Source organism: Pholcus phalangioides, unplaced genomic scaffold (genome assembly GCF_987345545.1).
Source record: "Pholcus phalangioides strain wild (caught in Gottingen) unplaced genomic scaffold, Ppha-v1.0 ptg000024l_1, whole genome shotgun sequence".
In the NCBI taxonomy this organism is placed as follows: domain Eukaryota; kingdom Metazoa; phylum Arthropoda; class Arachnida; order Araneae; family Pholcidae; genus Pholcus; species Pholcus phalangioides.
Genome location: NW_028301616.1, coordinates 28233217 through 28374221, shown reverse-complemented (window position 1 = coordinate 28374221; position 141005 = coordinate 28233217). Strand labels below are relative to the sequence as shown.

Genomic DNA, 141005 nt, shown 5'->3' with positions numbered 1-141005 from the left:
GCTTATTAATTAAGAATGATGGGAGAGTCCCTGGAAAGTGTACCCAGAGCTCTCAGTGCTCTGGTACCTCCTGAGCATAGATTGGGAACCACTGCTTTAGAGAAATGTTTACAATGTGCAGTTTACCAGTACAATGAAACATGTTTTGAACAGAATCAAAATATAGTCCTAGCGATTATCAATGCTTTGATGAGCACCTTTATAAAACAAAAATCTTTCTGATAACAGATAATTTTTTTTTGGTTTCTTGACGTTTCGTTTTATACAGATTCCACAGTAATAGTTACATCTTTAGAAAAGAGGATATCTATTACGGATCAACATTTCTTCTTATTTTGCTGGAATTTCATCAGCTGTACATGCCGTACATAACATGCACACTTCAAACACAAACTAGACCCATCATTATTATCAATGTACCACTTTTTAGCATATGGTCCTCTATTCTTGAGAAGTTGGTCAGGGGAATAGTTGAGAGGAGAATGTGTGCTGGTTTTTGGTTATTAACTTCCAGAAGGATCTATACCAGAAAGATGAATACCTCTCAAAGACACGAGTAAAAGACGACTCCATTTTACAAAAATAATTTTTTTTAACAAGCTGTATCCTTCCTTGTATCTTCAGATTTATTGGTGAATTTTTTTTTTCCTATCCATTAAATTTTTTTTTTAAGATCGAAAAGATTTCAGTTCTTTTCTTTCTTATTTTTTACAGTTTGCAATCATAGCAAAATACTGGCAAAACATAATACTTAACCCCCTATGGTTCACCCTATAAAAATGTATTGAAATGTATGTATTTTTTAAATGGATGTAAACTGGTGATATTAGCACATTATTAATTGAATAATAATACATCATTCACAATATTAGGGCTGTAACTGTAACTAGATGCTAGGGCAAGCACACATTTCAGCCCCCCCCCCCCTGTAATGTTGAAAGGTTAAAGGGTTAAATTTGCATCTGGTCATGACCCTGTATAACATAAATTGATAAATTTAACAGTATATCAATTTAATAAATTAGAGCAGATTTTTTAAATTACCTAAAAATTGTTAATTATAAGAGTAAAATATACAGTTTGCCTTGATGTGAAAATCTTGCTTAGCAAAGTTGAATTTTATTTCAAATTCTCTCAATTTTTTGTATGCTCTTAACTTAAATCTCAGGTCTCAAAAAACGACACAGACAAGGAATCAACTCCATCTAGATAAATAAGTATTGTACTTATTTCGCCTTATTTTGTACTGAAATGACACTAAAGGATGCACTTTCTAAAAAAAATAATAAATGAGTAAAAAAATATATAATGAGTATAATGAGGTTTTTTGACCATGTATTTACCTTATACAGGGTGTCCTAGGGTTAATGCAGCCTTTATCTCATCAACCATCCATCGTAGAGATATGATTTCAATTTAAAAAATGCTCAAAGGGCATTCAAAATCACCCTGTACCAGTTTTGAGAATGAAACACACAGTTTGTGTAACAAAATAAAAAAATCTAAATTTTTATACGATCTTGTCCTCTAACTTCCCATTAGAAAGTTTTTGCTCTGTATATCCTGAGGCCAAAAGAAAAATTCCAAGTGCAATATTCGCTGAGATATTCGAATTCAAAAAAAGTGAAGTTGTGAACAGCATAAACATGAGGAGAAAGGAGCGTTGTCTGTTAGTTTTTGCTGTTCTTTCATAACTTTTCCCCGATTTTTGAATTCAAATATCTTAGCAAATATTGCACTTGGAAACATGGAATTTTTCTGTTGGCCTCAATGTATGGCAACAACTTCTATTGGACGATTCTTATTTTTTCCTTTTTACGCTAAGTTTTTTATTTTGTGATAAACTGTATGTTTCATTCTCAAAACTGGTGCAGGGTAATTTTTCAACGGCTTTTGAGCATTTTTTAAACTGAAGCTATATCTCTACGACGGACGGTTGATGAGATAAAGACCGCATCAGTACTTACAGGACACCCTGTACATTCAGATATACGCAAGACCATTCTTTTCTTTGAAATAATTTTCAGGTATTTTTTGATTTTTTTTAAAATGCATACTTTTGTGCTGAAACACACGTGCTTTTGTGTTGAAGTCTCAAAGAAAAAAAACAGAACTAAAAAGTCGATGTAAGTTTATTGAAAAAGTTTTTTGATAAATTTGTTGACATGGTCGAACTCAGCCTTTCCTGAAATCAATTTCACGTTCACCCATATAATTCGAAGAACAAATTTTTTATTCACTAGAGTTTATGCAATATGTCAGTTATAAATGCATGGTACAGAAACTAACAATATCTGTTTTTAAAAGTCTGTTCAATGGAACTATTTCCGGCAGTGCTGTAATTAATGTTTTCATAGGGTACAATGCATTACCCAAAATCAAATGGATTCATTAAGATTGCACAATAATCTAAAAATAGGTGCGTACATTTCGCTTTTTTTCCTCGCTGCCCCGTAACTCTCATTACAATACAATTCACGCGCCGTCTTTTTCCGTTGCGTCTATTTTATCATCGAATAACTCGCGGATATCGTTAAGGAAAAAGACAATCGAGAGACATTAATTAATTATGCGGCCGGAACCGATGTCGAAATATGATACTGAAAAACGGTATTTCTGTTCTGACATTGCGCTTACACTTTTGACTGTTGGCTTTTACTGATGCATATCACACTCAGAAATCTTTTGGTGTGAAGAAAACGCACTAAAGCAGCACCGGGCCGCAGAGTAAACATTCGGGCTGTCTTAAGAGCATTATGAACCCCGGACTAAGTGATTTTGTTAAAGTCTTGCCTGGCAAATTCTCGAAAATTTCAACTCGTTCTCATTTTTGTGGGACCACTCTTTCTTTTGAGGACCCGGGTAGATCAAGGCGTTAAGACGTCACATGGATACATTGATCGTGTAACCCATATCGCATTTCGGCTTTATCAAAGCTCTGGCTGAAAATTCTGTCTATTTATTACATCTGAGTTAAAAATATTAGTTTCACGCACATACTCATTCCCCCCCCCTACCTCTTCGAGGGGCTGATAGGGTTTCAATCGGAGTGCCCCCGGGACGATTCTTATTTTTTCCTTTTTACACTGTAAATTTACTATAGACGGGGCCATTAAAAAATTGGCTGGGGCATACTAGAGATTTCAGTCCAAGAGTCAGGATTGAGAATGTGGCCCTTCCCCCATTGATTTTCTGGTGGTTTGAAGGTCAATCTCAGACAAGGCTGATCCCAGAGGGCCCCTTAAGCCAGAGCTATGGTATGTTGGGGTGGTGACATGCAGGTACGTACAGAAGAACGAATTTTTGAATAGGGTGCCCAATCTCCAGAGGAATTTATGAGTTACTAACCCTCAGAAAGCATTTTAAATCAACTGGAAACTGATCAAGGTAGTAATTTTAAGGCATTTTCTTTCGATGTTTTGATTATTTTTACTGTATTTGGAATTTTTTCAAATTTTTGATTGTCTTGGGGCACGGGCTCTCTTAGGCCTTTCCTTTGCGTACGCCTCTGAAGGGCTGTGATTAGGCGCATTAGATCTTGGGTCTCTTCCGAAGACATTTCTGGCTACCACCCCTGCCCATTGACATTGATTTATGAATAAAAATGAGAATGTTGAGTTTCAAAAATCATTTGACTAAGCAGAAGAAAATTTGAAGATCATTCAATCGATCCCTTATTAACCCTTTAACGATCAGGGACGAGATATCTCACGGTAACGCGAATGGAAGAAGTTCATTACACCTCTTCCAGGGTTTTTTCATCATCGAGATCTCGATGCTTTGAAGCTTCATTGTAGTAATATGAGCGGAATGTTTTCCCTCTCCCCGTGTTCTTTCTTTACTCCTGTTTAGTGATTTTTCCAACCACAGACGGATTAAGGTCGGTTGAGGCCTCGGGTGCAGAAGAAATATTTCTTCTGTACCCAACCAATATATATTGGTCAGTCTCCCTTAAATTAAAATAAGAGTGAAGTTGGGGTTTTGCAGGGTCCTTTCAGAAGTCGGGCCCCTGGGCGCGCGTCCGGCGTTAAATCCGCCTCCTGCTCCCCTCCTATCAATTTAATCTGAGGCGACACTCATTGATTTCCATACAAAAAAGTGAATCTTTAAAATACGACATTTTGAGTTATTGCCTTTTTGAACTGGGCCGTCGATAATATATGAGAGAAAGAGACGATATGAAGAGAAAGAAAAGCAGAGTCATACGCGGGGGAAGAGGATGCTGAGGGTGTCGACCAAAGATAAGTAGAAAAAAATAGTATTTCGGTGAAAAAATTGAAATATATATATTGAAAGAACATTTTTAACCAAATTTCTGTCAATTCGAATGTGTTTTGAGGAGTGGTAACTCAAAATTTCTCGGGAAGAAAATTTTTGTATCCCTCCCTCGAAAGGTCGATCCTGCGTACGCTCCTGCACTTAGGGGGGGGGGGGGTAAAGGTCGAAAGAGAGAAATCTACTCTACTCTCCCCCTCCCTTTTATTTCTAACATGCAAACAAGAAAACCAGTTTTTTGAGATTTATTACCGATACTTCAAATACAGACAATCCAAATCCGTCGCCAAAAGCCTGTACGTGAAGCGGGTGATTAAAGGAAACAGCAACACCAATATAGAAAAAACAAAAGACGAAATCAATCCATAACAACGTCACGTCCCGATAATGCCATCCACACGCTCATTGCCAGTATAATCCGCGTTTCGTCTCATTTTTTTTTTTAATATTTAACCCCTAAAAAAAAAAAAGTCCCCCATAACCTCTTTTTTTTTTTTCCTTTTATACCAATAATACCGCCGCAACGTATTTTAGAGGTCATTCCTCGCTGTGCGAATATTTCGGCACGTGTGGCTTTGCATGGGGAATCGGAAAAAAGGAGGTCGCTGATTGGGTATCTGACACAGCCGTTGATGCAATCGAGGGCCTCTTTCTTTCTCCGTCGTCGCACAGTCGGTCCATCCTCTCTTTTTTTCCTTTCTTTCTTTCTTTCTTCCCCTTCAACAAAAAAGAAAAAAAAAAATATCCGTGTTTATTTGTTTGCTTCTTTCATTATTATTATTTTAAAAAAAAAGAAAAAATAATATATTTTTTCTTTCCTCTCTATATCGACACCGAGTAAAAATAGAACAACAAACTCGGACACGTAAGTTATTTTCCACGTTTTTCCTTTAAAAAAAATTGTTTTATATACGGTTACCTTATTTTTGTTAATGGTGAAATACTATTTTAAATTTGTATTGTTGTTAGGAGATATATTCTTCCTCTCTCGGTACTGTTGACAACCGCCGCGTTTGATGGTGGTGGTTTTTTTTTTTTGGTGACGCAACCGCTTTGTGGAAATTTTGTTCAACGCGTAGGAAAATAAAGAGAAATCTGCGACGTTATTTCATTATTTAGAGGATTAAAGTTGACAAATTGATAGAAGGTGAGAATGAAAAACGAGATGGTTTCGAGAAAATGATTATTTAACTTTGTTTGAATAGTGAAAATATTATAATGGGAGAAGTCTTAATGTATTGTTGTTGTTTCTCTTTTTTTTTTCTTTTCGCGCGTTGGTGTTTCTAATTGTTGTAATTGGAAAGGTGTATCTTGAAGGCCTAACTAATTAATTGATCCACAACAGAGACTGAGTGACCAAAGAAAAGAAAGACTGGGATGATTTCTTCTTTATTATAGAATTGAGGTGATCTCAATTTGGATCATAATAACTTACTCTGAGGCTTGTAGTATAATAATTTTACTGTCACACCACAGAAATGACCCATGATCAGTGGTGGCTTAAGCGAGGGTGCAAGGGGTAACTTCCCTTGTAAGGGCTGGCAGCGTAGACTTTTGTTAAGATCCCCCCCCCCAAAATTAAACATGGTAAAAATTTACGTGACCTCGTGCTTTGGAGTCATACCTTGACAACGGAAACTTTGAGAAAATAGACAGGGTCTTTGACCATAATACCAGAAACAAAATGTAAGCGATCGGGGCAGCTCGAGACAAAATTTGTACTTATTTTTGTGCCTTCTGCCTATCTCCCCCCCCCTCCTCTCACAGCTCCTACATCATGCGTCCAGTCCCCAAGGCTGGAATATTTTACAGGACCCAAGCTAGATTTTCCATGATTGGCCCCCTTCTACAGTTAACCAGTCAACTGTCCAATTAATTTCTGCAAGCGTTACCCACAGTGCCCACTTTTTTTTTTTTAAGATGCACGATTTTTCCCTTTTTTCCTTTTCTTGGAAATTTGAAATATTAAAATATTTTTATAGCATGTTTTTTTATAGCTCGAATGTGTCGAGACGTAATATGACACCCCAAAAGTTGAGGGGGGGGGGGTGATAATGTCCTGTGACTAAAAGAAATGCTGTTGATGGAGACGCAGAGCTTTGCAAAACATGAGAAAGATAATAGTAATAAGAATCTCAGACCTTGAAATATAATTGTTCAACTCCATCTAGTGATGAGATAATAAAGTAGAAGGACGGCTATATAGATGGCAGCACATGTATGACAAATTATTTCGTCATATCTATGTGAAAAAAACCGAAAAGTCTGTGCATCGGCACCACCATTATGTGTGGCAGTGACGGCAAATGCCGACGTAACCACTTGACTGGTTAATTTATAGTGTGGAAAAAAATCGTAAGGATTTAGTCCCGTGCCCCCAAGCTGGAGTCCTGTCAGCCCTATCCTTGGGGGTCATGCCCCTCTGTCACAACTTATTTAAACAATTCCTAACAAAAAATTTTTTTTTTGCTCTTTCAGCTCTGATTTTGCGTCCCTATTGAGCTGCGCCCAGTGTGGCCGCAATGGTTGCATGACCAAGCGCAGCCTGGTACTCTACAACAAGGGGAAAGTGTGCATTTTGGTTCCCTCACTCAGAATTTGTTCCAGAATAGTGAAATGAAAGTAAAGTAAACATTCAGCTTTGGTTGTCCGGTCCCTTGAGTATGAGAAACTCCTTTGAAAAAAATTTCATAATTATATCATCTTTACAATGAATGAATGAGCGCCAAGTCTCTGCCACCGGACTTATCCCGTTGCCGAGATCTCTTCCAGCCCAGCTTCGTGGCAGAGTCTGGAACAAAGTGAGTGCACCTAACAGTCTGAGTGTGTAGCTAGTGTTGTGTATGATATTTCAGTGCTGCCATCTATACTTCAAACTGTGAGTGAAGTGTAATGATTGAATATTTGTAATGTAGGCCTGTTGCTCTCTGTGGCAAGACTTTTTAACAGGAAGATCGGCTCGCATTAGCGCCTTGAAGTTGATAACCGCAGAAAACCAACTTCAGCCGACCACCACTGTGGGGTTCGAACCCGGATCCTCGCATTGCGAGTCCGTCACTATAACCACTCGACCACCACAGCGGCTTATATCATCTTTACAGGATAAGTGATGATGGCTCGCAAAAATAAGCACTGCTCCAAGGATTAAGTTATCTGGCATTATTAAGGATAGTAAAATAATTCTGGAACATAAAAAAGGAAAGAAAAATCTACTTCAAAATCGGCACGTATGGGCATGCACATTTTGCACGGTAAACAATGGTGTGCAACTTTCTTGTGAAAAAAACTCAGGTTTATCTCGAGGTCCCCCTTCACTGAAGCCTTGTCAGCCTCTTGCCAGAGTTGTCATTAGGGGCGGCATATAAGGCTTCTCACCCGGGTGGCAGGTAAGTTGGTTCCCCCCTCCATGATCATAGGCAGGGATAGACTTGAAGGTCTTGGGGGGGGGGGGGGTGAAGAGATGATTATGCTAATGTCAGTACATATATGTGTTCCTGCCTAAGTCCGAAGTGTGAACAATTCATGGCAGGTGCTGGCCACTTTACAAATTGGCCAAGCGTTTTTGACAAGTCCAAAGTGCGGAAATGATTCGGATTCTGGCCACCCAATTCATAAAGGGGCCAGAGATCAAGGGCGTAGCGGGGGGGGGGGGCGACTTGGGGTCTGGTCCCCCCCCCCTGAAATTTGAGGAAAATGACCGAAAAAAGGGGAAAAGATGGCGAAATCCATTGTTCTGTCACTTTGGTTCCCCCCCCCCCCTCGAACGAAATTGCTGGCTACGCCCCTGCCAGAGATCCCTGGCCAAAGCTTGATGTGCCGAAGTAAGATGGTCCAGTAGGGACCAAATCCATTTTTTTTAATTGCCAATGTGTTTTACATATCTATATATAGCAGCTGTATTGGATTACTTCCATGTGACAAGAGGAAAAAGCAGTGAAATTTGAGAGAAAAAACAATAATTTTATAAAATATTTTTTTCTGCCGAATTTTCAAGAAAGAAATTATTACTGCATCGTGACTAGTCTGATGGGTTGCCATAATTAACGTGGACATAATTATCACAAAAAAATGCGCCAACTTGACGATGATCCTGAATCATGTCTTTTGTTATAGACTTTCGCCAAGGATCTCCGGCCACTTCACGAACTGGCGAACCGAGTTCAATATTGATCCGAATTTTGGACATTGGCGGGTCAATATTTAGTGAAATTGCCCAATTCGGGAAGTGGCTGGCCCTGTCGCGAATTAACTAATTTTGGGATTTGGCAGCAACATATATGCATGTTACTGCTAAAGCCTGGAATTGGTACCTGACCAATGTCCGAATTTCAGGCTTTTCTAGCCAATTCGCAAAGTGGCCAGAGATCCTCAGTCAAAGTCCGAAAAGAAAAGGTATAGTTCGGGATTGTCGCCATCCGGCATGTTTAAGGCATTCTCTACAACTATTGAGCAATCCTTTTATGAATGATTGTCTTGTAGGCTGTCAAACCTATATTTAGTATGGAAGGCACTCTTAAAATAATAATTATGTGTTTCTTTGGGTTTTCATCTTTGGGCGTAGTTGCTAGAGTTCACTCATCAAGATTCAGGATCCTCTGAATGGAAGACATGCATTGTTAGTGACTACGTCATATCTTGTGGAGTCTTTGATTTCCATGCGGTTTGACAAAGGTGCTTGGCTAAGCACCGATTCAAAATTTGGCTTTAGCAAAACACAAAAATAGCTGATTGTATCAGAAGCGAGTCCGATCTTAAAAAATGTATCTGCCCGTTGTAGAGATGTAAAATTCTCGAGAATATTCTCTGGAATGATTATTTTTATAAATTACTGGGGAATATTCTTATCAAAAATAATAAGAATTATTCTCAAGTTATTTATAGTTCTTCCAGAGAATATTCTTCAGTTATTTATAATAGTAGTCCTTCTCCAAGAGTATTCCCAAGAATATTTGGTAGTCCTTCGAGAGAATATTTGGTAGTCCTTCGAGAGAATATTCTCTGTCCCCATCTCTTTTCCCGTCAAGAAGATGGGGAATAATGAAGTTTGTAGCCCACAATATTTAAGTTTAAAAGCATGAAAATAAACCGACATGGCTGAAAATTGCACAACTTGCAAAGGAATATGAGTGATACAGAATTTAAGTGTATGAAGAAAACGACAGTTTCGTATATTCTTAGAATGAAGGTGATTATATAAGAATAACTTACCTATAAATTTATCTAAATTTAAAATAATTTTTTAAGGTTTAAAAAAATATATATATAATAATATCTTAAGATTTCTAAAATCTTCATAACTGAACTGTTAAAACCTCTCATATCATGACCAAGAGAATATTTTCAAACTATAAGTCGTCATTGGTGGGTGATTATGCCAAATTTTTTTTTTTTTTATTGTTTCAGGCAATGAAAACTGATTTATATTTCATAATATAAACAAAACTAGTAAAAAAAATTTATTATTTAAAATAAAAATTAATATTTTCAATTATTCTCCAATTTTTAAATCCAGGGGAAATATTCTCATTCTCTGAGAATATTCTTACCTCACATCTCTAGTCCGTTGATTTGAAGACATAGTGATGTGATTTTTTCCATCATGAAATTTTCACATTTTTTTGCCAAAAAATCAGTTGTATTTCATATCTTGTATTTGGTGATGGTTGTTTGGATACGTTGTTTCATTGTTAATTTCATTCAATCACAAATTGAAGATTTGTCATGCAAAACAAACTGTAGCCTCTCAATAATGGCCACATTTTCGCAGTCCCTTTAGTGGCCCTTGTTGGGTGGTTTGACTGTATGTTTAGGAAACTAAAAGATGTCTTCTAGTTATTGAAATTATTTTGTGAGTGTGTGAGATGGTTTGTTTTGTATATATCGATTTATTTTTGTTCATTTCATATTTTGAACAGGTGACTGCTTTCCATGCGTTAATCTTTCGACCGATGTCGTTGAGAAACATGAAGAGAGAGAATACCGACGGAAACCTCTCGTCAGATTGTTCTTCATCTGATTCGAGCCGGAAAAGCAAATCCAAAAAATCAGAGCCACTAGACAAGAACAGTGAAGAGTATCGTAAGAGGAGGGAGAGGAACAACTTAGCCGTGAAAAAATCCCGCTCAAAATCGAAGTTGAAAACCCAGCAGACAGTTGAAAGGGTGCATCAGCTGAAGGAGGAGAACGCAATGTTGGAATCCAAAATCAAACTACTCACGAAAGAACTAAGCTTCCTTAAAGATCTCTTCTTGGCTCATGCCGGAAGCTATCATGCTGATCAAAACTTGAGTGAGATGGACATGAGCTTCCTTAACGATGACACAGAACATTCCCGTAAGGTATCTGGTCCACCAAATAACGACGGCCCTGAGAGAAAAGCTTAATATCGCAGCTTGTTGTTTCTTTTTTTTATTTACTTTTTTTTTTTTTTGTTCTGTTGTGATGTTGACTCTTGTTTGGAAGTTCTCTGGCCGTAGGAGTAGTAGTAATATGTTCTAACTGCTAAATATAGTGAAGACGTGTTTTTAACTTGTGCATTTCCGAGTTGATAATGAGTGTTGTAGTCTATTCTGGTAAAATGTTCAAAGTTTTCTTCCAGTGAGTGAGGTTTTTTTAAAATTTTGTGTATAATTTAGGATCGTTGATTGTTAATTATAATCCGTATATATAATGTTTGCCGACCCAAAAACAAAATCTATGCAAAAGCGGTGTGCATGTTGATCACTGTCAAAATTTGTTTTTCAGTATTATGTTTTCCATTTTCTGTCTGAATGGCTGTGTAGATCGGATATGAAATCCCTTTAAGATTAGGGAGCCATGAGTCAATTATTAATTTTTCTTGAGCGAAAAGCATTAACATGGTTGGAGCACTTTTTTGCATCTAATCATTCGTGACAAGATTTTCTTATTTCAATGAAAAATATTAATAGTGAAAAAATAATTTTAAATTGAACGGTTTTTACTGTTTCGAGCAGAAATTAAAACACAGTTGTCCATAGAGAAGAAAAAAAAAACTATATTATAATGTTCTCATCGGAAGTGAAAATTGTTTCAGAATTCATCGTGGAGCTTATAGTTATTTTTTATTGTGTATGATGAAAAACAGAGAAATTTTGCAGTTTCTTTATTATGTGATTGTTTATATGTTTGCATTCTATCAATCCTGAAAGTAGAATATACTGAAAACTGTGGCTTACGTCACAGAACTATTTCGACTCTTCTGTGTAGCTCACTATTATGGGAATTTTTTGTCAGCTCATTGTAGGACAATGCAAAACATTCTGCTTTAGGCAGGGTGTGCGCTGGATCTATTCGATCCATGACTTAAATGAATTGGATTGGTTAAAGACATGAAACCAGTATTGATTTCATGGTTTCTAACAACACATGTCGATTCTGTTCATATCACAGATGGTATTGCTTGTCATATTGGTCCAGTGTACATCCTACCTTAGGGCTATCAATACGCTTAGCTCTTTGCAGCTTGTGTGTAAATCTGATCCCAATTATTTTTTAATGTTTATGTATATATATTGTTATTTGTTCAATTATTTTAAATCTAATAGTCACACAGTAGTGGTTGGCCACACTTTTAAGGTGTGGGTGTTATAATTTGGCTGTTCATCTCATGAAATAACAGTCTGTTAGAATCTCTGAAAATTTTGTGTCAGAAAATTGATATCCACTCTTATTAAATTCCAATAGCTAATTCTTAATCTGCTTGTCTTAGAGATCGCTTTCTCTAAAGCAGGGCTTGAGTAAATCCCGGGTTGCCATGATGATTTTAAAATCGGTATTGGTGCCTAAAATTTTCTGTATGTGATTGCTAAATTGCTGTCCATGAATTACACAAAATTTTCCAATTTCATGAGAGAGTGTCTTTTAACGCAGGGAAAGGATATAAAATCCCAGAAAGGTTTAAAAAACATTATTGAGGACTCTGGAAAAAAAAGTGTCACTATCTCCACCGAAAATGATGGACAAACCCAGGGGAAGAGACCAACACTTTTTTTTTTTTTCAAAAGTTCATCTCTGAGTAACATCCATATTTGTTATAGCCATCTTTTTCTCAGCCACCTTGTTGGGCATTTTGCCTGTTGTGGCGTTGTATTCAGATTGCCTGTTGATTTCATGTATCTTGGCCGAGCAAAAATCATCACCTGTCTCTATAAGGCTGGCATTACACTATAAAAGTTTTGTGAAAGCTCTTTGATAAAACGTGAAAAATGCAACGGATAAGCGTATCAATTACATTCGAGTGAATATAATAGGCTTATTGGGTTGTGTTTTCAAGATTTGTAAAAGATCTTTTATCAAACTTTTACAGTGTAATCCAGCCTTATTTAGAACTGTTTTTCTTGGGATTAAAATCTTTCTTGACTCCCAAGAAATTTGACTGCCATCTAAAATTTTTCTTTGATTTGTCAAGCCCTGCTCTAAAAAGAATTTTCCAATGATTTTATCCATCCTCCTAGAATCTATTGTCTAAATTATTTCTGAAAATTTTATTAAATTTAATTTTTTTACTCGTTCCCTGGCAAGTGATGTTTAATAAAAATTCTTTTGGTACCCAGACATGAAAAAAAAATCTGTTTGACTTTCTTTTTAGGCTAATGGTTTTGGGCCAGGGGTTCTCAAATTGTGCGTTGTAGTGTATTTTGGAGGGACGCTGCAGAGTGGTGATGCTGACAGAGCTGCTTTGTTACAATGCTCTGGGGAGCCGCATGTAAGCATTGATGGGTGGGGGGGGGGGGCACAGTGGTTGGAAAAATTTGAGAACTGCTTGTTTAGGCTATACAGCAATGAAAGGGGACACCCTATGTAAGTAGAAAATTATTTCAACTCATTTGATATAAGGGAATCTTATAAAAACCAATCAGATTTCTTCCTGTTAGTGGGAAAACTTTTTTAACAATAAGCTGTTTCAAGCAATTTTCCTTTTGAGATGCATACATCTGTGACTGTATAGCTGGGACTACACTATAAAAGTTTCATAAAAATTCTTTAATAAAACTTGAAAAATGCAACTAATAAGCTTATGTTACATTTGAGCAAATGCAGCCAGTAAGCTTACATTTGTCAAGTTTTATAAAAAAAAATTATCAAACTTTTACCGGCCTATGATGAAAACACTCCTTTGCACACATAAAATGTCATACACAATATTGGGTGTGACCAGGCCCATGTGGCTCAACGAGCACTTTAAAACTCATGTAAACAACATTTTTTTAATTCATAAAAAAATGTTTCGGGTAGTTTTTGATGTTAATGTGCAATGCATCAGGTTCGTGCCAAATTCAGCGATTTCATGTGGCTTTTTGATGGCATAGATCGATGGTGTATGATATTTCTACCTCTGTGAATGTTTGCAGATAATCTTGAAAAAAAAAGTTACCTAAATCACCAACCTGTACTGATACTTCACATAAACTGATTTCAAGTATATTTTGACACCAGAAATGAAAGGTTTCCTCATTCCCCTCCCCAGTTATTGAGAAACAGTTCAAACTCGCATGAGCACTTAAACTTGAGAAGAACTTTGTTTTTTTTTTCACAGAGCGATTCATTTTTCAGAGATGAAAAGATTCAAAGATATGATATTTGAATACAAAGTGGCCTTCAGACATTTTTTGTCCATCTATGCAATATGTATGATGAAATGTTTTTATCCGATTGATTGTGTAATGGGTTTTGTTTCTAATTTTTTACAAGCCATGTTTGACATTGTGACATCACGGTTGCCCTTCTGGGTGCAGGAGGCGTGAAAACGTCAGAATTTTTTAAAACTACTCTATAAGTGTTCTTTCAAGCACTAAATGGATAGATTACGGATGCAAAAATCAGGTTTCGATACTTAAGGGGAGTTGCTGCGCAAAAAAGTTCCAAAACACCCCTGCCTTATATCTTGGAATTTCAAGTATTTTTTCCTTTCATATTTAAATGTACCGATTGTGTTTTTGCATGTTTTAATATTTTAACAGTTTGTTGTTTGTGATTTTGCTTATGTCAGCGCTTTTTTAAAAAAAAAAAATTGTTCTATTAGTGCCAAAAAAAAAGATGAAATTTTTATGAAAGCTATGAATGTTGCGCGACAAAAACAACAATAGCATATATGTATATACAAACTTGGTCATTGCACTGACATGTGAGGCAGCTTTTGTTTTACGAGAAATGTTTTTTTTTTCTTCTAAATTTCGGTACTATGAATTATCTATGCAAGTAGTTTTTAAAAATATGTACACACACACACAAAGATATTAGCCTTGAAATTTGTTATATACGAAACTGTTTACTTCATTTTTGAACTGTTCGTTTTTCATGAAATGAGATTTGTATTTTGCCTTTTAAAAGACTTTTTTTTTTTGCGGGAAAAATTTGTCTGTTTTTTAATCCGTTTTTCGTCCGGGTGGCTTAAGTTTGTTCACGCACTCAGTAAATTGTCAGATTCTAATCTGTGATTGATTGGGGAAAAAAATTCAAGTATAAGTGTACTGTAGAACCTCTGATTTAACACTACCATTTATTTTGCAGAATTCTGGTGCTATAATATAGGTCTAATTCTGGTCGTCATATCAATTTGGGGGGGGGGGGTTGAGCCTGTGTAATTTCTATATGTGGGGATTTGCTCACTGAAAATTTCTGGTGTTAAGCCTGGTTGGTGTTAAAATTGAGGGGAATATATCAGTAATATACGGGGTGATCATAATTAAACTGGCACTACTCAGACCTATGTAATGCCCATTCTGGCAGACGTATTTTGTTGAAACTTTGTATATATGTTAAATTTACTGTGGGGGAAAGACTGCAATTTAACACAGTTTGATTTGTGACCACCAGGTAAAAAAAATGGAGCTTGAAGAACAACAAACACATTGTAAACATAAAACTTCATTTATTAACAGCATTTGTTCAGTATGTATTCATTTGCATCAATCACATGTTGAAATGCAGGTCTTGGGGAGTAGTGCTCTTTTCAAGGCCGTAAAAGATGTTCTGTCACCTGGAGTGGATTTCGGACCATCTGACAATCTGTTTGCATCAATTCAAAAGGATCCAATATGAAATACTTCGTTTGTCTACTGAAACCTGACTCAAATAAAATCAAAGAATAGTGATTATGATTAGTGTTTTGATGTACATTTTTATAAAATGAAATATCTGCAACAAAATTATTTTGTGCTTTTTCTGCGGATGCGAACCTTAGGAATAAAAGTTAGCTTTCTTTTGTGGGAATCGAACTTGAGTTTTTTCTTGTATACCAGACAATTGAACTATCTATACACCAGAGACACAACTTTCCTTTGATTATAACACACATTAATAGCATACTGTGCTGAGTGGAGGCATGGCAGCCTCCCTCGAGCCCCAAAGCAGGCTTTGCAAAAACTGTGACATATGTTGCAGAACAATTTTGGTTAGAATTTCAAGAGAAGAATCTTCTGTGTGGAAAACAATATGATAGGGATTTTCACCGCATAACATTTTCAGTTACCGAAGGACTCATTGCAGAATAATGCAACCCATTCTACTTTTGGGCCCTTAACTACAGCAAAAACCATCCCAGGTGCCCGGTATACAAGAGGACCTGAGTTTGATTCCTGGAGGAGATAGCTAAATTATCTTCATACAAGCGTCACCATTAAACTATCAATTTTGTAGCTAAAAATGTATAAAGAGATTTCAAATACTATAATACTGTCAAGCCTTCCTACATCTGGATTAATTGCGCAAACCATAAAAAGTATTAAATTATAAGAATTTTCTATTTTTTTTCCAAGTAATCGCATGTCTCATCAGGTATTTTAAATGATATTGTTTCAATGAGTATATCTGTATTATTTTTAGAATGATCATTCATTTTAGCTCAGTATTTGGTTCATTTCCTTCTGAAATTTGGTCCTTTCAGACCCGAGCATTCATTTTTTTTTTTTTTTTGGCCTTTTCAAAGTGTTTTTGAATTTTTGATATTGAAAAAATGCATTAAAAAGATAAATATGCCAGCAAATCTATTTTTTTTTCTCAAATGTTTTTTGAAATTTTCAGTTTTTAAAAAAATTTATTTTATGAAGAAATTATTCATCTCGTCCAAATTTTTTCAGCCAAGATGATACATGGTATATTTGCCTTTACAAAAAAAAAATTCAAAATTTTATGTAAACACACTTTTCCTAGAGGCAGTGCCGTATTAAAACATGGGCCCACCCGGGCATGGCATGGGGGCCTCACAAAAATGGGAATCGGTTGAAATTTTCGAAAATTGGCCAGGCGGGGCCTCAGAAAAATCGCTTGGCCTGGGCTCATGATACCCTTAAGATGACCCTGTCTAGAGACACTTTCTCCTGAAAGCCATCTTAAAAAAACATTCGGAAATTCAACTTTTTGTGCTGTTCTCTGATGAAAGCCCCCCCCCCCCCCCCCCAAAGTTCATATTCACCATATTCCTAACTCAAAACTTACACAATCCTTTAAGTCATGTCTGAACTCAAAAGAAAAAATTCTATAGTGATAAAAAGCCCATGCATTTGTGTCACCCGGGTTAATGCAACTTCAGCGCAATCAGTAATGTTATGTATGAAAAATTAAGACAGTTTTTTTATCTTTAAAATTCTTAATGTGATAGAAAACTCGTGAATCAACTTATAATACATGAAAAGAGGAAATCTGAGGCTGAATGTATTTAGATTCGACATCATGAAGTTTCAAATTGTGTCTTGTTTGTGAAATTATGAAATATGATGAATTAGAGTTGACTTTCATATTATATATTTTATTGGAAACTAATTTGTAGCAATTTCAAAATATAGTTACCTCTTTGTAGTTTTATCGAATCTTCTTTTGTACTTATTTAAGCTGTGCTATAACCCTGAACAAAGCAGATAGTTACATTACTTTTTTAAAAACCTTTAAAGTTCCTAATATTTCTCTTTTGAAATGCTTCAAGAATAGAATTTTGCTCACGTTTGTTGGTGGTCCAAATATGTGTATTGGAAAGAAGCACTTAATCATTCCTGGATTTGTAATCGCTTAATTTCGAATCATTGATGTGCTCATCCATTCATTCGAAGGGATGGAGATATTGTAGTTGTAATTGTTTAAAACTGTCGCATTCATCAAATCGCATAGCTGTAGCCTGTGATAGTTTCAACTATAGCAATCATGTAAGGAATCGTGCAAACAGGCCTTTAGTTGAGTTTGATTATTACATGTGTTTTATGTATTTCCGTAGCGATACACTTTTAGATATTATATATATAACTATTTTATCATATGATTGTAGGAAACACACAGCATGTATTCTTGGAATTCGGGCAAGATTTTATTTTAAGTTTTAGCTCAACGTTTTTTAAAAAAGATAATAAAATAATTAGCCTCTGCTCACTGGATTGAATTCTGTAATATTGCCAGATATGCTTTTTACGATTAGGATAGTCACTTGATTAAAAAAAAAGGATCAGTGCCACAGCAGCCTGTATCTTCTGTGTTTTGCCTTTCTCACCTCCCCCTCCCCCCCAAACGAACTATGAATTTTCGTCTAGAAAAGCTGTTTGCTGCTGCTTATGAGAGTGATGAAAACTCTTCTTTAGAAAATGTTTTTAGGTCGAGGGAAGAAGTAACTTATCTATGCATTTTTGAAATTGTTGCAATTAATTATTCTTACACTCTTGTGCAAATAATAATAATAAAAAAAATTAATGTTTTTACACTTTTTAGCAGAACGTTAATGCTATAGTAGGTTGTTCGCGTATGTAGAGGTTGCATCCTGCCATCTTTTTCTGCAATGTTGAATTTTTAATCATAGAACATATGCAATCCATTTTATAAAACTTTTTCTCTTGTATATGTGTGTATATGTATGTGCGATTATATCTTTTATCGAGGTCAGGTTCATTTCTTTTCCCCCTCTTGATAAATGTTTTTCTTTTTTTAACTGAGCTTTTCTGTTTGTTGTTTCCCTCCCCCCTGCACAGTCTTGTATTCTTTATTGGACTGTAATAAATGTTTTGTGATGTCCCCCACGTATGTCTCTTATTTTCCATAAAATCAGTCTGTTTCAATAGCTGCTGTGCTGTCGTGTGGGCATTGTGCTGGACTCACATAGTGAGGATTCTGTTAGGAGGAGTGACTCATTTAGTGAAGATTCTGTTAGGAGGAGTGACTCATTTAGTGAAGATTCTGTGAGGAACCTTGTTGGCGTCACAGTGGTGGTCAGCTGGAGTTGGTTTTCTAATGTTGAGGCGTTAATACGAGCCGGTTCCCTATTCGAAAAGTTTCTCTGCAGAGAGCAGGAGCACACCCTCGTCATGATACTTAGATAAAATGGAAATTCAAATATTTACCATTTTTGCTTCAAAATATGGCAGTCAGATGGCAGCACAATCAAGAAAATGAAACAAGCCCAACTCTGATAACCGAAATACATTAGGACTATGCATTTACTACTACTACTAAATCACACATGCACCTCATCTATATTTCTCTATGTAATTTGTAATGAATGAGTACATGTTGTAATGTGTGTTGTGGACGTAATGTGAAGTTTGTTTTTTGGGCACTTGTTTTTGCGTTCCGAATTGGATAGCGGACAACTCTGCAGGTTGAGTTTTTTGTGTCGAAGCATGAAATTTTTAAATGTAGGTTGCGCTCTGTGAAACGTTTTTAAATGGGACATCGGCTCGCAGGGTCGCCATCTCATGAGGGGTGCAAAATCTGAGTTGAATGGACAAAAATATAGGTACCTGGTAGAGATTTTTCTAGAGCTGTACTTGTCAGCTCACATTCGCTCCCTCAAGTTGGAAAACCACAGGAAAGGCATGCATACACAAAACGTTTCAGCACATACTGATTCATTAGAAATTTTGTAGAAGAATGTATACTAGGGGTGCACGTATGGTAAGTAGTAGTAAATTTCAATAGTTTTCTGTGGTTTTCCAGCTTAGAGGCGGGAATACGAGCCGGGCTACCATTTGAAAAAATATACAGAAAGCAGGCAGACACACCTCCCACACAATTATTAATTACATTACATGAAAAATTCAAGCAGTTACTATTTTTGGTTCAAACCCCACAGTCGTGGTCAGCTGAAGTTGATTTTCTGTGGTTCCCAACTTCGAAGCGCGAATGCAAAAGACGATCTCCCCGTTAAAAAGTCTCGCCACGGAGCAAAAGACCTACAATGGTACAAATATTCAATCATTGCTCACTTCCGGAACATAGATGGCAGCATTGGAAAATCAGACAATACTATATACGCGCTCACACTTCCGGCACAGCTCACTCGGTAGTAAATTGTCCATAACGATAGGTTTGAAGGAAGAAAGGACGTTACCATCTTTTTTACTTCGAAATATATGGAACAACTATAACTCTGACAGCATAAGTACGTTAGGGCCATGCGTATACACACAACACTCCGGCATGCATTGGCACCGAAACTTAGGAGCCGGGGCCATTTGAGCAACCCCTCCCCCTTCCAATAATTTCTGAAAAAAAACAATGCAATGCACCCCTTTCGTGTACGCGTACGCACTTTAGCTTCGACCCCCCCCCCCCCCCCCGTCAGCAAAATTTCGTCAGCAGCTTAGAATATTTCATATGTTCAAAAAGGGGTGGTTGATGACGTAAGCAACCTCCAAACCCCCCCATCCCCGATGCTGACGTAATACTTGAATGACCCCTAAGTGCATGAACGTTTGAATAGCAGTCAAAAATATCAGCATTTAAGTTCTTGGGCAAGAATTTCAAATCTATCACCCAGATAACTATCAGTGCCCGTTTCTCACATGCATACGGGGCACGTGGTCAGGACCCACAAATTTTCAGGGCTCTAAAGTTAGCTGTCTTCTATATTACACTACAGGCATACACTATAGTGTATATACATAACGAATACATATTCATTATACGCCAAAATTCTGACTTGCCCAGGATGATAAAGTATCTAGTTGCGGCCCTGGATGCGTGTGTATATTGCGCGACCTCAATGTACACTGCTGGCCACCCAAATTGCAACACCAAGAAAGACAAGAGATTTCGCAACAATATTTATTTTGTAGATAACATGTTGACCAAGCATCAAATGATTAAATTTATAGACTTCTGTGAAGTGTGGTTCCTGCCAAAATCAGTAGCCAGAGTAGCCGCCATTGTTGGAGATCACCGCTGCCACACGCCTTGGCATTGATTCAAAGAGACTTTGGATGTGTTCTTGGGGTACAGCAGACCAAGCAGCTTCCACGCGTTGCCAAAGTTGATCTGGTGTGGCAGCTGGGGATGTAATCTGGGTCAATCGTTGAGCAACCATGGACCACATGTTTTCTATCGGCGAAAGATCCGGAGAGCGAGCTGGCCAGGGAAGCAATTCAATCTGGCGATTGACGAAGAACCTTTGGACAATGCGTGCCACGTGTGGTCGCGCATTATCCTGTTGAAATATGGCTGTGGGCAAGCCCCGAAGGTAAGGAAGGACAACTGGCTCCAACACCTCGGAGATGTAGCGCTGGCTTTTTAAAGTACCGGCAATGCGTACTAGAGGAGTGCGAGAGTGATATCCAATACCGCCCCATACCATAATACCCGGTGCAGGACCAGTGTGGCGGTGCATAACGCAGCTGTTCAGCATCCTCTCTCCACGGTGTCTCCAGACTCGAATCCGACCATCGTGGTGTTGCAGACAGAAGCGTGACTCGTCAGTAAAGACAATTTCATTCCATTGTGCCGTCCACATCCTTCTTTCATCGCACCATTGGCGGCGGAGACGTCTGTGGTTCTGCGTCAAGGGTAGACGAAGCAATGGACGTCTTGCGGACAGACCACTCTGCTGTAAACGGCGTCGAATGGTACGCGCAGACACTGGATGATGCGGTACAGACTGAATGTGCTGTGCTATGGTTCGTGATGTGGCTGAGCGATCCGTCACTGCCATACGCACAATACGCCTGTCATCACGTGAAGTGGTGCACTGAGGTGGATGCGATCGAACACGTCGGTCCGTCGTACCCTCCTGCATCCAACGATCACATATCCGCATTACAGTTGTTTGGTTTCGTCCAACACGACTACCGATTTCCCTGAAAGATAATCCACAATCTCGGTAGGCCACTATCCTTCCTCTGTCGAACTCGGATACTTGATCAAAAGATGATCGCTGTTTTCTACGAGGCATAATTGATCGTTTTTTTGAAAAAACCACAAGAAAAACACAATTGCCGTACTTCAAATCGTCGAAATCTCCAAGCCTTAAATAGCGCTTTGAAGTGGCGCCACAGGCGCGCGTGATGTGCGTCTGCGCTGAAATTCTAATCATTTGCATATCTCACCTCCGCTAATGCATGTTGTAAATTTCATATTATTTGCATGCTTCTTTCAGGGTGTTGCATTTACGGTGGCCAGCAGTGTATTTATTGGTGTAGGAGTTTATTGTGTTCTAGTGGCGTAACTATCGAGTTGAAGGTCTGCTTGCTCTCTGCAGAGAGACTTTTCAAATGCCTAATGATTTTTAGGGTGCCAATTGAAGGGGAAGGGCGATTTTTCATCACCAAAATATTCGCTTGCACTTGCAAAATGTCCAGGAACCGGCCCTGACTAGCACTCGAAAGTAAAAATGTGAATAGTGGCGCAAAATTCAAAGACCTTTCCTTCAAACCTAAATCAACTTTGATCTATCGCCAAGGGCAATTTATTACCGAATGAGTTGTGCCAGAAGTGTGCAGGCGTACCTAACAGTCTCAATGTGTATCTATTTTTTTACGTGTGAATTTTTGCTGCTGTCATCTATTTTTCAAACTATAGTGGTTTGGTGAGGTGATTGAATATTGGAACCATTTTAGGTCTGTTGCTTTTTATGGTGAAACTTTCTAATTCGAAGACCTATATGACGTTTACGCAAGGAAAACATAACATATACCTATGACATCGTTGCCCCCACAGTCAAATAATTTTCTTGAATTTCTGGTCCGTGTATCCAGCTAGCACCTCCTAGAGATAGATTCTATCTTTAGGGGGCGGTGGTTCCCAACCTTTTTCCTTCCCGCACCTCCCAGAGCAATGTGACATCTTCTCGCACCCCCTTGGATAATAGTTTTTTATATGTTAGAAAATTCAGGTTTATTTTCTGTAATTGATTACATTAATTATCCGATAATTAATTTTTTATGAGTTCTTTTACTTATTGTTTAATGTCTTTTTGACTGTGGCTAATATTTAATTGTGGCTTCATTTTTTTAAATAATTAATTCAAAAACGAAACTAAAGAAAACTTAACTTTGACATTTGGAAAAAATGATTCACATTGAATAATTCTTCACTTATTTATTCCAGCCGCAACAACTATAAATTAATGTTTCTTTGACACTTGACTGAATTTTTTGACGTTTTTCCTGAGTCATGTGTTCACGACAATATCAATTCTAAGCACAACGTGCTAATCACGAGGTACCAATGTAAACAAACCACGAAACCGTTTAGGTGAAGAATGACATTTTTTTTCTCAACCGAAATGGAAAACAAATACGATCGCTAATCGAAAACGAAACTTTTACAACGCGAAATTCGTTTAACACATTTCTGTGAGTAGAAGTTAGAAGATGAGGTGTGAAAATATTGGCATGATTAATATTTTTTTAGGTACTGAAAAATTCAATTTTTATCATCATTTTAATTTTCCTGAATAATTAGTCAACATGATGTGATTTTTTTTCTATCTCTCACCCCCAAAAATACTCACCCGATTGGGATCCACTGTTCTAGGAGGGTGCTTGTGTATCCCGCCTACTTCACAGGCTGTAGTAGATTTTAATCGAGAAAAGAAACCCCGTTAAAATTTTTTTTAGCTATCCTAGAACACTGAGCTATAAATAAACCTTTCCATATAGAGTGTCCTAGATTGACGTAGGTTTCGGTTTCGTTTGGGAAAATTGCCGTCATAATAATGCGCCAGGGCAGGGCCGGATTAAGACGCTTGAAGGCCCTTAGCACTTGAATGGTTTTGGTGCCCGCTTTTCATCCGGCTGGAAAAACAGCAGCGAATTTTCGGGATTATTTTACTGCTGTGGCTTATACGCCAGAAGGGCGCCGAACCTGTCCATCACGGGTAATAATAATGAACGATAAAATAACACTCCTAAATTCATCATCGTCCATTCGCACCCCATTCATTGCAGGTATCCATTGCATCGCCCTGAAACCATGCAGTGGATCCGGTTAATGACTCATAAAGATTTGCACATTTTTAAGTTCACGTCCTTATTCTGTAGACTTGGATTACTCTTAGTGTTTGGGTCTCACCCGGAGGACCTCGTGACAATTATATCTGTTTACGAATCGGTGTGCAGATAATTGTAGCTTGATTGGGGGGACGGTTCAAAAAAATCAGTTTGTCCAAGGGCCCCTCTCCAATCCTTGGAACAATCCTTTTCTTATGAATGGTGGTTATGAACGGTCTTATAGGCTACCAAACCTATATTTAGTATGGTAGGTGCTCTTAATTATAATGATTACTTTTTATTCAATGTGTTTCTGTTTGGATTTTCATCTATAGAGCCATAATTTCTGTAAGTTTCATACGAATGGGATTCAGGGACGTCCGCATAGAGGACATGCAGTGCATCGCATACCCATGATTTCCTGCTGGCTTGAGCCCTCTTGCAAAATTTATTGGGGGGGGGGGGTTCCAAGTAGCCTGAGCATTCAGGTTTCAATTTTTATCACCATTTTAATTTTTCTGAACAATCGATCAACCTTTAATTTTTTTTCCCCTCTCGCACCCCCCAAAAATTATCTCCCTCACCCCAATTGGAAACCACTGAAATAGCGGACATAATCAACACGGCTTCATCTTTATAGTTTTTCACGCCAATGTGCTTGGAATATTCCTAAACTTCAGTGAACTGGAGCACAGGTTGTGCAACCGTTATCATAACGTTCACGAAAGAAACCCGTTTGATGTCATTAAATTCAGAAAAAAAAAATGTTTTTTCCTTTTTTTAGAGGAAGGGGTTATCTTATGTGCACCGAAAAATACGCTTATGGCCCCAATAACTATTCTATAAACTTGATCCGGTGATATTGATTGTATAAACAATGATTGCGAATCGGGGGTATTGCACTAAAAAATACGTGACGTGAACAAAAACCCAGTGATGTAATGCTGGAAAAAAAAAATCAGAAAATTTGGATAGATCAAAAGTGTCTAACCTGGGATCGCACATGCGGTCTAAGTAACAGTTTTTTAGAAAACATTTTTTAATCCATTTAGGGTGGGTTGATATCGAGTGTTTTTTGTTACCAAGGCAGTCAGAAAAAACAACTCAATTCGTCTTTCAATTTTTCACTCTGAGTGATAAGTTTTGTTTTTAAATGTGTTCGCATCAACTACCATTTACCGTGTTTATTTGTGTATATATTCATATTGTATATTTTAGGTGTGGCCCAAAAACAGTGTTTCTTCCTCCAATGCGACCCAAACGATCCAAGAAGTTGCGCACCCTTGCGATAGGTAATCCTCTTTTCGCAAAGTTTTCGTAACTGTGGTATTTTCTCTTTCTTCCAAACTTCTGAATACACTAACAAATTCCCAAATTAATGTTTATTCCATTGATTTCAGCTATAAAAATTTGATCAAATAACAAGCTGCAGATTATAGTGATATTTCTAACAATGATAATCGAAATATCACAGAGTACTGAAGTAAACGGTTACGAAAACTTTTTCAACAGGGGAAAAACAATGATAGGAGATGATAACGGACAGTTGACAAAGAATAGCCTGTTACTTAAAAAGAAAGTTTTATAAATTCTTCACTTCTGCTACCCTTGGACAAAAATATTTCCTATTTCCATATAATTCATTAAAAATAAACGAATACACAAGTTATTTTATACAAAAAGTGTGTGATCCATCCCAATAAACGAAACATCATTAGGAATCAAATATGCGCTATTCATCTTTATTTTACTAACCATCTATTAGAAAACCACAAAGTTCATTACCTAATAATTTCAGTTATTTCTTCCAGAAGAAAAAATACCAATTATTTTCAAACAAAAAGTCATAAAATGAGATGTCGAACGCAAGTATTTCTCTTACAAAACTGAAGAAAAAGACGAAACGACATTAGTTTGAAAATATATTTGTACGCCAATCAACACAAAATTTCCTCCACTTAAATTAAATTTAATTAATTAATCCAAACACACACGGACAAATACTTCCAACCACTAGACTTCCCACTTCCACCAAAACTCTATCTTATCAATCACGTCCAAAATCTTTCTCTTACCTTTTTTTTCTTGGCTTCTTTCTCTCTTTAAATATAAATTTTTAATTCCTATTATATAATTTTTATTTACTTTTTTATTTCCCCCCCTTCAATCTATATGTCTATGAGCTCTTACACGCATATCGCTAGTTCTATTTTTAGATCATGCCTCCGCCCTGGATGCTTTCTAAGTAAATCATTAAGTATATGGCATTACTAAACATATCCACCCACAACGATATTTTTTTTTTATATTTTTCCTTTTTCTATTCCAGCAGTGTGTTTTCAATGTATGTGCTTTAATGTTGTGGCGTATCAGTTAAATCGCTCACGATGCACAGAAAAGAAAAAAGAAGGGAAAATCTCGAGGATATACGAGCTGGCCGACTGACTTGTTTATAAGGCAAAAACCAGTTTCGACCGAAGAGTTGTGATTGTTAAAGGGACGATATAACAAGTAGGGGATTGGTTTTTCTCAGTTTTTATAAACGTGAGAGACAGAGGAGCCACGGGGCCGCACCGCACCACCGCTTTGAAATAACTACAACATCATGGATTAAAAAAGCGGCCAATACTTGGCTTTTTATTATAATTTTTTTTTATATATGTATAATATCATCATCAAAAAGCGTGGGCGATCATTTTTTATTTGTTAGCCTTCCATTTATTTTATTTTTTTTTTTGAATTTTTCCTACGCTCGTCTATTTTGTTGATTGTTATTATTGTTGGTTTTTTTTTCCCCGTTGTTATTCTTGTTTCTTTCTCCGTGTGTAATACTTTATTCGACGGAATTCGGTCTCTTAACGGGCCGGCGGTAAACCGGCGTTAGGCCTAATGTCATGGGTTGTTTTGGAGGCTCCAGTTCCAAGGGCGATGCCGAAGAGGATAAAAGGAGGAAAGAAGCCAACAAGAAAATCGAAAGACAAATTCAAAAAGACAAACAGATCTACAGAGCGACACACAGACTTCTCTTATTAGGTTTGTACCGATTCCCTGTGATTTTGTTTTTTTTTTTTTCCAATAATTACATACTTAACCATAGTTAGAGTTTTGCACTTGTATTGCGTTTTCTTGGTGAAAGCATCAGGGCTCAGTACTTTTTTTTTAGAGGCTATCAACAATTGAAGGTCATTTGTGAAGAAGAATTTTTATTGCTTATTCATACCTTTCTTTCTTTTTTTTTTTTCACTGTATATATGCACAATCTTTTTTTCTTCATTTTCAACATTAATATATGCTGATTTTCTCCATTTCCTGTGAGTAATTACACTTTTCATATTGAAGAACAAATGAGCCACAATCTCTTCTTTTTTTCCCACTATATTACAAATTCTACTTGGAAACACCCATTTCCTATCACATTCCAAACATTCTGTACAAATTGCACTTCTTCAAAACAAATAATTAAAATAGAATTCAGTCATACACCCTACTGATCATTACAGCTGATTTGACTGCATTTCCTTTTTTGTTTTAAAACTGAAAAAATAATGAAATCGGGATACAGCACAACACATTTACAAGACAGCATTCACATTCGGAATGTTAAGGGAGTATTTTTCTTCATTTTCAACATTAATATTTTAATTTTCTCTCTTTTCCGTGAGTAATTACACTTGTTATCAAAGATGAAATGAGCCACAATACTCTTCTTTTCAAGACAAATAATTGAATAATTCACCAATGCACTATCAACTAATTCAACAATCACTATTTGTGACCAACAGTTGATTTGACTGTATTTCCTTCTTTTCTTTTAGAATTGATAATATAATGAATTATGGGAATGAATTATCCTCGTATTGCTTCCTTCCTTTTTATCCCAGAGAAATAATAAGAACAAAGAGGGAGAGGGTGAAATAATAACATGTATATGTTTCTTTGAAATAACTCAAAAATTGTTCTTTTTCAGTCGAATATTCATTCTTAAATCCAAGATCAAATTCAACAAAATAAGCATTCTGACTATTTGTAGACTTTTTCTTCATTTTCAACATTAATATGCTGGTTTTTCTCTATTTCTGCAAGTAATTACGCTTTTCATATCAAAGAACAAATGAGCCACAAAATCCTATTCTTTTTTCCCACTATATTACAAATTCTACTTGGAAACACCCTTTTACTATCACATTTCAAACACTACAGATTGCACTTTTTCAAGACAAATAATTAAAATAGAATTCAGCTATATCCCCCTATTGATCAGTAAAGCTGATTCGACTGCATTCACATTTGGAATGTGAAGAGAATATTTTTCTTCATTTCAAACAATAATATATTTATTTTCTTCCCTTCCTGTGAGTAATTGCACTTTTTATATTGAAGAAGAAATGAGCCATGATCCTCTTCTTCTTTTAACAATTTTACAAATTCAATGTGGAAACGCCCATTTTCTATCGCATTCCAAACATTCTGTTCAAATTGCACCTTTTCAAGACAAATAATCGAAAAATAATCTAGTCATGCACCCCATTGATGACCAACACCTGATTTGACTTTAGTTCCCTTCATCCGCAAAAAGTTTTCTTTATTTTTATCTTGAAATACGTTTTGCTCAATAAGTTAGAAGAATAACAATAATATATATATGTTTGTATAAAATTGATATTCTTCTAATAATTGTTTCATGTTATTTCACAGAAACATACATATTTCTGTGAAATAACCGGAAAAAATTGTGATTTTTTTGGTTAAATATGAGTATTATCAATGTAAGTACTGTTCTTACATTCAATAGCAAATTCAACAAGAGAAGCATTTGACTTCTGTAGAATCTTTTTCTTCATTTTCAACATTAATATGTTGAATTTCTCCTTTTTCCTGTGAGTAATTAAAGGATTACACTAAGGATATCTAACACGAGGATATATAACACAAAAGATACCACTTGTTATGTGGAAGAAGAAATGAGTCACAATTCCTTTCTTTTTTTCCTCCACTGTCTTACAAATTCTACTTGGAAACATTTATTTCTTATCACATTCTAAACATTCTGTATAAATTATACCTTTTGTAAGACAATTAAAAAAGAATTCAATCAATACATTACCTATTCTAATTAGGGTATACACTACCCTATTAATGACCAACAGCTGATTTGACAGCATTTGCTTTTTTTGTTTTGGAACTGATAATAAGCCTATGATAAATCATCCTCTTATAGTTTCCTTCCTTTTTATCATAGAAAAGCAAAGGGTTGAAGTATAATTATAACGTATATATGTTTCTTCAAAATAATTCAAAAAATTGGTTTTTTTTGATCGAATATGAATTTTTTTCTATAAGAGCAACCTTTCATAGTACAAATTAGTAACAAATTCAAAACAAAAGAATGTACATGGAATATTTTTCTTAATTTTCAACATCAATATGTTGATTTTCTACTTTTCTGTGAGTAATTACACTTGCTGCATCAAAGAAGAAATGAATTACACACAATCCCCCTCTTCTTCTTCCACAATCTTACAAATTCCTCCTCTTGAAGTCTTCGAAAAAACCATTTCCTATCACATTTCAGACATTTTGTACAAATTGCACCATTTCTAGACAAAAATTCAAAAAAAGAATTCAACCACACACCCTATTGATGACCAACACCTGATTTGACTGCAAGTCCCTTCTTTCCAGGATTTTTGTTTTTGGATCAATAACATCATCCTCATATAGTTTTCTTCATTTTTATCTTGAAATATTTTGGGAACAGTGAGTTAGAAGAATAAAAATAATACATACATTTTTCTTTTAAATAAGTCAAAATAATTCTCAATTTTTTCAGTTGAATATGAATATTATCAGTGTGAGTGTCATTCATCCTCTTCTTCCAAAAGCAAATTCAATAAGAAAAGCATCCTTACTATCTGTAGAATCTTTTCCTTTATTTCCAAGTTGATCTTTTTCCTTTCCTGTGAGTAATTACACTTGTTATATCAAAGAAGAAATGAGCCACAATCCTCTTCTTTCAACAATTTTATAAATCTTTCTTGGAAACACCCTTTTTTTATCACATTCCAAACATTCTGTACAAATTGCATCTTTTCTGCGACAAATAATTAGAAAATAATTCAGCCATAGACTGTCCTATCAATGGCCAACAGCTGATTTGACCACATTTCCTTTTTTTATTTTGGAACTGATAATATAATTAATCATCTGCACATAGTTTCCCTCATTTTCATCTAGTAAACATTGTGAGCAACAATTTGAAATAATAATCTCAAGTATGTTTCTTTGCAACAACTCAAAAAATTTTACTCTTTGGTTGAATATGAATAATTGAATAATATCAATATAAATATTCATTTTTACATTTGAAATTAAATTCAGCAAGAAAAGCATTCTCTCTACCGTATGCAGAATTCTTTATTTTCAACATTAATATGTTGATTTTCCCTCTTTTCTGTAAGCAAACACAGTTGTTATATCAAAGAAGAAATAACCATAATCCTCTTTTTCTCCAGTCTTACAAATTCACTTTAGAAACACCCATTTCCTATCATTCCAGACATTCTGCATAAATTACACTTTTTTAAGACAATTTTTGAATAATCCTTCTTTGTTTTGGGATTGTGTGATTATGGTGAATCATCGGCATATATAGTTTTCTTTTTTTTTAATTAAAGGAATATATTAAAAAACAGTAAGTTTGAAAAATAATAACAATACATGAAAGCCCACATATGTTTCTTAAAATTTAACTTGGAACAATTATTTTTTTTGGTATGAATTTCTCACATTCGAAAGTGACCTTTTGCAGTTGCAAATCCAGCAAACTATGCATTGTGAATGTGTACAGAGAATATTTTTCTTCATTTTCAACATTAATATGTTGATTTTCACCCATTTATGTGAATAAATATACTTTTTTCACATGGCAAAGAAGAAATTATGACAATCCTCTTCTTATTTTCTAAAATTTCACAATTCCCTCTTAGAAACATCCATTTTCTCATCCAGACATACACTCTTTTGAAAAAATAATAATTAGAAAAAAATTCTGTCACATCACGTTAATAACCAAAAGCTGATTTGACTATAATTACCCCATTTGTTTAGAGAAGTTTTTGTTTCATGATAATAATAATAATAACGTGATCTTCGCATATTCCCAAGGGATCAGCATGATCCGTCCAGAGAATTTGTTAGTATTAGGTTAGTAGACATCCATGCCCGAACTGCGATTCGAACCCAGACCTGCACAGTGAGAAGCTTGATTGATAATGAAATTAAATGAATCATCCTCATATAGAGCTTTTACTGTTTTTTTTCTAAGAAATCATGATCAGTAATATGAGAAATAATTATAATAATATCTATAGGTTCCTTTGAAACAACTAAAAAAATATTATTCAATCTAAGTAGGGGTACTAATTATTGAACTTTACTGTAGGATCAATTTATCTACCCTGTGTGGGGTCCCACAACCTACTTTTGAAAGCTGCTGCTGTAGTTCATACACACTTATCTGGTTGATTTGGCAAAGTTTGCTGCAGGGAATGCCACAAAAGAATCATTTTATGCAGAATAATTTTCTTTATTTTAAAAAATAGGCTAATATGGTGATTTTTTTCACCTTATTAATAATTTACACTTATTATATCGAAGAAAAAATAACCACAATCTCACAAATTTCACACAGAAATACCCATTTCTCATCACATCCAGATATTAATTGCATAATTTTCAGTTTTTTTAGACAAATAATTAAAAAAAGAATCTAACCGCACAACATATCAGTGGCCAACAGCTGATTTAATTTTTGGATTGAAAATATAATGAATCATCCTCATATAGTCATATAGTTTCCTCTATTTTTTTTCTCAAAGAAATGTATTGGAAATAATGAGTTGAAAGAATTAATTAACTAAATAATAATGTCTACATGTTTCTTTGAAATAACTCAAAAACTTTTCTTTTGGTTGAATTCTCTGGGAACCTTTTAAACAAACTTTTAAAAACCAAGACTATGGCTTATGATAGTTTTGTTGTCCAAAATATTTGAGAGCAACATTTTCTGTAGCAAATGTATCAAGAGAAGTATTTTTGATTGGATTCAAAAATCTTTTTTTTAATTTTCAACATGATGATTATAAAAATATAATAGAAATATGTTTTTTTTTTTCACGTTTGTTATATCAAAGGAGAAATTAAGACGAGAATTCTTTTTTTTCTATCAGTCTTAAAAGTCTACCTATAGAAACACCTAACTCATATTTTCCTAAAGATAATGTAAAATAAATTACATTTTTTTATACACAAATAATTAAAATAATCCACCCATAGGTCATAATAAAGATCAAAATATGATTTGACACTTATTTTTTAGGGGTACATTTTTATTTTGGGATCAATTACACTGGCCAACAATTTTTAATTTTGTTTTCTAGCATGAGTGGAATAAGTGTTTTAAGACTAACTTTGGGGTATTGAATTCAAATATGAATGTGTAAAATATCTCCATCATGTATAGTTTTTCTCTATGCATGATGGTCGGTTTTTGAAATACATATACACAATGAAAAACTTGCACACTTTGAAAGTGGAGAAAATTGGCATATTCTTAATAAATTATAATATATTTATTATGATAGTTATTTTATCATATTCATACATTGTTATATATGAAATAACAAATAAAATAATTAATTTTTGTTTTCTTCATACGCATACATATGATATCCATAGAGTACAGATACACAAAACAAAATTTATGCACATTTTTCTAGTATTTTATGAAAATAATTAGTTTCTTTCTGTTATGTATCGTGTTGTCTTCTTTCTGCAAAAACAAACAGTTATCCCTCATCATTGGTGGGACGCAGGCCCCACCTGCGTCCTCCATAGTTCGAATATCTTAGTTGAACCTTTCTCCTTGTTCATCACTGACTCCTCCCAGGTTATCAGTGAAAGAAATTAAGAATTTATTTCTGTGAATCAATCAAATACCCTGCTCTGTTCGTACAAAAATTACAATTCATTTACTAACACAATATATGACAGCAAAATATAATTACATTTTAATTCATAGGACTGCCTGGAAGGACCAGTGTCCCTTAGCGCCCAATATGGTTAAATATGTGTTCATGTCTTTTCTATGTGGTTTTGTTTTGTCTTTAAAGTGTATTTTATCTCTGTTTTTGCAAATAAAAAAAAAAGTAAACAGAGCAGGTCTTGAACAAGCTGTTGGCAATTTTCCCCTCTTCATGGTTCCCTAAAAACCTCTTCATTGCAGATGTGAATGATTACCATTGAGAGTTCTATGTGAGAACAAAATTTCTCACTTGATATTTTCCTTATTTCGGGACCTAAAATTGCCTCGTCTTTTAGTTTTGTGTCGTTTAATTTCGGAAAATGGTTCTTTTATTTATTGTGTGAGAAACCTGGGCCAGATTTGTCCATAGCCTTTATAATCTTTTACGTCAGCCCCGGGACAAAGGGGCCTACACAAGATTGACTTAGGAGGGGGTCAAGAAGTTTTGGGGGGTTTACAAGGATTTTCTTCCGGATAATTTTTTGGTTATTAACCTTCAGAAAGTGTTTGAGTTGAACCAGAAATTGATTAAAATAGCTGATATTTTGCCTTTTCTTATTTAGACTTTTCATATTTTATTTTTTTATGAAAAGATAAAAAATATTTTAATTTTTGATCATCTTGGGAGGGGGCACAAACCCCCATGGCACCCCTTGCATACATCTATGATCAGCCCCAATATTTAATGTGAAGTGGTGGCAGTAAAACTTATTTGGAACATTAAATGCATCTGCAACACTGGCTTAGCTTCATTTTTTGACTAAAGAGTTGAGCATAAACATAGAGCACATGTTTCTCTTTCAATGAAAAGCAGGAAAATCCAGTTGCAATTAGAGCTAAAGTCAGTGTTGGTACTCCCCAAGTTTTAGATGGCGAAAATCAGAAGTATGATTTCTAGTATCATTTCACATGTATAGCCTAAATATGTAAAATTTGAAAGATATTCAAAACTAAACACCATAGAACAAAAAAACTAGACTTTATGTCCCATTTTTTAAGGTCAGATCTGGAATCAGCACCCAAAAATTAATGAACAGCTAAATTTTTCTATGTTAGAAAAACCGTGTGGCCTATAATTATAGGTTATAAAGAGAATCATCCTTACAGTTTCCTCCTTGTTTTCCAAAAAAAATATATATTAAAACAATTAGTTGGAATAATAATAATAATATGGCTTTTTAAATAACTAAAATAGTTTGTTTCTTTTCTGGTCAAATATGAACATCATTGATTTAATTTTTACTCTGGGAACCATTTATATTGAAGGAAGTAGCCTATAATTTCCATAAAAGTTATAGGCTGGTTTTCATCATTGGAAGATGAATGTAAAAAGAATTTTTCAGCAAACTGTATGACAGAAATAGTTCAAATACAATATAGCCTAATTAAAATGTTTGATAAATTGCAATCAGGTCTTATATCACTAGTTTTATATGTCAATCTTGTGGTATGTTGAGAAAAATATGATTTAATGTAATTATGAGTTTAAAAGATCAACAAACACTGAAAAAGAATTCATTGAGTAAGATATAGTGTGAGACATTTGGGAATGAGTGAGGAAAAAAGCACATGCCATACAAAACTAACTTAAGTAAATTATCTATATGTATAAGTTCAATCTAGGGCTCAACCAAATGTAGGTGCCAGCAAAAATTTTTAGGAGCCAAACATTTTTTGTCCCGGAGAAAAATGGTTCATGTAAATGCATTGACGCCAAATATTCATTCATTATATTAGCTGATACAAAGTTCAATACTTTTATTAAAGTTTTATTGCATACAAATTAATTTCAAAGAGTATTACGGTACATTCTTTTACATATCGCTAGATGTCATACTTATAGTATAACCCCCTTTTTTAAAGAAAGGCTTCATAATTTCTCCGATATTATCTTATCAGAATTATATATTTATAGCCATAATTTATACATATAATAGTCATCCTTTCCAAAACGAATCAATGAGAATTATATTCATAGTAGGTTCAGCATCAAACAATGGTTTGAGGAAAAAATCAGGTGCCAGCCAAAAATTTCTTGAGACAAATATTATTTTTTTAACCCTAGATAACTAAACTTAAATCAGTGGTACTCAGTAACTAATTGTTCGACTCGTAGACTATGAATTAAAAACAAGTATATTTTTGTATTTCCTTTATTTATTTGAAAAAAATTAGCATAACTTAAGAGAAGTATTATAATATTTTAATAAATAAATAATAATAAATAAATAAATAATATATATATAAACTTGCTTTACTAGTTATGAAGGTACTGTGAGGGAGGTGGTGTGAGTGCAAAAGGAACATCTCAAATTCGTAAAACTGGCAGGAGTCAGTAGTCTATTAGGTGAATGTTTAATTATCTAGGGTTAAGGAAAATTTTCCCAAAATAAAATAAAAAGTTTCACTTTTCAAGCATTTTGTGACCCCTTTCCATGTTAGTACCGATGCATGCTGACATAAATTCTCAAAGTTTTATGTCACTCTTAGACTCGAATCTAATGATCATTAGGCAGGCATCATCAATCCTAATTTTTTTCATGGCCATGACATCCTTGTGCCTAGGATTTGCCTATCCTTTTGGCTAGTGATGGAATATCTTGTTCAAGCATTGTAAACATTGTTGATGAGTTGGATGATTGTTTAGAAACCATAGTCTAGATTAGTCTTCATTTGAAGATTTTAGCTATAGGTATGCAAACCATGTCCAGCACGATTTAATTTTTGCATGGGAAGACAAATATACAGTAGTTTGGTATAAATTTTTTTATCCACTGTGTGTGTGTGTGAGGAACTATGAATAATATCAATTTGTGATTTGTGAGGAACTATACAATAAATTTTGCATTTGAGCATTTTTATATGAATATAAAGAGTAGCTCTTGGTTTGTTCAAGATAGCTGATTCTTTTTTAAAATTAAATAATGATTATCTTTAGTTCATTTATATATATATATATATATATATACACAGTCAATTTGCGATAAGTCAAACTCCGATACTTTGAATATCTATATAAGTTAAGTTTTTGGGAACAAGAGAAATTTTAGAAATAGAGCATCTACCAATATAATTTAGTTTCTAGCAACAGAATTTAGCATTTAGCTATAGGGTTTAGCAGATTGGTTTGTCTGCTTGCAAAAAGTGATCTCAGGAAAGGACAAAAAATGGAGAGACATTCAAAAATAATTGCATTTTTTGACAAAAAATGATCCTGTATGCATGCTATTTAATTCTTTTCATTTATGTAAGCACTATGCATACATCAGTTTCATCTTCTCATTAAATAATGAAATATGATTAAATTAAATCACTCATCTTTTCGAATTTCTTCTTCCAAAGTAGTTTGAGACATATATATTTTACTGATACAATAAATAGCATTGTAAAGATTTCAAAATCTTACTTTACCCCACTCTGGAATTTCTGATAAGTCGAACTAACGATAACTCAAATATTTTTGCCAGCCACTGCACATTTGACTTATTGAGATTTGACTGTATGTCTGTAATTATATTTTCAATGATTTTATCCATTTTTTTTCCATTTATCGTTTTTTTCTTGATTTTTTTAACCATCATGGCCTATATTTCATCTATTTCATCAGTTTGAAACAAAAAAATCAGCCAAGATATTTTTAGTTTTACCTAGAGAAAGACCATGACCGGTTTAGAAATAGAGCATCTACCAAGCCACTCTGGCATTATAGAAGCACCAGAGTGGCTTGGTGATAAGATGCTTGTCTACCACTGTGAAGGTTGCCATCAGGTCCCAGGTTTGAACCGGTGGAAGAATATATTTAAAAACATATTTTCCTAACAAGCTTGAGGCGACCATGATAGATGGCACCTTCGTTTCCCACCCGACTCATTAACTTCAGTAAATTGCAGTATAGCGATATAATCAGAGTTGGTGGGTTGGTAAAGTAGTGGTAGTAGCATTATTGACACTTTTATTGCATGCACAGCAAATATTTTGTTGGATCATGACTTGAAATTTCCTCTAATATAGAGGTTCTCACTTCATCTAATTGAAAAAGCATTCTCTCTGACTGACCGATGAAATAAAAATACTAGTTTGGCAAAAATATGGTAATGCAAATCACTGGATCTCATCTGAAAACTACTAAAAATTTGACCACTTGGTGAAAGACTAAAGCTGAATAATACTATATTTTTATATATATGGTTTAGAGACATTAGTTGAGAATATTCTCCTGGATGTAAAAATTGGAGAATAATCAAGAAATTTGTTTTTCTTTTGAATAATGAAAAATATTTACTAATTTTGTTTATAAAGTATTATGAAACATAATTCAGTTTTCAGTGCGTATATCGCAAAAAAAAAAATCTAGGCACTGTGAAAAATTTCAGATGCTAAAAAATGTTCACCCGGAGTAAAACGTCCAAAATGATGGTTCTTTTGACTTTTTTCAGGGCATAATGACCCTTTTTTCATGTTTGCAGATATGCTGCTATGAATCCCAAACCTTTTATGCTGCTCTCAGCCTGCAATTTAGTAACTACACAAAGACAATTTTAGGTGCCAATACCAATTTTTTAGATGCTATTGTGATCTAGCCCTTGGGATTTGTCCAGCCCTGTTCAAAAATTACCAAATTGGAGGCTAAGGGCAAGCAGAATTTTCTAAGTTTCTGTCAACATTGGAGAAGGAGTCTTCCTTTTCCTTCTTTCAAACCAAGCACCACTTAGTGTCTATTGCCATGGGCAATTTACTACCGAGAGAGTTTTGCCAGAAATGTGAGTGTATGTCTGAGTGCGTATACAGTGTTGTATCTGATTTTTCAGTGCTGTCATCTATGTTTCAGAAGTGAAGTTAGTGAAGTTCAATGATCAAGTATTTGTACCATTGTAGACCTGTTGCTCTCTCTGGCTAGACTTTACAAATACAAATACAACGCCACAACAGGCAAATTGCCCAACGAGGTGGCTGACTTAAGAACATCATGGATCCCCGAGCCATTTTTTGGAGGCCCCTACCTACTACTGCTACACCACACATGCACCCCCCCCCCCCCGCAGAACCCCCCAACGAACCCCTAACGAATCGGTACATGCGGGAATGTGCGTGTACGTGTAGTGCAACCTGACGTAAAGTTTTGTTTCTGTGTAATGCTTGTTATGTGTAGTGCTGTCATCTGCCCCCAGTTTTTCTAACTATGAGTGAAGTGTTATGGTTGAATGATTTACCGTTGTAGGACTGTTGCTCTCTGTGGCGAGACTTTTTAACGGGGAGATTGGCTCGCATTTGCGCCTTGAAGTTGGGAACCACAGAAAACCAACTTCAGCTGACCACCACTGTGGGGTTCGAACCCGGATCCTCGCATCACGAGTCCGGCACTATAACCACTCGACCACCACAGCCACAATGGGGAGATCAATTCGCATTCATGCATAAAAGTTGGGAACCACAGTAAACCAACTTCAGCCAACTGCCACTGTGGCAATGGCTGAAATTGAAAGGAGTCACTGTTTTGGAAAAGAAGAACAATGACAGAGAAAAACAACATTTTTTATGTACTCGTTCTCATAGAGGAAACAAAAAATGTTCTCCTGATAAATTTGATAGGCCCCTGATTTATTTCTTGATTTATCATTCCCTGCTCTATACTCTATTGATACAAAAACAAAGTGTTGCCTCACATAGCTTGTGAGGCTTTCATGGCCATCATTTATATAAGCTATTAGATTTTTTTAGCTTAAACTTCATGTATAGTGTGAATCTAGTTTATCATTATTTATTATTTTTCAAAAAAAAAACAAAAAAAAACTTGAATAATATTTCTCTTTTGTGTGTTTTGGTTCAGGTGCTGGTGAGTCTGGAAAAAGCACAATAGTAAAGCAAATGAAAATTCTTCACGTAAATGGCTACAGTGAAGAGTAAGTATTCGATTTATTATAGAAATTGGATAACATTTCTTAGGTTAGACCAGTAATGGGTAAACTTTTTTAAAAGTGGGCCAAAAAACTAAAAGAGGAAATTTTGGCAGGCCAGATATATTCAGACATTTATTCATAATTGGAATTTTTATGCTTAGAAGTGAAGAGGAGTAGACTATGTTGCATTCTTTGAAGACTGCCACGGTTTCATTGCAAATGACAGACAATGATTTATCCTTTGAAACTGTTAAAAATAAATAAGTAAATTTAATAACTTTATGCATATTTATTAGGGTGTGTTCCATTTTTTTGCATATGCAAAAGTTTTTAAATCAATTTCCTCTATTTAAATTCTCACAACTATATTTTCCATATGCAAAACAATGAAATTTCAGTGTTTTAAAACATTGAAAATGAAAAATTTTCTAGAATATTTTGAAATCTGCAGCAGGTCAGATAGAACCTCTAAGTGGGCCGTAGTTTGCCCATCACTAGGTTAGACCAACATTTCCCAAAGTGGGAATATCACCCCCTGAGAGATGACTGAATTTTCCAGAGGGCTGTAGAAGCTACAGGTATAACATAGGATCCTGTGAGTTGAGTTGGGAGTTGGTTGAGGGGATGATGAGAAAAAAATTTCCGAACAAGGGGCAATTGGACAAAAAGTTTCTGAAACTTTGTGTTCGACTTAGACATAAATATGAATTATATCATGGAACCTAGCACTGGGATCAGAAGTTAGAGACTGCTTATATTAAAGGGTAAAGGGGAAAAAAATAATTGCTTAAAGATTAAAAAAAAAAGATTTTGAATGTTAAATCAAAACTATGAATGTATTGGATGAATGATTCGCAGAGAAAACTGTAATTTTGATGCATTTCATCTAGCTGGTGAGACAACTGCAAGTTTTCGGAGTCATTTTACTGGTGAGGCTTAAGCCTTATATGCTGTAGGAATGCTAAAACAGTGTCTTGCACAAGTGAGTCGCCCTGAATATAAAACAGGTTGACGAATGTGATCAACTTCACAAAAGACTATGATTGACTGATTGATACTTTGGCCTCCCTTGGATTACAGCCTGCTGCCACACTTACCCCTGTGCCCACATACCCTGGTAGACCCCACAGCATTAAATAAAAACAGTAAAAATTTGAGAAAAAAATCTAATTAATTTTACCTTGCAGCGGCATTGATGAGATATCTTGCCTAACGTGATGCCTTTTTATTTTGGCAATTCGGAGATATCTAGACTCCTTTGAAACCCTCTTATTTCGGTAATGAGAAAACAGCATCATATTCAAGAAACTGGTGTGTTTCAAAAGGCAGTATTATTGGAACACAGTAAATTTCTTTCACCTCTAGAAGTAATGAATGTAAATATTTTGTTAACTGTTTAAAAGCTGAACTATAAACAAAATCATTTATTGTTTTGAAATTTTGAATTCGAGGTCCTTTTGCATGCCTATACATAGATCAACTTTGAAATTGGAAGAAAAACAATTTTTTTCTTTGTCTTCCATGATGTTCCATGAATGAAACATTGGTACATTGGTACTTGGAGAGAGGTGAGAGCGGAAATTGGTATCGCCTATATTCTCACGATTTTTTATTTCTGGAGTACAGTTATCACACGAAATTTCCTATTTTCTACTACAAATTGAAATTCACAACACATACCAATTTTTTTAACTTAAAAATGAGTGCAGAGAATTCAATTTTTTTCTAATGTCCATGATAAAAGAAGGAAAATATCTTTGATGGACCCGTTTGTCACATTGGTAGCATTTAGTGTTTTTCGCCAAACCGCACCCCGTCCTTGCATCGCAGGCACAATATAATGGCCATCAGATAACTTGGCATCTTTTTTTAGTTGACAACTTGGACTTGGATGAATAATTAACCCTTCCTTCATTCATAGAAGGTTCTTGCCACTTCTCTTCGGAATTCCAAATACGAAATATGATCCACTTCTCGCAACTCTGAATGCATTTCCCAGCATGCTATAATGGTCATATGGCAAATTTTTTCCAATAGAATCCAAAGCTGGGGTTTTGATTGGATTCCAGGAAGAATTTTTTTTTATCCCATGCAATGCTTTTTTATTGGATTGCTTAAAACTGTCTTGCCTTTTCTTGAAACATTCACATGAGTGTTGTCCTTTTTCTGCTCTACATCTTTTGAAGAACACTAATCCTGGTTGCAAAATATATATAGCATTTCAGCATTTCCCTATCCATACATCAGTTGGAATATTGTTGTCACTCTAGATCATTTTCAACAATAACATCTTCATCTTTGATGTGCCCATTTTCAATAGCATGTAATTGGCATGTATCTGTGAGTTATAAATATTCTACTCGTTATATATATATCAAAAAGTTTCGAAATATCCTACAGCTTCTTCTAATGTGAGATATCTTTTGGACATGGTTACATACAGCTGAATATAACAAGACTATCTAGGATTGCTGTCTGGGTTTGATTAGTCTGTGGTTCATAAAAACATGTATTTCTAAGAATGCAAAAATAAAAAGGTACTCATTCAATATAAATATAAACAATTCACCCCAGAAAGCACATTCCTCTGTGTCATATTACCTAGAATTCACCCCTATACACATGCAGAATGATGAAAACACCCTGGGGTTGGAATGGAGAAATTGAAGCAAAGCAATGCACTGCACATTAGATATCTCTAGAGTCCTGCTCACATAGCTTGTTCACATGTAACAGTACAAAAATAAATAAATAATTTATTTACTTTGATATATCAAGTGTTAGAAACACAGAAAATAATTTTCAATTTACTTCAAAATTTAAATTTTGGTGAATTTTAATTGAAATGGGGGAAAAATGCCAAAAAAATATCAAATTTACATTTATAGAACATTGGCCTTTAAACAGTTAATCAGGAGGTCTGGTGTTGAAACAAATAACTCAAATAATGATCCAAAAGTCGATTCCATACGCATTTTTCTTATATATATATATATATATATATATATATATAGTTGGAGGCCTGAGCAAAATCACCTTGCTATGCGGTTCCAGGCTTCCAGGCCAGTTGCTGGCCACCCCTGCTCTATCATAATGAGATACATCAAAGTTGTTAACATTATTTTGGTTTTTACCTATAAACATGGGAAAAATACTTTAGCTGCTGTATTATTAATGTTCTTCCAATTCTTTAGTACTAGAGATTGCCATTTTATTTTCAGTGAAAGAAAACAGAAAATTGAAGACATTAAAAAGAATATCCGTGATGCTATTCTTGTGAGTATAACTGATAAATTTTTTGTATAAATGTCAATAATGTCATGTCCAATGCCGGAAGCTGATTCATGCAAGTAATTGAATGAAGAGTATATTCTATAAAAAAATGCAGTTTCTTATGTGATTATATTTTGTTTATGGGAAATGGCTTTCCAGAGAGAAAATCGAATTTTACAAATGCGTTTTTAAAAGAAATATAATGTAAAACAGAAAAGCTATATGTGCAATTACAGTAGAACCTCTTGATAATGGACACCTTTGGGACCGAAAGTTTTGTCCACTAAAGGCCTGTTTACATGTGCAAGATTGGGAGGTTGCTTTAGTGATTATTACCTGCATGACAACTTTTTTCCTCATGGGGAAAAAAGGAGGGACGGAGATCGGTCAAAGAGTCTCATCTTTGTTGTGGAATAATGGTGGATGATTTTGACCTCCTCTTCCATCCTTTGTGCCGCGAGAACTACTGTTAGCTCCTTCACCAGCCATCGTGAGCCAACACCACCTCCATTCAACATACACGACCAGTGATGAATTCTGAAAAAAAAGTGGGGGGGGGGGCAATACAGGCATAAACTAAATGCCATGTAAATGGGTTGTAGCGAAAATCCATGTTACCAGTAAATTCCCGGGATATTTTATTTCACATGCGGAGCTTAAGGAGGGAGTGTTCATTAATAGGCAGTAAAATAATATGCATCCGAAAATGATAAAGCCACATACAATATATTCTATGAATAACATAATTTATTTTTTTCAAAGTGAAAATTTTTTTTCAATTGAAAATCCCTGACTGCACAGGATTAAAACTATAACAATAATTTAACATATATCTGTATTTCTTATGGCGGAAAAAAAATAAAACAAATAATAGAATCAAAACCTGTCCCAAAATGATAAAAAAGCCACTCAAAAAACTCATGTTCAGTTATATTTTCAAGGTCCAATAAATTTTCCATTGTTCTTTATAATGTCAAACACTCATTGATGCATTGATTCAACAAGTTTTTGGCAATTCTGTAGAGGAATATCTTACCACACTTTGACACTTTGAAGATTGCCCTTTCAAGTTCTGAAACACGGTTGTATTGCTTGCCATGCTCATACACTTTATGTGCTGCTGTAGCCCCACATGTTTTTCATTGGATAGAGGTCTGGAGAACATGCGGGCCAGTCCATGACTGGAACCCTATTCGTAAGGAACCATTCCCAGGCAGGGTTGGCAAAAAACCTGGGTTTTTTCAGTGTTTTCTGGGTTTTTTCAGTGTTTTCTGTGTTTTTTCAGGGTTTTTGGGGTTTTTTTCAGGGCTTTTGATATTGAAGCATAAGGAAAGAAAGTTATATATGCTGTAAATAAATATAATAGACTGGGTAATTTATGACAATTATTATGTATATAAGTATATTAATAATAATCAGAATAGAACATTAAATCAATATTAATAAAAATTTTAGCTGGTTTCATGTGTGCTGAAAGCCAGAGTAAACTGTAACCAGAGTTCAAACACTTTTAGTGGAGAAACACTGTTCCCAAATGATAAGAAGGAGCATAGCATTTATTAGAACTGTGATTAAAAAAACAAAAACCCCAACAAATATTTGTAAGCTACTAAATTCTGAAACAGATCAATCCGACTGGACTGGGTAATGGATGTTTTCCCTCCTGAATACAGCATTTCACCATTTCTTTCTGCTGCTTAGCTAAACAAGTTATGTGTATAAACTGTAAACTGTCCAAATTCTAAAATTTTACTTTGAGAGAAGTGTAAGTTTCGGTGGTAAAATTTAGTCAGCGAAATGCCAAGAACTGAAGGTTCTGAAAGTAAACAGTCCATTGAATGGACTATGGTGAATAAAACTGATAACAAATGGCAAGTGACTTATGCAAGTTTTGCAATACCATAGTTAGTACAAAAGTGGAAAGAATTCGTGCTCATGTGAATAAATGCAAGAAATCTGAAGCTCATTGCTTGTTTTCGTTTTCATCAAACACTGATGACGATGAACCTTCATGCAGTGAAGAGACATCTACTTTATTGAAAAGAAAGCAACCTCTTGAAGATTATGTTTCTACATGTGGAAGTTTAAATATTACTTCATTGAAAAGAAAGCAACCTCTTGAAGATTATGTTTCTACATGTGGAAGTTTAAATATTATTGTGCATGCTGGAACATATCAAAAACCAAATGCCAATGGGACAATTTATTGTTAAAACAAGTGACTGCCAGAGATTAGTCTTGAAAAGTATCCGAATTTTTTTATGCTTTAATAATATACCTTTTGACATAGCCGACAGTGATGCATTTAGAGAAATGGTTACTGCTTTGCATCCAGGTTATATCCCTCCTAATAGGAAGAAATTACCTGGATCATTATAAGATGAGGCAGATAAAACTGTCGATATGCTAGTAGCAGATAAATTGAAAAATTCAAAATTCACTCTGATGTTGGATGGTTGGTCAAATGCAAATACTGACTCCGTCATCGCAGTGAGTATCCACACTGACTAGAGCACCCACTTAATAGATATTGTAGAATGTGGCTCACACAAGAAAACAGCAGAATTCTGTGCGGAAATAGCTGAGAAGGCTATGGATACTATAGGATAATAAAAGTGTTTTTGCTGATTTTTGCGATAGCGAGAACAAAATGAAAAACTTTTGTGACATAATTGTCCAATACCAGCCACATGTCCTTGCTTTTGGCTGTTCAGCCCATTTTATGAATCTTCATTCATCCATAATTACCAAAAATACATAGAAATATCCATTGAACATAAAGAAATTTAAAAAATTATTGTGATGCTTTTAGATAACAAAGGATTATATAAAGAATGTGTCAACTTGCAAGTGCAGTTATCGAGTATTGGTAAAGCCCTAGAGATAGCTGTACTCTTGGACAGACAGTAGAAATATGGCTAGATGTATTGGAAAGTAAAGAATTATCTTTGTATAAGGAGTGTGTTGCACATCGCTTTGAAAAAGCACTAACTTCATTTCATTTCCTTGCAAGTATGACTGATCTTGCTTTGAGAAGAAAAAGATTAACTAAGGAACAAGAAGCTTCTGCTGAAGAATGGATCAAAAAACTGAATACAGAATTTGTTATTGCACTTGTATTTGTTTTCAAATAGAAGACAGATTTCTATCCAGGAACAATGTTTTCACAAACTGTGATCAGTTGAAGTAAAAAAGTGATGGAAAATCATGCACTGCAAGGCAAAAAGAAATAAGATTTTAAATGCAGACTTTTGCAAATTTTTGGAAGACCTGCATTCAATTACATCCACATCTGCATCAATTAAGCATATTTTTTCTACTTTTGGACTAGTATGGTCAAAACTGAGAAATAAACTTGGATGTGAAAAAGCAAAGAAATTAGTGAAAGATCACTCAAATCAAAAGGTGTTATTGAAAAGGATTGATAATTGTGAGTTAGAAAACATTCATGAAAATGTTTATTTTCTTTACTTGTAAAAGAAAGACATTTAAAATATAATGGTAAGAAATATAATTTAAATAGCATTGAACACACAGATTTATTTATGCATTTCTTTTGAGATAGAGTATGACAATGCAATAACATCATTGGAGAATAAAATGTTTGCGAGTAAATGCAGTTTTAAGGTGTTCTTTTGTTGGGTTTTTTCAAGGGTTTTTCGGGTTTTTTCGGGTTGGGCAAAATCAGACCAATCCTGTTCCCAGGTCAAATTTGCATTGTGGAAAGGGTGCATTGTTCTGTTGGAATTTATCTGTGGAGCTATTTTGAGATTCAAAAAATAGAATTATATACTGATTCAGCAGTTCCTAATATGTCTGCGCATTCAGACATTCAGATATAACATCTAACTGTACTTTTCCACTAGCACTGAATGCACCCCAGATGGTTACACCTCTGCCTCCTCGTTGATGCTTAAGGTAGCTTAGTTCTTCCTTTCTGATATCATGTCAATAATATTTCCAGCCATCTGGATCGTCCAAATTGAACTTTTTTCCTCACTTCAAATGACATTATGCCACTTGAAAGTCCATAACATACGATATTTCGCCCAATGAAGTCATTCCTGTTTATGCTACTTGAAAGTCCATAACATATGATATTTCGCCCAATGAAGTCATTCCTGTTTATGCTACTTGAAAGTCCATAACATATGATATTTTGCCCAATGAAGTCATTCCTGTTTATGATGCTCGCTAAATTTCAGATGAGTAAGCATTTTGTGATGAGCTGTAGATTTAGATACATTCATGTCAGGAAAAGATGCTATTTCCCTTAAACTTATGGAAGAATTACATACTTTATGTAGAATCACATTTCTCTGGTGTTTCATCAACACAGGAGGATGACCTTTAGCCTTTCTGATGCTGTACAGTCCCTTCAATTTCAAATAATTAGAAACTACTTCTTGGGATCTGCAAATTGATTTTGAAATTGCTCAAAACGACAGCTTATTCCAATGCAGTTCATACATTTTGTTTTGTTCTCAAGCTGTTAAATATTTTCCTCTACTCATTATAAAAAAAAAGGCAAAATTAAGTTCGAGACAGAAAGCTTTCAGTTGCCAAATGCAGCGAAATTTGCATGGCAGCCCAATAAACCTAGGTGACTATTATTTTGAGATACTCTTTAAGAGAGAATATTCGATAATTTTTTTATCCTTTGAAATTTTCACAAAATTGTTTTCTGATAAAGATTTGATACATGCTAGGTGTGGGTGTTATATAGGAGCTCTTATCAGGATAAATTTATACTTAGGAAAAAACCAAAAATACAGGTGGCTCTGTCATTTTGGGACACATTTTATATAGAAACTCATTCAAATAAAAAGTGTTAGTTAATGGGAGGTTACCACTAACAGGGAATGTTTGTTATGTAGCGTTCCATTGTAGCAGCAACAACAACTGTATTTTTAAATCAGATTTGTTACATTTTTTTTATATGCTAAGGTATTGAAATTTTTTTCTTACAGCAATCACTCATCCTCAGAAAAATTACTTTTCCTGTTTGCCTCAATTTGTGCTCTCAGTGTTTGCCTCAATTTGTGCTCTCAGTGTTTGCCTCGATTTGAATCAGTCTATATATTTTATCCGACACGATAAATCTATATTGTGTAGTATTAAGTAATATTTATTTCCCTACTTCGGATTAACATGCTCCGAGAATCCCAAATCCGTTCCATCTATCCTGTTTGTTTTGTAGCATTTTTATGATTCCTGAATATAAAGTACATAGCATCAGTATCATCTCAAAAAAAAAAAAAAAAAATTCTAGTTATGATGTAGGTCAGAGTGAGGGATAAAACAAATTCTCTTCCTAAAGTGTTGTTGTTAGATTCTTGTGATGTTAAAGACTTTGTAAATATTGATACTTTTAATAGCATATAAAATTTCATTATTCGTGTTTATGAAAGCTTTCTTCGAAAAAATATACACTGGTGCACAAAAATTAAGGACGAAGCTGAAAAAATTGAGGTTGAGTACTCTTTACGGATGAAATCAGATTTAGTCTGACTAGTGATTCTGGTTACATACACATCTGGGAGTGGGGAACACAAAAAATAACTCTTCCAACATCATTGAAACGAACCAGTTTAGAGGTGGCTGAGTTCTCGTTTGGGAAGACATCAATGCATGATACTTGTACATCTTCCAAAGTGGTTCAGTCACTACTTTACCGCACACCAACTCTGGTCATATATCAATATACAACAATTTCCAAGCAGAGGGGTTGGGTGGGAAATGAAGGCTCCATCCATCAGTGGTCACCCCAGGCTCGGTAGGTAAAGAACTTGCTTCTAACGTTCTATCCTGGATGCTCCATTTTCATGTTGAACCAGATTGTTTAGAATGTTGAAATTTCACAAATTTCCCAAAAAAAAACTCAAACATTGCATTGTCCAACTATCATAAGCTCAAAAAAAAAAAAAAAAAATTCGCCAATATTTTTAGTTTTACCTGAAAGGACCATGACCGATAATGTTATAGACACTTTCCTGCACAGCAAATATTTCATCGAATCATGTACTCTAAATAAAATTTCCTCTAACACTAAGGTGCTTTTGCTTTGGCTAATTGAAAACATTCTTATCAACCAACGTATGATGAAATATAAAAATACTAGTTTGTCCAAAAATGTAGTAATGCAAATGACAGGTGTTATTTGAAAACATGTAGAAATATGACCCCTTGATGACTGTTTTACTTGCAGGAAAACTGCAGCAGATTCATGCTACCTTGGTAGGTTAATGACATAAAATCGAAACAAAATTTCATGTAAAATTCAATAAGGACCCCCCCCCCCTTATGTGAAACATGTTTCATAGCACATAAATACTTTGCATTGTGTGTGTGTTTTAGGGGTAAGAAAAAGGGAAATATTCTTCTACTAATCTCAATGCATTAAACAATATTCTCAAAGTAAAAAAAAATTCTTTAAACCGTATGGTGTTGATCACAGATGATTCAAAAGCATTCTGTGTGAGTATTATTCATTTACTAGTGTGCATTTTCTACAACATTTAACTCAGCCTCAATAAATGCTTTGTCACTTTATAAAAAGAAAAATAAATTAGAATGGCTAATTACCTTCTTGTAAAGTTGAAATTAACAGAGAATCTGATTTATTCAGAAATCAGAATTTTGCTAACAACAACAAACATTACTGTACCGGAAAAAAGACAGTGATGTCAGATTTCATCATGCAATAACAAAACAACTGATATATTTGCAATGGATAAGAAATCAGTGAGTGGAAAATGTGTTTTCAATGTAACAAAGCCATTGAAAAATGTAAAAATAGTATGACGTGCATACAGCAATATCAATATTTTTTATTGGTTATGCAATATTCCAAATTTTTTGGAATTTAAAATAAAATTTTGAATTGCGTAATTTTATTTTTAAAAATCCTAAAAATCATATTTTATTGCCTGCCTACACTCATATGTATATTTAAAAATAATAGAACTTATCAAAATCGAGAATATGAAGGGAAAATCAACCTCTGGTCAAAATGACGTATTGGTTCTTCTAGGTAGGATGAAACATTGGTCCTTCTAGTATAAAGATGCCATTGCTGGGGGCCATAGAATAAAATGGTATTAAATGAGAAAATTGAAGAAAATCATGAAATGTTTCTATGTGAAAAAAAGGGACTGTGTGGAAATAGGACTTCTTAATGGGATCTCGATTTTAGTATACTAATATGGATGATGTTTATATAATTATTTATAATGTGTAAAATTCTTATTTTATAGACCATAAGTGGAGCCATGAGCACATTATCACCGCCTGTACAGTTGGAAAATCCAGATAACCAGTGGCGTGTAGATTATATACAAGACGTGGCCAGCAATCCAGACTTTGATTATCCTCCAGTAAGAATTCATTCTACTTATTTCTTTTTTTCTGGTATTAGTCTTTTGTATGTCAGGAAGTTACGTGTTTTGTTGCTGCTATGTGCTCATCATGATGTAGTTACATGGCGATTTTAGGAAAAATGCAAACGTCCATCATTGATGTTAGTGAGGAAAAAATTAATTGATGCAGACTTTTTTGACAAGTTTTAGAAGCTGCTAAAATGGCAGGAAAAACTTCCTGTATACTTTTTTTTTTTTAAATTTATTTCAAATGATAAAAATGTTGATATTTCTTTTTTTAATTTTCTGATGCATAGGAATTTTATGAGCACACAGAAATTTTATGGAAGGACAGGGGTGTTCAAGCCACATTTGAGAGGTCTAATGAATACCAACTAATTGATTGCGCCAAATAGTAAGTATGGTTTTTCATATTGTCAGCCTACAAATATCAACAGTCAAACTTAATAGTTCATTGGGAATAAAGAAAACAATTTGACTTGTGAGATTAAATTGATACCTGGACTTACAGTCCCTTACCCTGCATTTATGTCGTGTAGTCCTAATTTTTTTTTCAATTAAATGACGCTTGAAGAATTTTCGCATCACATTTTTAGGGAGAAATGTTCCCCTGGACAGTCACATGAAAAAATACATATAGGTAGGAAAGAATAAAGGGAAACCTAAAATTTACCTTCTTTCTACTCCTGGGGGGGGGGGGGACATTACCATTAAGTTTACCTGAACTTACATCTTCAGTCTCTGAATGAGTTACTGACGTAACTCTGAGTATCACTGTATTTAATGTCCTCATGATTGAAAAAAAAATGTTCCCTGTGTTCTGCTGCTGCGTATCTAGAAATTTTTAAGTTTGATGAAATTTTTTGTAGTGCGATTTTCAGTCTTGTGTTGTAACTTATTTATGTGATTTCTTCTTATTCTTTTCAAGTTTTTTGGACAGGGTTGCAGTGGTGAAGAAACCTGACTATACGCCATCAGAACAGGTCAGTTTAGATTGGTTTAGTTGTTTTGAGGTTGAGGAAGTCACTGAATTAAAAATGAAAAAGAAAATGACATTGCATAGAGATGAACAATTTGGAAATGATTAAATAATTGCATTTTTTTCTCTAGGACATTCTCAGGTGTCGTGTTTTGACATCAGGAATTTTTGAAACCAGATTTCAAGTGGATAAAGTGAATTTCCAGTAAGTATTTGGGATATACTGAGTGTACAGGGTGGTCTGAAACTTCACAGACAAACTTCTAGCTGTGATCGTGCAAGTCAAGATAAATAGCTTTTGTAATGGAACCTTGGGTCGAAATACATTTATTCATCTGGAAAACTGAGTAAGCACAGAAAACAACAAACAACAGCAGGTCGACGATATCAGAGAGAATAAAACATACCAATGTAATTGGCCTGTTTGGTTATGGATGTCTATGAACATTGACAAATTCTCTGGACAGACCATAGAGGTCTCTTGGGAATGCTTGAGGATCATGTTTAAATAGGCTATGTTCGCACTCACAGTAGCTTCTCAAAGTGGTGTCTGAGGGCACTGTTGGAACTGGTGTCGGTGAATGAAGAAATGGTGCGCATGCAAAGGCCTGAGTTAATCTTGTCAGCAGCAACAAGCTGATGAGTCTACTGGTGTGTTATATACAAATGATTTTAGGTGGCCCTAGCAAAGTAGTTCAGTGGATTCAGGTCCAGGGAGCATGCAGGCCATGCTGCCGGTCCACTATGCCAATTCACCACCCTGTATATGTTGCTGCTTTCTTGGCAGTTCTTCCATTGTCAACAGCATTTCTGATGAAATAGTGGTGTTTTGACCCAAGGTTCCATTGCAAAAGTTATTTGTCTTTATGCTTACAATCACCCCTTGAAGTTTGTCAGTAGAGGTCTTGGCCACCCTGTATATAAATGGGATATATATTCTGGTTATTTATTTTATTTAACAATTTAAATTAATGTATAAGTTTTCATTCAGACACTCAAATGAATTTAAATTTTAAAAACTATGTGTAACTATTTTGAATATATATATATATATATATAATTGATTTCCTATCTGTGTATCTGTTCTCTGTACAAATCTGCAACTTTAGACTGATCTCCACCAACTTTAGCATACAAAGAGAATCCAACTTGAACGATAGGCTACTTTAAAAATTCATCAGAGTCGGGCAAATGCCTGAAATGGGCAACAATGGTTCATAGGCCTCAATAATGATTTTGGAATGTTTTCTTTGGTTATACCATAGTTCCCTAATAATACATCTCAGACATGTTTATCCTTTTACAATCGTTTGTAACTTCATTAGTTTGTAGTAGCCTGGTTTACTACATATATTAGCATGTTTTCCCCATAGGTAGTTTTAAATATAATTTAAATAAACATTAATAGCATTCAGCATCACTAAGAACTCCAAAACTCTAAAAATATATTGAAACCCATTATGCTAGTTTTGTGAATACTATGAAATGTGAAGATCCTATCATTATAGACCATACTACATATCAGTTTATTGAAACATACATAAAAATAACATGTATTCGTGGCATTTAGTATTATATAATATCGTAAAATACAAAGAAACAATGCTATTGATCATTGTAAATCTATTCTGTTACGATGAATTAACGAGCTAGAGAAAATATGCGTTTATCTTTTATGAAGGACTAGATAATAAAATCAAAAGATTAGATAATAAAATCAATGTCAGCATTAGATCTATGTAGCTATGCATGTGTTGCCAACTCTTGCACTTTTCTAGCCTTGTAACTAGCCAGTCTAAAATCAATCTCAAGATAACAACACTACTGTATTAATCTATGAACTAGACAGTCTCACAGTTAAGCATATTGTCTTGCCTCTTACCTTTTTTATATTTCGAAACGTCATTTTAATATTTGGATTGTGGAATAAAATTTTGTTCAAATTTTACTTTCTCATATGCATTCGTATGCACAAGGTTTGTTGTTAAAACAATGAAATTTTTCTCTTTTTAGTATGTTTGATGTTGGCGGCCAACGTGATGAGAGGAGAAAATGGATCCAGTGTTTCAATGATGTGACAGCGATCATTTTTGTCACTGCATGCAGCAGCTTTAACATGGTTTTGCGAGAAGATCCCAATCAGAACAGGCTCAGGGAGTCACTGGATCTTTTCAAGAGTATTTGGAATAACAGGTATGAAGGCCCTTGTTTGTCTTATCACACTGTTCTTATTTTAGTTTCATTACAATTATACTCATTTATCTGCCATTGGTAAATGTAGAATAAACATTTAAAAATTATTTTTTTTATTTATTTTTTATTTTATGTTTGGTTATTCCTTCTTCGGTGATATTATATTGACAGGCAGAGATTTTTAGGCCCTCAATATTTTTGTAAAAATTTTAATTATTTTTGGTCAAAGGGTTTTGTTATGGAATTTCCTTCTAATTCACATTTTTCAAATGATCCAGCGGTTAGAAGTTGGAACCACCAATTTTTTTTTGTATTTGCTTCCATCTCTTGGAGCGAAATTTATTTATAACCCATATAGTGTTGAGATTTGTTTTTTGAATAGTGTAAATTTGTGTGTGCTTTTTCCATCCCACTTCTTGGGAGAAATAGCTGCTTACTTACTTAATAACAGATACAGCAACCCAGCCCATATTCTGAGAATTTCTAACTGATAGGTCTCTATCAGAGTATGTAACAAGATATCCAAGGAGTAAAGTAATGACCGTCAACCGTCGAGAAAGATGGTCTAATGACTGCTTACTCTCATACTATCCCAGAGGAAGTAGAATAGCTCGAAAGTAACCTCACTCCTGCCTACCTAGATTCACCCACTGCCATTGTCTCAAAGAACAAAAGAGTATTGCTGGCTTTGGTAGACCAGGGCCAATTTCAAAGATGTATTTGTTAATTTTTGCACATTCAAACATGGCTGGAACTGCTTGGGCTCCTATCATAAAAATTACATGAAGTAGAGCAGGTGATGTAAAAAAATTGAATTAGTTGAAAGAAAGAAAGAGACTTGCATTAATGGCTTTTCCCTGGCCAAATGGCTTTCCCTGGGTTGGAAAGTGGTGGTTTGCCCCGATCTCAATGCTAGAAGAAGGGGAAGAAGCGGATTTATGGTGTCACTAGAGTATGAGTATTACATGAACACATCATGCCCTTAAGACAAATGCAGATGCAGAAATATTCAGGGTGAAAACAGACATGAGCAGAATGCAGAGGTTAGAATTGGTATTCACAAAAATAAGGAAAAAATATATTGTGAACAGAAAATAACTGTGCTGTGAAATGGAAGAGTTAGCAAAATTACAATTTAGTTTATCATTAAACAATTTCTATTCATGGTTGCAGTATAAAAAATTCTGGTTAGAGAGAGCTGTGTGGTGCTGCACAGTTTTATCAATTACTATTTGCACTTTTATCAACCTTTTTAACGGCCAGTGTTCCAAATTGGGAACAGTTTTATTAATTATGAAAAAACATTTCTTGTTCATGAAAAGCACTTGATTTTTTTCTCAAATGTGTGAGATTCCAAACTCAATTTGCTAAACTAAAATCTCGTTCATTTCAGCACTTATGCCATAAATTAAAAAAAATTTTAATAATTTTTTAAAATTTTAATTTTGCTTCTGTGGACATGTAGGAAAGTCCAGGAAACATAATGGAAATTTTTTCATGAACTTTTTGGTTGATATCTCTAAATTGAAGGATCAGAAGGAAAAATTAAGAAAATCAATTCAAATCTGAATTTAGCCATTAAAAGTTAACGATTTCATCATTTGTTATTGGAAATTGTGAGAAAAATTTGTCAAATTTTTTTACAACCATGATAACCTAAACCAGAATTTTCTGTGTAATAATCATCATCACCACCAGCCAAAGAATTGGGTAGTCAAAGCCATCCGGATGGGAAGGGGAACTGACAAAACAATGTATATGCTCTGTGTGTTTGTGTATGTAATGTTTTTCTTGATTTAAATAAAGTGATAATACAACATGGTGGCAGCGGTAAAAGGCCATGACAACAAAGTAGCAGCAGAGAAAAAAAATGTTCTGATACACATCAAGTAGATGAAAATCAGTACTTACAAGGAACTTTCAATCTGAAAAGTAAACATGACTGATCCAGAGCACTTTCCTTTTGCCATTCCAGCAATACAGATGAACCAGCCGGACAATTTTACATTTTCAACACCTGCAAACTGGTCAAGATGGATAACTCGTTTCCAGAGATTCCGTATAGCTTCTGGGCTCTCCACCAAGACGGGAGAAGAGCAGGTAAACTCGCGAGGACATTTACACTTCTTTCAAGTTGGCTGACACTGAAAGGGGAAACTATGAATTTGTTGTGAAGAAGTTTAGTGATCATTTCATTGTTAAAAAGAATACAATTTTTGAATGAGCACAGTTCAACAAACGTGTGCAGCAAGAAGGAGAATCAGTAAACAACTTCATTACTGCTTTATATAACCTTGCTGAACATTGTGATTATGGAGAATTGCATGATCAACTCATATGTGATCGTATTGTTGTTGGTATTCGAGATAAACCTCTAAGTGAAAGGTTGCAACTGCATGCCGAGCTTACACTAACAAAAGCGGTAGAACAAGTTAGGCTTAGTGAATCAATCAAGCAGCAACAACATAAACTCGAAACGGAAACCAATGTTCCTATACATGCAATGTCTTCAAGAAAATCTGATCACTTTCAATATCAAAAGTCTGGTGTGAAAAATAAACCAAAGAGCAAGAACTTTTCAGATTCCCAACATTCGGAGACATGCAAATGGTGTGGCAAGCAGAAACATGAGAGAAGATTATGTCCAGCTAGAGATGCCAAATGTTTTAAATGTTCGAAACTGGGACATTTCGGAAACGTTTGTTTAGCAAAGAAACCAAACCAGCATTCAAAAATTTCGTTCTTGGGTCATATTCAAGACAAAACAAACCAGGATTAGACAGTTTTTGTCAATATTATGAATAAGAAATTGAAATTTCGACTAGATAGCGGAGCAGATCATACAGTAATACCTGCAACTTTGTATCACAAGATGTTTCAGAAATTGAATTTGAAACCAGCTGATAGAACTCTCTGTGGTCCAGATAACACTCTGTTAAAAGTGCTGGGCATGTTCGAAGCACCTCTGAGCTATGTAAACAAGAAATGCACAGAAGAAATCTATGTCATCGATGACTTGAAAAACTGTCTTCTTGGGAAACCAGCTTTGATATCCTTTGGTTTAGGACCCAATATCAGTGCTGTTCAATGGATTACTGCAATAGATCCGAAAAAAGAGTTTCCTGAACTGTTCGAAGGACTTGGACTCATGAAGGAATGCTATTCCATACAACTCAAGCCTGATGCCATTCCATGTGCAGTAACATCGCCAAGACGAGTACCCATACTTCTTTTGAAGAAGACAGAAATCGAGATAAAAAGGATGGTCGAACAAAAAGTCATAACTCCAGTCACTGAGCCAACAGAGTGGTGCTCTCCTGTTGTCATAGTGCCCAAAAGTGATGGAAAGGTGAGAATTTGTGTGGATCTGATCGAGCTGAATAAAAATGTTCTAGAGGAATTACATCCCTTACCCAAAGTGGAATACACACTGAATCTCTTATCTGGTGCTAAAGTGTTCTCAAAACTGGATGCAAATTCAGGATTCTGGCAAATCCCATTGGATGAAAAATCATCTTATCTCACAACATTTATTACTCCGTTTGGAAGATTCAGATTTCTTAGACTACCCTTTGGAATCTCTTCCGCTCCAGAACATTTCCAAAGAAGAATGATACAAATTCTGCAAAACACAAGTGTAACAGTTTGTCACATGGATGACATACTAGTGTGGGGGTCTACTCAAGAAGAGCATGATGTGAGATTGAGAGAAGTTTGCCAGAAACTGAAGGATGTTCATTTGACTTTGAACAAAGAAAAATGTATCTTCTCAACAAGCAAAATTAAATTTCTTGGTCACATCATTGATAGCCAAGGAATTCATCCAGATGATGAGAAAATCATTGCTATCAAGGAATATAAGTCACCAACAAATAAGAAGGAACTGAAACAGATGTTGGGCATGGCAAATTACTTGGCTCGTTTTGTTCCAAATTATGCAGAAGTGCTTTCTCCTCTAACTATGCTTCTCAGTAACAAAATAGATTTTATCTGGGATATACCTCAGCAAAATGCTTTTCTCAAATGGAAGGAGATACTGTCATCTGATCCTGTTTTGAAAATCTTCAATCCTAACCAGGAATCCATAGTTACTGTTGATGCATCTTCATATGGCTTGGGAGCCACCTTACGCCAAAAGCAAGATGATGGTCAGATTGGTGTTATTGCCTATGGTTCCAGAACTTTAACCACAGCTGAGACTCGATACGCCCAAATCGAAAAGGAAGCCTTAGCTATTGCATGGGGTTGTGAGAAATTTAAGGATTACCTAACAGGAACTCATTTCAAGATAGAGAGTGATCATAAACCTCTGATTCCTATCTTCTCCAGAAAAGATTTGGACGACTTGTCACCAAGGCTACAAAGGATCAAATTAAGGATGATGCGATACTCTTATGACATAGTTCACATTCCAGGAAAGGAACTGTATGCAGCAGACGCTTTATCTAGGAGTCCTCAAGTGTATCCAAACAAGACAAATGAATTGGAAGACGAAATAGATGCATATGTTCAAATGGTTAAAGAGACTCTACCAGCTTCATCGAAAAGACTGGAAGAACTACAAGAAGCACAACTTGCTGATGAAGTTTGTCAGAAACTTTCATCATATACAATGATGAGATGGCCTGCAAAGAAGGATGTTGATTCCCTTTGTCTACCTTTCTGGCAACATCATTATGAAATCTCCATTCAGGATGGGATAGTGATGAGAGGCTGTAGAATCATCATTCCTCGATCACATCAAAAGGAAGTTTTAAATCAGATTCACGAAGGTCATCTTGGAATTACAAAATGCAGAGCTAGAGCCAGATGTTCTGTTTATTGGCCTGGAATAAGTAAAGAAATAGAAGAAAAGGTAAACAATTACACGGCTTGTATCCAAGAATCTAAGAACAGGCACAAACCTCTCATTCCAACACCATTTCCTGATATATCTTCTTTTAGCTGACTACTATTCTCGTTTTCCTGAAATTGCAAAACTTGATAGACTGACAGCTGCTGAAATCATAAACCATTGCAAGTCCATATTCGCTCGACACGGCATTCCAGATATTGTTTGATCAGACAATGGGCCTCAATTTGATCCAGTGCGAACATTGGAATTTCAAACATTTTCTAAAAGGTATGGATTCACACACATTTCTAGTAGCCCAAAGTTTCCTCAAAGTAATGAACTGGTTGAGTCAGCAGTTAAAAAACAGTTAAAATGCTGATTAAGAAGTCTGAAGATCCATACATTGCTTTGATGGCATATCGAGCAACTCCCCTAGAAAACGGATTCAGTCCAGCAGAGTTGCTGATGGGTAGAAGAATTGAAACAACTTTGCCAATAGCTAAAGGTCAGTTGCAACCACAAGCAGTGGATAGAAAAACCATCGAGGTCAAGGAAGAAAGGAGAGTTGAAAGACAGTGCCAAAACTACAACCAAAGACATGGTGTGAGAGATCTAAAGAAATTACAGGAAGGAGAAGAAGTATGGATAACTGACAGAAGAGCTACTGGTATAGTACTAAAAAAGACTTCATTCCCAAGATCTTATCTGATTAAGTCGGGAAATAACATCTATAGAAGAAATAGGAGACATCTAATCCCATCACCAAATTTCCACCCAGAGAAAGAAGAATCAGACTTTCCTTCATGAGAACACTGTCCTGCAGCAACTCCATCGAATTCGAGTGAAAACTCAGCTGTCAAGGTACCTTATGTCACTAGAAGTGGGAGGATGGTTCGCCCCCCCCCCCTAATAGGCTCAACCTATAAAAAAAAGGGGGGGGGAGATGTGTAGTAATCATCATCACCACCAGCCAAAGAATTGGGTAGTCAAAGCCGTCCGGATGGGAAGGGGAACTGACAAAACAATGTATATGCTCTGTGTGTTTGTGTATGTAATGTTTTTCTTGATTTAAATAAAGTGATAATACAACATTTTCCAAGCTTATTCATCCTTTGACCCTCTACTTTTACGAATGTATCTAATTCAAAATTCAATATAGAAATACTAGTTCATTTTGCAGTAGACTTTATATTGGGCTGTACACTAGTCTTGCCCCCCCCCCCCAATAAATATATCTTTAGATGGGCTCCCTTCAAGCAAGAGACAAAATGTTACTTCATATCTTTGTACAGAAGTTTGTTATTTAAATCAGATTTTTTATAAACTTCCCCTTTTAGTAATTCAGCGAATTTAGTAATTCGGCACAACCCTAATTCAATTTGTGGCAGATTGAGGAGAATCTGGCTGTATCTATGAACCTGAAAACAATTCTGTCCCTTCAATTTTTCTCACTGTAGCTGCTGATACGAGAGACTCCTTTACTACTAGGAGATAAAAATCTTAGTTTCATTCTTTTTTAAAAAAAATTATTTGCATTTTTAGTTTTTGATAAATTTGTATTGTTATAATTCGATTTTTTATAGGTGGTTACGTACAATATCTGTTATTTTGTTCCTTAACAAGCAAGATCTATTAGCAGAAAAAATCAAAGCTGGTAAATCGAAGCTTGTAGATTATTTTCCTGATTTTGCTCATTATCAGACACCTCCAGATGGTAAGCCCTCTAATTAGATACTTCTGGCATGTACTCTTGTTAGGTTGACTGTCTTGTTATATTGACTGTATTCTAAAATGTTCTTTTTTCTAAAGAAAAACTTCAACAGTAGTGTAGAATTTTCATGAATTTGCTGTAATTTTATTGGAACAATTTATTGACAATGCCATAATTTCTTGCAATAAAGCCGTGTCTCAAATACAGTTAGTAAAGTTTCCCCCGACTTCTTATCGGTCGTAGGTCCTCGGCTGTACCTCCACTACGATTCCAGGACGAAATAACTGGATTCTAGACTCCCAAAAAGAAGAAAACAACACTTTATATAATTTATTATCCAACACCACGAAACCGTCCTGTCTCTTCGGTACAAACTTTCACACTTTTTCTATATTTTTCGAATGTCTTAAAAACGTTCTCGTTTCTCTCTCTCGAGACTCCTGTTTCTCCTCGGCCTTTTTCCAACCTCTTTTCTCCTGAACCTTACACAGTTGATGCTGATTATGATGATACCCATCATTCTGTCAGAAGTGAATGGTATATCAAGGGGAAAAACATAGAATTGTCATAACACGGAAATGTTTGAGACTTACCATACAAGTCTGTTGTAATGGAACCATTGCTGTTAACCTTGGTTGTTATAACAAGGGTTGACTGTAGTTTTAGAAATTGATTTTTGGTTTTGACAGCTTTATCTATTTTTCGAACTGTTAATTCTTTCTTAATATTTCTAAACTTTCACCAAAAAGTTACAGACATCGCCTCTTAGAAATTTGAAATCAAAAACTATACCTTTGAATCAAAAGCTATATCAAAAATGTTATGAGCATTTAATGCTCATAGGTTTTCTGATTTGAAGCATCTCCAAACATTTTATAGATAATGGACTATTAATTGGATATTTTTGAAATATTCAAACAGCTTGATGGATGAATGAAATTTTTTCCAGCTGAAAAAAACTGGATGAGTTGGGGAGATTTTTATCTCTTCTACTTGGTCTCAAAAGATAGTGGTAGACAATACTCTGAGAGGACAATCCGGTATTATCTATATTAAGGATCCAATACTAACTGTTATTGTCATGATACCATTATTTTTATAAGATATTTTAGTTGGAGTGAGATCCAAGGTTTTTGTTTGATTTTATATTTTGTGTGGTTAATTACAGTGACATTATATATATATATATATATATATATATAAAGGGTGAGAAAGAAAGTACAGGGGGGGGGGTACCTCGGCTAATGAAGATAATTTACTCAGGAATTACATTTGTGTTAGCCGAAATGTGATTTTGCATAGGTTTGTACAGAGAATCATTTAATTTGTTTCTGAAAAGGCTTGAAATTTGAATATAAGTTTAAAAAAATGCTAAAGAAGCACTTAAAGAAAAGTTACCATGGCTGAGATAAACAGCTTCACTATTGGACGAAGAGAATTCAACGAAAGATAAAAAATCAAAATATAGTATCTTTTATTTTACATTATGCATGCTATGCAGTCAGGTTTATGAGTTATAGTGAAAAAAAGGGGGTGTGTGAGATGGGTGATATATATTCCTCTCTCACACACATTTATACATAAGTTCCTAGAATATCTCGACAATGTCAGTTTGTATGCAGAGTCTTTTCACTGAAACCATTCAAACTTCCAAATGAAGACATTTTTACTTTCTTTTTTAAATACATTTTGTTTCTTTTAGATTAGTCATGCATCTTACATAAAATGACTAAAAATCTTTCTGGAAGAGAAAGAGGGGTGTATCTGGTAAAGCAATTCCGGGGCAGAAATAAATTAATCTGGCTTGAGGAACAGATACTTGTTAGATTAATTTTGACTGCCACGTAAAATTTAGCCTGTGATGAAGCTGTTATATGTTAGCGTCGTCCATATGTATCCACGTCCACCAAAACATTCATTAGCCAAAATATTTGCAAGCCAAGGCACACATTAGTGGAGGTATTACTGTAGTGGCAACACATACATATATCACTGACTAATTATTGTATCACCTGCACATTGCTAGATTAATTCAAAAACACATACAGTCCATCTCAAAAGTTTAGACACTATAGATTTTTAACTGTGGGATGGATACGGTTTCAAACTTCGATTATTATTATTATTAGAATGCAAAAACCGACTTTAAACTTCAGCCATTGTCGAGGAAAATAAATTTCAGATTTTTTAAACTCAAAATTTTTAAAAATAGTTCTCAAAAGTTTAGAAAAACTTCCGACTATGTGCAAATTTCAAAGATTGCTTCTATATGGCGTATCAGAGACATGATAGTATAAAAGTGGAAAGCTATCGGATTGGTTTTCATTTAAAAAACATAGCAGAAATGATTGCATATTTTGTAAGATGAAATCCTTCGATACTTCATTGAAAGCAAAAAGGAAGGCTGCAAAAGCCATTGTTATTGCTTTGAGCAGATCAAAATGAAGTGTTTGATGTGTATTGACCTCCAGACCAACCATGCCCCCCCCCCCTTGTGTATTGACCCAACATGTGTCCCAAAAGCCAAAACCTGGTTGTGGTAGGCAATGCAGTACAAGTTTATATGAAAACAAAACCATGGATAGATAGACATATCATAGACAGATCAGAGAAGCTTGTATTTGAGTCATAAAAGAGTGGTTAGGAAATCGCCTGTCACAAGGAAGCACCAAAGAGAGGTGGAGAAGCTGAATTAAATAAATTGCTCTCTCCCAGCAGTAATAATATCCTGTACTCTTCATTAAATATATACTACACTAACATTTGTGGTGTTAGAGCAAATCTTGATCAATTATCAACTACTTTGGGTGATAGCATTGAAAGTATAAATATCTTTGTCTTGTCTTAGGTATAGATTTTTGATTATGAAACCAAATTTTTTAAATATTCCCAGATTTAAACTCTTTTCATGTTGTCGTCAATATAATAGTTCAGGAGGTATATTGGTATACATAAATGAATTCCTCAATTTTAATCAAATATCTTCAATATCAATGCATACTGCTGAAGGGATTGTCCTAGTTGAACCATCTTTAAACTTGACCATTTTATCTATCTGCAGATCTCACTCATTTCCAGTAACAGATTTTATCAATGAGTTGAAATTTATTTTAAATAATATCAAATTTAAAAATCTCATTATCATGGGTGATATCAATATTGTGTGTGTGTGACATCTTGAACACAGAAATCAAATATTTGTATCAATATATGGGCTATCTATGTAGTTTGGTATTTCAACCTTTAATTCAAAATGTAGCCATACCTCAGTCAGGTACATGTCTTGATTACATTTTCTTGCGCTACTCCCCAATAATTACTAATATTTATTCATCTATTTTTTCAACCAATCTAACAGATCATAACCGTATACTCTGCAAATTGTTATTCAGTAATATTGATGTAATTAGTAATAGTCAAAAACTAAAATGTTCTGCTAAAATAATTGGCTACAACAAGCTAATCAGGTACCTTCAAACTATACATTTTCATCAAATGCTATTGACCCCCAGTAACTTGTTCGATAATTCATATTCAAACTTCAAACAATTGTCACACAACCATACTAGATTGTCACACAACCATACTAGATTGTCACACAACCATACTAGATTGTCACACAACCATACTAGATTGTCACACAACCATACTAGATTGTCACACAACCATACTAGATTGTCACACAACCATACTGTAATATTGTACCCATCAATTATTCTTTAATCTTCATGTTCAAATGAAGTTTGTTAGAGTATATAATGTCACGTATTTCTATGACTTTTTTATTGCTATATATTATAAATATATGCGCTTGCATTTTCTTTTCCTCCTCAGCTGTCACTGATCAGGGTGATGAACCGGAAGTTTTAAGAGCAAAATACTTTATAAGGGATGAATTTTTGGTATGTTTTCTTTTATTAGATCGTTCTTGTTGAAGTTTATGTTTCTCCTTTTTTCTTAATCGGAAATTTTAATCATTTCTTGTGTGAGAGGTGAATTTTTGTACTTGAAAATCATTTTATGCTTTGGCTAGGCATAAATTTTCTCAACACGAATGGTTGACATCATCAGGATAATCAGTAAAACCTGGAACAAAAATTAATTTTTTTGTGGTCTCAGGTTGTATTTAAAGCTATGAACAGGTTGGCTAAACACTATTGCTATTGAATCAGCTGATCATTTGAAGGGCTTGCTGCAAATTATATATGCTTATATCAGTACCATATGAAAAGATCTGCAGCTACAAGAATTAAAGAACATGAAAGATGCTACAGATTTTGGGATGAATAGAAAAGTCAGCAGTGGCAAAGCATGATCCCAAGGCCATAGCAAAACCCATGTCATAGTAAATGCCAAACATTTTTTTTTCATTCATCTTTAGAGAAGCCCTAGGTTACCACAAATGCAATAACAGCCACAACAGGCGAGAAAAGACTGTGAAATTGAGCCGAAGTTTGATTCTGGTTCTCTCTCATAAGAACGATAACTTCTCCTGTAAACATCCAGCAGCAAGATGATGGTAGCAACCAATGAGATAGCAGTGCATTTCTCAATCAATCAGATTCTTCTTTCCCAAGGAACACATCTAATTTGCCGAAAGCCCTAGAACTGACCAGTCCAGAGCTGCAACTGGGGGGAGCAGGCAGGTTTCGTGCCCCGGGCGCCGGACCCGAGGCAGTTAAAATTTCATTCTGAAACCTCTCCTTCAACATTACAGGGGGGGGGGGGGTGTCAAAATGTGCGCTTGCCCTAGGTGACCAAGCATCTAGTTGCGGCCCTGGACCAGTCAATATGATAACAATAGTGCCAGCTAAGCTGTTCAGAGCGATAAATACAACCTGAGACACTGTTTTGATGTAGTAATGATGGGGGGGGGGGTTTGATGGGTTATTGCTACCCATTGGAACTCTGGTATCATTAATTATGGTTTTCGGGTTTCCCTTAACTACAGCAGGGAGACTGCTATGTCTCCACTCAGCGCTTCATGCTACTAATGTGTGTTATAAGAAAAATTGAAATGTGCGTGTATGCAAGGGGATCTGGGTTCGATTCCTGGAGGAGACAAATCATTTTTCTTTCCAAATATTAGTTTCAGCATAACATCCAGAAAATTCAATTTTTCAGTATATTTTGGACTGGAAAAAATACCATCTTTTAAAAATCTTGTTTGGAATAACTTATAGGCTTTTATGTTAAACTTCTCTCGATACAACAATATCCTTTACTATGATAAACCCCTCTTTAACGATATTTTTAAGAGGATTTTGAAACTGCTACAGCGTTTATTATTTTAATTTATTTTCTGCTTAAAATATCCTTCAGTATATTTTTAAACTCAACTTGCATGTTTCAATTCTTCTGAGGACGTCTAATAATATCGGTATTGGGCATTACCCAATCACCGGAAGTGTTCTGTATCAATACTTTTTGTGTGATACCCAGTGTATTGCAATAAACCCCTTTACAGGGGCAATACATCTAACAAAATTTCTTTCATCAGCTAATCAATTAAAATATTTTTCTGCAAATAAATACTGAAAAGCATATTTTTTGTGATACTAAGAACATCGATTTAGAAAAGTTGCCAACATTTTCGGCGCATAAGTTTGATGACACATGATGATAATGTTGCCTCTCAATATAACACACAATAATTTCTCTACAAACATCTTTTTTCTTGGTCCGGTATCATTATGTGTATTGAGGTTTTACTGTATTTTATGCAGAACTTTAAATAACATATCATCTGATCAATTCCCTAATCTGTATTATCCAAGATTTGTTATAGCAAGTACTGTACATGGTTTTTCCTCACATTTCTTTTACTCCCTCACTGTTGTTCTACTGCATTTCGTCGAGCTGAAAATTGAAGAAAGTATCCGCAAAGCCAAAAACTTCATCATCCTTTACCTATTCACTAAATATCACAGGCTATTTCTTTGGTTTACCCTGTCACCCCCGGGAGCAAATTTTTAAACTGTGTTATTAGCTAGCAGCAACCATATATGTAGCATTAGTCTCTCTGTCATCCTATTTACAAATGTTTCCAACCTGATAGTGTTATACACGAACAGAAAATCTGATTGATCCAAAAAGATATTTATGCTCATGTGTAAAGGCTTCTTTTTGGTATTTGATATATTTTGGTTTCTTACAAGGTTATACAAAGAGAACTGCCAGCTCTGAATGCATTGGGAAGGAAAATAAAGTACAAAACTAGTTTTTTTTAAACTCTTATGTATAAGAAAGTGGTTGTGGAAAGGTTGGCCGCTGACCTCATACAGTGCTATTGCAGTAATCTCTGTATATTCTTCTCCTTCAGTCTGTGCCTTCTGCCAGTAATAATGACCGTGCAGATACTAATATTTATCTCAGCATCTCGGTATGCTGTAGGCTTTATTAGCAGGACTACAAAGTCTTTGAATAGCTACCCTCGCAAAGATCAAGTACCAGCATTTTTTTTACATTTGATTTCTATGTGGCATAAACATAAGTCTCTTGTACCACTGGAAGTAGATGTCTGTTTAAATGATCTTATCATCAATGAACCCATCCTGTGGCACACCTCTGGAAAATTATTTTTTTAGAGATGTCTTCCAACAATAAGTTTTGTGCGAAGATGATGTAGGTGGTGGTGTGGCTTCAGATGGCCAAATTATCTATAAGCTTTTAGGCTTTATTCGTACGTTGGTTGTCGTGTGTAAAGTCAGTTTATTTGAACAACTATCTGTTGCTGTCCTTAGCATGATATTGTGCTCCTCTTCAATGTCACTATTCTCATTTGTCTAAATTTTTCTGTCTTTTTCAAAAATGCCACAGACTTTGGTGCATTTTCTTGTACATTATAAAAATATGTTATGGAAAAAATAATTGCAATATTGTTTTCAAATATAGTTGTTTTTTTTTTACATTTTTAGATGTATTGCTTGTATATAAAATTTCGATTTTCATTGCATCTCTCTGCAAATACATTTTTTTTCTACTTCTAGCGCATCAGCACAGCTAGTGGAGATGGCAAGCATTACTGTTATCCACATTTTACTTGTGCTGTAGACACCGAGAACATTCGACGGGTATTTAACGATTGCCGTGATATCATCCAACGGATGCATCTACACCAGTATGAACTGTTGTGATGCCACTTGCCACACTGTAGACCCTTATTCTTTTTTCCTCTTTTTTTCATTGTTTATACTGTTTGTGCAGCAATGGGTGGTTCATACCTGGGTGAATACACTGCCTGGAATGTATAAATTGAAGTCAGAGAGGTAAAGGTAAAAATATTAATATATATATATATGTATGTATGCATATGTATATAAATATAAATATATATATATATACATATATATACATATGTACCTATATATAATTAAAAAAATTATATATATATATATATATTATATATATAAAAAGCATTGTTTTTCTCAGCCTGCCAGTTTTTGATACCACCCGTCATTGTCATTCCTCAAATGCTGCACAACAGTGAATGACTGACCTTGCGAAGTTTGTGTGGGGGTTGAAACTAAAAGTGCTCGCTACCTTTGCTTGGTTGAAAGAATTACATTGTTATGTATTTAATAACTTGGCCACAAAAAAAATGCTCTCGAATGTAATGGATGTTTAGCCTGGCACAACATTTTACGTTTTATTGAATTCACATTTCCTTCAATATCCATGACTCATTAGATTTGTGACTGTGCAATGTTTCAATATATAGTTTGAAAAAATATATATTGTTATGGAAAAAAAAGAAGAAAATCTGAATTAGTAATACTATGAAAAAAAAATTGCTGTGTTACTAATTTGTAATCCTAAGCACTTGCATATATAAATGTGTGAGGCTTGGTAAGATGTTACAAGAAGGCTGTGTGTGTGTTTGTATGTGGGGGGAGGGTATGAATTGAATCGACTGTAACATGGACTTCTCTGTGATGCGCAAGAATATGCATGTTGCTTCAATTATCTAATTGAAACAGAAGCCCGAAATAAATAAAAAAATCAATATTATCTTTATTTTTTTTTTCCTTCAGCAAAGAAGCTTTCGCGCTGAGATGATCTTTACTAAACTTTTTTCTTTCTTAATTGGAGGATAAAACTGATTAGTTGTGTCAGTGCTGTTATTTTTCCCCCCTTTAAATAATTTCAATATTATTCTAGCCAAGCTCCACAAAGTCCAGAGTCGTAACAAATTTTATAATTTTGATTTGCCTGTCGCTGAGATTTATGTGTGCGTGCTCGTGTCTGTATTGCTTTTTTTTTCTTTTTCTCCAGAATTAGATTTGAGGATTTGGGGCATGGTTTATATACATACACAAATATATATATATATTACACACATATATATATATATATATATAGTTTAGTCAATCCAGAATAAGAATTGGAAAAAAAAAAACGATGGACATTAACAATATGAGAAAAAAAAGTGTCTCTGGAAAGGACCACTGTATGGTTCTTGCAGTCCCTCCTCCTCCTTATGTGTCTCAAAATTTGTTGTTGTTGTGTGGACTGCATTTTCCTTGTCGTTTGAATTGCACTTAGTGTGTCGGTGATGTTTATGCTTATTTCCTGTCCTTGGCATTGAGTATGTGTAAAAGACGTTGTTGTTGTATATCCTTCCTACTTTTATTAAGAATGGTTGAAGCCAGTTTTTTTTGTTTTGTAAAAAAAAACGGGACAAAAAAATATATAATGTGAACCAGCCCGGCTTTGTGGTATTTTTGCCGCTGTTTGTTTCCCATAAAAATAAAATTCTACTACTGTGACTTTTTTTTGTGTGTCAGAAAAAAAAATCTGAATATTTGGTTTTTGTTTACTATGTACGCATATTATTAAATATAAATATACACACATATATATCAGAAAAGAGAGAAAAAAAGAAGAGAGATATAAAGACCATGTAGTTATACATTTATTAGCTTAGTCTAGTCAGCTGCTATTTTAGCTTTTGAATATTAATTAGTTTTTATGATTCGTTGAGCAATAGAACTAATTATTTCATGAGTTCTTAGTGTTTTTGCTAGTGAATGTATTCATATCTGGATAGTATATTTATTATTTTAAGAAACTTTTTTTTTATGTATTGTTTCGGAATTGCTATACATGCGGAAATAAAAAATATTTGCATTTATAAATGGGAAAATGGGGGAAATAATATAGAAAATTGAATCATTTTATTGCTTGAATTCTTATTCATGCATATATATCAAATGTTCCTGCATCTCTTTCTTTGTGGTTTAAACTTTTCTTATTTTTTTGTGGCAATTACTAAGAATTCTTTTTATATTTTTCGCATATATCTTATACTCAGTAAATACCTTTGTTGCTTTAAACATACGGATTGTATTAAGTTTTCCTTACATCTTTCTCTAAAAATGTCATTTGAATTTAAAAAAAAAAAAATTTTTTTCTCCCATTATATACATGCCATACTGTAATGAAAAAAAAAATTGTTCATCAGCTGTGGATTTCAAGTAATTCTGGATCAATTGTTTTTTTTTTGTGTATTGAGTTTATTGAATGTTTTTTATTTGTTTTTTTTTTCTTCTTTGTTTCGGATGTGGCAATCATTGAAGAAAGTGAAATATTTTGACTCCAAGTCGATTTCCTTGTATTATAAAAGATGCACGAATGTTTTGTTTGTGATGCGAATGCATTTAAAGATATAAACATTTGAATGAACAGTCATATGATGCAGCTAAGATAAAAAGTGTCTTAATATTTTGGTCAAGTGCATTTGTTTTATTTAGTCATGGCCTGAGTTTTTCGTTTGAGTGTTTTTTTTTCTCCGCCCCTCTCTCTCTTTTGATCAGGCCAACAGTCAAATATATTGTTTTTGTTGTATTTGTGCAATTATTTTACATACAAAAAAGAAAAAATTATATTGGATTTTATCAAAAAAGTTTGACTAATTTAACATGGGTTCCAGTGTTTTCATTACTTTATAAAATACATTAGTGTCCTTAATTTTGTATGAAATTAATCAGAATAATCAATTGCATAGGACAGTTTACTATCAACATCATCCATGTTTCAATTAATTTAATGCATTTATTGAAAAATAAATTATGAGGAAAGGTGTGCGTGCAGAGCTGTTCTACTCACATAATAATATTATCGACTTGTTTTCTTTTATTGTAAGTATAGATTCAGAGCACCAGTGACATACTTTCTTTGCTTTTCCTGAAATTTCTGCTTTAAATTTGAAATTTTGAAAGGAACTATTTTGTTGAAGTCTCTGTTATAACAGGGATTATCAAGTGATTATCTCTTGATGCAAATGTACAATGAGGTAGCGATCCTGCTTAAATATTAAACTGATTGTATTTCTGATTTGTGGATATCAAAGAACCACTATTATAAGCTTAGCATGATGAACTGATCCCTTGAAGGTAGTAGGGTCAAAGTGTATTAATTAAGATGTTATTATTCTAGTTTGAAAGCGGTTGTATCAGTTTCTGTGTAAAAAAAATGTTTTTGATAACTGATTCTGATTGTCCATTTTTTAGAGTTTTTCTTCCCCGTGTTGATCGACATGTTCAAATAATTGTAATAAGTTATTTCCTCATCTGTTAGTTCAGTCAGTCTATGATAAGAATATTTTAGGTGCAATTAACATTATGCAAACTGTTACTGCGTTTGCAACTTTTCCTTACATTTATTCTTCCTGTACAGTGTTTAGACCATGTAAACAATTTTGAACTGTTATGATGCTTTTTTTTTGTTCACTTATTTGTAATGGAATTTAAAAAAAATGATTTTGGCTAATGGAATAAATATACAGAGAGATTATTATATATATAATTTTTATATCAAGATTTTAATTATTAATTTATGTTCAGAAGTTTGAATTCATAATTTTTTGTCCATCTGACCCAAGCAAATTTTTTGTTGATGCTTGTATTGTTTGATATGTATTATGCAGTTTTTTTTATTGTTTTAGAGAGCAAATCAAATTTTGTTTTTCACTAAAAACTGAAATTTATTTACTTAAACTTTTTGAACAACTATTTTTGAATTAAAAAAACAATTGCAGCATTTATAAGTTAGTTCTTTTGCTTTGTTGGGCCCCACATTTTTTGTCAATTTCTAAACTTTACTCAAAATAGGGAATTCTTTGTACTTTTAGTTAAATATTTCAGTTTCTTGCATAAGAGAAGCCCCAGACTTTGCTGCAAAACAGTAATCTAGGGAAATCTTATTCCATCCTTCTAGTCTTGATGCCTCTATCATACCATTTGCAACAGAAATAAACTTTAAAACATAAAATGTTAATCATGTTTATCAAATTTGATACTAAATACTTTTGGAATTTTGACAACTTAACATATCATTTAGTGCGGTTTCACCATTTTCAAATTTGTTATTGACATGCATTGATACTTCCAAGATGCAGAATGTTTAAAAATAAATTGAATTATTGAATTAGAGAGCTGTTGCTTCTATGAAATTTTCCAAAATATTGAGACTATTTCAATAATAAAACATATTGTAGAATTTATGTAGATAAATCTGGCAATAAACTGATTGTAGATAACTCATATAATCACAGACCCAATTTTTAGTTGGCCATATATAGGGGTTAAGATGAATCATGAATAACTTTTTCCCCTCTTAAATAAAAGGCTGTTTGGATGATTGCAATTCTTATTATGCTCCCTCTATAATTCTAGTTACAAAAGAATGACAAAATTTCAATTGCTTTCTTTTTCAAAGTTTATCTTTTGTTTATCGCTGTGACATTCATGTCACCTTACCTTCTGTTTTAATTTAAAGTTTTGAAACTATGTATGATTTTCAAATTTATCGCCTTGTGTAACTTCTACTTTTCCAATAAATTTGGAAACAATGCATCGTTCTGTAATAAAAGCTGTTTCATTTTGATTGTCAGGTGGGCAAAAATTTATATTACACCAAAAACACGCTAGTGATGTATGTTTTCGGCTTATGGAAGATCTGTTTATATGGGCATTATGAAATAAGTGCAATATGAACAATGTTTTATTTTTTTTCCTTTATATGTATATTGAAATATGTTTCATTTAAGTAAGGATTTTAAGTATAGGCATTTTCTTTTAAGGTTTCAATATAAATAACCCTCTTTTTTTCCTTATCTGGTCCTAAAATAGTTTGAATGTTTGATTAAGCTACAAAATAGATTAACTGGAAGAATATATATAATTATATATACTTGAGCTGCAGGGTGAAATTGCATTTATCAAAAACTAATGATATAAATTTAATCAAAAATATTGGGGGGGGGGGGGGAGGGAAATATTATTAGATTTAGTTTTCTTTTTCTTTTGGAAAAATTTCTTCTTCTTCGGTGTATTCTGTTTTATTTTTCTTCTTCTTCTTCGGAATATCTTAAGAAATGTGGTTCATGGGATGTCCTTTACTTTTCTGAATTAGTATTTCAATCCAATAGGTACTTGTTCAGAATGCGTTGCAAAGTATAAAAAAAATTGCAACTGTCTGCAGTAATTCAGTTTTAGTACTTCATTATATGTTGACTGCTACGTTTTCACAGAAAATAAAGTTGTTTTCACCAAACATGTTGCTTTTTTTCCTCATTGTATATTTTACATTTGTTCTTCTAGTATAGTGGCTATTACCTTTTTATTGCATTACATCCCTAGCAAACTTCTATTTTAATTTTCTCTCCCAGAAACTTCCAATTTGCAATCTTTCACCTCAATGCACGGCCCCCACAGGGCTGACAGGGCTCCAGAATGATTATTATCACTTTAGATTTTTTACACTATAAATTAACCATAGATGGTTTGGGGGAGCCCGCCAACGATCCCAGCATATGGCCCTGTTGTAGAATGTGGGGGGGGGGGGGGACATGAGTCAATGCGTGTGGAATAAATAAGTCTTATGATGGGGTATTTTCAAGAGGTTACAAACCACTGTTCTAGTAAATTAAAAGTGGAAAAATCTCATGTTACATGGTAAATGAATGGCTGTCTGGAAGAAGGAAATATGTTACATTTTTTTCCGAATCAGTTTTTTTTAAAAGTATGAAATTTGATGCAACTCCACTGTGATAGTTTTGGTGTCCAAAACTACCAGTAGACTATCTGTACTTTTTAAAAGTTGAAAAGTGGAAGAAAATATGATTTCTGCAGCGATTGCAACCTCAAAATGTTTTCTGTAAAATTTTGAAATTGTAACATATGTTCTTCTTCCAGACACCCATTAAAATCACATACACTATAAATTTATGGTTGTTTTCTCATGTGTGAAGCTGGAAAATGAACTGCAACTGACAATTATCACTTATATCAGAATTTTAAATGAAATTTATTATGTCAATGAATGTGATTTGGGTTATCCATGTTCTGATAGTTGTTACAGGGACCCATTCATAATGAAAGTTTGTGGAAGTACATACACCACTTATGTTGTAACTGGGATTATCTTTGAGCATGGAGCCCTTCGGGACCAGAGGCATGTGCAGAAGGCTCATGGGGGCTCATGCCTCCAAGACAATTGAAAACTGAAAATATTTTCAAATAATTTTTGTAAAAAAATTTAAATAAGAAAAGAAAATACCTTTATAGCTACCTTAACCAATTTATATTAAACTAAAAGCTTTTTGAAGGTTTTTTAGCGCTCTAAGCGGTTTTTAAAATTTTCCAGATCCGCATTATAACTGTGACATTTTTAAATCACTAACGCTTTTAGAAATTGTCAGTTATTTTCAAGAAGAATTTTTGTTTTGCTGATTCAAGCTGATAAATGTCCCCCCTCCTTTTTTACCAAAATAATAATAATAATAATATTAAAAAAAAGCAACGGAAGAGCAAAATTATTTATGCTGTACACAATAATACTATTCTACCATGAAGGGAAAAGAAAAACGCCCTTCCGCTATCAGACTTTGAACAAAAGCTGACCCGATTGGCAGTTGATTGGCAGGATGGGGAGGGGAAGGAAAGCATGTTATTCGGAGAAGAAAACATTCAACGGCTCGGGGTTGCCCTTCTGAGAGAGTCTTAAGAACCTGAGATATTTCGGGATTGCCGCTGTAAGGGTTAAACCTTCTAAGCGGTGTTGTCGAGACACTTCGTCTCCTTAAACCTTTTCTCAATATCCATTAGTATGCATCTGCCGAAAATCAGAAGAGAGCCTACTTCATTAAAAAAATGCGTGATTTTTAAACGGGGTGGGGGTTATTGATTTCTGCTAAGCCGCTTCAAGAGTTAACTCGAAATTTCTCTATAAGATACTTCTTGTATTGTCCGGTCAAACGCGTTGTGGCAACACCCCCTATAGATGAGATCTTATCTATGATATAAGATCTATTTCATATCATATAAGGTCTTATCTATGAGGGTGTTGATTGTGCCCGCTCCAAAGATCGATCCTGTGGAAGCCATGGTTGATAGCCCATGATAATTGAAATTAAAAGAAGGGCAGGGCAAAGCAGGGCCGTAACTATGATTTTTATCGCCCGGGGCAAACATTTTGCCGCCTCCACAACTTTAAAATTCGATAATTTTCTAACACGGTGTTTTTTATTCCCACCTAAAACTGCCGCCCCATAAATTTTACCGCCAGGGGCAATCCCCCCCCCATCCCCCTAGTTGCGGCCCAGGGGTAAAAGATAATGCCTGAAGACGAAAAGCAGCATAATATCAGTTTGCATAAGAAGAAAGAATTAGAAAAACAGCAAAAAGAGAGATCACACAAAATGAAATTTTGGGGAAAAAAAAACCATTTGAAATTTGGGAAATGGAAAAGAGAAGGAATAAAAACTTTTTTCAATCTCAATATGTTAGACCAGTGGTTCTCAACCGGGGGCCATATGGTCCCCTAGTGGTACTGGGGTATTTCAAGGGGGCCACGGAAGTAAATAGAGAAAGGGGGCCATGACAGGTGGTTTGGAGGACTGCAGAGAGCTGAGAAGAAAAATTAAGGTGTGAAGAAATTAATCTTTTATATTAGTGACTACAATTACAGAATCCAACAAAACCCACCCATAAAACCAGGACCATCTTAGAGCAAGGACCCACCCGGAGCTCACCGCCTACATTTTGCTGCAGGTTCCCTAGGATGGGGTTTTTCACAGGCCCCGGCTAGATTTTTCAGACCCCTCCTCTATATAAAATTTATAGTGAGAAAAACAAAAAAATGATGAAAACCATATCAGGCCACGGGCTGCCCCTCTGTCAGTCTCACTCTTGTGAGGGGTCATGCCCAGGGGTCCCATCTTCATAAGTGGCCCCACCTTATGATATTCCATTGGGGAGCTCAATAAGTTCTAAGCCAGTGGCCTGGAGGTCAAAATTTATTTGCAAAATTTTTGTTCAGTATAAATTCACTGAAAAAAATCAATTCAATACATATAAAGGATCTTGCTTCTAGATGAGGGTCGAAGACTCTGGGTAAGACAGGGGAGCCACGAGAAAAAAATATAGTTTAAAGGGGGGCCCACGGGAAAAAAAAGTTGAGAAACACTGTGTTAGACGACCCAGGCAACTCCCAGACAATGTCCAGGGCACTCTTAATATGCTATTAAGCAAGGGTGCTCAATCTTTCAGAGAGTGTGGGCCACTTCATTGGTTTGAAAACGAGTCGCTGGCTACTTGAGTGATCTGTAAAAGCAGCCTAACAGTTCTTTCCGAGTTAACGAGGGGGGGGGGGGAGGCACCGAGGGTGGATGTAGCTTTTGCTTCAAACCTATGCGGAATGAGAAAATTTTATGCCGAGTCCTGCCCCCTCGTCTTCAACCTATCTTTTAACATTACAAGCGGGCGCTAAAATTCGAATGGGGGAGGGGGGGCGCACCGAGGGTGAATGTAGCTTTTGCTTTAACCTATGCGGAATGAGAAAATTTTATGCCGAGTCCTGCCCCCTCGTCTTCAACCTATCTTTTAACATTACAAGCGGGCGCTAAAATGCGTGTTTGCCCGAGCTGACCAAGCATCGATTGTTTGCGGGCCTTGTGCCTTCCTTATGAGAAGATGGCCAGATGATTCTTCTCTCCGAATTCACCCCGTATCTTCAGAAAATATGTTTCCCTAGGCCGGTATTACACTATAGAAGTTGTATAAAAGACCTTTTATAAATCCTGAAAAAACAACCAATAATGCTCATAGGTTACATTCGAGCATAGGCGGAGATAGACCTGGAAGTCTGGGGGGGGGCATGGTCATTATTGCTGGGGGGAGGCACGATGATGATGATGCCAATATATGCATATATACATAAGATTGGTCGACTCCACCTTCGACGCTGGGAGGGGGAGGATGGCATGCCCCCTCACGACTCCCCGTATCTCCGTCCATGCATTCGAGCACGTTCAACCGATAAGCTTATTGGTTGAATTTTTCATGTTTGATAAAAGGACTTTTACAAAACTTTTACAGTGTAATCCCGGTCTTATTATATATTGTACTGTGGAAGAGAAAGGGCACTAAATGATTCTTCGACCAGGATTACACTATAAAAGTTTTAGAAAAATTCTTTTATAAAACTTGAAAAATACAACCAATAAACTGATCGGTTGCATTTGCTCGAATGTAACCGATCAGCTTACTCGTTGCATTTTTCAAGTTTTGTACAAGTACTTTTACAAAACTTTTATAGTGAAAAATGCCGGACTTCTAATTAAAAAAAAAAAAACACAACAGAACGTTTCTAGTTTCGATCCACCTCACTGGATGGCGCTGCAGTACGGCTCTCGCGACCGTTCGAAAAAAGTGACGCAAGACGCTACTCTGTTTCCAGCCGTGATAAAAACAAAACAAAATAAAGCACAACAAAGCCATTCAGCAGAGCAGAGAGGGTGGCAGTGAAAAAGACGCCCTCCCCCCCTCCCGTCGTCGGACGAGAAGAAATTTTCTGGCTTTTTATTTTGGTCGTTAGGAGTGGTTTGTGGTCGTCGAAGTAATAATAAAAAAAAGAAAAAAAAAAGGTTTTGCATGAAGCGATCGTCGTCGTCTGCTCAAAGATGTCTTCGTGTCTGTTGTCGCCGGTGAAGACAGAGAAGCAGATCTTCGAGAATTCGATGCCAGAAGATGATCCGAACTGCAATTCTGACGTCGTGCAGGAATGTGTCAGGGAGGACTTCTCCAAACCGAGATGGGGACCCAACCATGCCGGCGCCAGGGAGTTGGCGGGCCTCTACACACGAGGTACAATTAGTTATTCTAACTGATATCTTAAAAATTACTTGTCGATTCGCTGAGATCTCGTTAATCGAATTATTAATGTCATCGAGCATGTGGTGACACCCTTTCCCCCCTACAATCAGGGCCACTAGGTAGGATCTTCGGTGGGCCTCCCTGATTTTTTTAGGGGAGGGCCCCCCCCCTGCACAGTAAATTAATATACAAGAGAACAAATTACGAATTGTCTCTGGCGGAAGTCCTGTCAGCCCCACTCTTGTGCGTGTGTATGTGTGGGGGTGGGAGGCATGTCATCAAGACACCTACTTTGACATGTAGGCACATGTGACTTCCATGTCATCAAGATATCCATATCAGAGGCGGATATGTATTATTTTGTCAGCTGCAGGCTACACAAATTTTGCCGCCCTTCTCCCATTCTAATCTCATTTCCTTGGCCACTTATTCCTCGAATTCGCTTCTGCCACTTATTCCTCAAATTCGCTTCTGCCACTTATTCCTCAAATTCGCTTCTGCCACTTATTCCTCAAATTCGCTTCTGCCACTTATTCCTCAAATTCGCTTCCCTGTGCTATAACTCGCAAGGGCGTAGCCAGGGGGGGGGGGACTTGGGGGTCTGGTCCCCCCCCCGAAATGTGAGAAAATGACCGAAAAAATGGAAAAAGATGGCCAAATCTATTGTTCTGTCACTTTGGTCCCCCCCCCCCCCGAAATGAAAGTGGTCCCCCCCCCGAACGAAATTTCTGGCTACGCCCCTGATAACTCGCTTGCCCCCCCAACCTACCCCATAACCACGCCTACCTCGGTTAGCCACTCACATGCTTGCATACTCTTTTGGTCATTCCATGCTTGCATACTCTTTTGGTCATTCCATGCTTGCATACTCTTTTGGTCATTCCATGCTTGCATACTCTTTTGGTCATTCCATGCTTGCATACTCTTTGGTCATTCCATGCTCACAATCTCTAGGTCACTCTTTTGTTCATTCCCATGCTCACAATCTCTAGGTCACTCTTTTGTTCATTCCCATGCTCACAATCTCTAGGTCACTATTTTGTTCATTCCCATGCTCACAATCTCTAGGTCACTCTTTTGTTCATTCCCATGCTCACACACTCTATAGCAAACATGCTCTCTACTCTCTACACCGAAACTAGATGCTTCAAGCAGCCCCTCCACCACAGGCTGGGATCTCTGGCACTCCCCTAGTAAGATTTTTCACCAGTCCCCTCTATAATGAATTTATAGGGTAAAAAACAAAAATGATCAGCCTACCAGGGTTCCCCATCAGCCCTGCCATTGCAGGGACCATACCTGATCCCTCACTCTTTTGGTCTCTCGCATGCTTGCACACACTTTAGGTCACTCTTTTTTGTCACTCTATGTTCACATACTGTGTGCCTATTAACATCATTTGTATATTTTTTAAATCCATACTTAGGCCTCATGATGTGGGGCCATCTTCTTCTCCAACATTGCATATAATTTTAATTCTAAAAAAATATGAAAGAATAATTTTTGAAGCAGTTTTCAAATCAGTTATGTCGGTCTTCCAAACTTTTCTATCCCATCGCCCTACTCTTCATAAAAAAGTTGTGTCCATCACTTCTTTTGCTGAATCGATGCATATGATGTTATATGATTCTATCGCCCCCCTTGATCCCTTCCATTTCCTCCCAAGGGGCAATATCACCCACTTTGGAAAACACACATTTGTATGGTGGGATACATTGACAAATCCCAGTTCACCAGTACCACCTGCAGGGCCGTCATTTCAACTTTTTCCATGGAGGGGGGGGGGGGGGTCAAAGACATGTATTCAATGTATGTATGTATATATATATATCATTTTTAGTGTATTTCCTAAAGCGGGGGGGGGGGGGGGGGAAGGGCAATGTCCCGACCCCCCCAAATGACGGGCCTGACCACCTGTAAAATTTTGTATCATGCTGTTGTGTGCCCCTCCCCCCCAGCATAAAAATTCAGAGAGTGCAGTAGCCCAGGTCGATAAGATACTCGCTCAAAGTACCAAAGGATGTTTAGAGGTGTCGGGAGTTCGACACACGGTTCATCCTTGTCAGAAAACTTTCCTTGTCACAAAACAGGGGTACAACCAACAAAAATGGTGACATGACCACAGCAAAAAATTTATACCGCAGGGAGTCCCCCATCTAGGGGTTAGCGCACCAACCTCTCGATCAGTATGAAAAAACAAGCCTGCAATTCGGAATCTGCAATAAATTGTAGGTCCCGGTCTTATTAGCCCTTGTGTAGAAAATTACCTTGGTGTGACAAAGATGATCAATTATAATAAAAATTCAGAGATCAAAGTCTCCAATGTGAACACAAGTCAGCACCCACAGGTCTAAATCACTTCTGACACTCCAGTGGGTCACCATGGAGATAGAAAAAATTTATATCTGCACCTGGTAGCACACATACAAAGATAGGGGAGGTTACAAAGTCGGAAAAGTTGAGATCATATTGGAATTTCAATCTCGGGGGCAACTATTATTAGTTTCTAAGAAATTCAATTTTTCAAGCTATGAAGATGTATGGATTATATAATCTTTCAGTATTTAGCGTGGACCATGGCATGAAAAATTCGGTGCCAGGTAACCATGGAGACTATAAAATCAATATTGGTGCCTAATATTTTCTATATGTGAATGCTGAACGGGAGTCCAAGGTTGACACAAAATTTTAGGTGTCATTATGTCCAGGAAATGAAAAAAAAGCATCATTTAGGATCGTTCTTCTTGAGAAAAAAACCCAGGCTTGGTTCTAAGAAATTTTACTAGCATCTAATTCATTCTTTTCAATTGGTCAAGCCCTGGTGTTGACCCAGTATATAATTATTTCCTTAAACATGTTTTAGAATGTAAAAATTATATGACCTTAGTGTTTTGGTTGTGATAATCAACAATTCAACAAATTGTTCTGATGTTGAAGCATTTTTCTACACACTATCATTATAGTCGACACTTGTTATATAATGGCCCCTGTTATATATATATAGCAACTATTCCATTATAAAAACTGGTAGGATAAATGCGAAATCTTTTCATATAATGAGCATTTTATATGTGTGTTTTCATTTCGATATAACGAGCATATGATGTAACAATGATTTTTTGGCAGAACAATGTGGGATCATTATAACGTGCATCGAGACAATATTGTTATGTTGGAAAAGGTCATTATAATTGGGAGAATTGTGTACAATTTTACTACTCTGTGTAAAAGAATCATTATCATGTATGTGATACTGTATACAAGGTTTCAATTAATATCTGAACCTTGTCGTGATATTCCCCCCACCCACCCTCCCCAATCCTTTCCTTGTACTTCACAGTTCAGCATTAAAAATGTCATGGTGGAAATCACTAAATTCTCTATCATTAATGATTTCCAACAGGTGCTAGGTAAGTTGGAGGGAAAGGGGAGGGGGAATACAAAAAATTTGAGAAATCAGCTTTGCATAATATCTGGACTGTCTTTTTCGAAATAACAGGCTTTTTGGTGGTGAAATGTCTGTCAGGTTTCCTAGGAGCCCAAGCCTAAATAACCATAGAAAAACAACCAAAATAATATTTTTATGCTTTTCTGGGACTCTGTAACCTTTTTCCACATTAGGCTTACATAAATTCTGAAAATTATGCGTTATCCTCAGACCCTGATCTAGTCATTAGGCATAGAAAATTTTAGGTGCCACTGCTGATTTTTTTAGTAGACTACACTCCTGGGATTTGTCATGCTCTGCACTAATATATAACACTACTTATTTTTAGGGCTGTATCTCACCAGGAATGATGGGATGGCTAAATTGTTCTATTTATGATAGAGTCAAGTGAACTTTTATTGTTAGAATTTGCTATCATTAAATCGACGAAAGAAAATGGAGGGATCAAGTTTTATGTATCCTGTAACTAGGATTGTGTTTTATTATTTCTCCCCTTGCTCTTGAACATTTTAAAATTGATTTTGTTTGAAATCAGTGTTTACACTATAATCACTAACCCTGGAGTCAGGGGGACGAAGGGGAGCAATTGTCCCTCCTGCTTTTTCTGTGGGGGTGAAGGGGCATTTCCTCTTGTAGTCAAGATTATATGTCACCATGGCCCCTACTAGGGTGGGGCTGACAGGGCCCCCGGGAAAATTCTTTAATTTTTGTTTTTTCCATACTATAAATTTACTACACAGGGGCATGTGGAAAATCTGGGCTGGGGCTCTTCAAAGATCCCAGCCTAGGAGATTTGCAGCAGACTGTGGGAACCATGTGTATCATGACCTAGTGTATATAAGTCAGTAAGGGCCATCTTTTATTTATTTATTTTTATTGTTTATTTGACAAAACATAAACCACGTAGAAAGACAAGACATGAACACATAATAATCATATTGAGCCCCAAGGGACACAACACCTATCTAGGCAGCTAATCTAGAAATATATTTCATGTGCCATGTCCATGTTTTTAAAACTTTTCAATAAAAACATGGTAATATTTTGAAATCAAACCGTTTATTTCTGGCACCCTTTGCTCTTTTCTGAATTTCTACCGCTTTCGCTATTCTATAAATTTTTGGAGTTTCTGTGTCTCTGACATTACATATTTTAAGTGGATTCCTCCAAGACGTTGTGATTGGAACTATAGGCCTACATATAAATATATTAAGTGGAAACTTCTCTCAGACAGTAAATATATAGGACATATGCTATGAGAAAAGTACTTTTCACACCCTCAGGTTATCCCATTACCTTATTAATTATGTTATTAATCCTACATTTTTTTAATATTTTTAAAAGAACATTCGTACAGAGCTCCCAAAAGAAAAAAATAGCTTGAGGACCTGGAGACATTTTAGAAAAGCATCTTCATGAGATTCATACCAAAACTTAAAAATTTTGTCACCTCTTTGCTTGCTATTGAATATTTATTTCCAAGATTCAAAAAGAAATACATTCCCCAAAGCTTTTAACAAGGTAATTGAAAATTAATGTTTGTGGATAGTTACAGAATGACTATAAACAATTCTTGGTGCGATGTTTTAAGTAGCAATACATTTTTTTTTTGCAGTGCGATAAGTTTTCTTCATACTTTTCATCAAAGGAGGAATGCTTCACTGTACAGTACACGTTCCTAAGAATCATGGGATTTGTGGTATGGGGCACATACATTCAAGTAATCTCTTTTCTCCTCAACTCAAATCAGAGTGGAATCGTGCAACTTAACGTATGTGCTTATTTTGAAACGGCTTTTATTTTAAATCTTCAGAATGAGCCTGAGAAATTTTTTTTCCAGCCATTATAGCAGGGCATGGCAAATCCCAGGTGTCACGTCGTTTGACTAAAAATTGGGATTGGCGCCCGAATTTCCTATGTGTAATTACTGAATATAGGTCTGAGGGCAACACGAGATTTTCGAAATTTATATCCGCATGTCTTAAAAAGTCGAGAAATATTATTATTTTGGACCATTTTATTTGAAAAAAAGTTCTTGGCTCCTAAAAATTGAACTTTGTGTAAATTCACGTTAAAATACGGTATATTGCCAATTACACTGTGTGAAAGCTTATTAGCCTTCTAGTCTTTACACACAGCAGTTTACTAGTATTACACACAGTGTAATTGGCAATATACCGTATTTTAACGTGTATAAGGAACCCTCCTGATTTTTTTATGAGCTTAAAATTTGGAAAAAAGTTGAAAAGATATATCTATAATATTATCCATGTATCCTTCTATTTTTGGGAACCCAATTTTTTGGCAAAAAGGAGGTTCCTTATACGCGTTAAAATACGGTAATTAATAGATTAGTTTACATTGCAATGCATAGATGCGTTGAAAATATATATATACAAATTTGTATATATATTTTCTAGTCATCGTGATAGTTTTCTAGGGTGGCGCTTTATCATCGTCATCGTGTGTGCGTGCGTGTGCGAGCACGTGCTCTTCGAACCTCGAGTCCAATCTGTAATCGGTCAACATTTATTTCACGGCCGCCTATCTTTTATAAAGAGAAATAGGAATAAAAGGAGATAAAAACGCCCTCTCTTCGATTATGTACTATTTTATTGATTTTTTTTCTACCCCTTTTGAATTTCCCTTTCACAATTTTATCCTCGGAAAAAATAAAAAAGTAAATTCTCGGCTGTCTCTGCGGAAAAATTCCTTGACCATGCTCAAATCCAATTTAAAAAAAAAAAAAAAATTCTTCTCTAATATTCCGAACGTATCTGAGTCTGATCGCGTGAATATGGCACGCAGCAGATCTAGCACGAGATTTGTTCGTCTATATTTAGAAATAGCTGGCATGAAGAGTAAGAACTGTATAATTTATGAGAATGCGATTTCTCTTTCAGATATGTATGGATTCTATCATGCCTCCCCTCCACCCTTCCCATTTGGGAAAAATATGATTTAAAATCGATTACTTCTGATGTGTGTGAAAGCAAGGTTCACCCCCCATTCATATTTTTATTCGTGATCTATGCAAAGTATTTTCCTGTATGATTTAAACATGAAGGCAATAAAATTCATTCTTGTACCATATGTGATATTAAATATTCTCCAGATATTATTTGGTAGCAGGGCCTGACTTTGATTTGAGGGGAAGCATTGGGAGAGGCCTAATGAGTAGCCAAAGATTCTTGGTAAGTCAGCAAATTTACCGTATTTTGCTCAAATTTTCGGCCTCCACCTCTTCGAATTGCAGGGTTCAGGACAAATGCCTCCAGTTGTTTATGTGAGATTATACCTATGCTTGATAGTATTCACGAGTTAAGTTTTTTTTTTTCAATCTTGTAGTTTTGTTGCCTTAGATTGAGGATTTTCGAAACTTTGTTCGTGGCACACTTGAGAATGAGATAAGTATTTTAAATATCTCGAGGCATTTTTGTGATCCCAGGAAGACCCCCACCTTACCCCAGGGCGTATTGAATTAATTGAAATAAAAATCTAGGTGCTAACCGAATATTTTAAGAGCCTAGTGTGGCGATTCATTTTTCCAGAGTCAGTAATCACCCACAGAGTAAATTGTCGGTGTCTATATACAAATTTTTTAGTCACCGTAATGACCTGGCGCCTAATTTTGTCATTCCCTGCGTTACACACTGGTTGGGAATTACAGCTCTCCATTACTACGTTCTATATAATTTGATCTAAAAATGTATTATCAGTCTCACGCCACCGCTTATGGTACCTTGGAAAATTGTTTGGGAATCTTCCCAACGACGTGTCATATTCATTAAATAGCCGAATGATTAGCACACCATATTTGTATTGGACCAAGGCCATCTTAACGGGTTTGTCGGCATTGGGTCCAAGCATTTTTTTGGGTCCCTGGAACCCACTTTTTTGTATTAAAAATCGTGTGTGCACGTATTCATAAAAAAATCATCTATAATTTGGAATAATCTTCAATAATTGAAAGAATTATTGTAGAATAGTCATATAATTGGAGGGGGGGGGTGTGTTGTGTTGACCCATTTGTTGAGAGGACACTGGGTTCGAATCCCAGTGAGTTTGCATAGAGTTCAGCCATTCGGAATCTTTTCTAAACCCTGTATGAGAAAACATAGTTGTAATGGATATGTTAACTGCATCTCGATGTTGAAATCGTCTGTGCAAGTATTGTTGGAAATAGCCTAGCTTTCCATTTGACGTTGGCTTGATTTTATTACTTAATCAGGGCCAAAGGGTTTTAGTTGTTTATTTTCGATGATGATATGATCAGCTTTGAGACGTGTGGTTCAGCTGCTAGGGCGTAAAATATCCAGCTGACGTTGGTTGGAATAAGTGTTTTTTTTTTTCTGTTTCTTCATCCTTCATTTTCGATCAGCTGTTAAGCGATAAAAAAAAATGACTTCCGATGGTAGAAGAGGTTATTTTTTCTTTCCCAAGTCCTCAGGGAGAAAGTTATGCATTTCCAGCCAACTTTATTTGTCTGCTCGCCAAGAAACTTTCCAATACAGAAATATATAATTCATATTATATATATATACAGAGTATCTTTTTTTTTTCTCTCCTTAGATACTGCGATGAAACTAGGTGGTGCTTTTATTAGCTTGTGAATTTTCTAATTTTAGAAGGCTGGTTTTTATTTTCACTTGGTTTTTTTTCCGCCTTTCTGGGTTTTTTTTCGCAGATTTGTTAATTATTTTTAAAATAGAATCGATTTATATGCAAAATAAAAAATATGTTTAAAGTAAAGCGCTTGTAGCGGTCTGCCTGCCAAGAATTGGTTCGAATCCATGGCTCCAAATTTTTGCACGTAACTGAGCAACCGTGTTTGAATTTCTGTACGGGAATTAATGCTTTGCTGACTCATAGAAAATAGGTCAATAAAAAGCTAGTTCCCTGTAAGATTGTGTGTAAGTGTAAAAAAAGAAAAAAAAAGCTCTTCCATGTTGTTTCGTGATGAGATACAGTGCCTGGCTTTATGCAAAAGCGGGTTCGTGCTTGGTGTGGAAAGTAATTTTGTGGTTGAGAAAGGAGAAAAACATTCTCATGATATTATGTACCTGTCACAGAGGTTGTTGACACGGCATTTGGGGGAAGTTGGATACATTTTTCCCACGTAATCTGCTACCAGAGTAATCTTCCTAACTCCTTGTTCAACTGTGTACGGCCTTTTTGCTTTTTTTTTTTTTTTACCGCAGCCAGTGACAGCGGCATTGAAACGAGATGTCCACTTTCGGGAGAAATAATAGGAAAGTCTACTCTTTTTATGCTGTAAAGTAACACGGGATTCATCTACCCTTTATTTTTTTCTTACCTATTCAATTTACTGAGAGACGCATGAGTGTGAATTTTGTTCTTCCATTTCAATCCTTTTTGATATCAATTTTCCCTTATCAATTGACTAAATTCGTATGTTCTGTTTTCCCCACCATTCATATTGAGCTCAAACTTTTTGGTCTCTATGCTTCATTTTTGTTGTCAATAAAATCCGACTAGTCAATACTCTTTCTTTGTTTCAATGTTCCGAGTGATATTGATGAGTTGGAAAGTGGAACCTGAACATCTAGTTCAGCGAAGCTATCAATAACGCAGATGACTTTTTAGGTCATGGAACGAACACTGTTCCCCTTTATACTTATTTCTGTGTGGAGTATGTGTAAAAATTAACGCCATCAGCTCGTCGGATGTTGAATAATGTGAATTGAAAAAAAAGACCTCGGATCAACGCATCGATCCTGTTCAAGAAAATCAAAGCCATCTGTTTTTTACTCGCAGAAAATACTCTGTGCCCCCTTTAGAATATTCCAGGGCCGCGAACATATTTTGTTACGGGAGGGGGGGAAGCCGATAAGGGCGATTGCCTCCTCCCCTTCAGTGGAAAACTTGTACTATTGACATATGCGGGAGGGCAGGGACGGACATTCACCCCCCCCCCATCTCGTTCCAGGAGCACTAATTGTCCCAAAGAGCCATATGACCCCCCTGGTTGAAAATCGCTACTCTGGAGTATGACTGTTTATCATAAAGCTGCTTTTAAAGTGGCATAAACATTTCAGAGGTGCGCTAGTCTCAGCAAGGGGCATCCATTATATGTGTCAGAGAGGAAAACGATGAACAACGCTCAGTTTTCTTACTTGATCTGCATTTGACCACCAAACGGATCGCTGGGAAGCTGAACACCAGTAATAGCTCAGTGCACATTATTACTATTAATGGTCTTGGCAAAAAAAGTAAATTTTTTCCGGCCTTAAATAGGGCTGGCTCCAGTCAATACCTCTACAGTATTATATAAGCTATCTAGGAGGTAATGCTTCATCTATGGTTCAGTTTCTCGCCAAACATGATGTGACATTGACACCTCATGTACCCTATTTCAGGGCAATTTTTGTTTCCCTTCTCCTCTTAACCAGATCATGGCCCGCCGCTCTGTCTTAATGAAGAATTATAAGCAGGTGGTTGAAGACGACCTTTGCCATGCTGGAAGCTGTGCGTATATGTGTTGTGAACTCAACGTGAAGTTTGTTTCTGTGTAATTGCGTTCGCCAGTGCTACCATCTATGTTTCGAACTATGAGTGAAGGGTAATGACTAAAAATTTGTACCGTTGTAGGCCTGTTGCTCTTTGTGGTGAGACTTTTTGACGGGGTTATCAGCTTGCATTCGCACCTTGAAATCGGGAGCCAAATTTTTGTTTCTGAAAATGAGGGGGGCGGGTGGTTAAAGTTTGTCTTGTGGTTTTGGTCATACAGGACAATGTGATCAAATATTTCAACAGTATTCCAGAAAATGTTCTCAAGAGCATTCGATACACCCTATGAACGCGCTAAAAATTTATGTCAACAAAGAAGTGTCCCATGTTGAAGACTGGCAGTAATTTTGTGAGACATATTTTTTTCTAGCTCCCATGCAGTAACTTTTTTGTGCAGGTGGTGTATTTGCTATATGAACGGCTGTTTCCCTCATTTGTATAGACATGTATTACTTCTATTAAGAACTCGCTATAGGGGCTGCCATACGGCTTGCGTTATCGAGAATAGAAAGTCGTAAAGTTGCTAATACAATCCAATCTTGTTTGACATGGTTCTCGTCGTTTTTTCCAAGAAAAAAAGTCATTTATTTATGAGAGTCTCCAATATAGGATTTTTGGTCGTTTTAGTGTTAGTGTAATGCTTGGAAAGAAAAAATTTCACGAGAGATTGCATATTATAGTATACGCGATTCAGTATCATATGTATATGGATGTAGGCTTCGTGCGAAAAAAAAAATTTAAGAGCCCCATCTCTGTGGAAAAAAGCCATAAAAAGGACCATTTCTCTTCGCATTTTTTTTATAGTGTGTACCTTTTCGCTATAAATCTTGAGTAAATCCCTATTTCTTAGGCATGTGTCATAGATATGATTTTTATGTGAATTCGTCTGCCTAGGGTTAGCGAGATCTCGCTCTTGATGTGACGATCTCTTGACTTGTAACAGAACTACAGCCAAGCTCGGTTATAACGGCATTCGAGAGAAAGCGTAATTCTGTCGTTATAACCAATGCTGAGATTACAAAATGATTGTATGAAATATTAACACGCAGTCCATCGTGAATTAGTCAGTTGCACCCTAAATACAAATAACATTGAAACATACAAAACCTGCCCCACCCTGAGGGGGGGGGGGGAGACCTTTGTACACACAGATGCAGACCACACCTTGGAAATCTGAATTGATGAAAGAAATAAGACTTGAACGTTATTGATCCTTTGAAGTGAATTAATTCCGGTTGTCATTAAAAAAAAAAGCAGACAAAAATTTCATCACTGTGCTAGACTAAAATTCCGAAAAAAATTTTCGAAAAACCACAACAAAAGTGGAAACAAAAGCGCATAAAAATGCGTTGTTATATCCGTGGTCATATTTTGTTGACGGTAAAAGCGAAGTTCATTAGTTTCCTATCTTAAGGGAATGGACCGGGTTTTCTTTGTGCGTTTTTAAATATCATTGTCCAGGTAGTGTTTCGAGGCTTACTGACGCTATATCCGGGATGTGAACCGACGTTGTTATAAGCGAATTTTAACTGTACTGTGTGATCTCATTTTTGTGTTTTACTCCCATTGCCTCATTTCCATGTAGTGTTTTGTGGTTATATTTACCTGTCACTTACGCTGATCCCCTCCTGAATCGTTGCTTACCGTTACGAAGAGAGACGCGATCTATTAACTCAGGTTCCGCTAGACTTAATAAGGGAACCCCCCCCCCCCCCACCCCACGTTTCGATGACAGGTTCATATGAGCGGAAAATATATCGGTGATCTCTGCTTTCAAAAAACATTCCAGCTCTACTACTTTTTACTCGAAACCAAACCCACCCAAACATTGGAAATTGGGATGTTAAGTGGGCGTGTGAGCCTGTGTTGCTGGAACGCTTGCCTTTTTGGTTTAGAAGAGCGTGTGCTACTGGTTTTTTTTTTTAAAAAAGCTTACTATACTTGGGCGTGATTTTCATATTGAAAACAAAAGAAAGAGAAGAAAATTGTGGACGTGACGTGTTTCGTGATGAGTTTGTTGAGCGTTTCCGTGTTGGCAGCTCTTACTCAGTAATGGCGTAGTTGGCTTTACTTTTTGTTTACACCATATTAGTTTGGGGAATGTACTCACTATGCAATGAGACCATAATCGTTTTTATGTCCGGAATTGCACGAGCGGCAGTCGTCTTGTGCCCCGCCCGATATTTTAATGCAATGTTTTTAATGGTTTACGAATGACTGTCGAACCGTCAGCCGCATTTCCATTTCATGCCGACGATATCTCTGGGATAGAATTTTTTTACCCCAGCCGATTTAAGTTTATACATACAGTATTTTTGCAATTGAACATATTTGTTACAATACCATACGTAATGGTTTTCTCGTAGAATGTGCAAAATATTTTATAGGCCAATAGGTGTAGTACTTCTATAAAAGATAGGTGGAATGAGAGCCCCCTTTTTTTTTGAAACATCAATCGATTTTAAATGAGAAAAAAAATTGAATTTTTATCCAAATTGTAAAATTGTGTGTGTGTGACGCAAAGGAAATGACACGTTGTTGTGTGTGCTTACCCAAGTATGGCTATCTGCTTCGTTTTTGGTACCGAATTGATGACTCTTATTTTGCTCGGATTGTGATGATGACTGGTGATTCAACGTGTCAGAACCATAACCTACTAGTTTGGCATGTTTTTGCCGTGCATGTACAGTATGTGTTCAAGAGGGTTGCCTGAAAAAGCAGCTGCTATCTTTCTTCCTTCCTAATCGTTCATTATTGGATTCGTGTCCCTCGCTTTTCATACTGCCCATTGCTTGACTCGATCATATTGAACAAAAATAAGTGTCTTTACTTTACGAGTAGAAAAACTAGCAACCCCATTTGTACTCAATGCTCACTTGATTGATACTGCCTCTCCAAAATGTAGATGGATGGTTGCCGTACCTGCGTGGGTCATGTGATCACTCCAATCGCATGCAACATGAAAGCATAAACACATAGCAGCATTTCAGTCTAGTTGCATGGTGGTCCGTTAACCTGTGGACGTAGTACAGTCGTTGTCAACTTGCGAACCTGGGATATTGAAAGGAGGCTCCGAATGAAAATCACGTGGAGAAAAAGAGAGCCATGGCAGATGATTAAGGAAGCCACAGAGATCTATGAAAATGCAGAGATGTGAAGCATTTAAATGAAATAAGGTGGAAAATAAAGTGACAATTTTTAGAATCCAGTAGGACTACTCGTGACAGGGACGTCTTAAGCGCATCATGGGTCCCCGGGCCAAGGGATTTTTCTGAGGCCCTATCTGGCAACTTCTTGAAAAATTCGACTGCTTTTCATGGGGGGATCCCCCGGTCCTTTCCCGGGTGAGCCCATGCGTTAAGATGGCACTGCCTGTAAACTCCCTCACAAGACGAAGACTAACGATTATCTAGGTCCGGAGACCCATTTTATGTATAAAGTTTTTTGGTCACTTAAATTTTCTTGGAAATCAATTTAATAAGTAAAAAGAATCTTGGTCCTGCATGTAGGAGGCACTGGTAAACACGGGGAGGGGGGGGGGGCAAAAGAAAAAAAGTATTGTCCGAAGGGATGCCCTGAGGAGGAAAAAAAGGTTCAGAAACATTGTCATAGACTATTTATTCTAAGGGGTGCCACGGGGGAAAATCAAGTAAACGCGGTAGCCAGGGCAGGATATTTAACAAGCCCACACGGAGAGTTTAAAAAAAAAATCACTCAATTTATATTGTGTGTGAGATAAATTTTCTCTCGATTATCTCAATTCAAGCCAGTGTCTTATCAGGGCTTGACAAATCCCAGGCTTCAGGTTGAAATGGCAACTAGAAAATTAGCATTGGTGCCTAAAATGTTATATAATTGATTATTGCGTTATTGAGACAACACAATTTTTTTTTTTTTTTTTGAAATTATGTCAGTGTGTCTTTGCCTACACGGAAATGGGTTGCCAAGTTCTGGACACCCCTAAATTATTTTTCTTACCGTTTTTCCTAAAAAAGAATGTGTTTTGCTTCTATAAAATGTGGCTAGCGCCTAAATGATTTGTCAAGACCTGTTTAGTATTATTATTTTTCGGTGTCCGTGGGTTGGGTGGGCGAACTGTTCTAATGTTGATTAAGATTAAAATAAGTAAATTAAATAAAGGAAATGAGATCAAAGTCATTGTCAATATCATTTGTTGACTTTAGTCTTTTTTAGGACTTCATAATCCTACACATTTTTAGAAAGCTGTATGTATGTATGTGTATATATATATATATATATACATATATATATATATATATATCTTTCTTATACCATTTTTCTTTAAGTAGAAAATAAATGACATTTTTTTATGTTTTTGTGCCCGTAATTGTCAGAAAATAGTGTGGATGTGTGAAATGAAAAGTTCTTAGTTTTTTTCTTAGAGGGCAAAAAAACGAAAAAATATATGTTGAACGAAAATCGGATATTTTACTTGTCACTTTCGCTGTAACGTGCTTGGGTTTGTATATTCATGTACGTATGGATTTCCTGCTTCTCCACGAAAATAAGTGGTTTGCAGAATGTGACACCACAGGCAATTTTATTTTCTCGGATTTCGTCGGAAAACGTATGTAGTAGTGTGGGTGTAGTATCTATCCATTCAAAACATTTCAGGCAGAATTCTCGGACTGTTCGCTCGTAGAAACTGCTTTTATGTTGTATATAATAATGAACTTCTTTGTGTGCTATTCGAAAGGTTTGGTGATGACGGGACTATTTTTATAATAAGAAAAAAATTGTTTCGATCCCCTCTGCTGGACATTTTATGAGTGCATTTTCTTTGAACGCATGTGTCAAAGTCGTATCGACGTAGAAGGCGTGCACCAAATATTTCGCGATATAGCAATCAATATAACTCTCTCTTCCTTTCACTCATGCTGCGACCTATTTTATTATTTCTTGCTACTCTCGAACATCGACTTGAAATCCCTGGCTCTTATCGAATCATTTTGAAATGAAAAATAGAACCTGAAAGAGGAAGGAAGTAATCGCAAGGATGAGAGAACGCAATGTCTTCTACATGCCAAGTTATTACCATTCTTTTGAGGAGATTTATACTCGTCGCCATCTTTACGTAATAATTTCGTGCCGATGCTGTATTTCCTTCCGACTTACATTACGTTTAAAAAAATCGGAAAATTCCATAAAGAAAGTGGTTTTTTCTCTTTGGAAAAATTAAGTAGTATTTCGAACTAAGAGTTTAATTCGTTCCTAAAAGTTGTTTGTATAATTCCAAAACTCGTATCTTCAAGCAAGTTCTATTCAAAAATAATTTGGACCTCTTTATAAATTGCTGCCTTATCTCTAAAATATTGTTCTCGTATGAAGATCATGTACATTATAGTGTAATTTATGTAGAATAAAAATGCAGAAGCAAAAATTGTTTATAAAGCAAGTACAGTAAGTACACAGAACAGTGAAAACTGCTGTTTGCTTCTAGTTCAAAACACCCGAGTTTATGTGTGAATGAGCTTTTTCTATGTACTTTGTTTAAAGCTTCTTTCTCGAATTATTGCTCGCGATGTGGGGGCATTTTCTGTGTATATTTGCTGCTCCATTTATTTGATTTCAAAAATAGATCCAAGAGCATAGACAAAATTCGTCAAGGGCTTCCTAATTGATCTATGCTCGCGGACACGATGGAATTTTTCGTGCTACAATCATCAGATAGAAATGCGTAGGTGACTTGCGTACCCGTAGAAAAGGACAAAAAGCGTGCGTTGCGTACTCTTGCAAAGGAGATTTGTGGCGTACTGTCCGTAGAAAGGCGGGTCAGAGGCTTGCTAACCACTAGTCATGTGTAAGAAAAAGGCATACGTACTATTGAAATGCGTAGGAAAATTTGCGTATCCCTAAAAATCCGCGGTAGACTTGCTTACTCTAAGTAAGAAATGTTTGCCAGCTAGCCATATCCAACTGTGGCAGCGGTGACTTTTCGTTTACACCACCCCACGACGAAGAATCGAGCGGATCATTTAATTGATTTTACGATCTGAGAGAGAGAGAGAGAGAGAAAAAAATAGGTGGGACATATTTTCGGCCAACAAGATGTACCGATTCAAAATGATTAGGAGACTTTTGTACGTCTAGATTTTTTGCGGGAGGTGTGCGTAATACTGGAAAATCCTAGTAAGCTTTCCTCCTTCCCCCCCCCCCCGGTTCCCTGTACATTGTGTCAAAACTAATATTGTGCTTTTTTTTATTACTTCCGAAAGCTACCCCTCCAAGTTGTACTACAGCTACCGTACTACTAGTTGGAAACCATTGACATAATCGCGAAGTGTTGCTCGTAACTTGAATTACTCACGAGTCGGGACCCCTAGTCCAGTTATCAATGAAACGGGTTTCAAATTTCGAGTTCTTGATATAAACCGATTGAGGAGCGTTCAATATCGTCGGATTGGATCGTTACTGAACGTTTAAGAAAATTGTTTGAGAGAAATAAATATGTATGCACACGCACTTCAGCTCCGTGGTTGTATAAATGTTAGCCTATCTTCAAAGCTCTATCATGGATCTACTGTAAATGTCATGGGTAAAGGCGGAAGGGGAGGGGGTTACAGCACATAAAGAGAGAGCTAATGGGCAATTTCTAAATTTGGCAGTCTGCCTCTTCTCTGGAGATTGAAGAGAGGGTCTACGACCCTTTTCTTTTCAAGCACAATGTCGTCATCCTTTTTTTCGGATTTTTCTTCTTTCTCATTCCTAGTTTCGTCATTATTTTCTCCATTGTAATCAAATTCTAGTCTATTTTTTTTTCTGACAAACCCGAACAAGAAAAACATTCATGGGGCATACCGGACTTTTTGCCGATCTTTCCGAATTCCGTGAATCGTTTGAACATATTTATTCTGGGAATGAATATGCTTTGCATTAGGTTCTGTATTGATTCAGGTACTACTATACCGGGCCCCCCCCCTCCCAAACATAAGTGGATGCAGACGTACAGACTCCCCGTACGGGATGGAGGGCGAATCACCGAGGATGTGTATAGTGAACGGGCGGGGGAGGGGGGGGTTTAATGTCCACCTCGCCTTTGCCAATAATAGAATTTTTCCACTGAACTGGGGGGGGGGGGGAAAGAAGATGATTGCTACCATCGCTCTTCCCCAGTTTCCGCCTATGCCTTTGAATCTCGAAGCGGGCTCTAGGCTAAGTGTCCGCCAAACATTCTGGCCTTGGTAGATCGTCGTATTGATTTTCTAGTAGCTAAGTTTTTATAACGGAAAAAAAAGGTTTTTTTTTGCTGGAATCCCTGCTGGCTTCCTTGTGGGACACCATGAGTACTGTTCAGTATAGAAAAATCCTTGATTTCTCTGTGTTATCCCACCACAGATACTAGTACCATTCGTCTCCTGTTATGTTTCTGACTCGACACTCGTTCGTTTGCAAGCACGAATTTTGTTCGGTTTTTCCGTTTGTGATTGGGTAAATGTTGTACACATAAAAAATTACAAATGCAGATGCTGGTATTAAGTTTATCGAAAGAACATTAAAGTTTTATATCTGCCACTCATCGTTGCCAAAACGTTTGAGGGGAAAAATCATCTCTAGTATGAAAATCTCTGGACCGCTTCTCGCCAGAGGAATTTCGGCTCGTTTAGTAGGAATGGGAATTGTTCCAATCCTCAAATGCCTCTATTCCTCACTGCAAAGGCTTTTATCCCCCCCTGGCATCCGAAAATGGAAAGATCACGTATATATATATTGTTTTATAGAATCAAACTATTCTTCATTGCCACAATTCGCTTAATAAAGCTGGCCAACGTCAAGTGGACAACGTTGTCTGAAAGTTCGGCGTGACAGTGGATATATATAAGCGGGATATCATGAACGTAAGCATGTATACGGTATAAATCTCTAACAAGTGGCACGACTTCCATATCCTGCTATGGTTCAGTGATGACCGAGAACAATATGAAACTTTTTTTTTTTTTAATTTCTTCAATACGGTGTTTTGTCTTCAAATGGAAAACAGCTAACAAATTATAGGATGGTGCAGTGTATTTCGTTCTTATATCCTCGTCAATCGTAAAGGGAACGTCAAATTTCACATTTTTAACTTCTATTTTTAACTATGAAACTGCTCAAAATTAGTTTCTGTCCACAGATGATTGTGAATAAATTTCTATCAAATAGTTATAAAAACATATTATTTTTATACATCAAGAAATAATTTTGAGGACTTTGAGAGTGTTTCATTTAGCTACTAAACTACATATGCACTTCGTCCATATTTCTCTGCGGAATATCTAAGGAATTGGTACGTGTTGGAATGTGTGTGCATGTGTAGTGAACCTAACGTGAAGTTTTTTCTGTGTAATGCTTGTTATGTGTATTGTTGCCATCAGTTTTATAGTAATTCATAATATCAGTTTTTCTAACTATGAGTGAAGTGTGTAATGATTGAATAATTGCATCGTTGTAGGCTTGTTGCTGTTTGGCGAGTCTTTTGTGGCGAGACTTTTTAACGGGGAGATCGGCTCTCGTTTCATTTAGCTAGGTGGAATTTTCGAAAAAGTATTGCCTAATACAGGAGCGGCCAACCTTTTCTTAAGCCGTGCCACAATCAAGATTATTTTCGATGCACGTGCCACTCAACTGATTTTGACACAGAGACCATGCGTCCCGTTTTACGGGACACGATTATTCCCTCCGTTCCTGCAAAATTGTTATTTTCATATTCGGTTCGGTTAATTTTCTTATTTTCCTAAAAATGTTCAATTTGTCACTGTTTCGAAATCTTAATTGTTTATACGTATTTTTGAGTCGTAAATCTAAATCCGATTATCATAACGCAGATCGTGTATGTATGTGTATCGGTGGTAAGTTCATCTTACCTACACCATGTTGGGCTTTGACAGCGGATGCTCGCCCCCTCCCCCAATAAACTTTGTAACAAGGCATAGCCCCTCCCCCCCCCCCCAAGAATTCATGGATATCCAATATAATTGCATTATACAATGCATGTTCCCATGCTGACGATCCTGAATCTCGCACACATAGGACATATAGCAACTATGCCCAAAAATGAAAAACCGAACAGAAACGCATTGAATAGAAGTCATCACATGTTTATTTTTTCAAGAGTGTCTACCATACTAAATATAGGTTTGGCAGCCTACAAGACCATCATTCGTAAGAAAAGGATTGTTTAAAAAGTTGGAGAGAATTTCGTTGATTGAAAAATGGAAGTATTGTTTGCTAAAAACTGCGACCCTCGTGACGCATTTCTATCTTCGTTACTCGTAGAGATTAATCACGGCATGCTAATTTTTATATGCTCGAATAGGAGTGTGAATATGTATTCTGGACAACCCTGAGATGTTCATTATATACCGGTTATTTCTCTGGTTGCGCTTTCTTTCTTGATAGTGGGTCGCCGTTATGACTATTTATTATAGTTTTACGTCTCGAAGGGGAGGGGGGGGGGGGAAGTTGCATTGGAATATGTAGTAGGTGCTGCCATATCTATCTTCCAAGATCAGTAATATTTAAATGATGTACATTTGAAGCAAAACTTCTAAAATTCACGAGGGTTATTTTTTTTCAAAAATATAAATATACACCGTATATACTCGTGTATAAGCCGAGTTTTTTTGTGGAAAAATTCGTTCCCAAAGGGGGGGGGGGTCGGCTTATACTCGGGTCAGTTTTTGATGAGAAAATATTGACCTCCCGCATTCAGTATTCATTTTTGTAGCAGTGCTCGAGAAACCGGCATTATTGGTATGGGATATGTTCAAACCCCACAGAACTGATAATGTCAAAGCTGAGACAAAGAAATGTAAAACATCATTGGTTGGTGGTGGCTAACGTTGATTGTACAGCCTTTAGATGTGAGCATCAACAAGTCTCTCAAAGACTGTTTGGGAATTTGTGGATCGAATGGATGAGTTCCGATGATAAAGAAACTACAAAAAGCGGTGCCTTGAAGAAACCTGACATTGGCCTTGTGTGCCAATGGGTACATGAGGCGTGGAATTCTGTTTCCACTGAAATTATCATCCGATCCTTCAAAAAGTGTTGCATCAACAATGCGATGGACGGAACTGAAGACGATATCCTCTTTGAAAGTGACAATGGAGATGACAGCACAGATTAGGATAAAAACGAAGATGCCGCACCCTATGATGATCCGATGGATTACGATGAGCTTGGAGACTCAGAAGAAACGGATTAAAAAGTTTGAATCATTTTCTATTGTAAATTACCGCAAGCTATTCATTTTGGGGTCGGCTTATACACGGGTTTTCAATTTATTGCGGTTTTGGTGGTCCTGAAGCGGGGGAGTCGGTTTATATACGAGCCGGCTTATACACGAGTATATACGGTATATATATTTAGAAATTTTCGTCTAATAAAATAAAATTTTAGGAGGAAATAGTTTTATTCTTATCATTTATATGCCCCTGTGTAACAAGGCATAAAAAAACCTAATCGGGAATTTTTTCATTCGGTTCTATCCCATTCCACCTTACATACACTGGTATAATCTTTTAATTTGCTATTCTTCGTGATGCTCATTAATTAATTAGTTTAGGGGAGGGGGGAACAAAAAAAAAAAAAAAAGAGTCCATTAATTAGATAAAGGGGGAAAGGCTCGATTAGTTCGTTTAGCGAGATGGTCTGCTTCGTGCAAACTTAAAAGCTCGTGACAATTAAGTATGATGAATAACCCTTAAAAAAAGAATCAGATAAAAAGTTTGGTTCGCTTCGTGCTTTGGTCTCCTTTTCGAGTCCAGGGTTTTTTTTTCTCTCTCTGGGCGTTACTCGTTGAAACCATCTGAACAAAAGTGCATACGAATAATTTCACGAAAATGACATTTGATTCGTGAATATTCATATATACGTGAATTTTTCCGGTGAAACCATATTTCGTTCATTTTCTGGATTGAACGAGATTCTATAGTTGTTTCTTACTAGAATGTCTGATGAAACTTAGATTAGAAACAACTGATCCAAAATAAAAGACCGGGGTAATGATGATTGAACTGTTGTTTTCAATGGATTCGTCTAGACATGTTGGTTGGCGTTCGGTATTTGTTTGTTCTAGCCGGAAGAGGGTAGAGGGACCTGCTAAAATGTAGGTGTATGCGTATAGCAAATATTATAACTTCAAGGTCGCACGTTGGTCCACTGTGTGCCTGGTGGAAATTGATTTATCCATTAGGAAGTCGAGCGTTCAACCCCGAGTATTACGACGGCAGACCGACCGCCGGCGATTAGTATGCCCCCCTCCCCATTTTTTTTTTCGTGAGACTAGTAGTCAGTCAACACACACACATATACTAAGAATCATTACCTACTGGACTTTTTCGCGTGCTTTTGCGGTACGTTCTATCGCAGTACAAACGATAGCCCGCCGTGAAAAGCGTGTAGATATATCTACATAACTGTTCTGATGACCTGATGTGAGTTATCCAGGTGCAACGACTTGATATTAGATTCACGTGACGCACGCAAATGACAGTTCAAAACTCTCTCTAAAAAAAGGATTGTGGAGTTAATATTTTTATATAATATTAATGATGATGATGATGGTGTCTTTCCAATTAGTTTATTGGGTTTTGTTCTCGCAATTTCATCGACGAGAGGCGTCGGTACGTGGCATTTTACTAAATACGTTATCTGTAAGGTGTATCGCCCCTCTCATTTTGGCAATCGAAATTTTTTGTACTTTTTTTTTTTTAAAGTAGGGCGGGGGGTCGATCAATTTCGACAATCAATCGAAACATAACATACACTGCATCAAATATTGGGAAAATTATTTTTCGCTGGTTGTGAAAATATGATGTTATCTGTTCGAAATGCGTGATCGTCATTACTTCCCACTCGTTTTTATAGTAAAAAAAGGCGGAGTGAGGTGACTTGTAGGTGTGTATGAAGATAATAGTTTCTTCTATTTGAGGCACTGATTATTTCATGACACGTAATATATATATATATTTATATATATATATTATATATATATATATATATATATTACTGCTAAAGCCCAAAGTTGGTCACTTCGCGAACTTGCCGACACAGTTGATCCGGCCAGTGGCCGAAATTCGGGCTTTCGCCAGCCCCTATATGTCGATCCCTGTATGTCCCTATATATGGATCACTAAGATACCGATATTCAGATTCCTTTGATCGTTAGGGTTTCCATAGCTAACCATAATGACTGTGGTTAGCTATGGCTAATTATAAATGGCCATAATTATCATACAAAAACATATGCCAAAATGACGATCACCCCGAATCATAGGGACCGATATATAGATTATGGATCGATGTATAGACGGCTGGCCGAAGCTCGGCGAAATTCCGAATTTCGGTAGTCGGTCAACTGGGCCGTCCAGTTCGAACCTTGGCGAACTGGCCAACTTCGGGCTTTGGCAGTAATATATACACTTTAGCAGTCCTGTTATACGCGTAGGCCATATTCAGTCAGACTCAGTTATAACGACATCTGAAATTGTGTCGCTATAACCGAGGTAGATGCTTATAAATTTATATTTTATAAATAAATATGTGGACCAGATGCCATCATGAATTAATTAATTTCGCGCTTCTGTAAATAGTGCTATACTATAATACTAAATGTAGAAACAAAGCTTGTACTCTCTCTAGATCAGTGGTTCCTAACTGTTGATCGCGACTCCCTGGTGTTAATGAACCGGGGAGGGAAGGTCGCGAGGCATACTGTTGTGATTTGTCAACATCAAGTGACTGAATATGCAAATTATCGTGTGTGTGTATAATTCGATGCATTCGTTTTCTAGTCATGTAACCTTTAATCTCTTGTTAATAATATAACCTGTTACGTTTTCATCATGAGTGGTTCTTTGCATCCTACATTCACGATCCCAACTTCCAACACATACTTCCGATTGGAAAAGTATCCAAATGTGTTGTACTCAGATATGTCATTTATGTTGCAAGGGGTTGTGTAGTTATTAAAATAAAAAAATTAACTTTTTATATCTCTTCCCCGTGTGCCCAAAATCCCAAGCATTTAATGCTATTTCCCACCCCCCCCCCCCAAACTTTCTTCCGTTTCTCAAATTCGAATACCTCGGTAAATATTGCACTTGGAAACGTGGAATTTTTTTAGTTGACATGAGAAGAGACAGGAAAAAAAAATTTCCAACTGGGTTTTTGGGTACACAGGGAAGGTACAAAAAGTTAATTTTTTATATTTAAATAACTACAACCTCTTGCAACATGAGTGACATTTCTGAATACTACACATTATTTGGGTACTTTTTTCAATCGGAAGTATGCTTCTGGGACCAACGGTTCGCCAGTAAAATGCTATACGTTCTGTTACCTATGCAATGTGTACTGTATAATGTGTGAATATGGACCTGAACCAGTGATTATTGATCTTACATTTAAGGTGTCATCCTGCGGGGCTAGTTTGACGGAGGCGAGGATTTGCTTGGGGGAAAAAAAGAGTTCGAAAGACAGGACTATATGTATATATATCACCGAAATGGAATTTCGACACGCCATCCTTCATAATAAATAAGTAAAAAATTTGTACCCCCCCCCCCTCCCCCCGCGAACTCGATGAAACCCTGGATTTTGTTTTATGGCACTGAGATTTCTGCTCTAATTACTCAACTTCCGACGAGACGGCTGCAAACTTTTCTTGATTGACGGACGTGTCTCATGTCAGCCATAACTACCTCCGATCCACCTTCGGCTCTGCGTAAATGCAATGGTGTAGCCAATGCGCATTTATAATGCATTTATGATAGCAAATGGAATGAGTTTTAAATGATGCGTGACATCATGCGAAATTTCGTGCCATTTTCGCCAAAAGTTTTTTGTATTCCTTCAGCGATGGTGACCAAGACCGACTAATTCATTTACTTTCCACGACGTTAATGACCTTCTTTTGCTGGGAGAGGCTTGCTAGCTATATATATTCGTAAATACGAGTCATAATCATACGTCTACCCCTTTGACTGTTTTTTAATGCCAAGTTCTGTCTCCAGAGTTGGCACAGATATATCATTAACACTCTCGTGTGACTCTCCCGCAAATTAGGTTTTTATATTTAATATTAATTTTTCTTCTCATTCATGGCGCCTCTAAGTATTGCCAGTAGTAATGACGAGAGAGAGAGGGGGAATACCATTTTTTTTTTTTAGGTTTCTATAACGTACCTACTGAGTACGAGAAACTTGAAGGATTTCACTTGGCAGGCCCATCAACTTCCCGCTGCACAGTTTTTGGTTTTCAGTCCCAGCCATAGGCGGAGATAGACTTGGAAGTCTGGGGGGGGGGGGCACGATGATGATGTCAATTCTTATATACATATATACATTACATCAGTCAACTCCACCTTTGATGTTGGGGGGGGGGGGGCTTCCCCCGTATCTCCGCCCATAATCCCAGCAGAGACTTATGAATAGTTGCAGCTGCTTTTGACTTACGAAACATCGACTTATGGATTTTCCGAGTTATGAACCGAAATATTTCGCACTTTTGGTGACTCCAGATTGACTTTGGCGATATTCGCTGAAAATGTTTCAACCATACTCTCGACACTCGTCTGCCCTCCCCTATCGTCTTTCCAGAATTATCGAGGGATACATATTGTATAGATTTAATTATGTACAGTACGCACAACTTTTAACCGAACGATGGCGATATCTTGTGTTCTAAAAGTTGTAGAATGAAGCGGTTTCCACCAAAAATTATGGTTCGTGATTTTCTACCCGATTATGTGTAATTTGTCTTGATGAGGGGTCATCTACATATTTATTATTGTTCAAACTTCAAAATTTGAAATGTAAACCCTTATTTTTTTCCCCATCTTATCTGATTTATCGCAATGCACTTATCCTAAAAATAAAATTTCATCGCCGTAAGTATAAAAATGAGAGAGATATGAATGAAAATGTGTTTGGGGACGCTCTCAACATTGAGAAATGGAATTTCTCAAGGTTGATTGCAGCGGGGAAAAAACCCACACCAAAGTTTCGAACGATAAGTACTCCATGTGCTACGCGAGTGCTTGGATTTAGTGTTTTTTTATAATTTTTATTTTATGGAGGTGAAAAACAAACTTTTTTTTTATTACTCTTCATTTTAGTGACTTTGTATCTGTGATTGAACGAATTAATAATTATACCATAATTATTTCAAACGATGTGTCACAAAGCAATTGTTTGTGACGACAATTTCATCAATTCAGAAAAAAAAAAATAAGAATTTTCCGTTGAACATTGCACTATTTTATATTACAATTTTGTTTCATTTTGCAATTCCTCAATTTTTAATAATGCTAAAAAAGTGAAAAAGATGATTTACGCTATTGGGGGAACCGTTATTTATTGATTATTATCTCCATAAATATGAACATCAATCTAATTGTATGGTATTAATTTGTGAATTTTTCGCACGTTATTATATTTACCATTTCAGCTCATGAATATTGTCTAAGGAATGAAACAAATTTCTGAAATAGTGAAAAATTTCAAAATTTCGTTGTTTATTTGTTTACTCGAATTTTTAAAAAGAAAAAAAAAAGTTTGAAAAAAAAAACTATATGGATGACTTATTTATCGCATCACCGTATACTTAAAACAATGATTACCCATTTTAGTAAAGTTATGAGCTTCATATTTAAACATTTTCGCATAATTTGTCATGAGAAATTTTTCAATGAGTTTCAAATTTATATCTACATAGTATATGATCCCTAAAAGTGGTCATTTTCATATAATCGCTCATATCTCGCGAAATAGAGGTCAGATTGGAATGAAAATTAATTCTGTTGGGATTTCGACTATGCCGATTCGAATGAAGTAAAAATTAATGTATGCTTCTATTTTTTCACAAATTTTTAAAATATGTTTTAATAATTCATAACTCATATTTAAAAAAAAAGCCAAATTCAAAATGAGTAACAAAATTATGTTTGGCCCTTTAGAATCTATCATGTAAAACAAAAATTAATGAGATACCTATATTATTTCAGCAATTATGCTCAAAAACAAGATGTTTCTGTTTAACATTACGTCACTCGTTTTTCAATAATTTATATTTCGCAAACTGTTCGTTCGAAATTGATGAAATTTGGTATTTCGGCATTTCTTGAGATTCTAAATCCAAATATGGAAGAAAAAAATGGGGTTACTATTGAACTTTGAAAAGTTGGATCTAGTTTTAACATCTAGATGACCCCTTAAGAAAAAATACACTTATGGAAGATCTTAAACGAAGAAGAATGCTACCTTTCTTTTTTTTTGCAATAAATATAACCCAAGACATCGCCATCGTTCGGTTAAAAGTTGTGCGTACTGTACATGCATACACACACACACACACACACACACACACACACCAATGGGTTTCACCCTGGGGCTTATGCTCCCATATTCATATGAAAAGAAAACCACGGCAATAAATCCATTAAATTTGTTATAAAGGACTCTATATATGTCGTTTCTCGGGGGAGGAATGAAACATGGTCAAATGGAGGGAACCATGAGTCGGGGCGTCTTGGGCTCCCGGGCATTCTTTGAGTTTACTCATGCCATTCGTAACACAGTATCCACTACTATTTAATCGTACATGCACCTCGTAAGCATTCCTCTGGAAAATTTCTAACGAATTGGTACATGACGTAACGTGCGTTCTGAGTGTATGTGGTGCCCGTATAACGTATTTATGTTGTCAGAGTTATGAGTGTTTCGTGTTCTAATGATGCTGCCGTCTGTCTTCCATATTTTGATGTAAAAATAGCAGATGCCTAACATAGCATATGGATGGGGCGAAGTGGAGACCAAAGATCGAGATGTTTGGTGGGGGGCACCAGTGCATGAAAAGTACTTTCAAAGAAAGGACTCAAAAAAATCCGTTAATGATTTCGAAGGTCTTGTAGTACTGAATTCAATGATATCTGTGAATTCGAGTCACGATTTCAACTTACGTTTGATGCGTCGAACGTAACTTGATCGTGAGTCTTGGAGTTTCGGTTCTTGAACTTTCATCGAGTAGCGAGCATCTGTTGTGTCCAACATCACACTTTCAAAACATAGCAACTCTGAAATTGTCTACGAGTTACTTACTCCGACTCGGACATTCGCCATACGGGGGTTCCCCGGAGGGAGCATTTATTTTCTCAATTAAAAAAGAAAAAATTGAATTGAAAAAAATGGAATTGTCTATAATAAAACACACGCACGCACACTACACACCCACCCACCCATTCTTTTTCTGTATCTCTTCTCAGCTTTCTTTTTCTTTGTTTTGTATCTTCTTAAATTTTGTTTTATTTTTAATTTTAGGCACCATTGAATTTTCGATAGTAGTTTTCTCGCGCTTCAACTGATTGTTCGCGCATACAATTTTCATTTTTTGTAAATATTGTATATGTATATTTTTATTAATGTCTCATGTTATATAATCACTATTAATTTGTGTTCACATATATTATATTCAGTATATAATGATGATGTCACTCTCCGCTATCATACGAAGGTTTTAACAACTGGATGTTGCGAAGATATATTTTGGAAAGAGAGAAAATTTAACTGCCCCTGCGGTTGCCATCTGGTGGCAGCGTCAGCAGTTGTGAGCTTGGCCTGAGTCTGGTCAACACCTTCTAGAGCAGAAGGTATCTACTCTAGAAGGTATTGGTCTGGTCCGGCCGTCCATGTACGGTCCCTTTCAGTGTACACGAGCTCCAAGGAAAGATTGAGAGATTCGGTGCCTCTGTAGTCTAGTGGTCTAGGGCGTTCACCCGGAAAGTGAAAAGACGTGGGTTCGATTCCCCGCAGGGGCAGTTGAATTTTCTTTCTTTCCAAAATATATCTTTGCAACATCCAGTTGTTAAAACTTTCGTATTCAGTATATACACAACCTCTGACAATAAAGTTCGGTGAATGAAGTCAGAACGGCCGATCTGGCAACACTGGCGAAGCAAAACGCTGCACATGCGTAGCGGCAGGTGTTGACCATTTGCCGCCACCGTTGTTCAGTTGAGCGTCGTTTGTGTTCCATGAAAGACTTGTTTTACAAAGTGCTTGTTTTGTGCGTTGGTTCTTACCTGAGGGAACGACGATGAATGTTGCAAGGTACATTGAAATTTTGACCCGTTTCATGAAACGTCTACGCAGGGTACGACCTCAGTACGCACAACAAGGTTCATGGTTTCTTGTTCACGACAATGCTCGCCCTCACACAGCCAATATCGTCAAACAGTTCCTGGCAAAAAAGGGGGTGGTGTTACAGGACTATTCACCGAACTTGGTTGTCAGAGGTTGTATGTATACACATATTTTATACACTCTTTGTCGGAGGAAAATATATTGTATTTCAGTCCGCACAATGCATGTAATACGACTTCTTGAGCATGTAGAAATAAAGATTTTTGTAAAAAAAAAAAAAAGCGCGCGCGCGCGCGCGCACACACACACACATACAGAGTATATTGAGAATTCTTGAACAGAGGGATTTGCTATTTGGGAGAGCACCGAATCAAGATTACCGGTGTAAAATTTCTGTTTAAATTAGTCCATTTAAGGTCATGGCATCGTCATAATGTTACTGTTTCCCTGCTAATGTTCAATCATCGATTTTATTTTCGGCTGATGTAATTTAGAATGTTACAGCCTGTACTGAAAGTTGCGATTTTCTTGCAGATTCGTCCCGTTTTATGCATTATGTCCGTTATAATATGCATCTGATGTATGTGTTCGTGGCATTTCTCATCACCATTAAGTTGTTGGCATTCGGAAATAATGAGAAAGTCGATTTCTCCCCCACTTTTAAATTGCAAATGGACGATGGCGTGCCAAAATAATATAAAAACAAAAGATCTCGTGATTTTTTCGTCAGCAGCGGACGTGACGGGTTTCCATTCGATTTTAATGGTACTCGGCCACGAAACCTTCGCGGCTGCCACCAGCGGCTGAAGCTTTTGAGATGATTGAATTTCTCTAGAGGTATAGAGGATCACGAAGATTATATGCACAGGGAGGGGTACACTTTTTTTTCGAATTTACCTTCTGACATCATTTCTTCTTTGGAGTACATACAATGCATTCCGTTGGAAGGTTCTTGAGTTGAATTAAAAAAAGGAAAGAATTGTACGCAAAATCTGGACAGATAGTGTAAATGTCGGCCCCAATTAATTATCACACAGACGATTCAGTCTTAATTCCAATTTAAACCTCTTTGTTGCACAACTGTCATATTGTCATATTTACCTCCCCTTTCAAAAAGATCAGCCTTTCTCGAAACTTGTTCCGTGGCTTCCGTAGGCCTCGCCAAACTTTGTCAAGGGCATCGCTGCGAGCTGAAAATATTGATGTTTGCCTGATTGGTGGTTAGGTGGAGCCGCAGTTCAACAATTTATATAATTGCTGTTTTATGAGAGAGCCTTAGATATACTGTATGACTACAGTGCTAGGAAGCCGCGGGTGTCATAAGTCTCTGAGAACCTCTGCATTACATTGCGATATGTAGTTTGAAACCGATTCCAAATGGCTAGACAAGATTTTACCATGAGGTCAACATGAGCTATCCTGACAGGAGGTTTATCATTTTTTTCATTCGTCCTCTAAAAGGAGCTAACTCGTTGAGTCTTCATTCTTATTATTGATATCACTCCGCCCTTACCAGAATTTTTCTTAATCGGCGCTTCAAATCAAGTCATCCCTCAGGCTATAGGTATAATATGGGATCCAAATAATTTATCCCTGGATCTCATAGCTCTCCCGATGGGGTGATATCGCTACTTTGAGAAACACTGTACTAACAAATCGACTTTTGAACTTAAAATACCAGACGGGCGACTTCTTAGCTGCAGAGACATAATCGAGGTATTTAATGATGATTATCCAGAAAATTGGGAATTGTTTTTCCCCTACTAGAAATAGTTATCAATTGTTGCAACACTTGCTTGTATGTCGTTGGAAAAAAACTGACATGACCTTCAATTCTATTCTTCCACGTCGCACATATCGTCTATTATGGTAATACGTATTGTCGTCATTTTCACAATTACGTTCACGGAAATCTCATTGTCATCGTCGTCTTATCAGGCATTTCGATCATATTAATTGTGATCAGTCGTTATCTCTTACAATAAATATTTCCTTTTGAAGAATTGGGGGGGGGGGGTTATGTCGTGTTTGTGTGTGACGGAAAATATTTCACAAATAATATCGTTCCCGAATATTCATTCGCAAGTGTGTCTTAAATTGTCCGACAATGTCTGATGATCTATCTATTCGTGAAAGTGATCTCATTATTCTCCTCCATGAGAGGCTTGTTGTTGTTCCTTGGGATGATCTTTTCCTACTGACCTAGCTTATTCTCCGTGTGTACGATGTGTGTAAACTATAATATGTTTGCTGTTCACCGAGAGAAAAGACACACCCATTTTCTCGCGGGCGGATGAGATTCGGGTGTGGTTCTAATAAATGCTTTTTAACTCCTTTTTCCTGGGAGTTTGGAGACGCGTCGTCCCCACGAAGGTGGAGCGTGGGGGACCCGTGAAACAACGCGTTTTTAACCTTTAGTTACGTTTTCGTATATAGCTTCGGAAAAGGCGGGTCTTTTAGAAATATCACAGAGAATGAATGTCATGATGATGGTTGATGTGTCTGTAATGCTTCGTTTTTCTACAAGAAAATAAAAAAAAATTTTCACTGGTTATATATATAAAAAAAATGTGTTAATTTTTTTATGAGGAGTGTTCCGTCCCTTGTATGTAAATTTTTCACTATTCACTCCCTATCACTGTGCGCTGTAGGAGACGAATTTTCGAAAGTCCTACCATTTCCCCCAACTTTTAGGGTGGGTGATACCACTACCTCCTATATACATCCTGTATATAGGAGGTAGTGGTGATACAGTGTTAAAACTGACGTTGAACAGTTGACCATTTGGTATTAAGTGACTTTTAAGCAGGGCTGGACAAATTGCAAAAAAACGTAGGTGCTAGAACAATTTTTTAGTGCCAATTTTTTTTTTTTTACTTGAAGAAAAAGTTCGAAAATAATGCTTCTTTTGGTTTTTTCAAGGTATATTGACCTTCTTTCATGTAGGCAGATATGCTGCTATAAATTCCAAACATTTTGTGCTGCTCTCAGCTTGCAATTTAGTAACTACTCGAAGACAATTTTAGGCGTCAATACCAATTTCTTAATCACCTGGGATTTTTTCCAGCCGTGCTTTTAATTGAAGGTGTCTGAAAATAAAGACTAATATAGTGGATCCGCTTATAATTTTTTCCCGCTTATTACGAATTTGTAAATGAAAAACATATATCTATGTGTATTTGGGATATTTATTACTTCTGTAAGAAGAGAAATATTTTTCTTACATGAGCTAATCTCAAAAGTATTTCTCCCAACCAAGAAAAAGGGTAGAGAAGAAAAGATTCTCTTTTATTGGCTTCAAATTCAAATGCTTTCTAATCAGTTATTTTTTAATTTTTTGAGTGTGTCTCAAAATGGTTTTTCTTCGCCCAGTAGGGCCAAAAGAGGGACATTCCTGCTTTAAATAAAATATATGAATAATTAAATGTCTCAACTTATTAAAAGGGAGATGAATTTCCCATTTTTCCCACTAGGCTATTTGAACTGGTTTTTTTCTGATCTTGCTGCAGATGCATACAAAATGTGGAGAGATATTTCCATCCCAAATTCATTGTAGCAATGTCTTTAAGGAAGCTAGTGTGTCTTCTGTTGACTTTCAGTGAAAATTCATCAGTACTTAACAAGAATAAAAAATGTTTGGATGAAGGCAAAGAAATAACAGTTCTGAATAATTGCAGTGAACCCACATTAACCTTTACTGCCTATAAATATTCTAGTTTATGGCACCTTATATAAGACGCATACATGGGGGCCCATGCCTCTCAAGCTGACCAAAAATTAGGGAAAAAAATTAATATTGTGGTTGGAGAACTTAAAATATCAAAAGAAAATACCCTTTATATGCCATATTGACCAATTTCAGTTAATTTAAATGCTTTTTGAAGGGTGGTAACTCAAAATTTCTCGGTAAGAAAATTTATATGTGCCCCCCCCCTTCTTCCAGCCTTTTATGCCTCCTCCAAAAGTCGATTCTGCATAAGCCCCCACCTTATATAATTTTCACATGCCAACTTATATTTTGATGAATACATTATTATTTTTTTGTCTCCTTGTGTTTAGGAAAAAGAATTCAAGAGGTGATATCTGTAGTTCTGTGCCTTGCCCTGATGGCAATAAATTTTCTCCATTTGCTGTATTATTTTCAGCCTAGTCGGTGGAACTCAGTACTCATTTCTGCCTGTAAGTGATTTTTTTCCTTTTTAATAGTCATGAGAAATTGAACTGTACTGATAAAACCTTGTACATGTGATAACTTGAGGCTCTATAAATTCATGAAATCTGAATGAAAATTAATTTCAATCACTGTTATTATATACAATGTTGATTATGGTTCTGAGAAATTTTTATGCATTCATTTTTCTGTTGATTGGTTGAAACAAGATATTTTTTTCCCATTTTCCAGTGTGTGGTGTTGTGTTAGCAGATTTCCTGAGTGGTTTGGTACATTGGGGTGCTGATACTTGGGGTTCTGTTGACTTGCCAATCTGTGGCAAGGTCAGTATTTTTCATTAATTTTTATTCCCACATTTATCCCCTTTATTTTAGTTTAGTATCATAAATAGCACTACTAAACCACACACCTGCACCTCGTCTACATTCCTCTGTGGAATTTCTAATGAATTGGTGCATGTTGGAATGTGCGTGTACGTGTTGTGAACCTAACGTGAAGTTTGTCAATGTGCAATGCCTGCCATGAGCAGTGCTGTCATCTGTCATCAATTTTTCTTACTATGATTGAATAATTGTACCATTGTAGAGGCCTGTTGCTCTCTGTGGCGAGACTTTTTAAAGGGCAGATCGGCTCGCATTCACTCCTCAAAGTTGGGAACCACAGAAAACCAACTTCAGCTGACCACCACTGTGGCGATGATGGGGTTTGATATCATGAATAATGTATTTACTCCCATATAGGACGAAATATGAGTTTAGAGATCCAAATAAGGGAAACTTAATTTATTTATGCAAGCACTTTTGTTTCTTCCTAGATAATGGCATAAAATGCACGTATTAAGGCAAACAATCTCATTTTCTTGATACTATAATCTTTCATCTAGTCTGACTTTCCCTTCAAAATTTCTCTAAAATTCAATTTTTTCTACTCTTACTTCTTACTTGAACGAAGTGTCGTCCTCAGATCGGTCGAGTGCATTTGAAATGAAGGCCTGAATGACTTTGATATTGGCTCTAGAGGCATACTCTTCTATGAAACTGACATCCACATAGCAAGCTTTAAACATTAGTCCATTGGATGTGGTCGGTTCGGGTCACTTCATGATTTTTGCCAGTTTCCTTCTTATTGTGAGGATCCAGGTACGAACCCCATTGGCAGCACAGTAGTTGTCGGCTGAAGTTTGTTTCCTACAGTTTTTCTACTTCAAGGTGCAAATGTGATCCAGTCTCCCATTTCAAAAAATCTTTCCACAGAGAGCAGGTAGACCGTCAAAATGATACTAAAACAACATGAAAATTCAAGCATTTATCATCTTCACTTCAAAATATAAACAATAGATGGCAGCATCAGCAGAACATGAAAGAAACACATCTCTGATGGTATGAATACATTAGGGTCACGTATATGCACACACACCCAACACGTTCCTGCATGTAACCAATTCGTTAGAAATTCTGCAGAGGAATACATGCGAGGTGCATGTATGATTAAGAAGAGGAAGTAAGTCAGTCCATTAACAGTTTCTTCACATGATCTTCAAATGACTTGTTGATGCATATGTCAAAGGGGTGACCCATCTTTAAATATTGGCCCCAGCAGTAAGCTTAATTGCAGTGTGATGGTTTAAAAAAACAAAAATAACCCAATGAATACTTTGCTTGTGAATATAGGATGACTTTTATTGACTGGAAAATTCAATAAAAATTGATTAAAAAAATACAATCATTCATCTTATGCATCACAAATATATATGGTATGTATAATGAAGTTTTTGTGTGTTTCTGATTGCTTCTGAGTGATGGAGAATGATGTATGTACTGAGTGGCCCGAAAGTTGCTTAAAATTTTAAAAGTAAATAATTTGCAAGTTTTTACATTTGAATAACACAGTTTTCAGAGGAAGAACTTGTGTGATTATTTTTTCATAATGAAAACATTTATTGCCAGGATAATTACATTTTTGGCCAACTGTAGGTGAAGTTAGTGTTTTGTCCATTAGTGCCATACACATTGAATCTGCTTGAATAATTCTGGGCTGCTAGTTTGGGACCCCCTGTACTGCCACCTATTGGTGAAAAGTATAGTTATTTTCTGACAATCATTTTTTTTTAATTGTGAAAAAAAATCTGAATCATATTTCTGTAAAGATTTGTTGATTTTTTGAATTCCTTATGACTTTGGATTACTATATGTATATATATATATAGGATTATTATCCTATTAATACTCAAGTTTGTGTATTATAGGATAATAGATAGATAAGCATTTAACAAGAAAGGCATTTATTGCAATGATAAACATCTATTTTAAATTATAATGTGGACACATCTTTTTTAAGTAATTTAGTAATCAGGTATAGAAGTATAATATTTACATGGCAGTCTGTTAGTAATTTGCCCTCCGTTACCACCATCGACATCACAATACCTCGTTTCTGGGTATTGTCAGATATATTGAAAAAAGAACTATCCTTTCAAAATTTTTTAGATAGAAAATCATTCACTTATTACCATTTGTTCTTCAATGGATCATGTTTTTTTTTCTTTTTCAAAACAGAGTAAATATTTGAATTTTTTTTGTAAGTCATGTTCAAATGCTTGAATTTTTTTTAATTTTCACAATTATTATAGAATTTCTCTTAATTTGGTTTTATCTTCATCTTTCATTCTCATAAATTTTGTTTTGTTTCATCAGGCTTTCATTCGTCCATTTCGAGAACATCACATTGATCCAACTGCAATCACTCGTCATGATTTTATTGAGACAAATGGCGACAATTTCATGGTGACAATTCCGTTTTTAGGTTACATGGCTTACCAATTCATCACGTATTCTGTAGATAAAATCTCTCAAATTTATAATTGGAACTGTTTTGTATTTTTATTAGGAATTTTCGTTGCTATGACAAATCAGGTAAAGTACCGTTCACTCAAATTCAAATATCTTCTCATATTTTTCTGTTGCCAAACTATTTTCATTTTCTGCTATAAGTTGCTATTATTATTACAGACCGGAAGTTTAGGCACTGAAAAATGTAAAAATAGGCAGGTAAAAAGTATAGGCATTTATAATTTTTGACAAAAGTAAAAAATAACTAAAAACTAAGATACAGAGGATCCAAAAAATGACTGCTCATACTCTGTCTATTGTTTATTGTCATATATATTAGTTTATAAAAACTTCATTATTAGTTAAGCCAAGTTGATACTATCATGCTGCAAAAGAAGTGTTTGTGATCCTTCAGGTGCACAGGTTGGAAATGATTTAATCAAGAACTAAATACATAATTTTCTAATATGAAAATAATGCTGGATAAAATTAAAGAATGATAATTAGTGAATAATTGTAATTATTTTTAAATTAAAACTCTTGAAATATATTGATGTGAGTTTGATGGTATACTGTTGATTGCTATCTGAAAAATATGTATAGAAGAGATGAAAAATCTTTGTCACATCTATGCCTAACAACACTGTTTTGTCACATGTTCATCTCTGAGGCACTTATGCTTATTTGCATTCAAATGGGCCTGGGAGCGGTGGGGCTTTCTGATAAGAATATACTAAGAATAGAAATTTTCAAAAGGGAACAATATTGAATTGAAGTTGTTGATGCTTAAAATATACAGAATATTTCCTCTAAAATTCACGGATAAACCTAAAACAATGTCGAAACAGGCATTTATAGCAGGAAAAATTTAAAGAGGTATTTTTCTGAAAAATGTTTGAAAATAGGTAAAAAAAGGCACTTATATTATTATATATGGCATTTTGCCTGAACTTCCAGGCTCTAATTATTGATATTGTTATGAAACCTAAAAAACATACAACACATGTTTTGTTAGTTCATATTGATAGTGTTTTCATATTTAAATTTAGTTGAGGCATTGTGATACTTTCTGATCAAAAAAGGGATATATTTATGTAATATACAGGATGTTGCAAAATTGGAAAAGGATCATTTTGAGCATGGAAATTTTTTTTTAATAGTGACCTTTTCATATACTCCTTTGTTTTGGGATGATAATATCGAATACTGGGTTTGTTAGTTGAAATTATTCCAATTCAGGATATTTTTCATTTGTTAAAAAAATGGCTGCAAATATTGAAATGGTCTGTCACCATGATAACACACTGCATTTCAACTTATATAGTGAAGAAAGGAGATTCTCTAATTATTTTTTTTTACACTGAATAAATAAAGTTTGCCCGACACAGTTCTGACCAGGGAAATTCAGTTCAGAACATTGGTAATAATTAAAATTGATAACAGTTGTTAAAGCCTGGATCATGCTAAGTTTGAAAAAAACAAAGTCAAGGAAAAAAGTGACGAATATGTATTAATTTTACTCATATAAATGCAATCACAGAAGTGGTGCAGCAATGCTAGTTCATGAAATTTCAGAACACTGCCTATGGATTTTCTTCCTTTCTTTGAATTTCTTTGGCTTACTTGGGTCAAGAAGTTGGCGTAAAATAGTTTGAAATCTTATTAATTTTATAATCATTGCTGCGTAGTTATACGATATGCATATGCTTTGAAAAGTGGTGTATATTTTACATATTAATGAAATATTATTATTAAAAATATTAATATTTCTGACTATATTTGAAAAGTCTAAAAGTTACACTGCATGATGCAAGATAAAGAGACACGAGTGAACTTTACTCATGATCAAGTTTAATATGAAAAGATTTCTTCTTTTCATCAATGTTTGGGATCAAACATGCAGACCTGACAACCGGCCGGATAGAAAACAATAATCCTATGAATAAAAAATTTTAATTTTGCATGTAATATCTGAATATTGAGTGTAATAAAAAAAAAATCTGCCTATTGTTAACTATCCATATGAAAAATGTGTACAAAAACTACTGGCAGGGAGAAACCTGTGAATGGAAGGGCTTCTTGTATAATTGTAATAAATAATCACTTTCCAGAAAATTATTGTTTTACATTTATTTTATTTCAGCTTTGATGTTATTTGTCTATTTATGGATGTGCACTCAGTTTGTTGAATTATCAACTAATTGAAATTTATTTTCGATGTAGATACACAAGTGGTCCCATACGTATTTTGGTATACCATATTGGGTGACTACTCTACAGGACTGGCATATAATCCTGCCTCGTCGACATCACCGCATTCATCATGTAGCGCCACACGAAACATATTTTTGCATAACTACCGGTTGGTTGAACTATCCGCTAGAAAAATTGTGCTTTTGGACTACTCTCGAACGCATAATCGAATCTCTGTTTGGATATAAACCAAGGACTGATGATTTGAAGTGGGCGCTGAAAAAAGAATGACCACTGTGAATCCTCTAGTAGCAAGAATGTTAATTTAAAACAAAAGAATTATAAAAAAGACTAATAATGCTATGTGCCTCCTTTTTTATATGAAATCGTGAAGTGTTTTTTAAAATTTGCTTATGGGATATGCAAACTCATGTTGAAAAGGACAAATGGGTACATGTTGTGTTTTCCCCCTGTGCTGTATGTAATAACAACTTTCTAAAACTAGTCATGATATAGCACAAATTATTATTATATTTCCTGATGAGATTCATACCCTTTGTTTGATCTCCCTTGATTTTGGTTATATTGTTTTTTTCCCATTTTAGTGGCCTAGCCGTTAAAAAAAAACATGTGGGATATTGATAGAGCTAACACCAATTGAAATATTTGCTGGAATATTCAGGAGGTGTAAGCAATGCATAGTGTTTTATATATATTAGCACAGGGTATGGTCAGCTGAGTAGAGGAGAGCATTTATGCCATGGTAAGGTGTGATGAAGGAGTCCTAAATGAGTACAATGTAGCATGTTTGAATTCCTAGGCAAAAAAAATGCATAAGATGTGAAATTGTTTTGTTGGACACAAACTATGTATGGGAATATCTGTTCAAAACTAATTATCTTGTTTAAGTGATTTGTCAAGTTATATGGTATATCGACATCAAAGAAGTGAAAATGTTAGCCTAGGTTGATGAGACACTGGCTCACAGTACCAGTGTGGCATTCAACATGATACTTAAATAAACATGAAAATTCACCATCTGCAACTTTAACTTCTAATGTGCAAGACAGATGGCAGCATTTCTCAAACACAAAACGTGCATAACCCTGACATCATAAATACATTAGGGTCACACATACACACGCTGAACACTTGTTCCGGCATGGTGTGTACCAATTTATTAGAAACTCCACCAGAGGAAATGTTTATGAGATGTGTGTTTTGTTAAGCAGTAACAGAACTGTCAATGTGACAAACAAAACATGAATTTTCCCTTCTTTGTTCTTGATTTGTTGTTGATTGATCTCCTTTGCTTTTGAATACGTAGGATGTACCTACCTATTCCTCATTGCCTGTTGAAATAAGGGGTACCAGAGTATCCTCATGGTCACACATGTATCCCCATACACTGCAGTGAAAGATTTTGCTTTACTGTTACAATAAATAATACTAAAGCATGCAGTATTGTCACCCCGACAAATATTTAAACCAGCGTTTCTCAAAGTGTGTATCAAGGCTCCTAGGGGCATCACCAATCTTTGTCAGAGGCATCACTGCGAGCTAGAGATATTGATTTGCCTGTCTGTCTAATTATGCTGCCATGAAAATTTTAAAAACAGACATTATGAGCAGAATAACATTAAAATTGATCAGTGTTTTTTCCTGGTCTGACTATTTTTTTTTTGTTCATGCCTTTTTGAAACCCTTTGGTAATGTGTCGTAGTATCATAAAATTCATGACTTGACTTGTTTCTGGTTTTTCCCCCTTCAAATGGTGTTCTTTCTCTCCTAATACTTTTTGGTAGCTTAATATCTCGTTACAATGAGTTATTCAAAACAACATTCTGTTTTTAAATAGGTTATTGGTACTCACTATTCAGTATCAGTTATTTTCAAAAGTACTATGTGTGTGGGTATGTCACCAGGAAATTCTGAGATTCGTTTTAGGTGCTAAAGATTTTGCGCAAATCAATCATTCTTACAGGTGATGTGTTTGTTTGTAGAATTTGTTGTGCTTTTTTTCTGGGCAGTTTGCATATCCCTAAGAGAATACAAAGCCTTCTAATGTTTGCTATGTAATATAAAATTTTTTATTCGTTGTATACTTTGTAAGAAAAAAAAAGAAACTTGATGGTGATGATAATGATGCATTATTTTTCGTACAGATGCTCTTTGCTGTCATTTACTTATCAAACAAAGTTGATAAAAAATGCTTTCTTTTCCTCTGGTCAGTAATATTATGCATAAATGCATAGTAGGGTCCTGATTATCCTAGTTCATGTGGACCGGACCTAACTCAGATAATACAGACTTTATGAAACCTCAATTTTGATTCAAGTAAAAGTGATATGAATGATGGAAATTTTATGTGTTTTCACAAATATTTTAAATTACTATTCAATGCTGTAAAAATATCAAACGAATAGCATAAAATTTCATTTAATTAAGTAAGATATGTTACCTACAATTTAAAACATTTCTACTATTATTGCATTGTACTTAGAAAATAGTGCCATTCTATGGAATGTGGAGCTTTTGCTCCACTGTATGTGTTAGTAATGTATCAGAACCAGCTTCTCGCAATTTAAAGTGTTTTGTATGTTGTTTTACTTACTTCACCTACTTTCTTCAAACTAATGTATGGTAGGCGCCTCTTGGATAACACAAACCTCGGATAATCAAGGTCCTACTGTATAGGAAAAATTGAATATATTTTTCAGATCCAAATTCATTATCAGTTATATTGGTTTTTTACTGCCAATAATAACGATACGAAGGAAATAACTTCCTCTCTACTATTCACTTTTATGCATGATTTTATGTTCATACTATAAAAGCTTTTTGCTACTATATTTCTGCAAAAAAAAAATTGTATGTTAAAAAATTGCCTTAAAACTCGGTGTAACAGTAGTATGTGTGCATATTTTTTGTATGTAAAATGCTCTTTAAAATTGGAAAAATTTTGAGGGCAGTTGTTTGCTATGGATTTTTCTGTTTTGCTATGTGCTTTATACTTGTGTAGCTTTGAACGTAGGATGTCTTATGATATGCTCCTCTGTATATGTTTAATTTCATTGCCTTGAGATACACAGTTATGTAACAGTGAACTAGTGTGGCAGATCAGTTTTTTTAAACCCTGAGCTTTTATGTAAAAATAGTTGAAAATTAGATATTGGGGCATGTGAATCCCAGAGTAGCATATAGACATTTAAATTTTTTCTGCCACAGGCCACCTCCCTACAAAGTTAATATTGCATGCAAATTATCTTTCGACAATACACTGCAGTGGCGATAAGTTTAATTATGGGAGTGAGTTCTTTTCTCACATTTATTGCATTCATTTCTTGAATTTGAGCCCTTATGTTGAAGCATGTTATTATGTTGGGAAATATCTTTTCTATAAATGCTTTAACTTGAAGCAGTAAAGATCTTAAACTGAATAATTAGGAATTGCGTTAAAAGTAAGGCTATAGAAGTTTGATTTGAAAGTCAAAACAGATTTTTCTTTCTCTTTTAAGTGATTGTTGCAGCATTGATTGAGGTATGGGTTGTGGCTGTGATTGAAGAAATCTTTATATGCCCATCTTGCCATTGACTAAAGCGATTCTACACTAAAATCTTATGATCTTCAAATGGCAGCTTTTCTTGTTTTTGTAATCCTAAGTGTTTGTTGAAACATGGTCTGTAGGAATTTTATTGGTGTTGAAAAAATACTTATTTGTACTGCAGTCGAATCTCATTAAGATAAACTAAAAAAAGAATCCTGAAACTATTCTGTACAAACCAAATTTTGTATTTAGTGACAAAACAATGATTTAATCGTCCAGTGCTGAAAATACTTAATTCTTATCAGGCGAGTTTGTCTTAAATCGGTTTGACTGTAATATTCATTTCTGAACATGAGTAAATTTATTTGTGATTTTAAAATTTTCAGGGATATTACATATTTCATTATATAAAACATTATTGGGATGAAATAGGACATATGGAAATGTCTATTACCTTCGTTTTAATTGTCAGGCTCTTTAAAATAGGGGGGGGGATCTCTGAAAATATATAATTTTCATTGATAGCACAAATTTATGCACTTATGTTCAAAAATCTGCACAACTACAAAAGGTATTTTTGAAGTTACCGGTAAAGATCAATGAAACTATGAAGATGTTGAAGCGTTTCTTTTTACCTTCTCCTGCCTGTTAATATACTTCAGGATGAGAAAACTGTGGGTTTCAATTTTGTAAGAACAAGTTGATTATTATTATTATTTTCACCTTCATGCATTCAAATGAAAGCTATCTAATATTTCACTCATGGATTATTTTTTACCTGTTATTTTTTTTACCAGTTTGTATATTCAATATTAGTGTAAAATATAAAATTATTTCACTTGTAGTAGCTAACATTCTATGTGCGTTAGCATTCACCAGCTAAATATTTTTTATCACTGACTATACAACTTAGTGACTTTCATCAATCGTTGTCATCAAGGGCAAGCTAATGATAATTAAGTGATCTTGAAAAACTTGAAGTTCCATACATTTGATATTTTGATGGTAACGTGTAACTGCGAATATGTGAAACAGAGCCATAGGGGAGCATACCTGATTCCCCCCCCCCCCCACTCCCTTCTTCATTGTAAACCTATGTAGACCTATGATGAAGATCGGCAACATGGAGCAATGTGTCCCCTTTTACTCTTTCTGGTTCTGATCTTGGCATAAAGACATAACACAATAAAGAAAAAAAATTAACCATAAAAGCAAATAACGAGTGTAAACAGTGAATCCTCACCCGTTGTGACATACTGTGGGTGTGGTCTGTGGATGTGATTTCTTTATTCTGTTAGTATCCGGCAAAGGCTTCTGATTTCTCCTCATGAAGACATATTTTTTGCATTTTCGACTTGGAAAAAAAACACTTTTATCTTGTAAGATAGCCATGACAGTTTTTCCATGGGCCGCTGAGAAAAGTAATACTCCCCTTCTCTACTCAGCTAAAAGTGCCTGCCCCAATTAACATATTTAATCTCGAAAATTATGGTACCGAATTCCATTATGGTGAAGCCTCGCTTCCATATCCACTTGAAACTTTCAGGCTGCCCAGGTGGACCTGTGCATTGAGAAAACCACGTTGCCACAAAAAAATTATGTATATGAAATCTAATTTAATATCTCTGCAGCACTGACTCTCCCAAACAGTGTGCCACTGCATGTCATGTGTTGTTAGATTGATCAAGGTGTTTTTAGTAAACAACTTAGATTTTTCGTGATACCTAACTTCACAATAGGGATGTGAGTTCCATCAAGTGTAATAATTTAGGTTGCCTTGACATCAGTTATGGTGAGGGGCACAGCAAGTTATTTAATATTCCCTGTGGGGCAGAGCTGTCAAAAGTTTTATGGACCGGTGTGTGCACAGCTTGAGCTTTATCTTTATATGGAAAATTTAGATTTCTGAATCAATTTTGGAGGTGCTCAGACCAGTAGTACAGAGTACTGTGGGTGCTCGAGCACTCATGCACCCTTGGCTCTGATGCTACTATCCTTTGTTGCTGTAATATAGGCCTACCTGCTCTACAGTGTTCTCAGCTTTCTTAGTTGTGATTCCTGCTTCTAAAAGTGCATTCATGATCATGCCTTGAGTATTGGTGTGGCAAAAACGTATCTTATATGTTTAGAGTTCCCAATCTGATAGAAAAGGGCAAGCAAGATTATCCTCTAAATTTATAATAATTACAGTATCATTTCCAATGCATATAGAAACAATAATTTGAGAATAAATATTTCATATCGATGCGTTCTACCTTAAAAACGAGCATCATCCGCATGCTTGGGTATGATTCTGTGTGTGTGTGTGTGAGGGGGGATCTGCTAGTACAAAACTGTGCTTGTCGCATGTGTGTGTATCGTAATCATTCGGTAAATTTATAATGTTTATGTCTGTGTGTGTATATATATGTACTTCATTGAAAGTGATAAACTCATATCAACTCTTTGCTGTATGTTGTTTTTTATTTTAAGCTTCACTAAAAAAACCGGAACATGATGTTTGATTTTGGAAATTTCCTGATAAAAATGTATTTTTGTATGCTAAGAAGATTATATCAATGATGAAAAAAAAAATTAGATTGCTAGCTTCGCATGTGACCTCAATGTGTGTGTGTGTGTGTGTGTGCGCGCGTGATGTGACAGTATTAGTGTCAGAAGTGCCTGTTTGTTTACGCTGCTTTCTATATATCTAATTTATTTTAAATCTAAATTTTTTTTCCGTCTTTACATTGCTGCTGTTTTTATGCATTAAATCTCATGCACAAACGGTATTTGTTCGCACAATCAACTATATAATATCAGTGATTAATTACACAAAAAACCTGTGTCATATGATTATGGTGCTGCCAAACCTGAGCTGTAAAAACAGTTTTTTCTTCTTTTTTGAATGTAAAAAAAAATTATTTTTTGGTGGAAAAAAAATTTGAAAGAGGAAGAGCTTTTGCGTGCATTGTATAAATATTGAAATGAGCTTGTCTAAAAACAACAGAATTTTTCTTTCGTATTATTTTGTTATGTGCATTATATATATATATATGCATATGTATTGCACCGAAATGTATTTTGAAGGTGCATCTGAAGAACATAAACTTAAGAAAACTTCCCTTAAGGAAAATTCGTGAATCAATGTAGTGTTTATTGAAACATTGCAGGTAGGGTTTTTTATGTCGGACATCTTTCTTCAACAGTAATCATGCATATATCAGTTTTAACTGTTTTCTTGGATCGTTGTGACACACTGTGGGTGTAGTCTGGTGGATGTTATTTCTTTATTCTGTTAGTATGTGGCAAAGGATTCTGATTTCTCCACATGAAGATATATTTTTTGTATTTTTGACTTTAAGTATGAATTATTTTGCATTTGTTAATTTAGGATCTGTGTGAAGATTTTTTTTCACTATGAGATTGATGAATCAGAATCATGCATATTTTTGAAATCTGTTTGATCTGGTTAAAATTCAACAAGACAGTTGTAATCAGGGTTACCAGGTGTCCTAATTTTTAATGCCATTTTAAGCATCCCCATATGGTTTTTAAATTCTTCCCTTTTGTCCTCATTTTCATGTTTCCAGAATGATTTTTTCTTTTCTTTCACTGGGAGGGGAAACTATATGCTACACAAGTTATCTCTTCATCAGTGTGTGTATGCATTTTCCCCCACATATATCTAAATGCTTTGACCAAATTTGCTGTTGAAATTTGCAAAAAATGAGAACAACATAAAGTTACCAAATGTCCTCATTTTTTATGTCATTCAATGTGTCTTCATATAGGTTTTTTGAAATTTCACATTTTTTTCCTCACATTTCCTACATTCCAGAATTTTTTTTTCTTTTCAGAAAAAAAAATTGCTCTGTGAAACAAAAATCTGTTCACCAGTGTTTTGGGGTATCTGAATTTGGCAACCCTACAATAAAATGTATTGTAGTTCTTTGTGAGTTTAATGCTGCCATCTGTTGTGAACTAATGAAAATAACATTTGCGCTTATTCATCCTCATTTTTCTGGTTTCAGAATCTAATAACCTTACTAGTTTTTATTATTTTTGATTTTTGAAATTCCCTCGACTATAAAAGTGTTCATCAGTTGTGGCCAAACTTTTCCTAACCTGTGCTTTCATTAAGAAAACAAATTTTATGTATGTGTAGCATTCACATGATTTTGCTTGTGCTGTTCAATTTTTGTTTTGCACTCCTCCTACAGTCGGTACTTAATATTTTTACATATTCCAGTTGAATTAAAAAAAATTCCTGTTCCCCTTAACCACTTTTTTTCGTTACTGTGCTTTCTGAAAGAAGTGCTGTGTAGCATTTTCATGTTAAATTTTTTTTTTTTAATCATGTGCACATTTCTGTTAGCCCATTATTTACAATTGTTCCGTTTTTTGGGACATTTGTTTTCATTTCTAATTAGGCAATGGAATTTTTTAGTTTTGATTGTTGTACCCAAATTTTGAACTGACTGCTATAAACGTTACAAATTTAATAAAAATATTCTAAAATTTAGAATAGATAATGATTAATTAATATAATCAACCATTTTAACTTAATAAAACATTTTCCCAAATAGTTTTCCTTTCATATTTCATTCATGCTATCATTTTATGTAATTTTTTTTTTGAAAAAGTTAAATAATAGAGTTTTGACAGACATAATGGGTTCATATAGTGTTCTCTAGTAGTTTCTCCCCAAAAAATTTTCCTGCAAAAGTACTCTTTTAATGTCTATTAGCGAATCACGGGCGGAGATATGGGGCATTGCCCCCCCCCCCATAGCGTCAAAGGTGGAGTCGACTGATCTAATGTATATATGAATTGACATCATCATTTGTGCTCCCCCCAGACTTCCAAGTCGACCTCCGCCTATGTAGCAAATGGCTAAAGACAGACAGCCGCAACTAGAGGAAGGCTGGATTTGGAAGGGCATTAAGTTTACTGTTTTTCTATTCAAAATTATGAGGAGAGTGGGTCAAAATGGATACTTGCCCCTGGGCGACAGAGTTAAATTCTTGTTTTTAGTTGCAGTCTTGATTAGAGATGTCTCCTCTGACAGCCATAACTTGACACTTGGTCCCACTCCTTAACTGGAGCAATGGGTTAAATTTACAATAGTGGATAGAGCCTGGATCGTATGTGGCTTGAAAAAGTCATCCATCTACAAGAAATATTGCGGAAATCATTTATGGAAATGACCGCACAATCATTTATATTTTACTTCTGATTCTATCCTATGGGTATTTAAATTGAAATCAACCAACACAACTAAAAAAAAAAAAAAAAATTCCACATTTCTAAAAAAATTTAAGATTTTATCAGATATTATTTTATCATATATTTCATGTGTGCAGTGCTTATGAAGATGCAGATTTTCTTCTAGAAATCACTAATATTTGTACGTGGTTGAATTTTTGTAGCACATTTCTACAGTCATTTCTTAATACCTCGAATTGGCTACCTTTGGCTCGTAATATCAGTGTTGCGTGATGTTATTTTAATTACTATTATTTTTTTTTAAGCAACTTTCATGTTGTAAAAATTTATAGATATTTCTGGTTGAATCATAATCAGAGACAATTAGGTGATGTAACGACTGGCAATTTATTATTTCTAAACCAAAAAGAATTATCTGTTGTGTAGATTTCTTTCTTCATTAGCTGCATGTCTTAATTTTCTGAGTTTATGGTGAGTGTGTGTGTGTGTGTGTGTGTGTGTGATGATTTTATTTTGCTTTACAAATGATGCATATTAAATATATTTCTGTACAATTCAATCCTTTTTTGAAAAAATTTAATACTATTTTAGTTATATTATCTATTTCGATGTTATGAGTTCATTGCGAGTGTACTGTTCAAGTCATATATTATATACATTTGTTATGTTTTCGACTCCAGTCGAATCTTATAAACAACGAAGAGGAAACTCTCAATTTTCTTCGAATGATCCATAAGCATGCATGTTCTTCATTTTTTTTGCGCATCAACGCAAAAGTAGATTTTTTAGAATTTTATACTGAACTGAAATAACCTTTTTTTTTGTTAATCTAATGAATTTACTTTTTATGCTTTTGCTTCCCTGAAGGAAGAATAAATTACGTATGCAGAGATTTTTTTTTAATATATATATATACGTAACAATGAAAATGAAGGGAAATAAAGCAACGATTTTTTTTAAAATGAAGTGATTATGTTTGATTTATATGTGTGGAGATGCTAATGTATCTATATTTCATTAGGGCCTGGTTCAGGGTTGGTTATATTATATTATATCTATGCCTGCCTACGCCTCTGCCGCGAAGAAAATTATGCAGCATGCATGATCAACCCATGTTCCGCGGGTCAAATGTGGCCCCTAGGAGTTGAATGCCTTGAAATCTGTAAAAGATGTTAGGCGGGATGTGTGTATCTGGATCAGATAATCTGGTCTTATCGGCCATCTCTGTCACCTGATGTGACCTCAAGCCTAATTTCGCAGAAATGAAACATGTGGTGCAAATAACGTGATGGATACGCCATTCATATTGCAAGGGATTGTATAGTTAATGAAATAAAAAAATTAAATGTGCACCCTGTCTTAAAACACTGATTAGAAAGTTGTTGCTCTGTCTCCAGAGCCAACACCACCTGTAACAGAAAGCCTCCTCGCGAAACTCGTGACGTCACTAAAGTCGTCAATTTCACTAAATAGTATCAACTGCATGCCCTTAGGGGCGGCGCAGGTCAACTGGTACACCTGAGTGTTTAGTATATATATATATTATAATTCGCTGATGACGTGAAGTTATTCTCTCGAGTGGAAAACACTAGGGCCTAAAAATTGCATGCCAACAACTTTTCCAGTGGAGTTGTCAGTATAAGCTACCTATTTCATCATCAAAAAGTGGATCAATGGATTTAGGTAGACGCACCGAACCTGAATATTACCAACTAGGTCATGAAACGTTACAGCAATTGGATACATGCGTGGATTTAGGTATTGCAATGAAACGCATTCTGGATTTCACTTATCATTATCATGGCATAGCCTGCAAAGCTAACAGAATGTTATGTACGGCATACCTCGTAAGTGTGATGAGCATACGTTGTCAAATGCTTTCTGTGTGTACGTTCGCCCGACTCTGGAGTTCTGTTTGCAAGTATGGAGCCCTTACAAAATCAAGGACATAAAGCTCCTCGAAAAGCCACAGAGGTCATTTACTAAACGAATACCTGGCATGAGCGGCCTATCTTATTGCCAGAGACTTCAATTTCTGGGTTTACACTCACTGGAATGGCGTAGAATCGCTGCAGATCTGAAGATGTGCTACAAACTAGTCCACCAAATTGTTTATCTACCATCGAGAGAACCTTTCTTTGAGATCATAGACAGGCGAGTTAACCTACGTAGGCATCGCTTCCAAATAAGAATACCAACGGCTAGAAGGGATTGCTTTTTCCACGGATATAGATGCCGTGTGGCGAGAATATGGAACAGTCTTCCATCAGAACTTGTATGTGCCTCCTATGCAAGATTTATATTCCGCTACTAGGGATTTCGACCTGACTCCGTATGCGAAGTGCTTCCCGTTCTGTTTATTTATTTATTTTTTTTCTTCCAGTATAAGTGCATTTCATGCCTTCTGGGGGTTATTATTATTATTATTGTAAATATATACCGTATACTAAGGCGACTTGATAAGGACAATGTAAAATATACTGCAAAAAAAGGTACAGATTTCGCATACGTCGGACTGAAAAACCGAATTAAAAAGTTGTTGCCCTGTCTCTTCTGATGACAACGAAGAAATTTCCACGTTTCTAAGTACAATATTTGCAGAGATATATGAATTCAAAAATTTGTTGTCCGTTAGTTTTTGCTGGCTTTTTCCCCTCAACTTTCCTCCGATTTTCGAATTCAAATATCGCAGTAAATACTTAGAAACAAGGAAATTCTTATTAATTAAACTGCTTTTGTTCCTTCCATTTTTGTTCTTTTCCGTATGCTACTTTTATATTGAAAGCTACATAATACAAAAGTATAATAATAGTATAGAACAGCGGTTCTCAACCTTTCTTGACCCACGGAGTCTTTTCCGGTATATAATTTCTATGGCGAAGCCCCGTAGCCCTATTTTTTATTCATCAAAGTTGGATTTATTTTTATTACTCAAAAATATTAATTTTTTTTTCTTCAAATTTACCTGGGAGTTCACACGGAGCCCTTCGGTGGTATAGATCAGTGGTTCTCAACCTGGGACCATATGGCTCCCTTGCGGTCCTGGGATATTCTAGGGGGGCCACGGGAGAAAATCAGAAGAAAGGGGATCATAGAGAGCTGTGAAGAGAAAAGCTTTAAAAGTGAAACATGGTTGAAAAATCTTACTACTTTCAGAATTCATCAGATCCGTCCATAGAACCAGGGGCATCTTAACCCCTTGGGTCTATATGGGCATGACCAGGGTCTTCATGTCTATAATGGAGGGGGAGGGACTGCACTATATGGGATCTGGTACTATATGATTTTCACATGTAAGAACAGCTTACATGTGAAAATCATAGTACCAAATCTAGTACCAGCTTAGTATGGAGGGCCGCCAGAGCAACGGTTGATGTGTTGGGAGGGTCGATTTATTGTGCATGTTCGTTGGATCGTCCCATATTTTACACAGACCCATTTTTACCATATAATTTGACTCTTGGATGAGGGCGGGGGGGGGGGCACGAGAAAAAAATGTGATCCGTCGGGGCATTGAGCTAAAAAGGTTAAGAAACACTGGTATAGATTATGTAAGAAAATCCTCTGAAAAGTTAATTTAGTATTTGAAAGGTTAGAATAAATATACATATGTTATAGATTTTCTCCTGTGATACCGAAATCAATTTTTGCGAAAACTTTTTACATGATATTCAAAAATGAGCCACGTTTAAAAAATCAGTGACTAAAAATTCATCACGAAACTTCATGGTTTCCAAAACTTTGCACGTTCATTAGTTTACAGACAATTTTCCAAAATTTCAATTCCACGGGTCTAAATATGCAAATTTATAAGTAATGTTGAATTATAAGTATAAACTCGTCTATTCGAGTGCTCAATTCTTTACTACTCTTTTTCTATAACATCAACAAAAAATACAATAGCAACGTGGGTCAAATATATAACATCGGCGGTTATAGTGGGTGGTGCTGCTGAAAAACGATCTTACAGGGAAGATGGGTTTCGAGGACGGATCTCGACGACGTCACGAATCTCGGGAGGAGGCTTTCTGCTCTAGAAAGTGTTGGTACCACAAACACCTCCCATAGACAGTGCTGTCTTAACGCATGGGCCTCAAGAGAAAAGGGGCCTCACAAAACGGAGATTTGGTTGAAATTTTCTATAATTTACCTGGTAGGGCCTCAGAAAAACCACTTGGCCCGGGGGCTCATGGTGCTCTTAAGACGGCCCTGCCCATAGACAGCCCTTCAGGGAAGGTACCCCCCCCCCGCTTTCTTTAGGGAATGCCGGCTGAACTCTTGTTTTTTTTCCAACACCTTCAGTAACCTGAAATGAGTGCTGCTTTGCTTCACTGGACGCCTACTCACCCTCCCACCCCTACTTGTGACAATACTATTTGGGAAGGCGGTTAATAACACTAACACTGTAAATAGGAAGATTAGACAAATATATTTTTTTACTTGAACGACATTCTGTGTGGAGGAAATAATGAATTATGGTTAACACGTTCTTATGGTTAATAATAAATATAAGCTGGTTCGTCTCAGGAGACGTGGGCCATGGTGGAAAATCCGACATCCAAGACCGGCAAACCACCCGCAGCAGGCCGGACAGCCTAAGCCAACCAACAACAGGACTCCTTCCACAATTCCCTCATTCACCGTACAAAAAAAATGACATTAAATACAAAGATATGGGGGGAACATGGGCAGGTGCACAGGCGCACATCGCCTGCAGGCCACGAATGGGGCCCACGAAAAACAGTTGTACAAGTTATTATGAGTATATATACAAGCATATAAGCATATAGACAGCGTGTCAGAGGGAATCTGGGAACATCAATGTCCACGTTGGATAATAATACATACAAAAAATACAAATACAATTCCGTCCAGAACACGTCTGTAGTGACGCGCCCAACTTAAATACCATATACATTTGTAAATATAAAATCAGGCATCATGTCATGGATATTACAAAATACAAATGGGTACTTTCCAAAACTTAAGAATACGTGATTCAATATAGGAAAGGGCTTGTAAATACACCGCTAAACATATACATTATACAAAACATGATACATATACATTATACAAAACATGATACATATACATTATACAAAACATGATACATATACATTATACAAAACATGATACATATACATTATACAAAACATGATACATATACATTATACAAAACATGATACATATACATTATACAAAACATGATACATATACATTATACAAAACATGATACATATACATTATACAAAACATGATACATATACATTATACAAAACATGATACATATACATTATACAAAACATGATACATATACATTATACAAAACATGATACATATACATTATACAAAACATGATACATATAATACAACTGCAATACCATCCAGATCACATTTCTAATAACATGTACAACCTATAGACCATGATAATTTGCTAATATATACTCAAACTTCATATTACGAATATCACAAGACATAAATGTTACAGATGCGTATTATCCAAAACATGCAAAAACATGATACAGCACAAATTCAAAATAACATGGGCTTCTATTGACCTTGTCATGGCAAAGGAAATCAAAGGACAGTCGAACATCAATGTCCATGACTTACATCAGTCAAGTCCATTCCCCATCTGAGCTCTCTTCGGAGTCAACCTTCATCCCGCTCGGCTCCTGCCTCTGGTGTAGAGGAATGATTTCATCGTGATGTTGATCAATGAATCGAATTAACTTGCTTATCTGAAGGCAACACGACTTTTTCTTAAGCAACTGTTGCTTCCATAGTACTCTATTATTAGACAAAAACTTGCCAAAGTGCAGCATATCCGTGATCTTACATTCCGTTGCATAGTATACCACCGTCCCCTCACCTCCACATTTGCAGATAGATGGCAGCGCTTCTTTTACCAAATCTATGGAGGTATGCAGGGAAGGGCCCATGCTCTGTAAAGAAATTAACCATCTCCCTGCTCCATCCAAGACTAACAAAAGAAACTCTTGGGACTATCTCATGGATTTTCCTCCCTGATCTGATATTAGAGTACCAAAGATGTTGCCATTTATTTCGCAGGTCTTCTTTCAGAATCTTCTTGGCCCATGTAAATTATAGATATTTATATCGATATAAATATAATCGATAATATAGATATTTATATTAATATAGATTATTTATATCTGACTATCTATTGGCCCATTCCCCACTGGGGAATGAAAGCGAATCATCAATAGTAGTTAACTTAGTCGCCTCGTTAGCATGGAGATCAGCCATCTCATTGCCCCAATTCTGTGCATGGGCTTTAACCCAAGACAAAAGAATTCTGGAGTTATTGATGCACTTTTCTCTAATCTCTCGGGCCATCTGGTGAGGGGACAGAGGATCCAAGACAGCATGTAATTATGACAGAGAGTCTGTGTATATACATGCCACCTCCTCGTGTTCATTAGCATATTTGACGGCCTCAAATATCGCTAAAAGCTCCGCTTGAAAGACACTGTTGTTAACAGCGATCTTCCTAGACCATCTAGCCATAACTTCTCGTTCCTTGACCACCACGTATGCTGCCGCTGTTCCATGCTCGGTTTTTGAGCCATCGGTGTACACGTCTACACTCTTACGACCAGATGTTTCTTTGTTCTCTGTCAGTGTTATCTGACTATCCATAGACCATGAAGGATGATGTGACCAGCCTGCAATTTTCCGCTGGAAGTTATTCGGATGTAATACAGTCCCATCATACAGCTCTACTGGTGCACGTAATCTAGTCAGCAGTGTCAGCTTTGCCTCCATCTCTACCCATAAGCCTAGAGGAGGTAGACCCAGGATAACCTGCAATGCATTATTTGGCGCCGTTGAGTACGCTCTCGAGACAAATTTGAGGAATCCCTGTTACAATGAATCTAGCTTAGCCTTAAGGCTAGCCGTCAGTCTTTCTCCCCACAACGATGCCGCATATACCACTACCCGCTGTACCACAGTTATATACAAAGTTCTTCTCATATGATTATTGATGCCCAAGATCTTCCTGCTATACACATCATTCTACTCAATAGACCGTTGGTTTTGGTCGTGAGTTCTTTGACATGGGCCTTCCAATCCAATTTTTCGTCGATATGGACCCCCAAAAATTTGAGTATTTTCACTCTTTTGATAAATACATTTCCAAGTCTGATCGATGTGGGTTTGTGCGATGAAATCCACAAGAATTTTGTTTTCTCCGAGGATATACTTAATTGATGTTCCTGTAGCCATTCATCAATCCTTGTCAGAATAGCAGACTCCATCGTCCCGACTTTTTTAACGACTGGACCTGACACCATGATTGTAACATCGTCCGCGTATGCTATTACTTTCGGCCATCTTGATTTTAGCAGTGGATCAATAACACGAATACAAGAACCCAAGTTACAAGCAGGGCAGCAAATACTATAATAACCACGGCTCAGCTTACTCTAGGATAAAATGAAAAAGACAGTCCGTGAAACGGCTCTGGAAGAAAAAAAAAACTGCAACATCCATTTTAAGAATTCCATCGCTTGCTCACCGACATCTAATGCCCTATTACCTCCTTATTGATGCGATTTTTTTCCCTCCAACAGAGCACAACTCAGGTCTATCGCCATAGGCAATTTACTACCTAGTGAGTTGTGCCGGAAATGTAAGTGTGTGTACCTAACAGTCTGAGTGCGTATCTAGTGTTGTGTATGATTTTTCAGTGCTGCCATCTATATCTCAGAAGTGAAGTGAGTGATGTGTAGTGACTGAATATTTGTACTGTTTGTAGGACTGTTGCTCTCTGTGGCGGGACTTTTTAACGGGGAGAACGGCTCGCATTTGCGTCTCGAAGTTGGGAACCACAGAAAACCAACTTCAGCCGACCACCACTGTGGCGACGGTGGAGCTCGAACCCGGGTCCCCGCGATGCGAGTCCGTCACTATGACCACTCGACCACCACAGCGGCTATTGATGCGATTGTCGAGTGAGGAGTGTTATGCCTTTTATTAAAAAAAAAAGAAAACGATGCGAAACAGCAATTAAGCAATGCTAATTCCCAGTGGCGTCATCTGTTGTGAAAATTGGAAGAGTGACGTTAAAAAGGATGGAAGCTCAGGCGTCCTCTTTTTTCAGTTTTCGAATCTGGAGACCCTACATCCACCCCCGTGCCTCTCAAAATCTGAAAAAATTCACTTAATTGGAATTTTGAAACGCAGTTTTCACCAAAATGTCTGTGAGAGAAAATGTCTTGAGATCTCAAACCCGGAAGAACACGGGCAATTGCCAAAGGTGAATAAAACCGCTCTAATTACTATAGAAATCACTGAAAGATTGCCAAAATTGCGAAAATGAAGTGCCTCTTTGGTGGAGATGGACTTGAAGGTCCGGGGGGGGGGGGATCTGCGCGATGATGGATTTCAGTGACGCACAGATCACTCGTACGCATCTTTGATGCCCCTCACACTAAGACGCCTTCATATACGGCGTGTATTAAGGAGTTCTACCTCACACCAACAAGTGTCTCCGCCATGGGCGGAGATACGGGGGGCATTGCTCCCCCCAGCGTCAAAGGTGGAGTCGACTGATCTAATGTATATGTATATATATGAATTGACATCATCACCGTGCCCCCCCCCCAGACTTTCAAGTCTATCTCCGCCTATGGTTCACCCCCACCCCAAGGGCGTAGCCAGGGGGGGGGGACTTGGGGGGGTCTGGTCCCCCCCCCCGAAATGTGAGAAAATGACCGAAAAAAGGGAAAAAGATGGTCAAATCCATTGTTCTGTCACTTTGGTCCCTCCCCGAAATGAAAGTGGTCCCCCCCCGAACGAAATTTCTGGCTACGCCCCCCCCCCCCATGCCTCCCTATGGCACTTGATTTCAAAGGTTTTGCAAGGATAAAAATGTAGAGAAACGCTAGTATATAGTGACTTGACAGAGACCGGCCAACATGGTTACTGTGTGAGACTGACTGTGTAAGCGTGAAGCAAACTTTATTCAAAAAACTTTTCAACTAATTTCGTGGAATCTCGGACAAACCCCTCCACAAGAAATCGACCTCCTGACCTCAAGAAATTGTTTAAGAATTGGCTAAAAATGTCTTTTGTTGAATGTACATTCATACAATGTCGTGGTCGGTCGGTGTATATCTCATTCCATGGTCTCCCAACAGAATAAGCCGTTGCCACGGAATCCGTTTTCGCACTGGCAAATCGTCACGAGAGCGGGCGACGTCTCGCACGTGGCGTGCGGGCTGCACTGTTGCTTGTCGGCGCACTTGTGGACCAACAGCGCATCGGGACGGCGCAGGCGCGGCTTCTCGAAATCGTCGTCGTCCGATTGATCGTCGTTCGACATGGCTTTCAGTGATTCTTCCTCCGCCAACACCTGCCAACGAGACAAGAAAAAGTATAAAATAAATTCGGATAAAAGGAACGCGCGCAACACGCAGCTCTTATCTCTATAACGTATCCAAAGTTTGATGGCCGATCCACTGAAGCGTATTTACGGGTTGTGTGTGTGAGCTTTAGCCCAAGCGGCAAATTCGACGAGTGCGAAGTCACGGAAAATTATAAGAATGGGAGAAAGGGGGCAGATTTTTTTTTTAACTCACAGGTGACCAGCGTATGCCCTCAGGGGCGGGACGCTTAATGTTTTTGCTTACCCACAGGCGATAAAATCATAAATCCACCTCTGCATACAGAACGAGGAGACCAGGTCAGTGACTGACCAGAAGAGAGACAGAGAGTTTGTGAGTAACCAGGGCCGTAACTAGGCAGGTGCGACAGGTGCACCTAGACAGGGCCCACTTGGAAGAGCGGGGGGGGGGGCAGAATGGGCCAGAAGGGGCCTAAATTCGAATATTTGCACAGGGCACAGGAATAGCTCCCGTGACTAAAAGATTACCTAGAAAGTAAGGGACTGAGGTCAGGGAATGACTAAAAGAGAGACGTAGAAAGTGAAAAAAAACCAGATCAGTGAGGAACCAAAAGAGTGACCTAGAGAGCGAGGGACCAGATCAGTGACCACAAGATTGACCTAAAGCGTGAGGGACAAGGTAAAACAGCAATCAAAAGAGTAACGTAGAGAGTTTACAAGTATATGAGTGACCAAATGAGTATTCAAGCCAAGTAAGACTAAGCCTTGTAAGACCAAGAGTGACCTAAATAATGTACGACCAGGTCAGTGAATAATCATAAAAGTGGCCTAGAGAATTTGCAAGCATGTGAGTGACCAAAACTGTGAAATAAAGAGTTTGCTAGCATGTCAGTGACCAAAACTGTGAAATAAAGAGTTTGCAAGCATGTGAGTGACCAAAGCTGTGAAATAAACCGTTTGCAAGCATGTGAGTGACTAAAAGAGTGTGAAAGTCCATGAATGACCTAGGGGGTGAGGGACCGGGTCAGTAAATCACCAAAAGAGTGACAACCTGCATCCAAAAGACCAAGAGGGACCTAGAGAGTGAGGGATCAGGCCAGTAAATCACAAAAAAAGAGTGACGACCTAAAGAGTTCGCAAGTATGTGAGTGACCCAAACTAGACCTAGACAGTTTGTAAGCATTTGACTCACCAAAGCAGTGTGCAAGCATTTGACTCGCCAAAGCAGTGTGCAAGCATTTGATTCGCCAAATCAGTCTGCAAGTATTTCAATGACTAACCGGTGCTCCGCGGAGCCCTTGGAGCTCCGTGTGCATTTCCCAGGGGCTCCGCGGCCACTCGAGGATAAATAAAATACATCAATAAATTTGATAAACAAACAAAAAAAAGAGGCCTAAAGGGTACCGCCATATAAATAATATACCAAAAAGGGCCTCTAATGGCTCCGCGAGTCAGAACAGGTTGAGAACCGCTGACCTAAAGAGTGATCCAGAAAGTGTTCAAGTATATGGAGTGACCAAAAGAGTGATCCAGAAAGTGTTCAAGTATATGGAGTGACCAAAAGAGTGACTTAGAGGAGTATTCACAGGGGCTAGGCGGACTATAAACCAAGAACGGCAAATTTGAGGCGTAGACGGAGATAGACTTGAAAGTTTAGGAGGGGGGCACGATGATGATGATGATGTCAATTCATATACATTAGATCATACGACTCCACCTTTGACGCTGGGGGGGGGGGGGGCAATGCCTCCACATGGCCCTCCCCCGTATATCCGCCCATGATTTGAGGAATGACTGTCACGAATATTAGGGGCCATTAAAGTATTACGTAAGCAGATTTTCAGCCATTTTTGACGCCCCTCCCTCGTCCGCAAAATTTCGTCAACAGCTTAGAATATTTCATATAATCAAAAAGGGGTGGTGCTGACCCCCTCTATGCTGACGTAATACTTGAATGACCCCCCTCAGTAGAATGGGAGTAGGGCGACAAAATTTAGGCAGTCTTCAGGAGGCGCAACCACATAAATCCGCCTTCGGGCGACTTACGTCAAGGGAGCGCTTATCGTTGAGCGATCCGTCGTCAAGGTACGAGTTGTAATACGGCTCATCGCTGTATCGAGATGGCGACCGCCTTTGCACGTCGTCCATCTCCTCTTGATCTTCGTCTTCGATGAATGGTTCTCTGGCCCGATCATCCTCCCGCTGATGCTGCTGCTCTCTGCCGGCGCGATACAGGACCGGCAACGCTTGGTTCCGCGGCGAAGAGGCCGTTGGCGCCTTGTTGGCGTAGAACAGTTCGGGTTTGATCGCTATTTCGTTGCTGTCAGGGTACGTTTGACCACCCGGAAGCAGGACCTGTCGCCTGACCCTCTGTTCCCTCTTCCTCGGATAAGGTGGCGGCTTGCGGCACGTCAGACCGTCTCCTTCGTATTCTGGGCTGCACTCGCAATAACCGTAGGGTACCTGTCAAAACGATATAACTCAAAAATTAGCGCCTATATTATTCCGGATAATGTCTCTCACGCAAGCGCTCGGGATGGCAAAGCACGAAGCAATTCGAAGGACAACACAGAACAGCTGCGTACACGTATTCACAAGCAGCGATTTTGACGAAACACACTGAAAACGGGGAGCGACTTCTTTCCTCACATACAATTGATCTCGTCTCTTCAAGAAATTTCAACAGAACTCATAGTTCTGCCGTGGTGGCGCCACTATACAGAATAAAAAAAAAACCTTCCAGAACAATCTCCACGATTCTCATGTAATCTTTACACTTCTGTTGGCGCCGCTATGAAATCGCCAAATCATCAGAGCTGTCACCACACCGGCCAAGTTTGTTGTTAATTTGGCGAGATTTACAGAGAAATGCGAGAATATGGCTATTTATACAGGTGAAAGATGACACATGATAAAAGATAAATAATGCTATTTTCATAATTTTCGTAACAATGCACAGCAAGGGGGAGTTTAACCTTTAAAAGAGTGCGAGGTCATGCAGAAGGCCACTTAATCTATAAATGTGCCGTGGGCCGCTTGAATGATCTTGAACTGTACCGCGGGTGATCTGAAAATATGTCGCGGGCTGCTTATGTGTTCTGTAAATGCGCCGCGGGTGACTTAAGGAATCTGTAAGTGTACTGATCATTTAAGTGCTCTGGAACTGTACCAAAGGTCACTCAAGTGATCTGTAAATACGCCGCGGGTGACAAAGTGATCCATGAATATGTCGCGGGTCACTTAAGTGATATAGGCTGCACAGGAGATTACTTATGTGATCTGTAAACTTGTCGTGTGACCACGGTCTATATCAGATGATTCTGAGAGCGATATTTGGCCCGCGGAGCATAGGTTGAGCACGTATGATATGCAGGTTGTTCCAGAATTCCACCGTTAAAATGGGGAGGGGGGTTGATACTAAACGTCAGGAAAAACAATTCGCTCGATGGAGCCTGTGGTCGTTACACACTTATTCGGGAGATACGTTCACTACACTTCAGAAGTCGCCAAAATATGGCAACCTTGCTCACATTATGAGTGATGGAGAAATTTCTTTTTCTAGCCACTAGCAATAAGGAAGGGAAAATTTTCTTTCCCTTTTTTTCCTCGTAAAACCCGAGTACACATCTACGCTGAGCTAGACACACCTCAAAATAGGTTTCTCCGAGGGTTGAGGCTACGTAGCGCTGCGCATGTGGATCCGACTTAACGGTATTAGGTGTGTGGGAAATTTTTCTCTCTCATGTGTTAGGCTTTACGGCCAAAGCGAACTGACCAGTGAGATAACTCAGCCAATGTTCGAATTTTAGGCTATAGCCCCTTATATAGCTCGAATCGATATTCCGAGTCCTTTGATCGTCAGGGTTGACATAGCTAACAATAATTATAAATGGCCATAATTATCACAAAAAATATGCCAATTTGGTGATTACTCCGAATCATAGAGATCGATATATCGGGGCCGGCCAAATCCCAACATTCGGACATTGGCCGAGTCAACTGGCCGTTTTCGGGCTTTCACTGCAACATATATATACACACACATTTAGGACCCTCTTTCTTTTCCTTTTTTTGGCACCAGTGACTGAAATTCCATGAAAAAACACGCGCCAAACAAAAAGTTCATTTGAAACCCTAGCTAGATTTCATTGCAAAATTGTGTCAACCATGTACTATTACTCTAATTTTGGAGGTAGAGTTCCGGGACACCTTAACCAAGCCCGTCATTAAAAAATACACTAGAAATGGTATATATATATATATAAATGTATATGTACAGTCAAACCTCGTTAATGAGTCACTCTTGGGAGCGCAAAAATATGACTTAGCAAAGCGGAGTGACTCGTTAAGCGGAGTAAGACATAGCTGTGCCGATTCCTGCCTGACGGTAATTGGGACTTCCAAAAAGTGACCCGGTAAGCGGAGTGACGTGTTAACCGGGTGTACGCACTAACGAGGTTTGACTGTATATTGAGTACACGTTCTTTGCCCTCCTCCTGAAAAAGGTTGAAATGACAACCCTAACAAATATTTAGGACCGTCAAAAAATGGGGATGGGCTCGCCCAATCAGACATAGCCCAAGAGCCACAGGTGCATAGGGACTTTGATCATTATGAGATGCAGCGCTGATTATTGGGAATACGTCTGATAAGTTGGTGGTTGGCACTTCAGATCAGGTGCTACTCATCGCTTCTCTTTAGCTTCTTGGCGATATCTAAGAAACTTTTTTTTCTTTCTTTCCTTCCTCTAGCTTCTCTAACTGATCACGTGTTGTTTGAATGACGTCACTCTAACACTACTAAGTGCTGTAGTGGTGGGTTGGTAAGATACGGGGTTAGAGATGGGAAGAGCTCAGGTTACATGGGTTCAAACCCACCCACCTCCAAATAATTACGCCGCTGTGGTGGTCGAGTGGTTATAGTGACGGACTCGCGATGCGAGGATCCGGGTTCGAACCCCACAGTGGTGGTCGGCTGAAGTTGGTTTTCTGTGGTTCCCAACTTCAAGGCGCAAATGCGAGCCGATCTCCCCGTTAAAAAGTCTTGCCACAGAGAGCAACAGTCCTACAACGATAAATCATTCAATCATAACACTTCACTCATAGTTAGAGAAACTAGTGGCAGATGGCAGCACTACACATAACAAGCATTACAGAGAAACAACAAAACTTCACGTCAGGTTTCACTACACGTACACGCACATTCCCGCATGTACCAATTCGTTGGGGGGTTCCGCGGGGGGGGGGTGCATGTGTGGTGTAGTAGTAGTAGTAGGTAGGGCCTCCAAAAAATGGCTCGGGGATCCATGATGTTCTTAAGTCAGCCACCTCGTTGGGCAATTTGCCTGTTGTGGCGTTGTATTTGTATTGTATTGTATTGTATTGTATTACTCTAGTGTTGGGAGATTTTTAAACTCATTCTTGGCCTCTATGGGCGTGCAAAATATTAATATTTACTTTCTTCTTGAGTGACCCCATAATTGATTCCACCGAATTTTTTATATTTTTGTGCTCATTTAAATGAGTAGAATCAGTGTTAATTTTTTCAAAATTTTTTGAAGATGTCACCTTGGGACCCTTTCCTTGTAAGTCTGATATTGTAGGGCAAAGGGTTCTGCAGAATTTTCTTTCCGCAAAAATATAGACGGACACTTACTCTTTCTCCCGAACTCGCGTATTCACCCAGGAAAATACACGACGCTTTTGGCCCGCAATCGTAGTTTGAAGAGCAGTTGATCAGGAATCCTTTGCCGAGGGATATCTGATTGGAAGTAGGGGTCACCAGGCGTGTCGCAGTGCTGTGGTTCTGAGGCATACTCTCGTCAGCTGAAAAAAGACGAGCCATTTAGGATTTAATGTTTAAACTCGATGGTACGTACATAAATTTTATTTGGAGTTCATACTCGGAGTCGAGAACCAAAACAATCAAACCATCTGTGAAGTTGGTAAATATTAGTATACGTGCGACCTCCACCAAATGCATGGTACAGGAACGTATGTATCTAGGTACGCCAGAAACCAAAAAAAGAGCAAATAGGGAAAAAAGGCAGAAATTCTGAAGTTCAAGAGGGTAGAGATTGGTTAGTTGTACCAGACACAGATATTATGCAGAAGATCTGTTCCTTCCTCAACTTTAAACAGGACATTTTGTCTGGTAGAAGTGATCCACGGGTTTATTTGATTGCCATGGGAGAGTTCAACTGACCCTCGTTCGCAGAACTCCTGCAAAGGCAGGTGGAGGGAGCAGAAAACCGGAAAAAGATATTCAGACAGACAGAAATGGGAAAAATAACAGAGGGACAGAAATTTGGGAGAGGACAGAGGGACAAAATTCAGAAAAATTGCGAGGGGCCCCTCAGGGTCGAAGCCCAGGGCGCGTGTCCGTACTCATACCGTTATATCTACCTTGGGTTGCATCCCTTTTAGAAATGGACACGAAAAAAAGGTTGGCAATCGCCCTCTTTGTCCCTTGACAATATACAGGGTGCATGGGTAACAGGGCGTATGGCATTTTACTGGCGAACCGTAGATCCTAGAGGCGTACTTCCAATTAGAAAAGGTTTCCAAATAACTCAGATATGTTAGTCATGTTGCAAGGGGTTTTGTATAGTTATTAAAATAAAAATGTTAACTTTTTATACGGACACCCTGTGCCCAAGAACCCAATTGCAAAGTTTTTGCCTCGTCTCTCCTGATGCCAACCAAAAAAATTCCGTGTTTCTAATGAACAATATAGATATCCGAATTCGAAAAACGGAGAAAAGTAAAGTAGGAGAGTGGTGAAAAGCATTTAATGCTGTTTTTTCAAACTTCTTAAAAACTGCGCTTAGAAACGTAGAATTTCTTTAGTGTTGGCATCGGGAGAGACAGGGCAACAACTTTCTAATAGGGTTTTTGGGCACACGGGGAACGGTATAAAACGTTAATTTTTTCATTTTAATAAATATTCACAAAACCCCTTCCAACATTAATGACATATCTGAGTACTATACATTATTTGTATACTTTTTCTAACTGGAGGTATGTCTCTAGGATCTGCGGTTCAGTTCGCCAGTAAAATTCCATACGCCCTGTCACCTGTGCACCCTGTATACTTTCCGGTGACTCATTTAGGGGTGGACCAACGTTTTCAGTTTCAAACAGGAGGGGGTTTCCAAACTATTAAAAAATTTTATGAAAATAAACGGACCCTAAACTCGTCAAGACGACGCTCTTTGCACCGATTCATTGCACCTTCAATCATTGGACTAGGCTCGTAATACCTAGATTTTATCGCTTCCGTATTTTCGGTGAGGAGTTTGTTGATGGAATTTCTCTTCAAGAATTCCTGGTCGGCGATAGATAGGTCTTTGTAGGCCAGCTACCGGCTTTCAGTAATTACACTGGAGATAGCCAATTAAACCTCTTTCTGATAATTGATGTCTTCGAGGAGTTTCAATGGGACCTTACCGTATCTCCGTTGAAGCGACCTGATCAACTTCATCACGTATTGCTGGCTTTGAGACGAGAGCCTTTCAGTTTCGTCGTAACCTCGAGGATCAACGGATCGTTTGAATACATTCCTCCTGGACAGTGGAATGTCGTATCTGTAACGTTCCCGGACGAGGCTATTGTCGGCCTGCTGCTCCTCGTCGTAACCCGGCAGCAATTCGCTCATTTGCTGGGGACTTCCCCACGACGACGACGAAACCGAGCGTTTGAAATCAAAGGAATGGATTTCGTCCAAATCTGAATAGGAAAAGAAAAATACGAAACGGAGAGATTATATAGGAGCCATTAAAAGAGACATTTTCAAAGTTTACTGTGTCTAGAGACCATTAACGGTTAGTGTGTCGCTTGATTACTTGAGCTAATAAATATTTCAGTTTGCAGAAGATATCCAGCATATCTATGGTTAAAATCCATCAACAGCAGGAGTCTTCAACTTTTCAGATACTGCGGGGCAAACAGAAACTTCCCACTAAGACCGCGGGCCGGAACTCATGTAATTTAGTGACATCTCAATAGAAGGAGCCAATGGGCCAACAGGGACAAAAATAATTGGACACTTCTATTTATTCTAAAATTATTTCTTTTCCTAATTATCAATTTTAATTAGTTAAGAAATCGGTTTTTTTTCAATAATCCTGAAATTTTTTTTATCAATTTCTGGTTGAATTAATTAGTTCTGAGATTAATTTTAATTTGAAATCACTTTAAATGATTCTTTGATTATTTATTTTGGAAATTCCTAAAAAAAAATAATTTTCTCACTCAATATATATCTCGGTCATTTCTTTTAATAATTATGCAATTACTCTTTCATTGATTGTGAAATCATTTCTGTCAGAAATTGAGAAATTATTTCTCTCATTGATTTTTTTCAATGCTTCTGAGATTAAAAATTATTTCTTTCAGTAATTATCTATTTTCATCAATTCTGGGATTATTTCTTCAATTTATTCTAGAATTGTTTCTTTCATCAATTCCGAAATTACTTTTTCATCACAATTGCGAAATTATTTCTTTCATTAATTCTAGAGTTACTCATTTTTTAATGTTTTCAACCATTTCCTAAAAATGGTCAGTAGGACACAACCAAAAAGCTCCGAGGTCCAAATGTGGTCCGTGGGGGGCCATGCGTTTAAGACCCCTGTCTTAGACATTTTTTTCTGCAGTAACTGGCAACTTTACTCGCCTTTGACCAGTGTTAACCGAAAAAATAATTTCCTAGAGTAATTTCACTCCTCTCTAAAACTTTTAAGGGGTATTTTCGTCAGAAAAAAGAGGGATATTTACAGAGAATTTCTATTAAAAAAAAAATTACTTAAGATTTAAAGGAGTGTTTTCACTCCTCTACGAAATTGGGAGGAGTGAAATTGAATTTTGATGCGTGGATCACACATCCAGATGCGTATTGTCTTTGACAATTTTTTCCGGCCGTGATTGAGAAATTTACTTGCTGTAGACAATTTTCTGGCAAACAAAATTTTTTTTGGCTGTAATTGACAACTTCACGTGCCCTTGACAATTGTCCTGGACCCTAGCTAAAAGCGCCACGACAGCCACTTCTGCCATCACTCTCCCGCTGCCAGCTTCGCACGCGAAGTCACATTTTGCTACGCTGGTCCTCCGCAGGTGGCAACTCATATGGAATGCGGAGGAGACTTCCACCAACGTTAACCTCATTGTCCCAACGGTCTCACGTGGTCGGGAGGTGTGGTCAAGGACGAAAATCATCTTTTACACGGAACATGGTCCCTTCCCGACGTACTTGAAGAGGTTTAAGGCCTCGAATAACCACTTCTGCGCCTGCGGGGGAATCGGCGATCTCCATCACTACGTTTCCATATGTACCCTTACGGAATCGTACCACTCCTTCTTCTTGGGAGACTGGAGCGTGCACCAATATGCATGGAAACGACGTATGATGCGCAGCCCCTTCAACTACAACAAAATTGCTGCACTAATTAACTTCTTGGAAGCTTTTTCGCACCTTCTACGTCAAGATACCATGTCTGACCCCCCGTCTAGCGACTCTGACAGCGGAAATACGGATGATCTTGACCCGCCAGTTACCAGATCACGCTCCACCGGTCAACATTTTAT

The 141005-nt window shown here is 36.4% G+C and overlaps 3 protein-coding genes across 4 annotated transcripts; all 3 read left to right on the top strand.

Moving 5' to 3' along the window:
- The first annotated feature begins 4882 nt into the window (after nt 1–4882).
- On the top strand, nt 4883–14321 carry LOC149069138 (CCAAT/enhancer-binding protein gamma-like). 2 transcript variants are annotated; one of them, XM_089251357.1, is made up of 2 exons: nt 4883–5140; nt 10191–14321. In XM_089251357.1, the coding sequence occupies exon 2, from the start codon at nt 10224–10226 to the stop codon at nt 10656–10658; it is 435 nt and encodes a 144-aa protein (XP_089107483.1). In that variant the 5' UTR covers nt 4883–5140; nt 10191–10223; the 3' UTR covers nt 10659–14321. The 2 variants fall into 2 exon arrangements, with proteins under 2 accessions (XP_089107483.1, XP_089107484.1); XM_089251358.1 differs by lacking the exon at nt 4883–5140 and adding an exon at nt 5266–5422 and having other exon boundaries at nt 10191–12852.
- Nucleotides 14322–25648: 11327 nt separating this feature from the next.
- Galphas (G protein alpha s subunit) lies at nt 25649–71377 on the top strand. Its single transcript, XM_089251391.1, has 11 exons — nt 25649–26507; nt 38384–38456; nt 41675–41729; nt 48983–49102; nt 49402–49499; nt 50034–50088; nt 50216–50289; nt 52098–52277; nt 58695–58825; nt 62657–62724; nt 65812–71377. The coding sequence occupies exons 1-11, from the start codon at nt 26369–26371 to the stop codon at nt 65956–65958; spliced, it is 1140 nt and encodes a 379-aa protein (XP_089107517.1). The 5' UTR covers nt 25649–26368; the 3' UTR covers nt 65959–71377.
- A 4189-nt stretch (nt 71378–75566) lies between these two features.
- On the top strand, nt 75567–115029 carry Kua (Plasmanylethanolamine desaturase Kua). Its single transcript, XM_089250306.1, has 5 exons — nt 75567–75969; nt 108157–108276; nt 108500–108591; nt 110962–111180; nt 113320–115029. Exons 1-5 carry the CDS (start codon nt 75786–75788, stop codon nt 113578–113580), a joined length of 876 nt encoding a protein of 291 aa, XP_089106432.1. The 5' UTR covers nt 75567–75785; the 3' UTR covers nt 113581–115029.
- The last annotated feature ends 25976 nt before the right edge of the window (nt 115030–141005 follow it).

Coding starts and splice junctions, on each gene's coding strand:
- Kua (XM_089250306.1), top strand. CDS start 75,786: ATGTCTTCGTGTCTGTTGTCGCCGGTGAAGACAGAGAAGCAGATCTTC. Junction 108,277..108,499: donor CTCAGTACTCATTTCTGCCT/GTAAGTGATTTT, acceptor CCCATTTTCCAG/TGTGTGGTGTTGTGTTAGCA. Junction 111,181..113,319: donor TCGTTGCTATGACAAATCAG/GTAAAGTACCGT, acceptor TTTTCGATGTAG/ATACACAAGTGGTCCCATAC.
- LOC149069138 (XM_089251357.1), top strand. CDS start 10,224: ATGTCGTTGAGAAACATGAAGAGAGAGAATACCGACGGAAACCTCTCG.
- Galphas (XM_089251391.1), top strand. CDS start 26,369: ATGGGTTGTTTTGGAGGCTCCAGTTCCAAGGGCGATGCCGAAGAGGAT. Junction 38,457..41,674: donor GTAAATGGCTACAGTGAAGA/GTAAGTATTCGA, acceptor TTTTATTTTCAG/TGAAAGAAAACAGAAAATTG. Junction 52,278..58,694: donor AAGAGTATTTGGAATAACAG/GTATGAAGGCCC, acceptor GATTTTTTATAG/GTGGTTACGTACAATATCTG.